The sequence below is a fragment of the Pogona vitticeps genome, chromosome 4 (assembly GCF_051106095.1).
Source record: "Pogona vitticeps strain Pit_001003342236 chromosome 4, PviZW2.1, whole genome shotgun sequence".
Lineage (NCBI taxonomy): Eukaryota > Metazoa > Chordata > Lepidosauria > Squamata > Agamidae > Pogona > Pogona vitticeps.
In genome coordinates this window covers 126,355,263-126,464,645 of record NC_135786.1, presented here as the reverse complement: position 1 = coordinate 126,464,645, position 109,383 = coordinate 126,355,263, and the positions used below count along the sequence as shown (strand labels likewise).

Sequence of the window (109,383 nt, the reverse complement as noted above, 5' to 3'; positions counted from 1 at the left end):
TTCTCTTTCAATAGAAAAGGACTTTGGTGTGCAATTTCAGTGACAAGGTGTGCACAACAGCACAAAGTATAAAATCATATGCAAGTTCTCCACAGGAGAATGGCTTACACCAAGTAGGGCTTGGAAACCTCTGAATTTCAGATAGCAATCTGTTTTCATGAGAACCAAGCAGTCGTAAGATCGAATCCACGCGACGGAGTGAGCGCTCGTTGCTTGTCCCAGCTCCCGCCAACCTAGCGGTTTGAAAGCATGCAAATGCGAGTAGATAAATAGGTACCATCTCGGTGGGAAGGTAAACAGCGTTCCGTGTCTAAATCACACTGGCCATGTGACCATGGAAAGATTGTCTTCGGACAAACACTGGCTCTATGGCTTGAAGAGCGGGATGAGCGCCACCCCCTAGAGTCGGACACGACTGGACAAAAATTGTCAAGGGGAACCTTTACCTTTTATCCCTCCTATCAAGCAACTGACTCAAGAGAATGCCATTTATGGTGAGTAAGCTGCCCAAAGAGAGGGAAAATATGAAGATTTGTGATTTGACTGCATGAACAGGGACTAATTTACTTCTATTCAGCTTCAGCAAGTACAAATTAAATTTAAGAGGCTGATTTCAAAGGAGAAAGGCTAATCTTAAAGCGGCATGGAACTTTTGTAACCCTGAAATATTAGCGAATTGTTGCTGCTTCATGTCTGAGAGAAACAGAAAATGAAACTAGCGAAAGACATTGATGGAGATTTCCTCTTCTCAACCCGTTCTCTGATGGATGGAATAATTGTTTTAATATAAATTAGAGGCTTAAGAAGTTTGGATAATTTAACCTAAGTGACCTCACATTGAGCTGCGAGAGGTGGATTATAAATTAAACTGATCCTTATCATGGCTGGAATTATGATTGGAGTTGTTTGGCAGGAGTCAGAGTTTGGGCTGACTTAAATTGTGAGGTGAACTGAGCAATTGGATTTATGATTTTATAGCTCTTCACTGGGGGAAGGAATAAGTAAAAGCAGATCTGGTGGGCCCCAGAGAAAAATAGAAGAAACTTTTTTCTCTGGATCAGAAAACATTTTGAACTACACTTAGGTAACAGAGAGCATGAATCACCATCAAATCTACAATGGAAGACTCCTTCAAGAAATATGTACAGGAATTTCAATTGAACGTTATTAACCAAACTAAGGCCCAGATCTCAGAAGTTAAGGCGATAATTACAGGATGGAATGCGAAGGGGAAGAATGAGAAGATGGAAGACCAGCCCATCGAAGCAGTGGCATTATCAGAGAGAGAGAGAGAGAGAGAGAGAGAGAGAGAGAGAGAGAGAGAGAGACTGTAGTCCTTAGAAAGTAGGTTAAAACCCTGAAAATGGAGGGTAAAATAATGAATCTGTATGAGAGTGAGGGACAGGTGGATGAGTGGGGGAAGCACACTAAGGAAAAGGTTAGTCAGAAAATTTATACTAGTTTGATGGGAGAAAACTCAAAGGAGGAATATGAGAGGGCGACGCTGGATGGGGTACAAAACTCTGACTATAATTTAGACATATATGTATGGCTCCGAAGGCAGAATCTTAATTATATTGGGATAAAATCAATAAACCAAAATGGTCTAAAAAGATTTTATAGATGGCATTTCAAAACTGGTAAAAAGGAGGCAAGAGATTAATTTCAGATTTATAATATTGTAAGCAATTTGGAATTCCCGGTTTATACCTGGAACTGATAAATATAATAAAAAACTGGAAAGTTACTTGCTGAACATAATAGAAATCATTGATTGAAAGGCACATATGAATGTGGTTAATATGTTAGCAAATTTGGTTATGCTTGGATTTGAATGTTTGATAAATACAATTAATTATGAAATTAGAAATGCATATGTTGAATATATTAGAAGTTATTGATTGTAAGCCAGTTACATAGAGATACTGAGATATGATTATGTAGTTAAGGTTAGACATATATATCCTTTCCTCTTTTAAAATGTTGATTTTTGACGATTGTAAAGCATTGATACTCTGACATATAACTGGATAGATAAGGAGGAAGGAGGAAGAATCTATAAATTTATTTTTTGCTTAATAATTATATCAAGATATACCGTTAGCAACTTTGGACTCTATATATATGGGCAATAGATAAGCATACATAACTCTTAAACTAGAATGTTTTATGTTAAATACAATGGTGGAGTTGTTTACTGGAAGATGAATGTAGCTTTGGGATTACACTATAGATAATGTTTCTATGCTAATTATTAAGGTATATACTGAATTAAATGTTTGAAGCATTAAGATGAAATAGATAGTCACATATAAAATAGGTTAGAAGGGCAATAGGATTTATGTAGTCAGAATTACATAATTGATAAGACTATATGGAGAATACCTCCCCACATATATGTTTGTGTTTGTTTTGTATGTTTGTATGTGATATATAATTTTTTTTTTAAAAAATCATTGTGTACTTCAGTGAAGGTGATAGAACAGAAAGAAGCCACACTGGGAAAGACTGCTCAACAGAAGAAGAAGATTGCATCCCAGTGGAGCTGCTAGTGTCCAGGTCCTTTTGCAGAGACGAAATGTGCAGGCCCCCACCCTCCCCAGCAAAGGGAAAAGAAGTGGCAGCCCATGCACAAGTGGAAGGAAGCAGAGAAAGCAGAGGGAGATTTAGAGCCAGAAGACACTGAGAAGAGAGGAATGTGATACCAGATTTCAGATGCCCAACAGAGTCATGCAAGGTAGCATAGTGGCCAGATCACTACCCTACCTTTTAAGGATAGCAGCAGCACAAGAAACCTTCAATATTGGGAGGAAATGAGAAATTACCAAAGTAGAAATAACAGTGGAAAAGACTGCACAAGAAGATATAAAGTCTTGAGGTCTCAAAGAACTATAATTTGGCAAGAAACCTGTGAGGTGCAAGTTGGTCTTCAGAGTCACGCAAAATGCAGAAGGGTGATCCAGTGATACAAGGCCAGATGGGGTGTTAGAGTAAGATCAGCAACACTGCGTTTTAAGGAATTCATCTGTGGTTAAGTCTGAAGCATCACCTTCTGCAATCTATTTCTTCATGTTACATCAAGTGGGGTGAACGAGAAACACTTCTACATGGCCAACAGCAGTGGGATCCTGAACTAAAGCCGGCCTCAATATTAGCCAAATTAAGAAGTCACTTTAAGTGGCGGATTGTTTGGGGGATGGTGGAACTACCACTGCCCTCCACTCTCTGCTGCCTGAGCTGACTCTACCAGCCACACCTCTCTCGTCCTGTGCAACATTCAAGGAGGAGGATAGCAGTGGTGCCTCCAACACTCATTGCAGGAGAGGACTAGCAGGTGGGTGATTTTGCCCACTGATGCCCACCTAGATACTAGATACTTCAGCTATTGCTTGGCTGGGTCTGGGAATAAGGACTTGCCCTCAGGGCCAGGGCTTTAGGCGAAGAGATGGGCAAAAGAACCACCTGTGCATAAGAATGTCCTGGCCCTCAAGAACCAGGCATAATTGGCAGGGCTGGGGTATGCTGGAGCCTGCAGGCAAGTGGTAAAGGGCAAAGAGCAGCCTCTCCTCCTCCCCCATCTAGTGGTGAGTGTTGTTGGATCAGGACCTGGGCAAGGGGTAGTACTTTTCTTCTCACCTTAACCAGGAGGAGAGCTTATGCCAGTGCTGGCCTGACAAAGAAGCAAGCCTGAAGTTAGAAGTTAGATTTTAAAGTTGTTTTTAGGCAGACTTCAAAGACTTGTTTAAGATTCTCCCCCCCCCCCCAACCTGATTTCCTTATTTTCGCAGTGCTAAGTTTGGGGAGTTCAATTCCCCACTGTGCCTTCTGGGAGAAGAGCCAACCTGTTAAGATCATCAGGAGAGGCCTTTCTCTCAGTCCTACCACCTTCAGAGGTGTGCATGATGGGTACATGGGAGAGGGCCTTCTCTGTTGCTGCTCCCAGACTTTGGTACTCCCTTCTACAGGAATCCAGGCTGGTTCCATCTTTGCTGTCCTTCCGTAAGCAGGTGAAGAACTTTATCTTCAGACACGCTTTTCCTTACTGACTGAGATAAGTTTTGTGTTCTGCTCTTTTAAATGTGTTTTTAGTATTGATTTTATTTAAATTTTTAATATGATATTTGTTTAATTCTATTAAAATATTTGTATACTTGCTGTTTTTAGCTTTGTATAGTGTCTTTTTAATTATGTGAGCCATATTGGGTCCTTTCAAGGAAAAAGGTGGGGGAAAATATATGTATTCAATAAATACATAAAATAAGTTCATTACATGAAGCCCATGCTGGCAAGCCTGTACCACACATGCTCACTCTTATAACCAAATTCATACTATTCTCACCACGGCCAGTTCTTCCCTGTTAGTTAGGACCAGATATAGGTCCGTTCGTCTTCTGGTTTCCACCATGTGGAAGATGAAGCTGTCAGCCAACCAAGTGAAGAATTTGTTGGACCTTATAATCCTGACAGAGCTGGCCATCCAGCAGATACCAGGGTAGTTGAATTCTCCTGTTATAACTGTGTCTCTTCTTTTGGAATGTTTGACAGTCTGATCATAAGAGAGCATTATCCAGATCCTCAGTCTAGTCCCAAAGGTAAAATCGTAAAGCCCTAACATTAAATACAAAAATAGATATGAATACACAGTGCTTACATATGGCAGCATGAGTGCAATGGTGTGGTGCAACTAGTTGAGTCCGTTTTATTTCTTTGTCATGTGCCAGCCATGTGAGTTGATGAACAATGAGGAATACAGTCAGTGGATTTCTTAATTAGCAACAATTTACCACTATGGTTACACCACTGAACTTATACATAAACAATAGGATTCTGGCCAATGCCACTACATAGCTCTTATGATTAGGTCTCTCTGTGTAAACTGTGAATTGTCTGATGGAAATCTAACTTTGATGATTGACGTCATGAAACTGATCTGCTAGTAGGCAAAGTTCTTATTTAAACTATTGTTATGTTAAGCAAATTGTGATCACAGCCATGTTATATGTGTGTGTTCTGTGCCATTCAGTCAGAACTGACTTATAGTAACCCTAATAAGGCATTCAAAGTAAGTGAAGTACAGTGGTGCCTCACTTAGCGATTGCTTCGTTTAACTATGTAATTGCTTAACGATTAGTTTTCCGGAGCGATCTTGCGCTCTGTTTAACGATGTTTCCTATGGGTGATTTTTGCATAGCGATGTTTGGGACCTTGCTTCGCATAGCAATGACAGTTTGGGTCCCCCTGTTTCGCTTAACAATGGTTTTGACAGCCTAGTGTTGGCTGTCTTTTAAATGTTTAAAAATGTTTAAAAAAGATTTAGAATCTTGAATTCATAAGTGCACTTAATAAACCCTTTGTTAAACTAATTTGACTTTGTTCTGACTCTTTTTGAATTTGTTGTAATTTTTTTCCCCATTGAAATACATTGAATAGGTTTCAATGCATTTCAATTGGGGAACCACGTTTCGCTTAGCGATGTTTCCTATGGCGATTTTCGCTTAAGGATGGCAATCTGTTCCCATTGGAATGGATTATCCGGTTTTCAATGCATCTCTATGGGAAAACGTGTTTTGCTTAGCGATGTTTTCCCATAGCGACGTTTTTTCTGGCACCAATTAAAATCGTTAAGCGAGGCACCACTGTATTTAAAGATCGTTTTACTAGTTCCATCCCCTTAGTGAGTTTCCATGCCCAAGTGGGGATTTGAACTCTATTCTCCAGAGTCCTACTATGTCACGTACACAACACTGGGGATGTTATAATGCATCATACATACTGTATTTGCAGATGCAGGTTTTGTATTCATCTGTTTTGTGAACTGCTCTGTGCACAAGGTACTGTGGAAAATCTGGTCTATAAATAGATGGACTATGGCTTGGTGTGCACATTGCTCTTCTATCACTTCTGATAGCTGCTGACATGGAAGGAGCTTCCCTGAAGAATGTGAGGTCTGTGAATACATTTGTGCATCCTCTGGGCAACAACAAAACTCTGTCGACTGATCCTTTCACACCAGAAGCATAACTGGATTGCTTTTGATACAAACAAAGAAGACCTCTAAAAAGGCAGACTTTCAAAGCAATATGAGCATATGATAAATCTGAGGCAGAAGCGTGATGAGCAGCCATTCCTCTCTCAAACCATTGCTTTCTGAAGAAAGAGTTATCTCAAACCTAATCTGTCAGGAGTATATCCGATGAAGATACACTCCTGACAGATTAGGTTTGAGATAACACTTTCATTTTCTTCAGAAAGCAAAACTTAACACAAAACAGTGGCTATGCCATCAGTACCAATCTGAGTATTTTGGTCCAGAAACCATGAATTACTTCTGCCCACAGCAGTTCGTGCTCTAGCCTTTATGTTTCAGGAGTTCCGTATGAAGTGGAACAAGTGGACTATGAATAACTAGTTAATTATTCCAAACCATTCTACCTGGTGGTTTCTGTTTACCACCAAACTGTATTTGCGTTATATCACTGAAAGAGAAAATATTATGTTCTCTCATCAGAACAAGATGCTCAGCAAACATATTGGCTGTTAAACCCCAGAATTCTCAACCACTTCCATTGTTTCTAGTTCAGGAATGGGCAAGAACCCCCTTTTTTTCTCCCTGACACCTGCCCTACAGGCTTTCAGACTTTCACCTGTCCCTGCCTTCCTTCTTTCCTGTTTGTATCTCCTGTGGGTCAAACTGTACGCTACAGATCAATAGATCCTGAATCACATGAGTGTTCCAGAAATGTGATTCTGACAGACCTCCATGTCTAAGCAACAAGACTTGCAAGCAAGGCTTATGTTTCCTTCCCAATGATCCATCATAAAACAAACCAAGCTAATCCACGAACTACTCATGCTGTGACCAGCAAACTTCTCTTCAGCCTTGAAGAAATTCATAGTAATAATGATGCACTATGCCTCATAGCTCTCTCTTTTTTCATGCTGTCCTACTTCACTCCTGGCACAGATATTTATTTATTTGATTTATATTCTGCCTCATTAGTGAGCACACATTCCTCTAGTTTGGTTTACAGAATAAAACACACACAAAAAACAACCCCAACTCCACTCTCATACAGTCAATATGGAGATACACCAACTTGAACACAGTTAATAAAGAAGAAAAGACCAAAATTTAAAAATTAATATTAACAATATTTGAGAATATTTTCTTAAAGGCTGCTTTATATAATCATGTCTTAACACATTTCCTTAATATCAGGAGGGAAGGAGTCTGGCACACCTCAGCTGGAAGGTTATTCTGTAGAGATAATACAGATACTGTTTTCCCGAAAATAAGATAGGGTCTTATATTCATTTTTGCTCCAAAAAAAAACACATTAGAGCTTATTTTCAGGGGATTTTTTTCATGTGCAACTATCTACATTGATTCAAATACTGTACAGTCATGTCATCTTCTTCCAGTTGCTGCACAATGGAGGGTGGGGTTTCACTGAACTGGGGCTTATTCTTGGGGTAAGGCTTATATTACGAGCATCCTGAAAAATCATACTAGGGCTTATTTTCCGGTTAGGTCTTATTTTCAGGGAAACAGGGTGTCACGTCCGCCTAGTGCCCCTTGTTTGTTCTCCCCAAACACAGGTCCACCCTCAGGATGGGTTGCCTCTTTTTACGCTGCCACCAGTGGATCTAATCCACAATATACCAAATATACAGTGGTGCCTCGCTTAACGGGCACCCCGTTTAACAACTAATCCGCATAGCGATTAAGTTTTTGCGATCATTTTTGCGATCGCATTGCAATGTTTCTAATGGGAAAAATCACTTTGTGATGATTGGAAAGCTGTTTCGCTTACCGATTTTTCCATAACGATGTTTTCCCAACAGCTGATCGGCAGTTCCAAAATGGCCACGGGTAAAAAAAAATGGCCGCCCGCTGTGTTTTCGCGCCGATTCCTCGCTTACCGGGCAGCGAAAATGGCGGCCATATGGAGGATTTTTGCATAATGGTGAGTTTTTTGCCCATAGGAACGGATTTTAATGCATTCCTATGGGCTTTTTTATTTCGCATAGCAACGAATCCACATAGCGACGATTTTTACGGAATGGATTATCGTTGCTATGCGGGGCACCACTGTATCTTAGACACTTGCTTTTAGTTGGTAGTAAATCACAGATGTAAATCACAGTTGTTGAGGATCATTCATTAAATTGGATTGATTACACGTTTGCTTGTATGTTCTTTTATTCACCGTAACCACTTTAATAATATTCTTTAATCACCTATCTATTCTCTATTCCTTTTAACTCTTTCCTATTCTCTATAACACTCCAACTTTCCAATCCTTGCCTTAACTCTCTCAGTTCAAAGTCCTAACTCTCTCACTTCCATTCCCCATCTCTCTCTTTCTCTCTAACTGTCTAACTGTCCCTCTAACTCCGCCCCTCCTGTCCTATCATAGGCTCCTGCACTTGAGCTCCATATGATGGACAGGAGTGACGTGGGCATTCTGCCACACAGGGTATTACATTGTCCTCTTTTTCTCTGAGGAAGAAGAGGAGGAATTGCTCGAGTGCGTCCTCTGGAAATGTAGGCTCCTGGCTTCAGGCAAAGCATGGGGGCAGGGGCAGAGTTACTTCTTTGTTGTTCTTCCTCCTCCTTAAGCTCCTGCTCCTGGCTGAGCTGAAAAGATTCTGCCTTCTTTCAAGTACAACCTCTTTGCTTTTGCTTGCTCTCCGGGTGGCAGTTTCTTCAACCACTTGGGACAGTGTCTATCTTCCAACCACCAATCTCTCCAGACTTGCCACAATACAAAATTGCTTTGCTTTGTAAAAGCAAGGCATGCAAGGTTCCAGCTCATTTAGCCGTTTCATTCAAATGCAGTTTATCTGCTCTTATGCCTTCAGTTATGAACTGTAACTGCTACACTCCCCTGTTCTGGCAGAATACAGAAAGCAATTCACCTTGTTGAGTCATAACAAATATTCCAATGTAAAATGGATTTTGGAATATTTCCTACATCTTGCAGGTAAATTACACAAAAAAAGTGTGTATTTTTTTGGCTTTTTGATGGGCCCAATAAAAATATTACACTAATATGGGCTTACTGAACAGATGACTATAAACCCTGTCTGTGTCATCTGTACTCGCCTGTGTCCTTGCGGTGCACCTGTCTTGTGCGTCTGTCTTCCATATTGTCAGTGGTTCCATGCTCCCACCTCTTCCTCCTAAACTGACTCATAAGCTATTCAGGGCTGGTCCTGCCATCAGGCAGAGTGAGGCAGATGCCTAGGCAGCAGATTTCACACATCATGAAAGGGCAGCAAATGGTTGTTTGTTATTATTGAAATCTTATTGCCCCAGATGTGGAAAAGTGGTTGTGGTATTTTCTGTTCAGCTAGGCTTTAAACAAACGATTAGCTGCCAAGAGAGTCTTTACCATTTCTCTGCAAGTACTGTGGAGCTTGTACTTTTTACCCTTTTCCTGCTTTTTAATTGTTTAAATGATTTTTGTTCATTTGCTTTGTCGTGGGGCAAAGTGAGGTGAGGAAAAAGAGGAAGCTCGAGGGGACCTACTGGTGGAGGGAAAGCACCCTCTTCAACTACTGTTGCCATGCTTAGTAGAAGGCCAACATTTTCTCAGGAGGCGAAAAGCCCTTCCTGAGCACTATGTCCAGAAGAGACCTGGCCCTTTGACCCCTTTCTTTGGTCTTGGGCAGCAGCAAGGGCAATATGACGTGGGAGGCCTGTTTTTTGAGAGCAGTTGCCTCTTGAAGAACCAGGGAGGCGTGACTGGATTTGCTACCAGTACAGTGAGCAGCCCCATCACTATTGGACATGTTAAAGAAACTAAAACAGGAGTCCTTTCTGTTTATTTTCTTTGTCCTTTCCTGAATGCGTAAAACCTATATCCACTTGGGATTAGCAGGCAAATTTTGTAGGAAAAAAGTCTCTGTTCCCCCTTCAAGAACTTTGCTCCTAAAAACCCCTCTTAGTCATTTTGGCTATTAGCATGGCAGTACTAGAGGTGGCAGTGTCAGCAAGGGGAAGGAACTCCAAGGCTGAGAAGAAAGTGAGGGCACCGGGGGTGGGGGGAACAGCACCACATCACTTCTGGCAAGGTGCAGCAGTGCACAGAAACAAGGAGAAGGGTGCTGGCTGGCATGGGTGGCAGCGGGGGGCTCATCTGATGCCTCAAAGCACTAAGAGCAGGGGTCTCCAAACTTTTCAGTATGAGGGCCACATCATATATTTTATACAATTTTGAGGGCTGAAGGGGGAGAAAGCAGCTTTATAATGAATGAAAAAGTTTTATTTGGATCAACAGACTTGTACTTGCATACAATATTAATGGGAATGATGGAACTGCTTGTTTAGTTTCAGAATATTGCCAAATTTAAGTTTCAAGCTTGAGGAGTCAATTATTAGAATGGAAGTTTATCTTGTCACCAGATAAACTTTCTCAATAGTTGGGCTTGACATACTTTATTCTTGAAAAGGTTTGCTCACACAGATATGTTGTAGCAAAAACTGACACATATCTATCTGAAAGCAAATCACTTCAAATTTGGAAACTGCTCAGGCTCCAAAGATTTATAAAAACTGAATCAGATTTCCTTCTTTATGCATGGTCTTTCAGTCTGAACATTTCTGAACTGAAATACCTGGAAGGAGCCATTGTGCCATTATTCATCTTAGATTCATTTCCCCATATTCCCTGCATGCTGGCTTTCAGTTGCTATACAACAGGAGTCAGGGAACTTTTTTACCTTCCCCCCCCCAAAAGAAATTATATACGCCGACATTACCCCCTTGATTCGAAAGGAAGGAAATCATACATTATTTGAATTAAAAATATTATTGAATCTACACAGGCTGTGTACCAAACTAGCAGGATGCACCAAATTTGATAAAGATGTGCACTATTTTTGCTGGAACACATTGCACTCCAGCCATGATGTGGTATAGTGAGTAGTAAGGTGTCCAACGTGCCTAGCAAGTTGCATTAAATTTTTGCTAGCTTGCAGAGGATTTAATCATCAACAGTGATTGCCAGAGTGGTGCTAGCAATGACATGCTTACTAGAGACAGCCAATGAAGAATTTTTTTGGGGGGGCTTTCCCTACCACTTTAATCATTCTATGTGTGGTGTGCAAAAAGGAACAAACCAGGCTAAAAGTCATGTCGCCCACCCTGGTGCCACAGCCCAATATCAAAGGACCAGTGTGCTTTTTTATCATCATCAATGGAAAACTCAGCAGTGGCCAGATGATTGGAAAAGATCAGTCTACATCCCAATCCCAAAGAAGGGCTGTGCCAAAGAATGCTCCAACTACCATACAATTGCACTCATTTCACACGCTAGCAAGGTTATGCTCAAAATCCTACAAGGCAGGCTTCAGCAGTACGTGGACCAAGAACTCCCACAAATACAAGCTGGATTTTGAAGGGACAGAGGAACTAGAGATTCAAATTGCTAACATGCGCTGGATTATGGAGAAAGCCAGAGAGTTCCAGAAAAACATCTACTTCTGCTTCATTGACTATGCAAAATCATGGCAAAAAGTGAGGAGGACTTAAAGAACATCTTAATGAGGGTGAAAGAGGAGAGCGCAAAAAAAAAAAACAAACCAAGATCATGGCCACTGGTCCCATCCCCTCCTGGCAAATAGAAGGGGAAGATATGGAGGCAGTGACAGATTTTACTTTCTTGGGCTGCATGATCACTGCAGAGGGTGACAGCAGCCACAACATTCAAAGATGCCTGCTTCTTGGAAGCAAAGCAATGATAAACCCAGACAGCACTTTAAAAAGCCACCCTCCCCCCGCCTTAATTCAGTTTCTCTTTTGCTTGACTGCCTGTTCATTTTCAGTTTTGAGTCAGTCTCTCTCTCTCTCTCTCTCTCTCTCTCTCTCACACACACACACACACACACACACACACACACACACTCCATTTCCTCCCTCCCTCCATTTTCTCCTTCCATTTTCTATAATTACATACATTTAAATAAGCCTGATGGTCCTCGGTCTCTCGCACCTTTCTTTCTTCCCTCCTTCCCTTGCTTGCTCCTTTCCTGCCTTCTGCTTGCTTGCATTCATTTCCGGAGGAAGCAGTCATTCAGAAGCCCTGGATTGACTGATTGCCCGGGCTAATCCCCAGCTGTAACCAATTAGGGAGGCTATAGTGATTCTTCTGATAACTCATTTTCAGACTCAGAATCTGAGGAGTGTGAGCTATTATTGAAATTCTCTTGTTCTTCAAGATAACTTTTTTGAATTTTGCCACCTTTTTTAGTACCTTTTGCAGAGGAAATTGATTTGGTAAGCATATTTATTTTCTCTCCATTGTTTGGTTTTATTTTGTCTCAAACTTTTGTTAGACTTGGCTTGGCATTGTTACTCTAATGCCATTCCCCCCCTTTTCTTAGAACATTTAGATTTTTCAGTGCCTGGAACCAAAATCTGTTTTGGTGATTTCTGATGTCAAATGATTTTCAGTGTTGCTGATCTTGAGATTGCATATAATTTGGTGTCAAGGATTGATATCAGCATGATGTTTTTGTTGTATTTTTCAGTTCGGCATCAGAGATTTTAATACCCATCTCAACTGAATATAACACTCTCTTGTGCATTGAAATCTCTTTGGTTCTGATGACTTCAGCACCAAATCTTCTCTGTGCCTTCCATACCAATGAGCAAAGGATGCTGGCGTCACTGAGCATATGACTGATACACAGAGAAAGCCAGGGTGCTTCTCTCCCTGCACCCTCTGCTAATCAATGTAGGGTTGTAGATAATGCCAGTCTGGTACTTCATAACACTAAGGCATTGCAGTGAAGAAAAAAGGTGGAGGACACGATGCCACTTATACCAAAGTGTGACAATGAGATGACTGAGATCTCTTAAGGTGTGGTGATCCTTTTTCTTCAAATGTTGAAGGAGACAATGCTGAGCCAGATGACTAAGACATTTTTCAATACTGAGGTGATTTTCCATGCCGGCAGAATGTTGAGCTTTCCCGAGGTGGTGATAGGTGAGTCACATTTTGTTGCATTATTCTCGGCTCATAGTGGCCGTGGCTGGGTCCTGCCTCCTATTCGCCTCCAGCCTGAGCCAGCCAGCCATTCAGAGGCAAGGAGGACACTGAAAAAAGAGAGCATATAGCCAGGGGGCCCTGGGGACCCAGGAGCCCCACAGTGGGAAGCAAAGAAAGCTTGCTGGAGGATGACGAGAGAGGGGTGTGGTGTGTGCAAAAGGGGCACCTCAACCCCCAAAATCATGGCAACCACTATTTTGCAACCCACAGGGAACACGTGCTCTAGAAAATACATTAAGATGTTGCCTCACCAACAGTGGAAAAGGAACTAAACATTGACAGTAGGGCAGAGAAACAAGCACAGTAGAAAAGGGATGAATTAATGGTTTTCAGGCTCTGGAAAATGTTAAGGATACCCATGCAGGCACAGAAATAACTCATATGTGTAAAACACAATGAAGAACAAAAAGTTGTGGAAGAAATGTCAGAAAACTGCAGTGGGTAAATGCAGCATGGTGACTCCCTAGTTATTAGGATGATTGAACCACTGGCTTAGATCAGGATCACCTACAGAGAAGATGATTACATAATAAATGTGTTCAAGAGGACAGAAGGGAATACATAATACACTTTAATTACAAGTATTCAAATTTATTTGAAAATTCACAGTTTCTACTGGCACTATAAATCTGTAATTGATTACAAGTTCCAGTGCCGCAATTTGGAAGATTCACGCGAACAGTACAATCCTTCTGATTTCCATTCTGGTTTGGGCCCCCTTCTCAATCTTGGAAAAAAAAACAGCAACACAAAAACCCAGGTCCATGTATTTGACTGGCTAGCTGTGCAGTCTAAGTACACCACTGTAAAAAGTACTCTAACACATGAAAGCTGCAAAACAAAGATTTTAAATAAGTCACATTATGTATGATATTTAGGAAAGGCATTCCCTCTTAGGAAAAATAAGGAGGTGCTACTGAAAGTGCTCAATAAGTTAACTTAGACAATGTAACATTGAAAGGACAAACGTTTCTTTCACACTCATTCTGCTGTACTCTCATTCTAGCTATTCATTAACTCATGTAAGAAAGTAGAAATACATGCACACACATTCAGACCTATATCATCCAATATAAACATTATGAACACATATTTTGGAACAGAATGTAGATTGTGCCATATTCCAAACTCTCTGTTGCTAGTGATGGCCTCATTTATCTAAAACTGGGGCAAATGGTCTTTCCCAATTTCCTAGTACAGGAAGACATCTAAACATCACAATGGTATTAATCTCTGTTAATTAAGCCAGTCTGGTCACAAGGCAAATGTGTTAGTATCACATCCTGAAGGGGTACAGTACCACAGAAAAGTGATATTAATTACTGCAACAGATGTACATACTTCTGGGCACAAATAAATTTGCAAAACAAAAATCTAAAGCATCGGTGGGCAATATGTGGACCCCACATGTTGTTGACAGCAAACCCTACTAGGCTATTTAGCACAGCCAATGGAGGGCTGATGGATGTAGAACTTGTAATCCAATAACACCTGGAGGACCATATTATCATCCAGCTCAATTTAAAAAGAGTTTACCTGGCAGTACTTCCAAAGCATCAAAGTCATATTGCTTCATCTCCTTGGAGGCCAACATAGTGTTCAGTTACACAGCAGCGCTGTATTTTCAGAAAATTTAAAGGTACAAATAGAATTGTTCCCCTCCAGTAGTCTTACAAATAGAAAAAAGGCACAAAAATATGGGAAGGTGCTAGAAATAGGACCACAAAAAAGGGGAAACAGTTATGATTTAGCTCTGTTCCACTGAAATTGAACTTTGACCTCAGACTTTAAAACGCCAGCAACTGTAAAACACTAAAAATGAGTCCCTATTCCACAATCGCATTCATCCCAAAGTTGTCCATATATAAAGTCAGCTTTGAAACAGCTGGAGCTTATTAACCAAGGATGGCCTTTGCCACAATGCTATCTACCTTTAAAACAATCACCATACTTTCTAGATGTTTCCCAATGAAGTGAAGTCTTCTTCCCTGTCATCCAAATACTACAAGAGTCATCATATAAAAAGTTGTCATTATGAAGAGTTCAATTAATTCTAAAGGTGCCCAGAAATAGTTGTGACACCAAGTGTTCCCACAGTTAAATCTTTGTTTCCTTTGATGATATCGTGCAGGCTGGGCAAGGACCCCGTCTTAGTCTGTATTAAAGTTTTTATGAGCTTCTCCTGTTCTGGGGCTTTAGATCGCCTTCGTTTAAGAGCCCTCTTCTCAGTTTTTGTCTTTTGGATCTGTCCATTGCACAAACCTGTGCATGCTGAAATGCCACAAAAATAGGACTCTTCAGACTGTGATGAGGTTTCAGAGCTTCCTTCCGATGGAGGACCTTTGTATGAAGAGTGATACACATCACCTATATTAGAGAAGTCTCTCTGGTTTGTAAATGGCTTCCTGCTTTTTATTTCTCCATTAGGTACCTGATGTACTGGCTCAGCTACTGGCTTGACAGTTTCAATTTTCTCGCTTTTATATTTACAACGTTTCTTCTAGAAACAAAAGAAAGAATTACGGTATATTTCCATTTATAAGACGACCCAATGTATAAGATGACCCCCACTTTTCTAACCCCAAATTAGAAAATTTGATTGCTGCTTTCCCTGCCACTTCCTAAACCCGGGGCTTAGCAAAAGGAAGGGAAAAGCAGAGGTCCAAGGGCTTCCTGATCACTGAGTCTGCAACCAGCAGCGGAGGCAACAGCAGCAGGAGGCGGAGACTGAGACAATGAAGCAGCTGCGCTCGGCTGCCTTTTGCTGCTGCCCATTGGCCACCGCCGCTGCCCAATCACAAAGAGACAATCGCTGGAGAGGGCAGTGGTGGCAGCAGTCAATGGACAACCATGAGAGGTGGCCAAGCGCGGCTCCTTCTTTGCCTCAGTCTCCGCCTCCTGCTGCTGCCTTCCATGTATAGCACAACCCTCAATTTTTCCTCTAATTATTTTAAGAAAAAGTGTTGTTTTATACACTGTAGTAAGCAAGTGCCCTTCAAAGTCATCCTTTCAATTCAGAGGCACAACTTCATATGGACCTTTCACCATCTTCTATAAATTGTCTTAACAGAAACCAAAGCTGAGTAGCAACACTGCTCTTCATCTAGCTAGACCTGCCTTTACATGTACACAACATAGAATCAAGCTAGGGAACAAGCTACTACCCACTGGTAAGTTAACTGCTACCAGTTTCACATTAGTATCAAGTGCAAATTTTGATATAATGAAGTACCTTTTTTTCTGGAGAAAATTTCAATGGTTCCACAATATAGAAGTCATCTGGGTCTACTAAAGGAAAAAAAATGTTCAGAGTGTATAGAAACACTACTAAATTTATACTAATCTATGTATATGGTTGTAACCCAGTTCATATTGTGGCTACCACCCCCAGTGCTGTTTGGCGTCACACATTTTGAATTCACCTTTGAGAACCAAACAGGCACATACAACTATCAGGAATATTTGGGATTCTCATATATTTCCATTTTCAATAACATTTTTGTGCACAGACTGAGGAAGATTGATTTACATCAAAAGCTAGCTGTTCAGGGTTTTTTAGTGATACAATACAGGTATCACTTGTTCTTGTCTATGGTTTTCATATGGTGAGTTTTTTCTTTTAATAATGTAATTTATTCTATAGCAATATTTCCCTTTAAAATGATTTGTAAGCAACATTGAGCCCCCTATGATGGAAAAAAGGTGAGATATAAATAAACTGCACAGTTGAAAAAAGTAAGGATCTATGCACTCCTGAATGGGTGAGGTTTTATTGATGTGAATGCCTGGAATACATAAACTTTCCTTATGGGAGAAGAGGAAAGGAGCAAAAAGGTAGGATGAGCATATGTGGTGAATGAAAAGCCTCCAACAAGATGCCTGCAGCTTAACTGTTTGAAGGAGTACAGCTTAGTCCTTGTGGTTATGACTTGGAAGGATACTAAGGAGTTATGTACAAATACAGTGAAACTGAACTATTATTGAAGTTTACTCTTTTACTCTTTTATAAGGGGTAGGATTAGCCTTTGATTTCATGGAAAATGCTGTATGACTTCACATGATTTTGCATTGCTGTGAAAAACCAAGTTTAACCCTCTTATACTGAGTAATGATAAAAGTCTGGCAATCAGCTTGATTATTCATTGGCTAATATACTTGATGGGGATGTGGCGGCACTGTGGGTTAAACCGCAGAAGCCTCTGTGCTGCAAGGTCAGAAGACCTGCAGTTGTAAGATCGAATCCACGTGACGGAGTGAGCCCCGTCGCTTGTCCCAGCTCCCGCCAACCTAGCAGTTCGAAAGCATGTAAAAATGCAAGTAGATAAATAGGTACCACCTCGGTGGGAAGGTAGCGGCGTTCCGTGTCTAGTCACGCTGGCCACATGACCACGGAAGATTGCCTTCGTACAAATGCTAGCTCTATGGGATGGAAATGGAGATGAGCATCGGCCCCTAGAGTCAGACATGACTGGACAAATTGTCAAGAGGAAACCTTTACCGAATACACTTGATAACTAACTATATTGCCATGGAAAGCACACTACTGTAGCTACTGCTAACATTTTTCAGCTTCTGATCAAGGGAGGGGGCACTCAATTAAGTTAGCTACCTAATTCTTGATAGCCATGGAGAATTTAGCCATTTAGTGGAGTTACTTAATTACATGATTTCCCCACGCAACTGACAAAAAACCAGACACAGGTATAAGAGCTTTTGCACTACAAAACGAAGATTCTGCACTTCAGTACAGCAAAGATTTTTGCAGTAAAATGTTGTAATAACAGGTAAAATATTGACATTCCTACCTTCTTTACTGTTTAACTGAAAAGACTGAGATCTGGTGAGTGGAAAGGATGTTCTTCTTTTCAAATTCATATCATCATAGGATGAAACACATCTGCAGATGAAAACAAAATATCCATCTCGAACCAGAAACTAATTTTCTCTCTCCTTATTGTCACTCCTCAGAATTTCCTAAATCCAACACTAAGTCTTTCATACATACTAAGTCTTATATACAGCTGATAGTCAGAACTGAAATATTTTTTCACCACATGGCACATTTAATAATATCCATTTAATTAGTAAATGGTCTTGAATGATTTTTTCAGAATTAATTCAGCAATATATATTTATCTGTCCTTGCCTTACTACTTCTAATATCTTCACTCTTCAGATACACTTGATTGTAATAGACACCAGTATATTTTAAAAGGGTGCGGGAAAGAAAAAGTCTTAATTGAAATATGAAATAAAGTTACCTTTTGGGACTAGGATAGTGATTACTTTTGAGAACTTTTGAGAAATAATCATCACCCATCTCAGGCTTATTTTTGCAACGTTGCACAAAAAGCATCAAACTTAAGATAGCACAGAGTATCAAGGAAATGACAAGATAGCTTTGACGATCAGAAACCTGAAACAAGATATTTAGAGTTAAATATAAAATACACTCAAGGAAGCAAGTTGCAGCACAGACCCAAGGATCATATAACTCAACCCATTGCTAATGCAGGAATCCAACAGCTTTGCTTAAAAATCTTCAACAAGGAGCTTCCATAAACTTTCAAGACAGTGCATTCTATTATCAAACAAACCTTAAAATAAGAAAGCTCTCCCTCAAGTTTAGTCAATCTGGGTGTGTATGAGAAACTATTAATTAACCCCCCCCCCAAAAAAAAAACCTGTGGCTGCTTACACTACTCAGTTTCAGACAGTATTTGGCACATGGAACACTTATATGTTACCTAAGGATCCTAACTAGTTTTAAGGCTTACATATGTCATAGTATGTTCAAAGTGAACAAATCTGTCCAGAAGCTATATAGGTCAAATCTAAAGTACAGTGGTGCCTCGCTTAACGAGCGCACCGTATAACAACGAAATTGCATAGCGATGCGGTTTCCGCGATCGCTAATGCGATCACTTACCGATGGCCCCAATGGGCGAAACTCGCATAGCGAAGGTCGGTAAGCGTTTCGCTTACCGACCTTTGCTTTGCGCCCCGCGGATCAGCTGTTCGGCGGGTCCAAAATGGCCGCCGGAACAGCCGAAATGGCCGCGCGCAGCTTTTTCGCGCCCTCGGTAAGCGAGGGGAGGGCGCGAAAATGGCTGCCGGCTATGGGAAGACTTCGCTAAACGGTGAGTTTTCAGCTGATTTGGAATGGCTTTTTACTTTCCATTTAACGAAGTTTTCACATAGCGAAGGTTAATCCGGAACGGATTAACCTCGCTATGCGAGGCACCACTGTATTTCATTCACGGCATTAAATATGGGGGTGGAATGGGGTAGACACTGCAGGTTTAACAAAGGAATGAAGAGAAATCTGTCTTAGAAATCTATGCGTTTTATTATCAAAGCCCAACATGTTTTGAAGAAAAACCTCTCTTTTCATGGGCAATACAAAAGCACATTGTTATCAAGGCATTCGGATTATCTTGCCCATTATTTACAGAATGCTTTTTTTAAAAAAATCCTAATATTTATATGTTAAAATCCTTTTCATAAAAACAAGTATAAAACATTCTTTGAAACCCTGAACACTGTTCCCCATTGACCAGTTGCTAGGACTTAATATAAAAAGCAACAAGCAACGAAGTTTTTAGTATTTGTTTAGAGACAAAAACTCTCAAGACATTTACTGGTCTCACAGAAGTTTAAAGGTTGGTGAAATCTTACTGCATAAGTTACACTGCAGGCTAATACTGTCATCTGCTACGGTATTCTTTTTAGACATTAAACATTTGTAATTTCTCTCCAAAAGGTCCCTAGGCATCAATAGAATCCCCTCCATTGTCTGGAAGCTGTTTAGGGCTGTGGAAAGTGGGGATATCTTTAATTACTGAAAAATGCTGACTGTGGGGCAAACTTTATTGTGGTATAACTACCAGCAACAGGATTACAGCCAATAGTTTACTTGTATGTGCACCATTCCACACTATACAGCAGGAATTCCAAGTTTAGCATCCCATTTGCAAAACATTTTTCTTCCATCTATGAAGATTTTCAGTTATTCAGGTGAGGTTATCTGGAAGATCAGTTATGGCAACTACACTTCTTTCTTATCAGGTTGAAACATTTCACTACTCATCCAAGCAGCTTCTTCTCCTCAGACTAAAGAAGTTACTTGGGTGAGTAGCGAAACGTTTCAACCCAATAAGAAAGAAGTCCAGTTGGCATGACTCAACTTCCAGATTTTTTTCCGTATTATTCAGGTTTTTTACCTCTCTTTTTAGGTCAGTCACAGTTGATGAGAGGTTGGACACTAGCTGTGTCATGTTGGTCAGTTGTGCCTGTAGAATCTGGATAGCCTCAGTCTGCTTCAAATCCTAGGTGAAAAGAAAAACCCAAAAAATATTTTTGTAGTGTATTGTCTTGTTAAGGATGGCTATTGTTGCCACATGGCAAAGGAAAAGATATGAGATTAAGATATACCCAAGAACATACAAATGGAATACATGGTGTTCTTTCTTTAGGAACAATTGATGGAATATCTCAATTTACTATTAGTATCACAGCACAGTGGACTAAGATTAAATGGTTCTCGAAAGTTTTGGTTAAAGGATCAGATAACTGTAGTGCATACTGCAGGTTTCAAAATCTAAATTCTATATCAACTCCACCCCCAGTTAGAAACAAATTTTTAGCTCTTTATTTATTTATTGTATTTATATTGCACACTTCTTCAAGAAGGCTCACAGAATTGTGGGGAAAAAAGGAAAATAAAATAAAATAGAATTAAATGTTAAAATAAGATAAAGTTCGTTATATTAAAATAAAAATTAAAACACTTTGAAGTTTTTTATTAAATATACTAATAATAGGTTATCCTTAAAAACAGAGCCAATATACTGATTAAAATCTTAACAGTTTAAGGGAGGGGTCCCCAACCCCCGGCCCACTGGCAGTCCGTGGCCATGGCAGGACCGGGCTGCCATGGCAGGACCCGCCCCCTTCACACACTCCCGCCACCCGCACAGCCCACCACCTACATGCACGGGTTCTCCTCCCCTCTTTGAGCACGCCCCATGCACGGGGGGGTGTCCCCTCCACGCACGCCCCCCCAACCGGTCCACGACTCAGAAAAGGTTGGAGACCACTGGTTTAAGGTATATGATTTCCAAATGTGAAGACTTCAAGAGAATGAGCTAATACACTTTTCTGAATCCTCACAATGTAAGACTGCAAAAATTCAGAAGGATAACGGTTACATTCTATCCTAGGGAGATGCCCTTCCTGTTAATGTTCACACTAGCAGGTCACATACTCCTCCGGTACTTCTTCTGCACCATAACCACTCCTTAATGCCACCAGGGCAGCCATTAGCTTGAAAGAACAACCATCACTTCAAAAATGTTTGACAAGTATCTGGAGTTTCTCTTTTGTCCCAAGCTTGGATATATTTTATATTCAAGATGCTAAGTGAAAAGATTTTGCCTTTCAGTTAATCTATTCTGTTTCCTCTAGTAGGTTGTAGACTGCTTAAAAAAGGTAAAGGTTCTCCTAGACAATTTGTCCAGTCGTGTCTGACTCTAGGGGGTGGTACTCATCTCCGTTTCCAACCCATAGAGCTGGCGTTTTGTCTGAAGACAATCTTCCATAGTCATGTGGCCAGCGCAACTAGACATGGAACACCGTTACCTTCCCACCATGGTGGTACCTATTTATCTACTTGCATTTGCATTCTTTCCAACTGCTAGGTTAGCGGGAGCTGGGACAAGCGACGGGAGCTCACTCCATCGCATGGATTTGATCTTTTATTCAGGAAACAAAGGTAAATAGTAGGAAGGGAAAGGGAATTTCTAGAGTACAGTATATAAAATAATTGTAAAATATACATATGTTCTTTCATATCCAAATTCCGAAATAGCTACTGTATCAGAAATTCCCACTGGAAGGAGCCTTGAGAACCAGAAGTCTAATTTTTTGTTTGTTTCCAGTGATCACATATTCTGTGAACCGTACTAGAGAAATCCGTCCTGCACCAAAAAAAGTAAAATTTCTTGAAAAGCGTCAGAAAGGTTTGGATAAGAATGCTCAGGGGATGGGCTGGTTCACTTCTAAATATGGTGATCAGACAGTTTGCTCTTTGCTGGAGTGAGCTGTCCTGTCTGTGCAGTGGACTAAACTACAGTATTGTGAGGTAGCTTAATAAGCAAGCCACTTCAGGATAATGCCAAATTAAACACTTCCTCTTCTTCTCAGTGGAAGAGCAAAGAGAATGGAAAAAAATTATTTAGACTTTATTAGGTCAGCAAAAATGGTTTCAGGCATTTTCCCACTTGGCTCCAAAGCTGTGAAATTCTCTCTCCCAACACCTTCATATGGAGCCAGATTTGGACAAATTTAGAGCAGGTTTGAAAACCTATCTGTTCAAGTTGGAGCAACAGGTATTGAGTGTAGGGAGAGGTCAGTGACCAGTGTATTTTAATTGAACTTTGATTGAACAGTTGGTTAATTCTTTTTGATTTCTGCTCATTTTGAAGCGTTTTATGTTGATGTACAGGTTCATACATACACCTACACTCAGGTACAGAGCGTAATATAAATAAATATTATGATTGTTATTATTGTTTGTAGTTTTTTAAAATCTACCATGGTAATGGATTCAGCTGTAGGCAGTTTTTTGACCAGCCCTTTAAAAGAAGGCAAAAAAATGAATAAGTGATACAATGCATTTTCACTGCCCTAAAAATAATTCACTTCCTCTGCTTGTCCACTGATGAACAGAGGAAGCATTAACTTGCCAATATCCTGAAGTGGCTCTCTTATTAAGCCATTTCACAACACTGGAAATTCCCACTGGAAAGAGCGAGACCAAATAAGGTTGTTCATGTTCTAACAGACCATTTAGATGTGAGGACTGCACCAAATGGAACACCACACTTCTACTTGACCCCAAGCAATCCTATTTAGCCTGCACCAACCTGCAGTAAAAGAGCCCTGCAAACAAGCCCTAACTCTCACCTGCCACTTCCCAACATATTCTAATCATACCAACCAGTCAACATTCAGCTTTGTACTCAACTTTCTATCATCCATCTGCCAGTCATACCATCGTGCGACCTATGTAAGTATACTATTCAGGCATTCAGAGCCATTAGTCATACAAACCTATCACCAATTATAATTACAAATACACTTGAACATGTGGCTAACCTGGCAGAATCACTAGAGTAACCTGGCTCAGCAGTAGAAAGGAAACACTAACTGCTGTAGTTGTAGAAACTCCCTTATAAGCAAAATAAAATTAAAGAAGTATCTTCATATTCACCACACAAAAACATAAGAGTACAAGTCATAGAAAAACAGATTTGCATAGAGTACACATGACACGTCTTAACTAAATAACAAGAGTACACATACCTGTTGTTCTGCTATACGTGATGTATTCTGGAGCTTTATTATAGTTTTATTAAAAGCTTTCTGCATTTCCTCCATTTGCTTTCGGTATCTACGAAGTGAGTTAGACAAAAGTCTTAAGACAGTACCCATTTTTCCTGTCTTGTAAATCTATTTCTAACCCTATCACCACCACTTAACTGGAAATGCAAGAATAATAAAGTACAATTATAATCTGATATTGGTACTAATATAAACTATTTTTTCTGAATATACATACTGGCACTCTTGCCTACTGCAATAAGGCTGAGCTTCCCAGCTTCAGTGCTTCCATAAATGTATCTGCTTTGCATTACTCTTTGCTCTGCATTCACAAGCTACAGAACATACAATTATCTTTTTATCAACTTCCACGAGCACCCTATTTTGGCCATGCCTTTCCCCTTACTCAGCAGCTTTGGGAAGCTTTCCATGTGAGCTGTAATCCTTTATTTTCTTTAAAAAATCTATAGCTTAGATTCAGATGGAAGAGGCTACTTAGCTTTGTTTCATAAAATATGAACATAATGCTTCCATTGCTATTTATACCTTTGACTAAGTTCTTCCAAGTAACGGCTGCTGAGAGACATATTTACTTCCAGGGCTTTAATACGATTGTTGAGTCTCATAAACACAGACTCTTTTTGGTTTGATCCATGAACAAGATTCCCATTTGCATAACCCAAATCCGTGGAATTCTGCAGTTCAGCATAGAAGTCTGTAGCAGTTCGTGGCAATCCACCACCAGAGACAGGAATAGCAAGAAATGTTTCATCAGCTGTCTGTTCATCATCTTTTACTTCCAAAGATGATGATTCTACAAGAGATGCCATTTGCTTTTCCATTTCTGAAGAACTCACTTTCATTTCTCCATCATAGTTTTCTGTGGCTACTGTACATTCAGGATGTGAAATAGTTTCTGTTAGTTTTCCAACAATTTCAGCTGTTGTTTTTTCTTCTGTGCTCACCTCCTTGAAATCAGTTAAAATACTGGTTGCAGGTAGCTTCTCCACAGCAGACCCTATTACTCCATCATCTTCTGCAGAGATTTCCTCTTGGGAAGATACTTCTGGACCCTGAGATATAGTCTGATGTTCTGTAGCTTCTAAGGACACTTCGACTGTAGAAAGTGACTTGGCTCCTGTGGTAACATCCAAGAGGACAGACTGAGATACTGTCTGTGGATGACTGGGCTCCAGTTCAAAAGCACCTTCAGACTGATTAATATGAACTTCATTCAACATACTGCTTGAGATGTTCACAACAATTTCAGATGGCTCTGCAATTAAGGTTTCTGATTTCTCTACAGGTTCCTCATATACTGAAATATGCAATGATTTGGTTGGAACTAACTGGACTTGCCAAATATCTGCAGAGTTATATTTTTGCAAAGTGCTATCAGTTTTGCTGTGATGATGATGAAGCATCCCTATTGCTGAACACCACTTGAACAAATATTCTGAAAAGCTGGAAATACAACAGACTGCCACCAGCTCAGAGCAATAGATCTGTGTTTCACTCTCAAACCACGGTATTTCTTCCTCTTGTTCGTCACTGGCCAGTAGGGTCACCGTTGATAGACTTGCTTCCTCTTCATATTCATGGACTAGCTGAACAATTGGGCTCTCTCTTGTTATATCTAAGATTAACAGCTCCTTTTCAGTCTGTGGTATCTCTGAAGTAACAAGCCTACAAATAGAAGTTGAAAATCACATCAGATAAAGATGCCATTCCTTAAAAAACATTCTTTAAAAAACAGTGCTGGGGGAATAAATTCCTTGACTCTGCCAACTTGGAAATTATCATCATTCTGCATCTAATCCTTGTAGGTCTTGTCTTCCAAACTCATTGACCTGGGATAACTCATAGGGGCGGCCATTTTCGGGTGCCTGTGCAGTGAAAAATGGCTCCTAAACACAGCGGGGAGCCATTTTGAGCACCCGGCGGCCATTTTGAAAACCCATCAATCAGCTGTTTTGATAGTCAGGAAGCGAAAATCAGTTCCCGAAACAGGGAACGGATCATCGCGCAGCGAAATTCCCCCATTCAAAACGTCATTTTGTGATCATTTTTGCGATCGAAAAACCTCGTCGTAATGCAGATTTGTCGTTAAACGGAGTGCCCGTCTTGCGAGGCACCACTGTAAACACTATTGAAGGCTGCAATGTTATGTTCATAGTTAAGTGATTTCTTTTAAAAATGTAATTTCTACAATAAATCTGATCATAATTGTTCTCAGGAATGGTTATTGGGGCAATGTAGTCGAAGGGAAACTGAATTTTCTCATGCAAGATATGAAGGAAAAATGACAGATTGAGGTGTAAATCTATAATATACAGTGGTGCCTCGCATAATGAGCGCCCCGTTTAATGGCGAATTCGCGTACCGATGCGGATTTTGCGATCGCAAATGTGATCGCATTGCGATGTTTCCTATGGGGAAAAATCGCTTTGCGATTTTTCCCCATAGGCCCCATTTTCCCCCAGCTGACCGGCAAGGGCTTCGGAAGGACCACGGGGGAGGGCTCCCCCACTGTCCTTCTCAAGCTCCTGCCGGTCAGCTGGCCGAAAAAGCCAGCGGGCGGCCAGCTCGCTCCTCCCGGGGCGGCGGGGGAAGGGAAAGGCCCCTGGCACGGCCGTGCGCCTGGCTCCCCTTCTTCCGCTCCACCTCCTCCTCTTCCTCTGGGGAGGAGGCAGTGGGCACTCAGCCCAGGGCCGGCAGCGAGCGGCGCTTTGGGCGGCTCGCTCCTTCCTGGGCGGCGAAGGCGGCAAGCGAAGGGAAAGGACCGGGTGCCAGGCTCCCCGACTCCCCCTTCACCACCTCTTCCTCAAAAGGTGGTCTGTCGGCCGGCTTGATTTTCCCAGGGTGGCGGAGGCGGAAGGGGGAAGGGAACAAGCCCTGGCGCGCCGGGCGCTTGGCTCCGCCTCCCCCTCTGCTTCCAAACGCTGGCAGCTCTCGGCTTGGTCTTCTCGGGCCGACGGAGGAGGGGGAAGGTGGAAGGGAAAGGACCCTGGCGCGCGGGGCGCTTTGCTCCACTTCCCCCTCTGCTTCCAAATGCCGGCAGCCCTCGGCTTGGTCTTCCCGGGCCAACGGAGGAGGGGGAAGGTGGAAGGGAAAGGGCCCTGGCACGGCCAGGCACCTGGCTACCCTTCTCCCGCTTCACCTCCTCCTCTTCCTGGGAGGCTCCTTCTGAAGAGCCCCCCGGCCAGCTGGGGGGAAATACCAGCTGATCGGCGGTTCCAAAATGCCACCCCGCTGTTTTCTGGACAGACTCCTCACTTACCGAGGCAGCGAAAATGGCCGCCCCATGGAGGATCCTCGCTGAACAGTGAGTTTTTGCCCCATCAGAACGCATTAAACAGGGTTTAATGTGTTCCTATGGGGTTTTTCTTTCTGTTTAGCGATGTTTCCACATAGCGACGTTAATCCTGAAACGGATTAACGTCGCTATGCGGGGCACCACTGTAGTAATATATTTACATCTAGGGTAGAACAAAGACTGATTAAATTGGTAGTCATGGGTGTGGATGAGAACAAACAAGAGGAACAAGGAAAAATAGTAAACAAAGCAGAATTCCTATCATTTTCTTACCTAATTCTGTTTTCAATATTTTGTTTAAATCCACTGTAGTTTACTAGAAGACAGTTGGATTGTGCAAGTTAGAAAACCAAGATAGAGAAGTTACTTACCTGTAACTCTGGTTCTTCGAGTGGTCCTCTGTGAATTCACACTAATGGGTTAACCTGTGCTCGAGCAGAGCAACTTTGGAAACTTTCACAGCTTTAAGCACTTAGTGCCGGGACCTCCCCTACACCGGCTATATAACTTCGCCCCTGGCATCCAGCGCCTCAGTTCTAAGGAACCGACTGCTGCTGCCCAGCATGCCATGGCACACGTGATGGACAGCAGGGAGAAGGGTGGGTGTGAATTCATAGAGGACCACTCGAAGAACCAGAGTTACAGGTAAGTAACTTCTCTTTCTCCTTTGTGGCCTCTGTGAATACACACTAATGGGTGACTGGCAAGCTGACTAACCAAGAGGAGAAACTTCACAAAAGTGCGGAAGCGAGGACAGCTCGACCTACCGCTCCATGGAGAAAGGCCGTTGAGGATGCTACTACTCTAGTAGAGTGAGCTCTCACTGATTTTGGAAGAGGCGTCTCTGCCAGGTTATAGGCAAGACGGATGGTCTGGACTATTCATCTAGAGATGTTCTGAGAGGAAGCCGGTGCTCTGAAGGAGCAGCCGGCAAAGGTGATAAAGCGATGTTGTGAGGCATGAAAAGTGGTTGTGCGATGTACATAATATGACAGCACGCTTCACATTTAGAGCGTGCAGAGCTCTCTCAAGCAGTGAAGATGGTGTGGGAAAGAAGACAGGAAGGACAACTAGCTGGTTCAAATGGAAGCCAGAAAATACCTTAGGGAAGAAGGTAAGGTCTGGCCATAAGGTTACTTTGCAGAAAGGAGGACCTGCTCTTAGTGTAGCCAGTCCTCCAGCTTTGGAAACTTAAGGATATCGCCAGTAGAAAGGCAGTCTTGAGGGTTGGCAAGTGGAGTGATGCCGACACCAAGGGCTTGAAGGGAGGCCTTATAAGCCGCCGAAGAATTAATTGGAGAGACCACTGAGGTGTTAGTGGTCTACAGGCAGCGCGCATATTCTCCAGGCCTTGGAGAAATAGTTTGCAGGAAGAACGGGCCAATCCTAGGTGAAACAAGTGAAGGAGAAACTGAAGGAATGCGTCTAGAGACATTGGCCTAGTAGGCGAATGTCGTCTTGATGCAAAGTGACAGAACGCCTACCCATTAAAGGACACCTACCCAATTAAAGGTGGTAGAAGGTCTGCGAGCACGATTGAGCACATTTGTTACTATTGGGGAAGACTCCAACTCAACAGGTAGAGGGACTCGAGGTCCAGATGAAATATCCGACCCTTGTCCCGAGATAGTAGGTGAGGGACCAGCTGCAGCCTGAAGTATTCTGTGGCTTACGGGAGCAGGATCAAGAACCATGGCTAGTGAGGCAACCAAGCATGACTTTTGCACACTCATGTTGGACTGGAACAACAGTCCTTTGAAGAAGGGGGAAAGGTGGAAACCTGTAAAGGAGGCCGCATGACCAATTCATCAGGAAAGTGTCTCCTAGGGAGTTGCAGCTGATGCCGGTTCGGGAACAGAACATGGCACAGATCTTGTTCGTCCGGGATGCAAAACGTCTATGTCTGGAGTCCCCCATCAACGACAGAGGCAACAAAAGACGGCGTTGTCAAGAGCCTGCTCGTGAGAGCAGGACTGTAGTCTGCTGAGATGGCCTACTACGGGATTGTTCTTGCCTGCCAAATGTACAGCCACCGGATAAATGCGGCAAGCATAACACCATTCCAAAAGGTCAATGGTGTGAAAGAGAAGGTGTAACAAGTGAGTGCTGTCTTGCTTGTTTATATAACAAACTGCAGTGGTATTGTCTAATGTGACCTGGACCACCTGACCCCAGAGTAGGGGCTCAGAAGCCCGAAAGGCCTTGGTGATTGCCAGGAGCTCCAGCACAATGATATGCAGGCTGGCTACTATCATGGGCCAGCGGCCAAGGGCAACATGGTGGCGTTGACAAGCCCCCCCCAGCCTGGTGGGCTGGCATCCACCACTGACCGAACCAACCAGGTCAAGAGACTAAAGGGTCTCCCTATCCATAGGTTGGGGGGGATCTCCACCAGTCCAGTTGTGCATCAAGTTCCGGAGTCACCTGGAGCAACATGGATGGGTGGTCGCAAGGTATCTGAAAGAGTGAGAGAACCCAGGCTTGAAGGGACCGCGTCCTCAGTCAAGCATACTGTCCCACAGCTGTGATAGATGCCATAAGCCCTAGGACAGGGAACCAAATGCCTGAAGAAAAGGAGCATAACAAAGCATGCATTTTCCCAGACTTGTTGTCAGGGGGAAAAAAGCCTGCTTCAAGAAAGCATCCAAAGTTGTATTAATACAATTTACACATTGTGCAGGTTGCAAAGTCTCTCTGTGTTGAATTTTAGTCCTAACACTGACAAAAGAGACAGTGATTCCCCCAACTGAAACCATGAGAAAGTGTTGATGATCTGACCGGATGCCATCATGAAAATGAGCATCGTACGGTAAACCAACTCCCTGGACGTAACATGTGAATAACAGAGTCCAAAGAAGCCATACAGAAACTACATAGAGTAATAAAAGAATTCAGGCCTCCATCCTTTTTGGGGGGTGGCCATAACATGGCCTGTGGCAGGGGATACAACGAATTCAGTGGCATAGCTGGTAGCTATGATAGAGAGTACCAAAGTGTTAGACATGAAGGACCACCAATTGGAAAAACAAGGGGTCAAACGGACTGACTGGTCAACGACAGAGAAGTCAGGTACAGTAAAGAGACCGCTCAGTTTTGCGGTCCTGCCTGAGGTATTGTTGGTCAGGCCGCTGCCTGCCTACATGTCTAGGGGGTGGTGGCTGGTATCTTTGGGGTTGAGGCCTTTGACGTTCCTGGGATGCCCTAGGCTGGTAGGAACATCTCCAGGTACTTGTGGTTGTTACGCTGCAAAAGACCATGCCACCTTCTGGAGCTTGAGTAGGTTATCAAGAATAACAACAGTTTTCTGACCAAAAAGCCCTACACCATCAAACAGCAGGACCTCGACCCGCCAACGGTTTAGATGCTGGTTTTAAGGCGTGACGTGCCCGCCCCAATGCCTCCTAGTGATATGGGAGGCCTTAACTGTAAAGGTGCACAGGAGCTACCTGCAGAATGGGCAGTGCCAAATTCCATTAGTGGTGATGATAAGCACCCATGGCAGAGGAGTAATTGACTACATGGCAACCAGGAAATAAAAACGCCAACCAAAGAACTCCTTATCTATTAACGGTAAAAGAGGGTGTATATCTGCGGCAACTGATATGGGTGTAGGAAGATTAGTTGGAAAATATTCCTCCCCCTGTGACTCTTGTAGGCCCCAATCCTGAATAAGGTAAGTCCTTCTGACAATCAGGGGAGAAGTCTTTCCTACCATGATTCTGACCAAGTTCAGTTGCAATACTGTTGCCGGGATGGAGAAGCCTGAATGGATTAACAGCAGGTTTGGTTGAGCCCGTGCACACTTTGCTGCCAGAGCCGAGTTTGAGGAAGCACTGCACCTTTGAGGCATAGGTGGAGGCACAAAGCACTCCTTAGCCCATGGCTCAGAACAGTGGCAGGTGGAGTAGAAAAGGTGGCGGAAAAGGCTGATGCCTCCCATACTGAATGAAAGGGACTGGTCCTGCACGAACTTGTCGGCGTGATAGGACCCCCCAGAGGAAAATTACTCAGGTCTACCTGACAGCGGCTGGGTTCTTGGTTTGACTCCTATGAGTCCTTTCCCAATGTGCTTTTACCCCAGTCAGGAGAATCACTGACAAGCAGGGATAGTGACTGGAGCTACGGGAGGCACATTCTTCTTCCAAGGGCAGGGCTACAAACGCCCAACTCACTGCAGGTTTAACAGCTCTATGAACGAGCCCCTTGATGCAAGAGGACTACGCCACGCCAACCTCCAAAGAGACTTTACCCCAGTTAGGCGAATCACTGACAAGCAGGGATGGCATCAGGAGCTGCAGGGGGCCCTTTCTTCTTCCAAGGGCAAGCTAGGGCTGCTGGTAGCCATCTCTCTGCAGAGTTAGCTCAGATGCTGTCCTCTTCTTTTTTGACACAAAGAGGAAGTGCAAAGAGATGGATAGCTGTTGCTCTTGAGCCTGGGGGTAACCTTGCTAAGAAGGTAAAAGAGACCTTATTTCTTTAAGAGAAAAGCCCTGAGGGCTCCAAAACCAGCTTTGTAAAGCTTTTACAAGGAATACCTAATGCCAGCTAGTTCTCTTCCCCCAGGCAGAAGAAACAACTTGTTAATGAAGAAAGAACAAGGGGAGATCAAAGAAAAGAAAGGAATATAATTTTTTTTAACTTGCAAGGTTCCGAATGAAGCTGCTGCTACAGCGGTGGTTGAAAAAAGAAGTAAGGCACTGGGTGCCGGGGCGGAGTTATATAGCTGGTGCAAGGGAGGTCCCGGCACTAAGTGCTTAAAGCTGTGAAAGTTTCCGAAACTGCTCTGCTCAAGCGCAGATTAACCTATTAGTGTGTATTCACAGATGTCACGAAGGAGAAACAACGCACTCTACTTGGGGCTGCCTTTGAGGCTCATGCGGAAACTTCAGATGGTCCAGAATGCGGCAGCCAGGCTCCTTAGTGGGGTGAGAAAAAACCAACACATCTCCCCCACTCTGGCTGCTCTGCATTGGTTGCCCATGCGTTTCCGCGTCAACTTCAACGTGCTAATGATCACTTATAAAGCCCTAAACGGTTTGGGACCTCAATATTTGGCAGATCGTCTTCTCCCACCCAAATCTACCCGAATCCCCCATCATTGCCAGAAGGGATGGCTGAGGGGTCTGACGCCGAGAGAGGCTCGGAAGGAAAAAACTAGAAACCGGGCCTTCTCGGCGGTGGCCCCTTGGCTGTGGAATGCCCTTCCAACAGAAATTCGGCTGGCACCCTCGCTGGGTATTTTTAAAAGCCAGTTAAAAACTTGGCTATTTAAGCAGGCCTTCCCTCCAGTCAGCTAAGTCTTTTTATTTCTTCTTTTCTCATTCTATCCCATCTTGGTAATCCTTTCTCAAATTAATTGACTTAATTAATATTGCAACTGTATTTTTATGATTATATATATTTTTATATTGATTTATTTTTATGTTGTAAGCCGCCCCGAGTAGACATGGTCTAGAGGGGCGGGGTATAAATTTAATAAAATAAATAAATAAATAAATAAACAAGCATGTATGACACTTACTCTAAGGTAGGAACACTGGTTGGCTCTGGCAGTTCGGGGGCTGCCACAGAAGTGGCAGTTGCATTTTCAGCTATGCTTGTATTTCCTAATAAAAAGAAATATAAATTTCAAGAGACTAAATCCCATTTAATAAAGCTTCAGAAAATAAACATACGAATGAATCACTTTCTCGTAGAAATTGGAAACACGAAGTAACGGAAAATCTGAACAAACTGCACATTTCAATTCCCAGAGATTACAGGATAGTTGTTAAAACAAAGTGACAGGAGAAAGGGAAAGACATGTCCTCAGTTCCCAAATCTGAAAGAAAATCCATCACCAGTAACTGCTACTTCTAATGTGCCAGTTGTCTTGCCTATCCCCTCACATTTTGTGCAGTGTCCAGGTAAATTAAAATGATTTGAATCAGGTTTCTGTGTATTGCTACTGTCTGAATTCAGCCAAAAAAAAGTTTCTTCTTTGTGACGCATATGGTTTAATTTGCCTACTGGGTGGTGTACAGTGGGGTCTTGACTTGAGAACTTAATCCGTATTGGAAGGTGGTTCTCAAGTCAAAAAGTTCTCAGGTCAAATCTGCATTTCCCATAGGAATGCATTGAAAACCATTTGATCCGTATCTGCTCTTTTCCGTCCATAGAAACTAATGGGAAGCTACTATTCCGCCTTCGACCACTAGAGGGGGATATTTTGTTTCTTTTTTTCTTAGGTCAAGAAAGGTTCAGGGAAGGCAGGGAAAATACAGTCCAGGCAGTACCAGGCAATCTGAAGACTCCCAATCCACTCTCTAAACGCTGGGAGGAGTGAGGAAGCAAACAGGCACCCTTTTCATTGGCCAACAGTTAACTGAAAGTTCAAATTTTGCACTTTCCCTGCCTCCCACGTGGTTTTTTTCAGTTCTTAACTCAAATCTAAGTGCGTAAATCAAGTCAATATTTTCCTATGAGAGCGGTTCTTAAGTCAAAATGTTCTTAACTCGGGTTGTTCTTAAGTCAAGACCCCACTGTAGTTTATCTACAGTCTGGCTAAATCAAAAACTTGCATAGTAATTATATGACCATACAGACCACACTTTTAAACTGGGATTAAATTCCAACAGATTAGCCAACAGATTGCCATTAGCTATGGCAACCTTCACAATTCCTTTTGCAGGTACATAAATATTCAGCTGGATTTGAGTAAGTAAGTAGTTGTTGAATATGTTTCTCCTCTTCTTACTGTGCATGTTTCATATGCTGTTGCCTGAAGGTGGGAGTAGTTAAAACTGTCTTTGAAATCCTTGAAGCAAGCTAGTTAGGCTGTTCTGTCATTTGTCTTGTGTTTCATTCATATTTGCATCTTTCACTGAAATTCTTAATTATTTGACTTTTAATTTCTGCTTTCTGAACACAAATATGTTTTGTAATTTTCAATAACTCTATTATTTATACTTATTTTACTTGAGGACTGCTAATTTTAAAACTTCTTCCCAAAGTCTCAGATATTAGTATGTCTTCTGGGTTTCACCTTGTTAGAAATCTTAGCATATGTACAAGCTGAGTCAAGAAAAAATTTTGGTTCCTGTTCACTATCCACCCTTTTTTCATACAGTTAAGAAGGTCTCCAGGGATGCAGAAATTTGTATCCTCCCTGGTGGAGATTCCATTTCACTGCCTTAAATTGTTGTCAGGGTCAACAAATTTGTTCTTACAGTAATAATCAAGTTTCAAAACAGCCACACTGCCTGAATTGCACTAAATCATCATCAACTATCTATGTACTTCTACTTGAAATATTCACAAGTTTTCATAAAAGCAAGTTCTCTTCTAGATTCTTGAGTTTTGGGGGAATATTTAAAGTGTTAAGAAAAAACTACATTATGAAGCCAAACAAGCTGTAACTGGAAAATAACAGACAAAGCTAAATATTCTCTATTGCATTTTGGTATTTTATCAACTGAAATGTTGGTCTTCTTACAATGCTCAGTACTTACATGTGGCATGTCTAACTTGGAAAAAGGCTTGGATAAATGGTCTGGACTTTAGCAGCATTTAGAAAAGTTTTACTGCCCACCTCTTGAATTCTAGATAAAATCCCACTGTGAATCACTTAGGTTATGTGAAATTCAGAGTTATCACCTTACAACTTAAAATCCAACTGTTAATACCAATTCTACTCAAATAGCCTACAGACAAGAAAAAAACGTCGCCATAATTCAGCGGCTCCACCCAGGCCCTGGAACTTCCTATGGAAGGAAACTTGTTTTCCCCCCTTCCCTAATAGCTTCGCAAATGATGGTCAAGCCTTTTTTTAAAATGAAAGACATTGCACTATTAATAGTTGTTCCATTTTTGCTGTGAATTTAATGGCTATGGATGTATTATTTGATGTAATAATAAAGAATAAAAATTCTCTAAATTAGTTACTATTTTAACTTAAATTGTTAACCCCTTTGACTAGTTAAGGAAAGACAAGGTAGAAAAGTAATGTGAACAAAGATAAATATAATCTGAAAATGTATTTTTTAAAAAAATATGGTAATTGTAGATGGGCAGAGGAAACCTCCAGTTTATGTCAAGGAAGCATGACCATTTAAAAGTAAACATTTATTACAAAAAAGTAACACTGACTTACCTTGCTCAGTAGACCCTTCTTCAGTTTTTGCTCCAAGAATATTAGCTGCAATATTTACCATGTTTAAAATGGCATCTAAAAAAATACAAAAGAAAATACATTAAGAGAGCTGCAGAAAACCAGACTCTCCAGAATTGTCCCTTTCCATGTAAATTCTTGGCATACTGCTTTGTCTGTGGGTACACAATTTCTTAGCATGGATAAGCACCCTAAATATAGACATTGATATAAAGGGATGTGCCCAAAACACAATTCCAAAAGTGATCTAGAGACTTTTGCCATGAACTACAACTAGATCGGAAACTAAATTATATTGTTCTGAGCACAAAATAGAACAGAAAGCTCTTCCTGCCCCGAGACAGTCAGATCTTCTCTGCCAGAGATAATCTCTCTACTCTAACTGCAAGAAAAGGAACAAAGATTTATCTCACGACCCTTCTCAAGAAATTGTAATAAGCTATAAATAACAAAGCACTTGTAATTAATTCTTTTTTCTCATACCAACATTATAATTAAGTTACATTGTGAGTGTGATGCACTGGACCCCCCTAAAGGGCCTGTGGCATTCGGTCAGAGAGTTCGACAGGCCACTTACCTACCATCTTTGTGCTGGAGCAAGTCCCAAGACCTCAGCAGTGCTTAGCGTAAGCCCTTTGAACATGTTTGACCTTAAAAGAACACTTTACTCTTACTTAGTACTTTGCAAGTACAGTGGTACCTCGCAAGACGGATACCCCTCAAAACGACGAATCTGCATGACGACAATGTTTTGCGGCAGCCATTTTGCGTTGCAAAACAGTGATTCCTATGGGGGAATTTCAGTGGATGATGATTTGGTCCGTGCTTCACGGACCGTTTTTTCGCAACACAACAATCTAGAACAGCTGATTGGCGGTTCGCAAAATGGCTTCCCTAGGGGCGATCCTTGCAAAACAGGTGTTTTCAGGCCCATTTTTCGCAAGACGGTAATTAAAAATAGCTCAATGGCGGTTCACAAAGTGGCTTTTCTATGGCCGATCTTCGTTATACAACAATGATTCTTCCCCATTGGAACACATTTAACAGGTTTCAATGCATTCCAATGGGGAAATGCCTTTTGCTAGGCGATTTCCCTAAACAGCGATTTCAGTGGAACAGATTATCATCATCTAGAGAGGTACCACTGTACAGGCACATGCACTTTGTGATTCCTTAGAACTCACAATAACTCAGTTAGGTAGGACTATTAAATGATAGGTAGTTTGTGGCCCTCTCCACTTTCTGCATTCAGCCTAACCCTGCTATTCGAGAAACAAGTCCTTCTGTAGAATTTTTATAATTATTTTTTATTAGAAAAATAAGAGTTTCATTAGAAATCAGTTTATATTGCACAAGCATTAGCATCAAGAACATATTCAAAGATAATTGCAGTTAAATAAAATAACTATTTCCCATTAAAATAATAAAACATAATAAGCTAACTAGGGTGGGCTATGGTGGGTAGCCCCACCTCCTTCTTTCTCCTTACTTACATCCTTTCTCCTTCATAAAACTGAATCCAGATGAGAACACACACACAAAACCATCAGAATCACATTCCAGTTTTCATTGAATTTCACATAACCCATCGTCCATTTTCTACTTTCCCAAACTCCTCCCTTCTTCATGGGCTTTCTGGCTGTTAATCAAATAACCTTAACAGGTTGTAACACCTTCCTCCTTCACTTATTTCCATGAGAGTCCAGGTATTGTTTATCTCTTCTCCAAATAGCTTGGAATGTTGAGTCTTTCATGGGCCTCTCAATGTGGCCTTCATCGCTATCTTGGACCAGGATGTAACAGTCTTCAGGAAAACACTTTCACAGTACTTAGAAAAACACATTCCAATGTCTCTCAAATCATCTTCACACAAAACCTGTCTGACTCCATTTTACTTTTCCCTGACTACATACCCCATCATCATGACAGTGAGTGCAATCTGATGAAAGATAACTCCACTCTATTTGAAATGTAACTGTAGCTTTTTTTCTTTTATAGATCTGGGATGCTTTCGTAAATCTTTTGATTTGTATGTATATATTTATTTATTACAGTCAAGTGGCCAGCTCGTAAAACATATCATATGGCTAAAATATACAATTTTCCTTCTGGATACAATGCAGATTATTGCTGGAAAAAGAAAATATGCTTATAAACAAGTGTTTTTGTTCTGGTCTCATTCTGCCACAACCAAGTTTGGCACCTGGTGTAAGCCATTTGATTAACATCTTTTCTGAGAATGTGGAGTTGGAAAAAGAGAATTTGCCTTCCAAAGGGTGTTTATGCTGTGTGGATTTTCATAATATTCATTATTGCTGTCATTAGGTGCAAAAGAGTAGATTTCAGATACTTTGAGAGTTTGCTGTCTACACTTACTCCTGACTAACCTAGTCCTTTTTACTTCTCAACACATATCAATCAGTTGGATTTTTGTACTGGCAGGACCCTTGTTGATATGCCTTACTGAATAATGACTTGAATTTTATTTAAAGAAACATAAAACAATCAACTATCTAGATTGTAGGGAGGGAAATTACACTCCAACCAGTTTTTTAGTCGATGAACTGCTATCTGAGCAGCTTTTGAAGCAGAGCGCTTCTATTTTAAAAGTAGCACTTCAGTGTGATTTCCCAAGTTTTAGAACTTTTTCTGTGCATTGTTCTTTTATAACACTGCAGAAGAACAGGGCTAATTATGACATTTGTTTATTAATGCTATTAATTTTTAAGAAAGAACAGTCTGCTAAGGCAACAGGGATGTTTCTTCAAATTGGAAGCATGTGTAGCTTATGAAGCTGTTAAAGTAAGGGGTGGCTTCCTCCTCAGCTGACTTATTGTCTTCCTGGGCATGACTCTTACACCACAATTTGTAGAGAAGATGCCTCAGTTTGCTCCTCTGTGGAGATCATAGCAGAACACACCCTGACCAACCCCTCCCACAGTAACAGAGAGGTAAACAGGATTAATTATGTTTAGCCTTCCCCACACACATATATACAATCTATCCTCACTACAGCCCCATGAAAAAGATTAGGTTAACCTGCATCTCATCTAAAAATTATAAATGAGCTTTGGGGCAACTGGGGGTTCAAATGCAGGTCTTCATAACCCAAGTTGAATATTCCCCGAAAGACTGTGCTAACTCCCAACAGATTCCACATTTCTGACTTGCAACCACATAGTGTCTGTGCATAGCATGGCTATGCATCCCTTTTACAGGCCTTAGTATGACTACTTATCTTTTAGGAATCTCAAAGCCTGTGCCTCAAAAATCACACCATCTAAGGCAATCTATGGCCTCTTTTCTACAATAAGTATTTTTTAAGATTCCAATTACTCACTTGTAGCAGAGCCCAGAAGATTCTTTGAAGATTTTTCTTCTCCGACATTGTAGTCCAAATAATCTGAATAATAATAATACTTTTAAAACAATACTTTTAGGTAAGCAACAAAGAAAAACGTATCTTACAGATGTTGCAACTCTATCAACAAGCCACCTCCAAAGTACATAAAGTACAAAAATCACAAAGGCAAAATTAAAAGAATATGGAAGCAAGATCAGGTCATTCCTTGGATGTTCAGAGGCATATTACACTCCTTTATTGCTTTCAGGGCAGAATATAAACATGGCCTTTAATGTGGTGAAATTTTGTGCTGCTGCAGTCAAAATTTGTAAAGGAAAGGTTTTAGTAAATTTATAATTAGTTTTTAGTTAACAGCAGAAATCTTCTGAAAGGGAAATACATACTAATTATGGTGCTTGAAGATTTTTTGTTATTTTATTTTCATGTTTTCATGATGATAGTAATTTTAAGGTGCCCAGAGTACTGGCCTAGCCACAAGATGGATTGGGCAACAACAAGTTGTCATCTTTAGAACAACTGTGCTGCATCAAAATTATTATATTTTATTCTATATATCAGGGGTCCCCAACCCCCAGTGCGCAGCCAGTTGCTGGTCCATAGCAGGACTGGGTAGCGGAGACATTTCTTCCCCGCACGCACTCCCCCAATGCACCCTACCCACACACATAGCCCACCACCTGCACACACAGGTTCCTCACCCCTCTGCAAGTGCACCCCTCCCCTCCCTGCAAGCACACCCTCCACTCCATGCGAGCACACCCCTGCCCTCCACAAGCATGCTCTGCGTTCCAAAAAAGGCTGGGGACCACTGCTGTAAATGGATCCCTTCCATTGCATTGAGGCTGTTTGGGACTCCATTTACAAAATAAGACATAATAATCTTGTTACAAGAGATTTAACATAAGAAGAGATTACATTTTTACCAGTGCAAGCATTTGTGGGCTGCAACTCTTAACGAGCAAAAGGCTAGACGAATTTTCTGCACACCCTGTTCTGCACCAGCACTATGTTTCCAGGCTCAAATCAACAATTACTCATGAGATACAACTTTAGTGCATGTCTTGTGGTAATCAGGTGACAATACACCTGGAAGAACTATTTGTCCATGAAACTTGGAGATAGGGAGGTAACTAAAGGGACTCTTGTCCCACCAGGGGTATTCTGGGCTCTCTCCAAAACTTTGCATTCCTAGCCATTTTACTGTGGAAGCACACAGAAAAACATGCAGGCAATATTCTGTCCAATTGCTCATTAAATCTGTTTTCACATTCTACTATACTTTGAAGGAATACAAAGGCACTGGTATAAATGACAAGTTCTGAGAAATACCTGTTGCAACACATTTTTTTTTGCCCTAATTCCTATTCAATTGCTTGAATTCAGCACCATGTTAGGCTACCTATATTTATGTTCTAGCTGCTTAGCATTCATTTATTGCCACATGGACACTCTTGCCAGAATCTTTCTGACTACAAATCTGCTTAACAAATCTTGGAAAACGGCCAAGGCCGCAGACTAAAAAAATGAAAAATAAGTCCGGGAGAGCTGTTTTCTATTAACTGGAAAAAGTGAATCAGTTTTTCACAATTTATTTTGCACACTATTCTTATACACATTGAAGTGCTTTGCAAAGCAATAGATATCTTGTTCAGCTAGCTCTCTCTGGCTATGGTTTGGACCATGAACTTTAAAGCATATTTTCTACTTAGAACCTACTACTACATACTTTCATTTAGACATCCTGTTTGGCCACCATCATGGCCTTGCTGTCTTCTTAAAAGAAAGATCAAAACCATCAATTTCCCTTGTTGGACTTATCGAGCAACTAAAATTAAATCTTAATTGTGAGCCAATGGCATACTTACCATAGTCTTCATCAAAGAGCTCCTGTCTTTCAGACTGGTACTGTGAATCAGCTATTTCCTCGTATTCTTCAACCATACTAGTTCCAAAGACCCTGCAACCCACATTTTAATTGAATTGAGTGGAGATGTGATAGAACATTTTTCCACAGCTACAAATGCATGTCAAACTGACACCTTGTGCAAAATCGACATGGACGGCATATTCTCATTTTTTATTAATTCAGGTCTTTTGCATGCATGTTTATAAGCTTCCACATTGCCCTTTGTGATTAGTTAATTTCTGAAAGTAAGTTTAGTAAGTTACTAATGACTTAATTTTCAAGATGTCAATTAAAACTGAGATAACAAGAATAAATTTTAGAAGCTAAGCTTTTGAGCGGTGGAAGCAAGATAGTGAGCACCAGGAGACCATGTTTCAAGATCACGTGACCGTCAACACCTGATTAATTTCACTAAAGATTACCTTATAAGGCTTAACGGACAGAAGTGTTCTGATCCAAAATGGGATACCAACTCCACCTAAGCATTAAAAAAAAAATTAATGACCTAAGGCCATGTGAATTGACAGTTTGTGTATAAAATTAGAAATATGTTCACGTTAGCCATATGGATAATAGAAATGATCTTGCCGGGCTCTATTCTTGCCATGCATTCCTGAGGTGAGCCATAACATGAACCCATGCCCTAGGCATTATGAAGTTGTTGCTAACCTTTAAGTACTTGATGAACATCTGAAGCAAGAAAAGAGGGGGGAAAAAGAAAGAAATGTCAGTGGACAGTATGCATGCCACAAGCAACAATTAGCTACTCACATAAGCAAAGACTAAAAACCTCTTCCTCCCATCCACACCCCTGCTAAAAAAGGATGCATTTGCAGAAAAGGCAAGATTAATATGAAGACATACAACATGCCAAGACAAATCATCCTAGCTTCTTTTTCTATGACCAAGACGCCTGGAATGCTTATAGTTATTGTACAGAAATGTTACAATAATGATTGCAGAATATGAAAAACTACATGCCACTGAAAAAAAAACAGTGGCATTCAAGAGATTGGTTTTTAAATTTCATTTATTTTCTACCAACATCCAATACAAAAGTAATTATCCTTATTTACTCCCTCCCCCAATCCCACATCCTCTCCTCTCCAACAAAGGTATGTAATAACTTCAGAATGTGCAATTTGCATATTAACTTTTCAACATGGCTCACGATGCCCCAAAAGAGTTCAGGGGACTGACATCAGCTTTTCTACTTGTAAAATCTATGAAATGTTGCCATTCATCAAGAAACATTTGGAGGTTTTATTCCTTTTGCTGCTGAAAGTTCATATCTTAATTTTTCATGAAATGCAATTTGTACCAAACTACAGCTGAAATCCCTTGAAGAGCAGCCCTTGCTCGCCCAATTCAGCAATGACTATTCTGGTAACTGATAGCAAGTAGGTTATTGAAGATCTATACAACAGATCTGCATTATCCTCTACGTAAAATGACAGTAATGCTAACTCTGGAGAGCTGATCATGGATTATTTTCATTTTATTAAATACTGTATCCAAGAATGGCTTGACTTTATTACAGAACCACCATAAATACCAAAATGAGCCCCTTTGCTTCGCAATTCATTCCACAAGGTGGCAAGGTATAAGAATCTATATACAATGACTTCAACAGATGGAAAATGTCACTACCGTAGTACCTTCAAGGCAGATCAAGTCTGCCACCCTAAATATTTTAAATGCTTCAATGCAAATATATTTTTATGCTTTTGACCTTACTGTTTATTTGCATTTTATTATTTTTATTTTCTGTTCTTTTAAACTGTATTTTCATTATGATATTTGTATTTGTTGTAAACTGCCCAGAGTGGCCTTCAGCCAGATGGGTGGTATAAAAATGAAATCAATAAATAAGCAATAAATATTAAACATGTTGGCCTAGTCACTTTCCCTGATTTCAATACCCTAGTTATGTTCCTATTCTACGGATTGCCTGTAAGGAGTCTGCTTCTTAATCCAGAAAGCAAGAATATATTTTCGATACTGCCTTTTTACTGCACTTCCCAAGAGTGTTAGATGTCTCGCAGCTTGCCCCTTAACCGCTAGCTATCTAATACAACTGCTTACTTGATATAATGTAAGTCATGCAATGCCAGGTTCTCCTTATTCCTCCAATACAGTGGTACCTTGCAAGACTAATGCCTCGCACAACGAAAAACTCGCAAGACAAAGATATTTTTGTCTTGTGAAGCGCGGTTTCCCATAGGAATGCATTGAAATTTAATTAATGCATTACTATGGGTCAAAAAAGTCTGAAAAGGCACTTACCAGGTAGGGAGCTGGAGAAGCACCATTGGAGGACTGGCGGGGGTCTCCCCATGTGGCTATCGCCACTTTCAGAGGCCTCCCGGGGCTTGCCCAGCACCATTTTTGAATCCCCCCCTTTTCCCCTGCCTTTTTCCATTCGGAGGCTTGCCCAGCACCATCGGAGGACTGGCAGGGGATCTCTGAAAGCGGCAATCACCACGGGGGGGAGGGGAAGGACCCACACCAGTCCTCCAGTGGTGCTGGGCAAACCTTCAGAGGCTTGCCTAGCACAATCGGAGGACTGGCGGGGGTCCCCCCCGCGGCAATCGCTCCTTTCAGAGGTCCCCCGCCAGTCTTCCAATGATCCAAGCAATTTCCCTTGTTTTCTTAAAGCACCTACTTTTGCCAGTAGTTAGGAGAGGGCAGAAAAAAGCTAACAATGCCAGAGAGAGTTATAAAGGTAAACAGACAAAGCAGCAACTTCATTGTTTCCTCCAGCAGACAAAAAGGTAAGGTTGCAATGACAGTGAATGGAAAGCAGCAGAGACTGTTCTCTCTTGGCAACAGCGCAGTGTGAAGGAAGACTGAGAGGAACCTCAGGCATATCTAACGCCTATCAAGAACTACTGCTGTTATCAATATAATGTACTGATAAAAGTGCATGCAAATGCTTCTACTGATTCTCAGAAATATAACCAGAATTCCTGTAGGGTCCCTGTATATGAACACCCACTCCTTCTCCTATTAAGGTCCAAATTCACTTCCTCTTTCTCCTTTTTGAAAGGGAGATACTGCCACATATTCTACATGAAGCAGGATGCCTACACATATAAAAGGAGCTTCATTTGGTGTGTGAACTGTTGAGATTTTGATATCAAAATGTATTAAATATTAACGTTGTATAGTTAAATGTAAAATGGCTGATTTTGCCTGAGTCACTGTACTGACTGTCTTCAGGTGTGGGTATCAAGGATTAAGACTTGATGTTGTACAGCTGTATACATGAAACTTTGTGTAACAGAAAATGAAGTAATGTATTTTCTGACTGGTCACAGAACTGTACACAAGTCATGTGTAAAATGAACATCATTACCTGCTGTAAGTCAAATCACCTTTTCCTATGCTGTGTGTTGCTTCATGTCATGTTATGCTGCCAGAGGAATGTCTATTCTCTGTGTATATATGTAAATAGACTAAGTTGTTGGTTTTACTCTCTCAGTGTCAGTATCTCTGCTAACCAATATCTCCTTACTCTGCTGGTGTCATGAGAATACACGTTATAATCTAAATTCTCAACATGAACTGGCCATCCTAACATCAACATTTGTTCATTCAAGTAAGACACTTGCAGTTACTTCAAATAAGTTACCTTAACATATTTGGCATACATCTGTTCATCCAGAGGAAAACTCTGGACATTTCTTTCATCTCTAGCATGAAAAGTGCCTAGCTTGACCCACTTATTTGTTGGATACCTAGAACAAAACACAAACAAGAACAAGCATGCATCGTGATACCTTGTAGTTAATTTAATTTGTGCTCCTCTTAAAATGCTCCCCCCACATGGTAATATTTTTGTTACCTTTATTTCTCACCTTTTCTCGAATTATCTAAAGGCTCTCTCTTGCATTCCATACTATTCTCACAATAGTGTAGTGTAATGATGTAGTTTTCAGAGAGGTTAACTTCCACAAGGGCACAACTCTACCTAATTGATACTGCTGAGGGCTGGTTGAGCTGGTTAAGTCAGCTAAGGTTGTGCTAAATCCAAACTTCTCCCAGCCTAGGGCTGATGGAAATTATTTTGGATTACCTTAATGCTCACTTATATTTATGTCACCGTAGTCCATAGTTTTTGATCTGGCATATTTTAGCTCATCCCCCTTTCAGATATACTCTTGGGTGATCTCAGCTAGTACAGCAGTTATACTAGAAGATCTGAGAGTAGACAACAAAAGGGTAGCACACCAGCGCAAAAGGCTTCTACTCTCTCCAATCCCACATCAACTGGCATAGATTTAAGTTTGGATTGAACTGTTTGTTTCAGTACGTGTAAAAAACAAGAGTGGAAGGATTGTGACCCCTTTTGGACTAACAGATTTATTTCAGTGAAACTTTCAGATATGTCAATCCACTTCCTCAGATAAAATTATCTAGTTATTTCAATGATAACGTGTCTTGTAATATTATCAGTATTATCAAACATACCTGTCACTAATAGAGACCAGAAAGTCCTTGGGAGTAGATGAGAATAACTCGTGATTGGCAATGTCCAGCTGCTTCACTTGAATTGGTTCACAAAGTTCAACAACAAACCTTTAGGAAAAATGAAAAATATAATATGAAGTGAATGCAAAGCAATTTTAAAGGAAGAGTGGAATTTTTTGGTTAATCCAACATTCACTACATTGTGGAATTCATCCTGAAAATGTGCTGCATAATGTTACATAAGAAAATTTTCAAGTACATTCCTCAGGTGAATTTCAAGGACACAAAATATTTGCAGGCTGCAAGAGCACATAGTAAGGATGCCATGATGGCAGCTCCTTGCTGTTCTGGTGAATACTGAATAAGCCAGAAACAAAACAGGGTTTATAGGACGAAAGGACAACATATTACACTGGACTGTAATTCCCACACTTCCTCAAAACTGGAGATTCTAGCTATGGATGATGAGAGCTATAATTCTACAAGGCTAGAGGGCTTTATATTCTTCCGCCCTGTTTTTCAGTTTTAAAAAACCAAATCCTAAAGGCATCAATGTCAACAGACTGCTTGCCTGCAACTATGATTCTTTTAGTGACTATCAGTGAATTGATATATGGGGTCCCATTGCCTTGCTAAGTCCCTGCTGGATCATTCTGCAGCAAGAGTATTGATGGGAATACTCATCCCCCACCTTCAAAATCCACATACCCAGCCATACTTCAGCATCTTCTCTCAGTTATGAATCCACTGTAAGGGTAACCCAAAAATCTTGAGGAGATGAGTTCTGTGAGTTCACAGAAAATACGCAAAGAACCACAACCACAGGTGAGCAATGTGTTGTTCTTCATGGTCTCTGTGACTCTCACATGTGGCTGACTAGTGTGCTCACCAGTGACGAAGGCAAAACTTAAAATCTGCTCTCTTGAAAGCACTATCAGCTTGTGAGTGTATACCCCTGAGATTATCATCATGGTCTATACCAATGCAGCATGGATCAAAACTGTAACTGGGACCAACAAGTTTCATAGTGGAAAAATACAGGAAGAGCAAGGTTTTTCCTTTTTCTTCTTTTTATAGATCTCTGTCTCCTGCTCCACAGATTGGTGCTTGAACTGACACTTTTAAAGTCCTGACACATATACATACACTTATGTCAGGCAGCCCCTCAAGATCTCAGCAATAAAGTATGTCACAATAAAATGTAGCAAACTGGAAGATGTCCATGGCAATGGCCTTGAGACTGATGTCAAGTACCAAAGCACACGATGAAAGTTCAAACAGATACTGACATGAGGACTGTATATCAAGTTTTATAAAGCAACAGTATTTTACAGATGGCAATGGGAACAGTATGGATGGCAGGTAAGGATGGCATGCCCTGCTACCTAGAAAGCCTTCCCCCAAGCAAAACACAAACACACCTGAATTCTGAATAGTTGAGTCCAGATATCATGTCTTGTGAACTCAAGACAAATTGGGCAAGAGTGGAATACATGGCTTTCTCCAAGACAAAACAGGTACCTGAGTAAATGTTGGTTGGTGCAATTTCCCCCTCCAAGACTTGCATTTCTTGAAAAATGCTTTCAGAATGACAGAATTGGATAACTCAATGCTGCCCAAACTATTATAAAGCTAGTATCCAAAACAATTTACAGCTAACAGCTAAAAGGAACTTTTATAAACAAACAAAAATTGTAAAAGATAAAGAACTATATAAATCATAAAACAGCTTAGCAGAGTAATAAAGACGTTTATTAACAGAAAAATGTTCCTTCAGATGCTGCTCATATAGCAGACAGAAAGGAATGTGGGAAAGGCACAGAGATGTGGCTGGCCATGTGCACTATGAGCATGGAAACTGCACCCAAACCTAGCTGTAGAATATTCCAATACAGTAGTGATCCTGCACAGACACAAGACTCGCACATGTAAACCATGGAGACTTAAAGAAAAAGCTGTCAAGTTAAATAGTAGGCTTTACAAACTATCAAAATGACACACACACACACACACCAGCCAAGCTGACATGGGCTGATGGTTGGATTCCAAAAGATCTCCTGTATGGAGAATTAGTGCAGGGAAACCGCCCCAGAGGGAGACCACAGCTGCGATACAAGGATATCTGAAAGTGGGATCTGAAGGCTTTAGGAATGGACCTCAACAGATGGGAAACCTCAACATCTGAGTGTTCAGCCAGGAGGCAGGTGGTACAAAATGGCCTCTCCCAATTTGAAGAGACACTTGTCCAGCAGGCCGAGGCAAAGAGACAGTCCCGAAACCAGCAAAATCAGGGAGCTGGACAGGGGATAGATTGTATTTGTTCTCAGTGTGGAAGGGATTGTCACTCTTGAATTGGCCTTCTCAGCCACACTAGACACTGTTCAGAGCACGTTACCACAGTCTCTTGAGATCAAAGGATGCCTACTCAGGCTGAAATGGAAAATCATCCTCCCATTACTTTCAAGGGAGGGACATTTCCCAAAAAACCTCTATCGGGAAATAAGAATCTTTGTCCCAAGCCTTGCTACCAAGAGCTAGCAAGGCTTTAGCTGTCCACCAAAAAAACATAAAAAACAAAAACCTAATTCCACCGACACTTAAATGGAAGAATTTTAAGAAGGTACTTTATTTAGAAAATGCCTATGATAATGCATGACTTATGTCTGTCCAATGAAGCCTCTCTTTTTTGGGGAACTGTTTTCTGTATTGCAGATTTATGCTGGAACTAGTATTTGTGGCTAGCTGTGAACTGGCATACAACTCTTAACTACCATGACATATCAGAGTCTGAAGTGCTCTGAACAGCACACAGCAGATATTTCCACTTCTAAAGATACACAAAAAGTACTTACCAGATTTTAGTACTGCATGGATTAAGCATGTAGAGGTCCATATTCTCCATCAGTATTGCTGAGGTACTCTATAAAGAAAAACAAAACCACAAAAAATCACGAGATTTTTTTTTCCCTTTTCATCACAAGATCCACCAAGTAGGGGCAGTTATAACAGATACGGCAACAATTAAAAAATGTTGAGTCTGGACTTTATACAGCAATGGAAATGAATGGCACTTAGGTTCCTTCTAACAAAATCCACTGTTTCCATTATGCCCAAACTTTCTTCATTTCAGCAGTATTAAGGAGAGGACCTTACAGCTGTTGCTATTGCTAAAAAGAGACTCAGATGTTCACCAATTACTGCAAGATCACCCAAAGATCCATTAGTAGATAAAAGATCTGCCTGCTGACCTCCATTCTGTCAAAAGACTTAATATTCAATTGGCAAGGGCCACAGCTGACTGAAACAGCATATGCTTTGCAAGTGGAAGGTCCTAGGCCCTGGCATCTCCAGACTGGGCTGAGAAAGATCCCTGTCTGAAACCATATCAAGTCCTGCCTTGTCACTGTAGACAGAGAATGCAAAATTAAGCAAAGGTTTGACACTCTATAAAAACACCCAATAAAAATCATATATGTACTGTAATAATCAGGACAAATGATATTAATACTCGTATTAATATTTGTACTCATTAATATACACCAATAAAAACAAAAAACTTTGAATGTAGGTAAATCTTAGACTGTAACATCTACAGCCAACTGCAAATTACATCACAAGGAGAAACTGTCACTTCAATATAAAGTCTTTTCTAATTTGATGTAAATTATGATGGCTTTTAATTCTATAGGAAAGGGACCTTATCAAATTGCAGCTTCATTAATGAACATTAGTCCTACCAAATTAGCTTTGTAGTGAATATAATTATTCCAACTTGCAGTGTTAACATTTGTAAAAATTCTTTCCAAAGGCATGTGTAATGTACTACTTGACATCAAACCAAAATCCTATTATATTTTCATAGTGGCATAATGCAATTTGCACAAATTTTAGCAGCTCTTATGCAATTCGGTACACAACAGCAAATGCTCAAACTGACTTCTTTAACTGCTGCAATTTGCCACTAAGATCTGATATGTATTACATCAGCAGTTCTAATGAACAGGATTTTAGCCTATGTAACATTAAAATGTTACACAGGCCAAAATGTTCATGAGAACAGATGGATAGCTCTGTAATTTAGGTATCTCGCTATGGAGCCAAAGGTTGGGAATTCAATACCCCGCTGTGCCCCTTTGACAGGGACTGGACTTGATGATCCATGGGTTCTCTTCCAACTCTGCAGTTCCAAGGTTATTATTATGTGCTGGCTGCAGGGCCAGAAGCTGGGAGTAAGATTTCCCACTGTGCCTCCTGGGAAGAAAGCCAGCCTGTGTAGCCTTGGAGAAGCAGACACAGACTGAGGGCGCCCAAGAAGAAGGGAATGGTAAACTACTTCTCAGTACGGCCTGAAAACAGGTTGCCATCAGTCAGAACTGAGTTGATATTATTATTAATTATTATTAATTATTTATTATTATTAATAATAATAAATTAATAATAATAGTTGTTGTTGTTGTTGTTATTATTATTATTATTATTCAAAAACACCAGGCACAGTCAATCAAAGTTATAAAAACACTGACTGGTATTATATAACAGATACAAAAAACTAAGTATCTGTTAAATAACAATATGTATGCTGTTCCTAATATTGCCATGTTTTTGAGCTCTGGTGATGTTATCTCGGAGATCTGCAGCTGCTTATAATATTGCGTGAACTATCTGGCTATTGTTCCCAAAGCCCTGATGAAACAGGACCAATGAAACATATTTTATCCAAAAGCAAGATATTTCGATTGCCAGGTCTCTGTAATTTGTTAGTTTTTCCAATTCTTTATTTTCAACTCTGGCATCCCCTGGTTGCAGTGTTAATAATCCAAACATTTCTTCGTTCTATTACTACTATGCCTGGTGTTTTGTGTTCAAGGTATCTACAGTGGTTCCTCGCTTTACGATTGCAAAACGATGGTCTAAATGGGGGAATTTCGCTTTGCGATGATCGGTTCCCTGCTTCGGAAACAGATTCTTCGCAAAACGACGGTTTTTAAACAGCTGATCGGCGGTTTCAAAATGGCCACCGGGTGCTTAAAATGGCTCCCCGCTGTGTTTAGGGACGGATTCCTTGCTATACAGGCAGCGAAAATGGCCACCATATGGAGGATCTTCGCTGGACTGTGAGTTTTTACCCCATTGGAATGCACTGAATGGGTTTCAATGGGTTTCAATTGTGTTTTTTTTTACTTTACGATATTTCTGCTTAACGGCGATTTTCCTGGAACGGATTATCGTCGTTAAGCGAGGCACCACTGTATTGGTTTGGATCCAGACATCCTACAAGATCTGACTTTGTATTTTTCCGAAACCTTCTCTACCTGATGTTCCCATATATTATTATATTATATTATATTATATTATATTATATTATATTATATTATATTATATTATATTATATTATTATTAAAAACAACCCAAGGCGGTTTACATCATTACGACTGCTTTAAAAAGATCAAAAACAGTTTCATACCATGTAATTACAAAGCATGTGTATATCTGAATCACAAGCAGTCTGAAAGTTACCAATTCAGAAGCCTAAAGAAAAAACAAACTCATAGGTTGCAGGTAGAGATGGGGGTATTCATATACGAATATCCCCACACAGCTGAACTTAATGAGGGCCTGGCCCCAGGGGCCAGACTATCGACTCACGCATCCTGCTGTGGCACCGGTTCCGCTAATCCTTCCAATCACGCCCAGAGCGCTGCTCTCTTCATGCTCAGCTGGCCACTGCAGGCAGGGGGCGTGAGGATGAGTTTCCTTGAACAGCTGCTGAGTGGCCAGCCGAGCAGGAAGAGAGCAGCGCTCTGGGCTTGACTGGAAGGATTAGTGGGACCAGTGCCACAGCAGTGGACAGTCCAGCCCTGGAGGCCAGACCCTCATTAGGTCCAGCTGCACAGGGATACTCATATTCACATACAAATACCCCATCTCTAGTTGCAGGTTGTTCATTCCTTCCTGTTTGTTGTGACTGAAATCACAGTGATGCTACCACTACTGCCAAAATCTGGCTGTGCAAAAAACAAGCAAAAAAACAAAACAAAACAAACTTCTTTTGTATATTTTTCAGTGTTCTCTTCAACTGCAGAATGAAACAACACAATGTGGGGCCACCTCCGTTGCTATTTAGTAATACAGAAGGTGGTTCTAGCATGCTCCTGCATCTCAGAAAGCCACAGCTGCCAGTGTTTACAGTGGTAAGATGGTGATCCAGTGCAGCCCCACTTCACCAATGGGGAATGGCTCACTCTTTATTGTAGCTAAACTTTGTCTTCTACTAAATGACAATGCTTCAATAACTGTTACATTTTTTGAAAAAATATGAACTCATTTCTTGCACTAGGATAACTCATTCCTGTGTTAACTTCTCTGCTTAGTGTTTAGCATTTGACCTCCTACGGAAAACTTCTGTATGTTCGTTTTTTAATAAGATAATGCTTGATCAAATATTTGTCTTCCATACACAATGGATTAGAAACCTTTGTTTTACATGAATTTTTAAAAGCCTATATATTGAAAGTAATTTCTTAGACAATTGAGCCGCCTAGAGTGGTCGAAATGACTAGATAGGCGGGGTATAAATACAATAAATAAATAAAATAAATACATCCCCTGCAGTGAAACCAGATACCAACTGCTTTGACATCTCTGGAGTCTCCAACTTGGAACTCTAATTACAGATTCTGCAGACTCAACGCCTTGCCAGTGATTTCTGGATTTCGGTTACCGCTTCTAAAACTGGATTTTTCTGTTTCTCTGCCCACCTCAAACTTTGTAGCAGTCAGCTTGATGAAAAACCCGGCAGGACTCAACTACTGTACCTGTATTTTATGACTAGTGGTCCAATAAAGCCATCACCCAACTCATGCCTTACATTCTGAACCTGAAAGACACAGCTGTGTTGCTTTTATTTAACCTCCTACCTGTAAGCTATAGTTTGCAATATAAGATTAGTATATCTAAATGTTTTATTGCATGTGTGTGTGTGTGTGTGTGTGTGTGTGTGTGTGTGTGTGTGTGTGTGTGTGTGTGTGTGTGTGTGTGTGTACACATATATAATACACAAAATATAAATAGCATCTATATGTTCCATATTGCTAAGTGCTGTTAAGCCAGAACTGACTTAACATCAACCCTAATAGGGCTTTCCAGGTAAGTGAGATATTTAAGGAGTGGCTTTAGCAGTTCTGCTCCCTAAGTGAGTTTCCATGGCTGAGTGGGGATTTGAACCCATGCCTCCTGAGTCCTATTCTTCCACCCTATTTACTACATGTCACTGGGCATCACATGTCCCATAGTCTTTCTATTTGTGGCTCAGACTCAGTATAAGTGAGGTTCCTTATGTTCCTCACACAGTCTGAAATCCTGTTGCTTAGCATAGTAAGCTATAACTAGAGTAGGCTGGAAGGAAGTCAAGGAGACATTCTGGACTGGGTCAACCCCCATCCTCCTTACTCCATGGTGGGAAGAAAGATTGTGGTGGCCCCACTACTGAAGTGAGGTAGCCCCAGAAAAGGAAGATGAGCCTGGCTGGACAGAATCAAGGGTCAGAACCCCAGGACCTTGTCAGGTGCCTTATCCCCACGTATGCCAGAGAAGGAGCTGCCCACAGAAGATGAGGGCTGGACCAAGCAACTGACTTGGGAGACAAAGAGCTGGGAGGGGAGAAAAAGACAGGCAAGAGCCCACAGCTATAAAGGGAACTGAAGCAAGTGAGCCAGAGGGCCGAACTCCAAGGAAGTGGCACCTGTGGAGGAAGAATTGGATCTGGAGGCTTAAGCAACTGAGGGACCCTTTCCTGGCTGAGAGATCCACCATAACCGCTAAGGGCTGGGACATTACAGACTCTGTCAAAGAGAATAAAAGGAATCTCTCCAATGTACCTGGAGGGAGTGGAAACCACTGGGAAGCACAAGAAGGTTGTGTGTGTGACAGAAAAAACAGCAAATAAACATGTGTTGGATTCACTGATGCCAAGTGAGTCATCTGCACATTTTTGCTTCGAGGGTCCCTTGACATTTACCTACCCATGGGAGATTTGAGAACACATACATAGGCTGATTTAATAGACTTACAGAGGAATTAGCTCACCAAATCCCCAGATTCAATAAGCCTACTCTAGTTGCAACTTACTACAATAAGCAACAGGATTTCAGCTATTGTGTTTCTTGAATGTTAACAGGAAACCATACTTATTTACTTGCTAAACAGAAAGGTTGAGGCATGCTCCACAAAATAAAGAAAAAAATCATCATTTTGTGCTCTTAAAGATTCCTAGTGTGGTGCAATGGATAAAAGTGACAGAACAGGACTCTGGAGAGCAGGGTTTAAATCCCCACTTGGCCATGGAGATTCACTGGGGAAGTAGAAGTGGTAAAATCACTCCTTAAATATCTCACCTTAAAAACTCTGTTATGATCACTATGACAGCATAGAACACACATGCACAAATTTAAGGCCAGTCAATAGTTTGCCTTAAATTTATAGAGATCCAAGTTCAAAATTCACCTCAGTTACAAATTCACTGTAAAGAATTAGGTAAATGAGACTCAATTATCCAGATGTGAAATACGGCATCAAAATTCTTGAGTACTGTACAACTATTGCTTATGCTATGAACTACTGGACTGAAAATGTAGTCCTTCACCATACCTTCATTTTGGCTCCCTCTTTCCTAACCTTTACCAAGTTACTGACATTGCCCCAAATGGGACAGCAGAAGAGTTTCCAGACATGAAAGAATATATGTATCAGATGCTAACATCATCCTTTCTATACCACCTTTGATAAAAACAAATTTCTGTGGAACTTGAAAGATGAACAGGCTTATTCTAGGAAATGCTTGAGGGAAAAGGAGTTGTTTCAGCTGGCAGCTGCAAACTGTCTCGTGATTCGCACTAATGACATTCACTGACCCTGACGCTGCTCCCTGCTTCATCAAGTGTTTCCCTTTTGATGAAGCAGCTGACTTACAGAACCACCACCTCCTCGATCCACACCAACAGCACTGAGAGGCCTTTTGTAGTGATTGTAGGGAACCAAACCTACTATCACTACAAAGACCTCCAATACTGACTGCATCTAAAGATAGAAGAAACCAATGAGTCCTTTAAAGTCAGATGTTCAACTCGTAAGCTTTTAAATGCCTTTCAAATATATATAACACATTGTTTTGAAGTGGTATAATTACCTTTGCTTCTGGGTTAGCTGCCAATATTTTGGCACCGCACTCTACTGAAGCATAATTATTCCTATTTTTCTGGACCTTTTTTGTGAGATGCTGACCTCCATTGGAGGATGGATGCATTGACTGACCTGCATACAAGTGAAAGCATACCAGAGAATTATCAGGAAATATTTAAGTCAGTATAACACCTTCAAGATTCTAGTTAAAGTAATTTGTAAAGAATTAGAATTGCAGAGTTTGAATGGATCACTGGAGTCATCTAGTTCATCCTACACTGAAACAGGAAATTTACAACTAAAGCATTCGCTTGATGGCCGTCCAACTTTCAATATAGGAGAATCCACAAACTTCTGAGGTTGTCTGTTTGTCAAATAGCTCTTGGTTATCTGAAAGTTCTAAAGCTTGGTCAAAGTCTCTGTGATTATCATTTATATCCACTAGTTCAGATCCTACCTTCTGGAGAATCAGAAAACAAGATTCATTCATTTTCCTTCTGATTTAGCCCTTCCAATATATGAAGATGGCTATATACAGTATTTTTCGCTCCATAACACGCACCTGATCATAAGACGCACCTAATTAAAATAAATAAATAAATTACAAATTCCGCCCTCGCCAGCTCATCATCCGGAAGCGCTCCCTGCCCTGGAACGGGAGGAGAAGGGTGGCATGGTGGCGGTGGGAAGTCAAAGAAGATTTTTCTCAATCGGCCAGGTGTAAAATCCTGTTTTCCTTCCACGTGCAGTTGGGCTTGGGTTGGGGTCGGGAGGGTAAAAAAAGACTGGGGAGGGATATGGAGCAAAAAAATATGGTACTTGTTTTCTTTAGAATAAATTAGAATTTTAAAAAATTAAAACTCTGCCCCAGCCAGCTCATCATCCGAAAGGGGAGAAGAAGGGCGGCATGGCGGTGGTGGGAAGATTTGTCTTGATCGGCCGGGTATAAAATCTGGTTATACTTTCATAGAGACATTAAAATATATGCCAGGTTTAACAGAAAAAGTAAAAAGCAGCATGGGCTCGGGGGGATTGTAATTGCACCATTTTTACAGTATTCACTCCATAAGATGCACACACTTCCCCACACACACACTTTTTTTGGGGGGGGGGAGTGTGTCTTATGGAGCAAAAAATATAGTTTATTACATCTCAGCTTTCTTTTCTCCAGAATAAACCTACTCATCTCCTTCACCATTCTTCACATGGCTTGGTTTCAAGATATTTTATAATACTGGCTGTCTTCCTCTGGACATGCTCCAGCTTGTCTATACCTGAGTTCTGACCAATGCAGAACAGAACGGTACTATCATTTCTGTTGGTCTGGCCAATAACGCTATTCAGCCATTTGAAAAAGGATAATTAGAAAGTTTATCAAGGAGAGAGTTCTACTCCCCCTACCACATTCTTGTCATAGTTTCATTGTGAAAGATAGTCCAAAAACTGGACAGTCTGCTATCTGCAAACCTTTCCATGCCATTGGGAACACTAATTTTTCAGGATCCCCAAATGCATGGAAAGTCTCCACATGTAGTAAAAGCCATCCTTTTCAGATAGTTCTCTCCATGGAAATAGCAACAAAGAGGAATGGGAATTCGCTCCCTGTTTACACTTTTAATCACCCTAATGGTACTATATTTTTGCTAATCCATCCTAGTACTATGTTAGCCTTTGCCACTGCATTACACTGTTAATTCATGTTTTGCTTGTGGTCTACCAGGAATCCTGGATGCTTTCTACATGTAGTATTGTCAATCAAGGAGTTGTACATACTATATTTCTGCATCAGATTTTTGCCACCTAAATGTAGAACTTCACATTTTCCCTGCTATAACTCATTCTGTTTGTTTTGGCACAAATTTTAACAACATATAGAATCCTGTTTCTGTCTTCTGTGATATTAGTTATCCCCATCCAGTTTTGTGTCATCTGCAGTCTAAATCAAGCTGAGAGTAGTAGCTAATAGTGAGAGAAACCATTAACATTTATTGGAAGTATCTCTGAATGCATCTTACTCTACTCTCTAGGAATAAAATCCTTTTCACTTTAATATCTTAAAATTAAATAGCATATTCTTTCTAGTCACAGAAAGATGTTATCACATACAAAGGTTTAATGAAATCAGCCTTGCTGTTTAAAGGAATTGCCTTGAAGGATAAATGGGAAATACAAAAAAACTAAATATCCTAACCAAATTAAAACTGCACTGGGATAGTCCCTAAAGTTCAGTGTAGTGTAACAATCTTAAGGTGCCTAGCAAACACATTTTACTTAACAGTTTTAAACAATTATCAGTTTTAATCTTTGTGCAAATCTCTTTTTTTACAGATTTTATCTGATGCTCTTATTTATTACTGTGCTTTAAAAACTGATAGGATAAAGATGGTATACAAATGTATCTTAAAGGAAAAAGTATTATTAATTTCTTGCTTATAAACGAGGACATTACGATGAGGTGGCACTGAATTTATTTAGAGTCTGACATGTTCTCTTTACCATTACATGCCAGAGATCATCATGCCAGAATTGTATTTTACTCTCCTAGCTGTACTTCTATTGCTTCCTTTTGCTGCATGTAAGCCAGGGAAGTACAATCGAAAAGGGACCAAAATCAAAGGTCCAATTCCAATACAGCACTAGCTAACATGACTATACTGTCAGGTCTTCTTGCAGAAACAACTTCATAGGCAGAATGATCCCATTTAGTTAAACTTTTCTTCTAACTCTAATTTTTAACAGAATGGTGTAACAGACAAATTATTTAATAGGTGAATTATTTATTATATGTGTCGGGGCAGAGAATGGGCAATTGTTCCAGAGGCCACATCAGATTACATGACATAGAAGGTTTTTAATTAAAATAATATCAACTATGGGCCCTGATGACAATTTTTGGAGCACTGTACCCATTAAAACATCGCAATGCGATCGCATTAGCGATCTAAAAAAATAGATCGCTATGCGGATTCGTCGTTAAACGGTGCACTCGTTATGCGAGGCACCACTGTATTTTAAAAAGGCCAATATATGATCAGCACAACAGCAGAGGAGAATGATTTTGAAAATATTAGGCGGAGGATAAAAGAATGAAGTGAAACAACAGAAGACTAGAAGAGAAGATTGTAGTGATGTGCGTCTCTGCTGAAAGGAAAGAGGGGCCACATTTCTGCAAATAAAGAATACTTTGCAATTGTTGTAATTGGAAAGGCAACATGATTTGGCAAAAGACTAATATGTAGAGAACAAAGAATGCAAGGTAACACACCTGTCCATTACAGGATGGGGTGGTGATCTTGTCAACAAATATAAAAAGCATATGAAGGCAGGGCTCAGGTGAAGACAGTTTGGTCTTGGACACAGTGTATTTAAAATGAGGAAGGACTGATGGAAAATATCAGAAGCATTGGAGATGCAGCATTGGTAGGTGGCCAGTCCTAGAGCAGAAGGGTAGAGCTTGGTGCCATCAGTGAACAGGTGACAATGATTTAATGTGGTCGCCCAGTAACAGTGTGTAAAATAAGAGAAGTCCAAATATAGAATTCTGAGGGGAAAGAGCAGTAGAAAAACTGGCCTCAGATAAGAAGATGCAGGCTTCCAGGTGTTGTGCTGGAGCCCATGGGCCTTGTAGCAAGCATGGCCACATTGAAGGATGATGGGAGACCTTTAGATTTAGCAGCTGCAATACATGGAAGTGATCTAATTTTGCAAAGGATCATTTCAGCACAGTGGATGGGGTCAAGAGATGAGCTGAAGATTATTAGGTCAGCAGAAGTAAGCAGCAGACTCCAATGGCAGTATGACAGATGGAGAAGAAGAAGGGTTACTTTGGGTTTTTGAGAAAAGATAGTATCTAGTCTCCAAATGGAGAAATGTATAGGTCTGCATTTCAAACCGCCTTGGCAGGACATAGCATATACAGGAAGTCTGTTCTATGAGTAGAAAGAACAGGTTACTTACCTGTAACTGTGGTTCTTCAAGTGGTCATCTGTGAGTTCACATATGGGGGTTGTTTCTGCACCTGTGCAAAGAACATTCCAGAGTCTAAAGAAAACTATTAGACCAGGTCTCTGTTGTACACATGTTTCTGCACTTAAAAGTCAGCCTTCAGTTCACCAAGCTTGTCATTAAAAAGGAAAAATAGTTACATTGCAGACTGAGGAAAGGATAAGTGATTTGTGTGAATTCACAGATGACCACTAGAAGAACTATAATTACAGGCAAGTAACCTGTTCGCCTTCATGGTCTCTGTGGAATCACACATGTAGGTTACTGACAAGCTCACTTACCAGCTTGTGTATATCAGCCTTCTTTAAACCACTGTACTGAATTCCTGTTTATACCCAAAATCCAGGCCCCCCATATGTGCCCTGGCCTTTCAATTCTTTCTTAAAAAAACATTTTCACCATTTTTCAAGGTGTGAAGGCCTAAACACACACTGCTTTGCATATGTTTAACTGAATTTATCTAAAAACTCGAAATACAGCTCTAGTGGAATATCCCTCAAAGATGTACAGACCAACTTCTTCGTCAGTTGATAAGATACTGCAGTGTGATTGTGCTCACAAGCTATTTCAATATGTATTGGGACATGATCTGTTCACCTTTTTTGGATCCCTGATAACTGACAAATTATTTCCTAGATTTCCCAAAGTGCCTAGTTCTCGAGGTAGAGAAAGGCCAGGGTCCTGCAGACATCTGATATTTTCTGGTAGAGGAAGACAATTCGGTAAGTATTTCTGTGGTGTAAGCCTCTTCATCTTTAAAAGTGTGCTTTGATGTCAAATGGGTACCAGTCAGATAAGACTGATGTTTTGACTTGATCTGATTAACATTAGTGTCCCTTGGAACCAAAGAACAAAAGTCCGTGGTACAGTGTTGTTGCTTAGTCATGGCTGATTCCGAAGCTGTGCTCTCGGAATTGGGACTTGTTTCATCTCCATTTGGTTGATGGGGACGAAGCCAAAAGTTTGACACTATACAATGAGATAAATATAAGGAGTGGGAGGCCAAATGTTCCTGTGATCCCTTGATGTCAACTTCTCCCTCAAACCATGGCCTGATGGTGAAGCATGCTTAGATGATTTCTTTTAGTTTCTATGGTGCTTTGTAGACAAGGGTTCAAAGCCAAATGGGATCTTTCTGGCTGAGATGTCGTCAATGCTGTATGCTTGTGTCTTTGTGGCATCAGTGACTTCGACAGTGGTCATCTATGCTCATGCACCAGTGATTTCAACATCGAATGCATCTGTATTTGTTTCAGTGGCATCAACTGGTCATGTCTCTTCCACTGTGCTCAGTTTTTATGTCTCTCATACTCATAAATGTGGTGTGCTGACATCAGAGAGAACATAGGTAGACCACGGAGAGAGCCAGAGTGCTTCTTTCTCTGTATCCCAAGATAATCAAAGAAGGATGGTGGGAAGTGGCATTCTGGCCCTAGAAAGGAGGTGCTCAAGTAGTACAGCGGTGGGTACACTGTCTTGTGACAGGGTATCTTACAAAGCTTTTCTTTCTCACCATGGACACCAACTCCGAAGAATATGGTTGCAAGTGGTTCTGGCTTTGAGCTGAGTTGTCAGGATGCAAAAGGTGTGGGCTTTCATGTAGTGGGAAAAGCTTCCTTAAAGTCCACTGCAGAGCTGACCACTCTAGGGAGTGGTGAAGGCTGGAGACAAGGCACAAATTTGAGAAACTTCTTCCTCAGAGGCAGAACCAAGACACACTAAGTCATCCTGCTCCTACTCCTTCAGTGAATGTTGCTGAAGGGCAGGTTAGGGTACTAGTGGCTATTCTCTAGATTTTTTATCACTTGGACATTTTGGGTCTCATGGTTGACAATTCCGTCTGGGAGTGTCACCATGAGAACCTGCCTAGAAGGTGTTTCACAGACAGATGCTGCCAGAACTTATGAAGATATGGAATCTACTGCCTGTAGTGACTTCTCCCACAAATAGAAATTTAGGTAGGGTTGTTGGTTCTTTATGGTGATATTAGTACAGCCATTTTGACAGTTTGGGGTCTGACACCCTTCACCAAGGCAGTACAATTATTTTTAATGCCCATCAGTGTGGGTGTTCTTGTTAGTGCATGTGGTATACAGTACTCGGCCTGAAATATGACTAACATTATTATTTCTTTTTAGTGGAGACTCATGATGACAACAGAGAAGGGTAGATGAAGATGACAAACAAGTAAGAACTATTTAGAACAATCTGATGAAAATAGCTCTGGACAATGCTCTAAGATGTTTCCTCAGCAGAGCTGAAAGGGAACTGAGGGCTGACTGTTACAGGCAGGGGCATGTGTACTACAGGTAGCTGGCCTAACAGATTTCTTTAGGCTCTGGAATGTTCCAAGGAGTTTTATGCAGATGTAGAAATAACCCCGAGATTCACAGACACCATGAAGATGAACCAGCATTTAAAAAACAAATACAACTGCATGCTATCTCTTAGTAATGAACATAATCTGGGCAATTAATATACAAAAGTAACAGACGTGTATTTTGACTCAGTTTACTGACATTTCCAAATCTAAACATCTCACAGAGGAATTGCATCAGACAGATTATTTTTCCAATACACATGCCTAAAGGATCTGTTCTTAAAATACAACAAACTTATACTTAGCCCTTAAGAAAAGCAAGAAATGGCATGAGACTAGAATATTTAGATGTCTCAATAAACTATTAAGACAGAAGCAGATTTAAAAACAATGGGCAGAATCCTATTGAGATGTATGCAATTTTAAGTGTCTTAAACCAGTGGTTCTTAACCTTTGTTACTCAGATGTTTTTGAACTGCAACTCCCAGAAACCTCAGCCAGCAGAGCTGATGGTGAAGGCTTCTGGGATTTGCAGTCCAAAAACATCTGAGTAACAAAGGTTAAGAACCAGTGCCTTAAACTATAGTGGCAAACTATTGCAAAATAATCAGCACTCACACTGCGTCACACAACTTGGTAGATGACCTACAATGCAAGTGTCAACTTGTTCATTAGCAGAAATTTGTTATCATGATTACACAATTTAAATTATGCAAATATGTAAGACTCCAATAGGATTCTGGCCACCAACAGTAAAGTCATCAGGGAAATGTGGGTCACTGTTGACATAAGCTTAGTCTAAGGAAATCTGTGTACTATGTTTTAGAACAAGGAGTTCTATTACTCATCTAGCATTACATTTATAAATAAAATAGAATAAAATAGAACACTTCTCCTTGTGTTTACAAAACCCTTTGGCTAAACCACAGAAGCTTGTGCTGCAGGGTCAGAAAACCAGCAGTCGTAAGATCAAATCCACGTGACAGAGGGAGCTCCCGCTGGTTTGTCCCAGCTCCTTGCCAACCTAGCAGTTTGAAAGCATGTAAATGCGAGTAGATAAATAGGTACCATCTTGGTGGGAAGGTAAAACGGCGTTCCCTAGTCACGCTGGCCAGGTGACAACGGAAACTGTCTTCAGACAGGCGCTGGCTCTATGGCTTGAAAAGTGGGATGAGCGCCACCCCCTGAAGTCGGACACAACTGGACTGAAAATGTCAAGGGGAACCTTTATCTTTACCTTTATAAAGTCAGGAAAAAAGTCAATATTAATCCTGGATTTGTAAAGGATAATCCTATACAACGCTTGACTGAAAAAATAATTGAACTCACTCTTTTCTTTTTCCACTTCCATAACCTGTTTCTTCCATTCATCAAATGTAGGAATGTCTCCTGGGTCCTTTGGGGTTATTACAGAAGTTGGGTCAATTTCTCCTGCTTTTCTCTGTACAAGGCACCAAAAAAGTGTCAGGTTTTTTGATACTCAGGGGGGAAAAAATCAGATTATATGCAGGCTATATAGCAGAGTTATTGGACAATACCTAGTGCTCTTGCTAGAGTTAAGGTTAGAATTAAAACAGAATAGAAACATCTGCCCTGATGAATGCAGTATCTTGTGATTTTATAACATGATGGGAATAAGGCAGCTACTTACTGTATAGTCACATATACCAAAACTGGTAAATATAGTGTACTCTGGGAAACTAAATGATGAACAAAAACTTTATAATGGTTTATGTTTCTCAAAGAAATGACCAAAGGTCAAGCCGTATTCTCTCTTTTCCACTTTGGATTCCTATAATGCACTAAAATCCAACAGCATGATACAGTATATGTTGCACAAGGCTGATGACATCAGCAGAAGTAGCAGTTTTTCATAACTTAAGTCTACTGGGATCCCTTTTGTTGTGGGGAGGCCACTGAGAACCACAGGATGGGAGGAAGTCTTAATTTCTGAAAATTACAGCCACAGCAATCATCTTCACAGCAGGGATTTTTAGAAATGAAAGACTCTTCCCTCCCACACTATGGTTGTCAGTGGCTACCCCTACCCCAACCCGCAACAACAGGAATTCTAGGGAAACCCTGAGATATTCTGTGGGGGGGGGGGAAGAGTTATAAATTTTTAATTTATGAGAAACCACCGCAGTTGATGACATAACCAGTCTTATGCAGAGAAAATTCTGCTACTGAATTTCAGCAACTATATGCTGGGATATCCTTGAGGTCAGTTTAGACAGTTCAGTTGATGCACAGACTTTACTGCAAGGAAACAGAATGGATCCTACATCACTGACTATCTCAGCTTGATTGGCTATCAATTTTGTGCCAGGCTCAATTTATAGCACTGGCTTAGTACTCTAAAAGCTCGGGACAAAAGTGTCTGCCTTGCTCACTGCCAGCTCATTGGTGATAAGTGGGGGACCATTCAGACACAGAATCTTGCTTTAGACTCTTAATGGAGGTGTGCCTAGACTTCTCTTTAAATCATTGTATTCCAACATATGTTTTCTACTCAGAAATCTGGGATAGCGTGTTTTACTTGCAGATTTGCAATTTCTATCTTGTCGTGTAGTTATTGTACTCTGACTGGTCTCATCACTTATATAGTTATACATTTACATTGCTAGTTGCCTTGAGTATACTTGCCACAGGAAAGGAACATGTCAATTTTAAATTAATAAAATCAATAGCTACCTTAAGTATTTCCTATGTCTGAAATAAGCATGATCTATCAATACAGCAGTGAGCAAAGTGTGGTCCTCTAGACCAGGGGTCCCCAACCCCTAGTCCGCAACCTGGCAGCCGTCTGCAGCCTAGGTAGGACTGGGCCACAGACACATATTTCCTGCCTCCCCCCGCGAGCATGCTGTGTGCATGCACCCCTTGCGTGTGCCACTGTATGTATGTGTACTCATGCGCTCCACTCCCGTGGGCGCAGCACACCCCCACAGGTGTGCCACACCCACCCACAACCAGTCCACAGTTGGGAAAAAGTTGGGTACCGCTCCTCTAGACAGTTTTATATCATAACTCTCATAAAGCTTAGCCTGACTAGCAGAGGTGAGAAAGGACAGGGCCTGCTGTTCAGTAACATCTGGAAGGTCCAAATCTAGGTAGCAGTAAGGATACACATTTGATTTTTTTTTTACAAAGGGAAATTATAAAACAACTTTGAAATGGCGCAGAGTAAAACATGTTGTCATTTACTGAGATATATGCTCACTTCAACAATTTATGTTAATAATGACATTTTGAGTTACTCCACGTACCTCCCCTCTTATGTTACCCGAAGCATTCAGTGCAGATTTGGGATTTGTCTTTTGCTCAGTTGCAGCAACTTCCGAGTCAAATTCTGATTTTGTCATCTTTCCCTTTCTATGTGCAGATATATTTTCTATATGTTGATCTACAAGGCTAAGAATATGTCAACATTAGAAACTGCCCTAGTTATATAAACTGAAGTATTGTTAGATTTCAGGTTGTTAATGATCACATATATATCTAAAACTGGAAGCATCAAACAATCAGTACATGAAAAAGCAAACAAATGGCCATTTTTAGTAGTTTAAATACTTACTTGTCTGGTGAAGTGACAAGAGAAGACTGCTCATTCTGAGGGCCAGCCTCAAGTACCCCACTAATTTCACAGTCAGGTTCTGACTGTTCAGCTTCAGCAGATGTGGCTACAGAGTTGTCAGCGCTGGAATTTTCTATTATACTGAAATATATATGTACATATATTTAAAAGGTTAGATGTTCACTACATAAAAAGTAAACGAGGTTGCTAGTTTTTAACTCATCTGGGATCACTATTTATGAACAAAAGGGAAAATCCTTCTCATTCTAACAGCAGCCTTCTAAGGCACATTGGTAGTTTGCCTAACAGCCATAGTAGACAAGAAATTCCATTCAAGTGAGCAGATCAGTTAAGGAGCTATGGGCTTCCTCTGTGTTCAGCAAAGAAAACAAGCAGACTGCCAGAGGAAGGAAACCCTCTGGTCTAAAAGTAGTACAGTCATGCCTTGCTTAACGAGGAAATTGCTATACGATTAGGTTTTTGCGATCACTTCTGCGATCGCAAAACAATGTTTTAAATGTTGTTTTTTTCCATTTAACGATGATCAGTTCCCTGCTTCAGGAACCAATTTTCGCTTTATGATGATCAGCAAACAGCTGATCGACGGGTTTCAAAATGGCCGCCAGCTGAAGAAAATGGCCCCTCACTGTTTTCTAGGACGGATTCCTCACTTTACATGCACTGAAAATAGCTGCCGTATGGAGGATCTTCGCTGGACAACCAGGTATTCAGCCATCGGAACATACTGAACGGTTTTCAATGCGTTTCAATTGGGTTTTTTGTTTCGTTTGACGATGTTTTCACTCTACAGCGATTTCGCTAGAATGAATTAACATCGTCGAGCGAGGCACCACTGTATGTGAGAAAAAGGACAAAGCTCTCTCTCTCACCTCCGCCAGCTCTAGTAGGCTAGCAAAATATTTTTCTGCCTAGTATGTTATGAGCTATAGAAGAGCCTTACTTAGTTAGGACACCCAATGAAGGAGACTTTATCTTTCAGAAAGAATTGCTTGGAGTGTATTCCTCTTAATCATAGCATGGAGGTAGGAACTGAGAGTGGAAAAGGAGTATCTTCTAGAGACAAATAGTATGACATAGCAGGCAAAAACAAAAGAAAAATAACAAATAAACAAGACACTGTGGCACCTGAAAGACTAACTACTATATTTTAATGTGAGCTTTCGTGGAAAAGTCCAATTCCTCAGACAAGTCCACAAAAGCTCACATTATAATATATAGCAGTTAATTTTCAAGTTGCCACAACATGTTTATCTTCTCTTTTTTTTCAATTTTTGGCTGATATTCTAGGACAGACTAACACGGCTATCTCTTCCAAATCTATCAGTATGGTAAACAGCGAAGATCTGCAATGGCAACAAAATCTGTACTGCTAAATGTTCCCTCAAGCATCATGGGGTGTTTCAGGAGCTACTTCCCAGCACTGTGTCAGACAGCTAATCCATTCTGTTTCTTTCTCTACTTCAATTCCTTAAAAAATTAATTCACAAAATCCACCTGGCAATAAACTGAAACTTACTACAGTACAGTATTTTCACTGTAAATTTAAGTAACTTCTAATAAATGCAACATGCTAATTTCAATAAATGCAAAGAGTTGGCTACATGTCCTATACTACACATTTGTAGCTCATACTGAGAAGAGATGCAAAGTAAAATATTTATTGATGTATTTATTTCATACAGATTTTTTAAATAAAAAGGCCTACCTAGGTTGAGAGACCTGTGAGGTAGATACGCTAAACATACTCTCAGAGATGCTAGGGGTGCTGAAAGAGGCTTCATTCAAATTCACTGAAGAGTGTGCATCAAGTTCCGGTGTCCTTAATTCTAAAATGACCTGTTCAAGAGTTATTACATTTTTCATTTGGTTACAGCATCAGAAAATTCCACAGAACTTCCGTTTGAGTACTAAAATATATAAACAATTAAACCTACAAGTTTATTCCTTCATGTGATAAGCCAGCTACACATAATCTTAGGTTATCAGCAAAACAACTGTCTTCAAGATCTTAATAAGTACATATCCCAAATACCATTTAATGATTAATGCACATTTTAAAATAAATTATTTTAATACAACTCATATTTCTGTAATTACGAAGGGAAAGGGGGCTAGTAAGAATTCAGGAAAATTAAGAATGCCAGTCAAACAAGAAACAAACCTTAGCAGAGTGCCGAACTTTCACCTCATGTATTCAGCTGCAATGTTCATTTTTGGCAGACTCTGACTGTTTTGGAGCTATTGGTCTCAGTTTACCTTTCCATCTTACTGACAGCAACTTCAGCTTTTACAGTGGGTTAATTACTTCTATCAGAAGATTCCAAATGCCCCTAACTGGAATTTTCCCATGTAATTTTTACATAGGTCTAGAATTTCGTTGGACTAGACTTTTAGCCTGGAGATTGCTTGGAATGAACTCTTGATCTCCCAAAATTCCTTTACTTCTTCCCAATTTTATTTTTATTCCCTATCTCCAACACACAAACTAACAATGCACAAATGTTACTACTTTATTTTAAATTTTCCCACCTGAATTTTCCTGGACCAACTTGACACCTCTTTCCTCTAACCTCTAGAAACATGTTCCCTAGGATAAGTAAATATAAACTCTTTTTTTTTCACTATTTGGTCGGAGAGCACAGCATGTTTTAGCTAGAAAGCTGTGTAAATGTAGTGTTTTAAAAAGGGATAACTACAGATCACTTTCCATGCAATAATTGCTGATAAGTCATGTTTTGCTATATAATATTTTATTTGATCATTGTACTGTATTCTATTTGAACTTCACTAATAATAATAATAATAATAATAAATGTTTATTGCGGTCATTGACCAGCAAAAGTAAGATACATAAGAACATAAGAACAATATAAAAACATTAAAAAACACTAAAAACACCAAAGCACTAAAAGCATCTATATACATATATACATCTTACTAGATATCTCTTACCTCCCTATCATAGGCCTTATCTATGGGCTATTACAGCTTGCATAGAATGCCAAATTTGTTATTTTAAAGCTCATATAGCCCGTGTGATCATTAATTGGTGTATACCAATTTACAGATTCTATAACTGCGCTTTAGGTGGAACCTTTCCTTCACGGATTTTTATTGCAGCAGCACAGAATTTAGCAACTTTTGTCAGCATATCTGAATTAAGCCCAATATATCTGCCAGGGCATCGCCCTGTCAGCAAAAGCTGTGTGTAGTGTGCCTCTGATCGTCCAGGAAATGCCCTTATGTAAGGGTCAACATGGACTTCTCGAATGTTAGAGTAAAAAGCACAGTGAAGTAACACATGGGAGATAGATTCAATCTCACCAGAGTTACAGGGGCATAGACGCTGAGTGTAAGGGGTGTTGTTGTACTTCCCATCCTGGACTGCTGACGGGAGTGCATTGAAGCGGGCCAAAGTAAGAGCTTTGCGTTGTTTAGGTGTTAAGGGTAAGTAGAGATATTTTGCCGGTTTCAGTCGGAGCAATGCGTTGTCAACTGTAAACCTATTTCTAATAATACCAAGATCCTGCTGCCTTTCTGTCTCAATAATACGCTGCCTAAGATTACTCTTGGCCTTATCGTATCCCATTTGTTGGATACTTTCTGCTGAATAGCCGTATCTGTTGATTTTATGGTATATTGCTCTCTTCCAAGGGGACTGATGGTTATCCTGTAATACCAGTGAAGTTTGAACTTCACTTAATTTCTCTGATTTCTTACATACTGTGCCTTCGTTTCATAGATTTTTTTACTCAGTTTATCTGTTGTAATATTCAAATGCAGAGCAACAATGTGATTAAGGTCCTTTCCTGAACTTTGTTTATGTTATACAATTTTTACTGTGAGAAATTTCACAATATCTCAGCTTGAATAACTTGGATTAGTTTACCAAAAATGTAAATATTGCATGAATATACAGCCTCAGACTACATAACTAAGCTCTATTTCATGCTGAATAACCTTTGAATTATAGAGTAATATATTTTAAACAGAAAGCTATCTTTAGATATATTTTTCCTCCAGAAGCTTTTCATTAAAATAAATCTGATTTTAATTTTTAAAATCTGATTTTTAATTTTTTAAAAAATTATTGATTTTAATTCACCCTGGGTGGGTGGACAGAGTTTTCTCCAAAAGGAAGTTCCATAGCTAGGAGCAGCCACTGGAAAAAATCTTCTTGAGCCCTTACCAGATATGCCAGTGAAGATGATAGGACTGAGAACAGAGTCTCTCATGAATACTAAACTGAGGAAGACTCACATGGTATTTTGCAATCCTTCAAATGGCCTTGACCAAAACCACTTTGAGCTCGTTAAGTCATAACTAGCACTCTCAATTGGATTTGAAAAAGTATAGGTAGAAAGTGAAACTGTGGCATGAGAATTGCATAGCTCCTGTAAGTGGTCTCAAGCCAGTAATGTGCCTGCAGCATTTTGTACCAGTTTCTGAACATTCTTTAAAGATAGCTCCAGATACAAATGTGTTACAGTAACCTAAACAGGATATAGCCAAGACATTTGTCACCATGGCAGGGCCAAATCAGATCAATAACCACATACTATAGAGACCCACTTGGGTAAAAAAAGAAACAACTGTAGTGGCCCAGAAATAACCAAGATTAGTGTAGTCAGCTGTAGAAATTTTGACTTCTGTAGGCCTAATTAATTAATCAAGTAATAATGAAATCCTATTTCCACTAAATTTTATTATGGAGAGATCCAAAGAAGTACACATCTACATTCCATAAAGAGGATAAGAACAACGTATTTTAAAAAAATGAAAAGACTTGCCTCTCTTTGCTTCACACAGTCAACTGAACATTCATCAGGATAAGTATCTACAATAGGAGCAGTGTATTCAAAAGACAATGTTGCAGTGGATCTATCAGTCTCTTCCTATTTGAAAGAAACAAATATATTTAAGTGGGTGTACATGTCATTTGATTTTGAAACATCAGCTTGCGAATCAAATATTTATCCTTTTAAGTTCTCTTTATTATCCTACCTTTCAGGGGTAAGTTTGCAAACAGAACATTATATAAACATTGGGACTATGTACATTTTCATTCGTGAACACTTAATGTCTGGAGGTCAATTAGCATTGGGGGTTCTCTATTCAACAGATGGGATCATGTTCATTGTAAAAGGATTATCTAATTGTATCCGACAGATACCCAATGTGGTGTAGTGGACAGACCTGGGGTTGGATCTTTGCTGACTCACAGAAACTCACTGAGGGTATACAACTGGTAAAAGCACTCCTAAAATATACAGTGGTGCCTCGCTTAACGAGTGCACCGTTTAACGACGAATCTGCATAGCGATGCGTTTTTGCGATCGCTAATGTGATCGCATTGCGATGTTTAGATTGGCCAAAACTCGCATTGCGATGATCGGTAAGCGTTTCACTTACCGATCTTTGCATTGCGATGTTCTAAAAACAGCTGATCGGCGGTTCCAAAATGGCCTCCGGAAGAATAAAATGGCTGCCCGCTCCGTTTTCGCGCCCTGCCCTCGCTTAACGAGGCGGTGAAAATGGCAGCCGGATGGGGAATCTTCGCCTACCTGTGAGTTTTCGCCCCATAGGAACGCATTAAACAGAGTTTAATGCATTCCTATGGGGTTTTCAGTTCCGTTTAGCGATGTTTCGAGATAGCGACATTAATACTGGAATGGATTAACGTCGCTATGCGGGGCACTACTGTATTATTTATTTTTATTTATTTTTTTATTTTTTTATTGTATTTATACCCCGCCTATCTAGTCATTTCGACCACTCTAGGCGGCTTACAACAAATGATAACAAGTTCTAAAAAAATTTATAACAATTAATTAATTAGATGATTCTATAAGATGGGAAAAATAAAAATAAATCAAATAAAGAGAGAAAGAAAAAGGAAAGAGGACAGGAATTAACTGGAAGGGAAGGCCTGCCGAAACATCCATGTTTTTAGTTGGTTCTTAAAAGTACCCAGCGAGGGTGCAGCGGAAATCTCCGGAGGTAGGTTATTCCAGAGACGAGGAGCCACCGCTGAGAAGGCCCGGTTTTTAGTTCTTTCTTTCCGGGCCTCCCTCAGCATCAGGCTCCTCAGCCTCATCTCCTGGCTCGCGCGGGTGACACGGGTAGAACTAGTAGGGAGTAAGCGTTCCGCCAAGTATTGAGGTCCTAAACCGTTTAGGGCTTTATATGTAAGCATTAACACTTTGAAGTCAATGCGGAAACGGATGGGCAGCCAGTGCAGCATGGCCAGAGTAGGAGAGATATGCTGGTATTTTCTCACTCCAGTAAGGAGTTTACTTACCTTAAAAACCCTGTTAGGGTCACTGTAAATCAGTTCTCGCTTGAAGTAACTTTTTTTTAATCTCTACATATTGTTCCACTTCCATTTATAATTTCTTTCAATTCAATTGTCATAGCACTCTCCAAAACTACTTTCCAATTAATTCAACCCATACTCTTCCTTCTAAATATTCCATTTTAAAAATGTTATTTATTGGAAGAATTTATCACTTTTCTTCTTTTCAGGGCCCCCAGAATAAGGAACACCCCCCTTGGTTTCTTCTTTTTTTCTCTAAGTAGTTTTCCCACAGGATTTCACTACACTTAGGTATATAATTTGTATTAATTAGACTGGTCAAAATCCTGTTGCAAAGATCTACCATTATAGCAGGACTGATGTCCAGCAACAAATTGCTGCTAATTATAGAGTTGCTGCTTTAATTTTAGGTTGCATGTGATCTCCACTTACTGTGCTAGTTGCACACAGCCCAAAATCAAAGCAGAAATTCTTTAATAAGCAGCAATTTGCCAGCACCATCATTCCTGCTAAATTAGATAAACTATGAAACAGGAAAATGGCCATTATATATTATGAAGTGACAAGTTATATACCATCCATTCTCATCTAATGGAAATGTTGCAGGCCATGATTTTTCTTTATAATAAGGCACTGATACTTATGTTTTCACTTACAAAGGTAAGAGTAAAAATGTCCAGATTTTTTGTTTCTTATCTTAAATCAAAACCTCAATATAGAATTGATGTTACCTTTAACAAATCATTAAACAAAAGTATACAGGTCAAGCAAAACCAAACTAACAGTGTGAATATAGACTACTTGTATTCTACTACTACTCTGAAACATTTACATGCCATCATCATATACACTGTAATTGTTTGAGAAACTAAAATGTAGAAAATTTGATTTGAACTTTGATTATTATTCACATAAGATTTCCATAACATGCCACAGCTAATTGCGACAAATGGACAAGGAGCCGGGATGCATCTTAGTTGCACAATTAAGTATCCTGAAGAAAAAGCGAGGTAGTACAATACTAGAAACAGCAAATATTATCTCAGTCACATAGAACTGCTGAGTCTAGGAATAGAGGATTTGCAATACAGGAAAATACTTGCTTTCTTTTCTCATACCAGTGTTACACAATTTAAAATGATGATGCATATGAAATATAGGTAAACATCAAAAATAAAATGCTAGAAATTATTGCCATTTGTGCTCCTAAAAGGACTGCTAGGTCATTTTGCTTATGAGCAAGTCCGTAGTGCAACACTTCTAGAGGGAAAATGCTGGAACAGAATATAAAGAAATCAGTGTAGGCATCTTGAAAATGACACAATGATTCATAGGAGCCAGAAGAGACCTGTTACCTTTTCCTGGATGTTCCCATCCACATTTGCCAAGAGATAGTTCTCATTTGCTGACAACAAAGACGCAGAAGAAGGACTTTCTTTACAAGAGACATGCCAGCGGGGGACCCTGGTAAATAAGAATAAAAACCACACTTAAAACAGACTGAATAATAAATTTTCATCACAGATGAAGCTAAGAGGGAGCAAGAACAGTCAAAAGACACCCCTAGAAACTGGCTATACACTTATACTTTGCAACTACTTTACCTAAAAGAGAAAGAATCTGCAACTTCATATAAGAAGCAACACTGATGAACTCCAATTCAAGACCATCAAGAATTTGGTCAGGAAATATCTAATTATTCAAGATCCATACCTGTTTACTTCCAGGTTTCAAGTGAACCCCCCCCCCCCAATGCACAGACTGGCAAGGCTCCTGCACAGCAGGGATGCAGATTAGAGGGAATGTTGGAGGCAGGTAAATGTTATTCTAATTATTAGAAATTTGGGCAAGGAAAACAGAGGGTCTTCCATACCACAAAATATAGAACAGAATATAAAAGAACCAATTCATAAACATTTAAAAAACACAACAATGCTGTAAGTTCAAATGGGCTTACTCTAGTTGTGACTTACTATTGGAAATCAGCCAGTGATTTCCAGGAGTAAAAAGTAGATATCTTCCTGGTTCAAGGAGATTCAATCTGTTACTTTTACTTTTATTATTCTTTTTTTATTAGTCTTTGTTCTGGAGAGGGTTGCATTTACTTAAAGGATCATGACTGCAGTTTGGATGTGCTCTTGGATACAACACTATCTGCCATGATACAGGTGAACTCAGTGGATTAAATCACCTTTTACCAGTTTAAATTGACATGCCCTCTTACATGGATAGGGATGGCCTAGAAGTAGTTATCAACCATTTGGTAACTTGCTGTTTGGATTACTGTATTGCACTTTTGTTGGGTTACCTCTGAAATTTTCAAATGATTCAACATACAGTAGCAACAAAGTAGTTCATATGCTCATACTCAGTGCTCTGAGACTGGGAGTGGCTTACAGTTCACTTCTAAGTCCAGTACAAAATGTTGATATTGTCATGACACCAAGAAGCTAAGGAACCAATACCAACAGAGGAGATACCTGCCAAGCAATACTGAACACCCTGGTCCTGATAATAAAAAGATACAAGAACCCCAAAGATTCACCTGGGAATCATGAGTCAAGTGCTCTAAGATAGATATTCTTGCCAACAGCAGGAAGAAACCTAGGAGATTGGCTTGGAGGAGAAGGGCTCAGTTGAACATCAATATCTTGTTCAAGCAAAGTGATATACCTGAACCATTCCAAGTGTTGCACTATCAAGACTGGCCATTACCCTGTTCCCCCAATCCATCACACCCAGGAGCTCCTGCAGCTGGCCAGAACATACCAGGTATTGGTCCCCAAAGTTCTAGATACCTTGTGGCAAGCTTAGCTGAATGACAATCTGCTCACATGTCCACCTGTTAAGGTGCACTGCTGAGAGACGTTAATTTTGTGACCCTCTTCCAGATGCCCGTGTCAAACAAAGTGAGGTGAGTGGCTAGTAATGAGGACATTCCATGCTGTGGAAAGCCTTCCCCTGAAAGGCTCACACAAGACCTATTTTGCAGTCTTTCCAATCCTGAAAATGCACATAGAAACTTATGAAGATTAGGGCCTGTCCCATACATCATGGCCCACACTGGCCTAAATCCCACAGGACAGTGCTTGGGAAAAGGCACACTGTATAATGTGAGCACAGCCGTGTGTTGCTAGCTTGACTTAAGAATCAGTAAATGTAATTACTTAGCTTAGTGGTCAGAGAACAGGGGTAAATTACCCCAAATGGGGTAAAAATGAAAATCCTGGGTGTAATGAGGACGTCGCGGCAGGCATTTTACCCCCAGGCATTTTATTTCCGATGATGCTGTGTGTAGGCGGGCATTCCGTCATGGAGAGAGTGAGCCCTGGCGAGGAAATGCACAGGGCACCCGCCTGCCCTCCTTGCCTCCAAAGTGGGGGGAGGGTGGTGTACCGGGCCAGCTGGACTCTTTGCCCAGTGGAGTCCTGGCCAGGGCCCTCCTTCCTTCACAGCTCCTGCCACAGCATTTCAATTAGATTGAGACCTGGAATTTGACAGAGCCATTGCAACACATTGATTCTTTTCTTTTTCAGCCATTCTGCTGAAGATTTGCTGGTATGCTTGGAATCACTGTCTTGTTACACGACCCAATTTTGGCCAAGCTTTAGCTACTGGACAGATGACCTCACATTTCACATAGCATACTTTGGTATACGGAGGATTTCATGGCCAACTCTATGATTGCAAGGTGCCCAGGTCCTGTGGCTGCAAAACAAGCCCATATCATCACCCTTCCACCACCATGCTTGACAGTTGGTATGAGTGGTTTGTACTGATATGCTGTGTTTGGTTTTTCAACAAACATGGTGCTTTGTATTATGGCCAAACATCTCCACTCTGGTCTCGTCTGTCCAAAGGACATTGTTCCAGAAGTCTTGTGGTTTGCCCAGATGCAACTTTGCAATCTAAACTATGCTGTCATGTTCTTTTTAGAGAGAAGAGGTTTTCTCCTGGCAACCCTTCTAAACAAACCATACCTGCTCAGTCTTTTTCTAAGTGTTATAAACTCTAACATTTAACATGCTAATTGAGGCCTATAGAGTAGATGTAACTCTTGGGTTTGTTTGCAGTTTCTCAGAGCACTGCATGATCTGACCTTGGTGTGAACTGGCTTGGGTGTTGTGAAGGAGAAACAGGAAAGAGAGAGAAAAATGAAAGTGAGCCGTCCCCTTGAATACAGTGGGGTCTTGACTTGAGAACTTAATCCGTATTGGAAGGCGGTTCTCAAGTCAAAAAGTCTGTAGGTCAAGTCTCCATTGACCTACAGTGCATTGAAAACCGATTAATCCCGTAACAGGCCGTTTTTGTTCCATTTTGGTTTTTTTCTGGTCTGTAAGTCAATTCTCAGGCTGCAAGTCAAACCTAAATTTTGCGGCCAGAGAAGTCTGTAACTCAAAAAGTCTGTAAGTCAAGCCATCTGTAAGTCAAGGGTCCACTGTAGAAGTATCAGAGAAAAAGGAGAGGTAAGTAATAGAAAGGGAAAGATTGGTTGTAGAGGAAAAAGGAAGGAATTAAAGGAGAAAAAAAAAGAAAAGTAGAAATCTTTTTGGTAGAGGAAGCAAAAGGAAAGGAGGAGGAGTTAACTCTGCCAGTGTGGGAGGAGGATATAAAAGATCAAGAGAGAAGGAGCGTTTTCAGTATACCATGGAAGGAGATAAAGAAGGATGAAACAAGGGAGAGAGGAAGGAGAAAGAGTTTAGATATGAAAAAAATATGCGGGCTATTAGACGGCTTTCACAACTTGAAAGTGGGAGGATTACTGCCAGACCCTGATCTAAAGGAGAAAAAGTTGACCATAAAAGAGACACAAGAATGGACAATGGTGGTCTTTCCTCAAGGGCAAGGTCATTGTAGGAAGGTGATCAAACCAGATCCGACCTTCAATCAGCCACTGTGCGAGGGAGACTGGGCCAGACATCTTTGTTGTGGCACAATATATGCAGTGCAGAGTGTTCCCCTGAGGAAGCACAAGGACAAAGAGCAGTTTGGACCAGCCGCTCAATAAACTCTCCTAACTTACAGTTGGGATTTTCACCTACTCCCTATGGACAATTACCTAACCTTAGTTGTTTTGATTCTGTTGAAGTCATTGTTGAATCACCTAATGTTAATGCAAATAAACCTCAATCATTTGAAAGAATCTCAGTGGTTATTTCCCACCAAAAAGGAGGAACTGCTGCAGTCTCCTAATGAACTCAATCACATGTGTCCATTCCTGGGAAGACTAGCATCTGTCTTGAAAGTTTTCCATTTGTGAATAATCATTCCATACTAATGATATACTTTAAATTGTTCGGAAATAGTCTTATAACCCTTTCCAGATTGATGGGAAGCAACAACTGCTCCAATCATTGCTGATGTGTTTCCTCCTTGGCATTGTGTTAACACACACCTGAGTGCTCCAGACCACAAACTGCTAAAATTTTGGCTTTTATAGAGGTGGCCACACTTGCTGATGATCAATTACTCAAGAGAATTTGGTTAACAGCACCTGGCTACTACTTAGCCTCCTAATTCCTAGGGAAGCAGTAAAGGTGTACTTAGTTTTTCACACATGGCTTCTCCATTTTGGCTTTATTTTTGTAAAATAAATCATGAGACAATGTAATATGTCATGTATTGTTCATCTATTTACCTAATTTTCAGACCAGTTAAGGACCAGATGATTTTTATCGTGTCCTGATACATAAAACCACAGAATTCAAAGAGTACTTTTTCACATGTTGAAATAAATTAACATGGCTACATCTCTGAAAATGTCTTCTAGGAGTTACATTCATTTATACACTGTTTTTTTACTTTCCTCAACTTTCCTCCAAAAAACGATTTAGCAGTATTTAAATAAGCATCTTTTAAAACCCTGATGTTTCTTCTGAAGACCATTTCCCTAAAAATTGTGGGTTCCTTTCCTATATGCTCTTCTCCTGCATGTTTAAAAAAAAAGCCTTTCCCTTCTGACACTGTGAAACAGTACAAGGATTAGCCTCTGTGCCCTTTTACCTTGCAAACAACTTGGAATCTTTTCTGACTCAGCCTCTGACCACCCTGTCTCCTCCAAAGCCTTTGAATCCTGAGCTAGCTGAAATGAACCCTGACCCTTTGTAACTTGCTGGCACTGAAACACAGCTCACTGTAACTTGCGCAGGCTGCAAAATGATGGGCAGAAAATGTGCATTTTAAATTAATTTTCCTACTCGAAGACAGGCAGCAACAAGACAAGCAGCAAAAAAACTGCTCATTGTTGTACGAAGAGCCCCTTCTTCCTCTTAAGGCTTCCCCCTGGTAGGCCCGGTCTACTCCCTGGGAAAGCCTGAAGGCGCGGATCACGGTGCCCCCCGAGGTCTCCGATGGGGGCAGAGAAGCCCTGGGAGCTTCCCCACCGCCATCAGAGACCTCCCTGGGGTCCCCCACTGCTGTGACTGGAGGCAGCGCTCACCCAGCACCGGGAGGCTAGAGCCGGCTGGGCACCTGGCCGCTCGCCTCCCGGCCACGGCGGAGCACCAGGACGCTAGAGCCGGCCGCCTGGCCACTCGCCCCCGGCTGCAGCGGAGGCAGTGGAGCGCTGGGAGGCTTTCGACTGGTAAGTCTGTTTTAAAAAACTTTTCTGTGTTGGTTTTGGAGGGTGTTTGGACTGGGGGGGTTATGTTTCTGTGGGTTTTTTGCATTTTTTGTTTTGTTTTTCTGCAGTCCCAGCGTGGGACTTGTTCTTTTTATTTTCATTTTGGTTTTTTTTAAATGCTGGAACAGATTAATTCCGTTCCCATGCATTTCAATGGGAAATGGTACTTCGACTTACGAACTTTTCGACGTGCGAACGTCCTTCTGGAACAGATTAAGTTTGTAAGTCGAGCAATAACTGTACTCCTTTTTAGCCCGCTGCCACCAGTTAATCAAAATTAAAGTTAAACTAAATCAACATTGATTATGGAAGGATGAAGATGCAGGTCCAAACTTCACTGTATTTTAAATAAAACGTTTTTATTGATTACAATTGTTATTATTAATCATTAGTAACTTCTAATTTCATCAGTCTCAACCTTCTATATGTTATTACAGTGCTTATTCACTTTTCACTCTAATCACACCTCAGATCTCCCAAATATCACACTCTATCTCCTTCTCCACACTCTCTCTCTCTGACTGACCCTTACTCTCTGACTCCGCCTCTTTATTACATATCTTTCGGCTCTGGCTCTCAGCAACATTAGCCTGAAACATAAATATTCATAACTACTTAACATAATAAGGGTGAACACTACAACAGCAGACAAATCTTTTGCTGGGGTGTGTGTGTCACACTGGGGTGTGCATATATATGATTTGTACACCAGCCTTGCCAATGAAACACACAAATACTGTTGTTCCTATGTTCTGTCAAGCCACTTCCAATGTATCGTGTCCGTAATAAGGCTTTTGAGGCATGTGAACTGTTCAGAGAGGTTTAATACTGCCATTCCATAGTGAGTTTCCATGGCCAAGAGGAGCATCTATAAGACCAAACAGGACAACCACCAGCCAGTTCCAAATATTTTTATTGGACAATATTTGAGCCTACTGTTGCTGTGGAATGACAGAGGCTTCTTGGGTGAAACTTTTTTTTCTATATCCATGTCCACCAGTTTGAGGTCTGGTGTCAGGATGGTAACTTCCATACTTTCTCATTTTATTATTTCAAATGTTAATAGTTTATGTTTATTTTTAGCACTGGGAGTTAAGTTTTTTATCTTTAATTTAATTATTTTTCTCAATAAATATTAGTTCTATTGTGTGGCTTTTCCTTTTTGTTAAAGATTACACTCAGAAGTAAACATATTGATACTCAATCACATAACATTTTTCTTGTTCTCAACTAAGCAAATGAAACTCAACAATATTTTCATAGATTATTATTAAAGACTGAATTTAAACACAGAGAATCCTGAAGGCCCTGAAAGATGAACAGACTACTGAAATAAAAGCTTTCACAGAAACATTCTCGTTTATCAGATGACTATCTAGGCTGCAATTTTAAAGCTAGTTCTGCCATTAACATAAGAAAGAACTCAGACAACAATTGGCTTTGGTGTAAGCCTGGATTTTCATCATGTTCAGCATAAAAACATTACATAAATGAACTGAGTAACTGATGCTGCATGCCAAATATTGAGGGGAGGGAGACATTATTTCAAATATTATAGACTACTCTTCAGTTCCATGCAGCTTCAGTATCAAATATTCAAGCATCATAACATATGAAACAACCTCTAGCAATGTACTTACTATACATCTTAACACCTAATGAACTACTCAAATTATACTATACTGCCTAAAACGAGAGGCTTGTGAAGTAGGATGCTGTGGAAATAAAATCCTCATAAAATCCCATACAAAACAGCTGATCTATGTGTTTCACTTAAAAGGAGGTAAGAATTTACAACTTGCTGGATTTTGCATTTCTTCCAAGTCTGCAGTGCAACTGTTGAGATGTTAAATTATCAAATTATACATTTAGAGAAAACGTGGTTTAATTATATACATATATATTATTTTGAGCATTTCTTTAACAAATTGCACATTGAATTATAACTTTGGGTCTGTGACCATAAAATAAAAAAGTAAGTACAGTATGTGGCTTGGAATTATAACTGCAATTCTGTAAAAAAAATCATGCATGGACAGATGCCCCCGTGCCTACTTATACGGCCATACGTGAGTTGCTGGACTGAAGAAAGAGCCCAGGAATCCTATCCTGTACACATGTCTACACTTAAAAACCATTTAAGTCAAGCTTCCGTGTCTTATGATTTGAAATGTTGAAGCGCTATTTTGGTAAGTTTTATTTTCATTTCTAGATATTTCAGAAATACCTTCTTGTTATTATAGGCCGAGTCATGGCATCAGTCAAGAAAATACAAAAGTGATGTGCTCTCCATACCCTGTTTCCCCGAAAATAAGACCTAACCTGAAAATAAGCCCCAATGCATTTTTGGAGCAAAAATTAATATAAGATCCTGTCTTATTTTGGGGGAGAAACAGGGTAGGTGTAGCCTGCCACTTAAACAACTAATGCAACCTTTCAACCACTTGTGATGCTCTCAGGTTAATATGGTTTGTAAGTGACTTCATCTGTTTTGGGTAGAGCTACAAATGTTTATTTTTTATTTTATTTATTAGATTTTTATACCTCCCATCTAGTGGAACCCATTACTCTGGGTGATTCATAACAATGCACAAAAAACAAGGTATATTATAAAATTCAACAGTGACACCTATAACTAAATATAATTACCATGTGGCAGGATGGAGAGCAATTGTTCCATTGTTTTTTCTTTCTTTTCTCCTCTCTCTCTTAACTAAGAAAGGCCTGCCCAAATGCTTCTCTAAAGAACTGTGTTTTTATGAGCTTCTTAAAAGTCTGAAGACAGGGCACCTGGCGTATTGATGGAAACCCCCTCAAACTGACTTTTTTTAAAAGGGGCAACAAAGCATTTAGAAAGACTTATATCTTAATACAGCTACTTGTAAAAAATACAGGTGCACTCCTTGCTCTCATACAAGAAGAAATGCTGCTTCCAATCAGAGCCCACTATGATACATTCATCTACAGTTTAAGGGGAAATGCAGTAACTCCCATCAAAACAGATATATAACATTGTTTCATTTCTTTGGAAATGTATTTAGATGTATTTATAAAATTTAAAAAAATTGAATCAATGAAGACTCCTTCAGCAGTGGATATATGGAATATTGTTAATGCATGCTTAGAGACAAAGTGTTATTATATCCACGCTAGGCTACATATGACAAGTGACAGTGATGCTTAATATCCTCTAAGTCGTGCTGGCCACGTGACCACAGAAACTGTCTTTGGACAAACGCTGACTCTACAGCTTGGAAACGGGGATGAGCACAGCCCCCAAAGTCGCACACGACTGGACTAAATGTCAAGGGGAACCTTTACCATTACCTTACTTATTCAACTACCAAAGAGGATCATTAACACCCCTAAAATTGGAAATATTTCACTGGGAGCTGCACAAAAAAAATCAGTCTGCATAAAAGCCAGCTGAACTACTGAACTTAACTAATTGGCAACATCCTCTTGCAGAGGTCTGCCTGTACAGAAGGAATAATACCACTGGCAGCAGATGGCCAGGAGTTAAAGATTTCCCTTCTCCTTCTGGGATGACTTGCATAAAATGAGACAAAGTCACATAAGCCCAAAAAAAAAAAAAAACCCAAAAAAAAATTCTTCAATTGCCAGCAACTTGCTACCTCAAGTAGTGTCAATCCTATTGTGCAGGCAGAACACCACAGGATACTGGGCACCACAATGTAAAAAAAAATATTATTGATGGTTATTGTTTATAATATAAATATTTGTGTCTTACAGCATAAATTTAAATAATATATAACCTAAACTTAATAAAACAAACATAATATAAGTCTGAATGACTGGCTATCTGAGTGGCATTTTTAGATGGACTATTGTACCTTACAGCTTTGAATGTGTTTTGGTGCTCGTTATGTTTTGTAGTATGGTATTTGCTTGGTCTTTTTTAGTATTTGAATACTCAATGTTATTAGCTTTAATGTTGTCTTTTAATGGTGTAAGCCGCATTGAGTCCCTTTAAGAAGAAAGTCACGGTAAAAATGTTTTAAATAAATACACAGAAGTAATATCCATCCCTGTACTATGCCTCTATGAGAATTCCCAATAGGCTACCTAGTATAGTGAAGATGTGGGTTTGATTCCCTCGCTATGCCATGGAAACTCACCGGGGACTGGAACTGGTAGCCACTCCTTAAATATCTTACTTGCTTTGAAAACCCTATAAGTCAGCTCTTACTTGACAGGACATTACAACTACTGTTTGCCCCAAAATAAGATCTAATCTGAAAATAAGTCCTAGTATGATTTTTTCAGGATGCTCGTAATATAAGCCCTACCCCAAAAATAAGACCCAGTGAAGTGAAACCCCACCCTCCACCATTGTGCAGCACTGCGCAGCAACCAGAAGAAGACATAACTGTATTTGAATAAATGTAGATTGTTGTACATGAAAAAAAATAATAAAACATCCCCTGAAAATAAGCTCTAATGTGTTTTTGGAGCAAAAATTAATATAAGACCCTGTCTTATTTTTGGGAAAACACGGTAAGTTCACATTATAAAAACTTTGGGCTAAAACCAACTAATAGTTTCTATTAGAATAGAGTCACTTGTCTCAACTAGAGTAGAATTGCAGAATCAATGGGACTTATCTAGGTATTACCAGAACAACTACAGTTCATTAATGGATATACTCTAGAACAGATTAACAACTGTCTTTACACCTATGTTTTCTAAAGTGTGGTTATGCTATCATAACAAGAAATCAACGTACTGTATTCTTATCTTAGCCACTCCTTCACAAGAGTGTTAGTAACATTCAACATATAGTTTAGACTGCGTATCTGGAGCCATTTAAACCATTACTTTTTAAAGCATGGATTTCATTTTTTTCTGTTCCAACTACATCATGTGACATAAAAATTTCAAAGCTGTAGCTATTCATGAGTAACCCTGAACTCAGACCTCTCCAAAACCCACACTTCACTATTAAACAGACAGGACTGTCCCAACTAGGGGTATAGCAGAACCAGAACTCCCATCACCTAGAACCTACATTGGCAATGGCATCGTCTATCTACCCCCAATTTGTCTGATTTCTCTATGTTTGGCTACAAACTAATTGGGGACATGGCTTTTCCTGGAAACAATACTGTACACTGTTTTGAACCATAACTGCTGTTATAATAAAATACATTTGGTAGTGGCTTAGTACAAAGTACTTCCCTCCTTGTGTAGATGAATATGACCAGAAATTACTATTCACTTAAAGATAAACTACTCAGTACAGTACTGGGGGGGGGGGGGGGACGGGGACTCTTGCAAATTTTTCAACTACCAGTCTAGTGTCTCAACTCTTTTCTTATCCAGTCTCCTCTCCAAAGATAAAACCCAAAATGTGAACACTTTCTAGATCCTCTGTCAATACTGTTATACTATGACTATATTTGGATTCCACACACACCCCCACCACAAAAGCTGGAGGTATGCATTGCTACTTACTCCCCCCCCTTCCGCTACCAAATCCCTATAGCTGCCGACTTTTGGGGGGAAGCTTGGGAAAGGCGTGGCTAGAGGGCCCCCCACACGACAAGCACCTGCACTTCAAAATCCCACCCCAGCCCACCCCCGGCGCTGCAAGGTGGTTCCAAGACCCTCCCTGGGAGGAGCGGCAAGGGGTTCGGCGTCGTTAACCGCTGGCCCATGCAACTGCCCCCCCCCTCCGCACTCGCCGCCAGCCCGGGGAAAAAAGGCTCCGGGGTTCAACCTGAAGTGAATTCCCAGGTGAGGGCAAGCTGTGCCACCAACTGAGGAAACTGGGCGCTGGAGGCAGAGAAGGGAAGGGACTCTCTCCCCCCCCCCCCGGCCTTAGAAACACCAGCGGATCCACCTGGGACTAAAAACTCCCGAGGCTGAAGAGAAGCTCTGCCCTCCCCGGCCCCTCACGCCCGGGGGACTCACCCGAGGAAGCAGCCCAGAAGGAAGCAAGAGGCCAGGAAGAGAGGCCGACGGGGCAGCCCCTTCATCGTCTCCCCCGTCTGCCTCTTCGGGCCAGGGAGCGGCGGCGCATCCTCCCGGCGGCCGTTTCGAGCGACGGAGCTGAGTCAAAGCGTCTCCTCCCAACGGGACAGGTGGGTCGGCGGCCCGCGCCCGGCTCTGTCTGTGCCGTCTCCCTGCCTGCCCGCCCGCTCGTCTCGGCAGAAACCGGCAGAGCCTCCCGTTCCTCTCGCTCAAACCCGGACGCGTCGAGGTGGAATGTGACGCGTCAGCCGCGGCGGGCCAGAAGAGCGGCGGCGGCGGGGGACCGAGGGCCACGCCTGCGCAGTGAACGGCTTCCTCGCGCCCCACCCACTGACCTCAAACGCAAACGGCGCAGCTGCCGCCAGCCAATCGGCATGCCTTTCCTAGCTGACTCCAGACTGGTTGCCCTTCCCTCCGGCGGAAACTGCTTCCCCTCCCCCACAGGTAACGTCACAAGAAGGTACGTGGAAGGGGTTCACAGCAGTGCCGGGAGCGCAGTCCAATTGACCAATATATATTTGTTGTTGAGCAAAAATACAGGAAAAAAAGAAGATAATAAAGGACACGGTATAAATGGAACATTCTCTTTTGGGAGTGCGAGTCAGAAAGCTGTATCTCCCTTCATAAGCTCAGGCACTCTACCGGACAGCCTGGCGCCAAATTGAGGGCCTTCCATGTGCTCGTGAGCAGTTAGGCTCCGGCAAAAACGCCCTGGCTTCCGGGTTGAGTCGCGAGGGGGATTTTTTGCTTGTTTCCTCCGCAGCGGAGGTGCGTTTTCTTGCTTCCAGGCGGAGCAGTCGCGAGATCGGGCCTTTACGGTCTTCCATCTCGGGATATCTGGTTTTTTGTTTTTTTGAAGTAAAGATGGTTTTTTTCTTCAAGTGGAATTTTGATCCCAGATGGTTGATCTGACTTGTAAAAGAGACTCGCGTCAAATGTACACGTCGCCTTTAATCCTTTCCGAATCCGCAGTCGCTCTTGTTGCCTGTGTTGTGTGACTGCGGATTCAGGAAGGATTAAAAGACACCTGTAGACCTCGTCTGGGCGGCCCCCGTTCCTGTTGCCCTTCTGCCGACAGGAAAAGAGCGGTTTTTCAGACTTTCTTTTGGCGAGTGACAGGCTGTTAAGGGAGGGGTTTTTAGATTCTTTCTTTCTTTAAAATATTTTAAATCACCTTTCTCCTTAAAAGGACCCAAGGCGGCTTACAACAATTAAAAGACAGTATCAATGGCTGCATCAGCAGAAGAGAATGGATAGCTCCAGTGGTGGAAAAACGTCTAGAGGGCAGCTGCTGGGCAGCAGCAATAGCTGAAGGAGAAACTGATGGAAGATCATTCACAGACAACAGCTGCAACATTCAACCTAACTTTTGACAATACTATGCAGAAAAAGGCAGAGGTGACCACTGCTGAAACTTTCTTACTTTGAAAGCTCTATCATGAGACAGTCCAAAATAAAACAAGAGATAGTGCTGAAAGATCACATTCCCAGGTCAGAAGACACTAAGTCAGCTACTGGGATTACCTTCTCCTTGTTCAACTCATGAAGTGTATTGTTGGATCTTGGCCATAGTCTTATAGTTTAAAAACATTACAGAGGAAAGAACAAGTTCAGGTAGCACTGACACTAATGATGCAACTAGATTAAAGCCGAATGGACATTTAGTGGCTGATGCGCACAGCGGCGAAAGGAAAGTCCAGTGCTGCATGACACACAATTGGAACGTGGAACATGAGAAGTATGAATCAAGTTAAACTGGAAACCATGAGGATAAAGAGCAGAATGTTGGATATTGCAGTGGTTGCTGTCAAGTGAACTAAAACTGACTGGAATGGGACATTTTCAATCAATTACAAAATGTTTTACTATGGAAATGATAAACTCAGAAGAAATGGAGAGGCTCTAATACTGACCTAGCATTGGCTATTAGGGCTTTAATGTGAGGTCTGACCAATTAATATTAATATATTTTGCAAAAAGCTATCAGCATAAACATTAGTCAAGTCTATTTTCCAACTACAAATGCTGAAGCAGATGAAATTGAAAGCTTTTATGCTTTAAGTATGGAAGAAGTTGATAACACATCAAAATAAGACATGCTTATAATCATAGGTAACCGAAATGCTAAAGTAGGACACAAAGAAGAACTAAATGTTGTTGGAGAATTTGGCCAAGAATTGGAAATGTAGCTGGAGAATGACTCATAGAGTTCTGTTTATCTCAGATACATGCTTCAAACAGACAGCTGTGTACATAGAAATTACCAGATGGAACAGAGACGCACACTATCTGACCATAAGAAAACAAAGCGAAGGTGGGAATGGTATACTGAAGACCTATACAGAACAGATAAAAGAGTGACAGATTCCTTTGAAGAGTAATCCTATGATGTAGAACCAGCAATTCTAGAAAGTGAATTGAAAACTGTTCTGAAAGCACTTGGAAGAATTAAATCGACAGGGGTAGATGGAATAACCGCTCCCTAAATATCTCACTTATCTTAAAAATTCAATTAAGGTTGCTATAAGTCATTTCTAACTTGTTTGTATATAACACACACAATTATCATTTTAAAACTACCCACGTTTTTAACATTTCATTTTAAAACTACCCATGTTCCCCAGTTTCTCATTAAAGCTGCAGCCCTGTTGCCTCCCATGAATGGGGCTGATGTTTTTTTTTTTGTTTTTTTTAACAAGGGGTGACAAAAAGGGAAAAGGGAATTGAGGTTAAGAGGGAAGAGGAGAAACAATAACATACTAACATCCATTCTATACATATTGCCATATCAAAATTCCAAATTACTCTTTTTACTATTTTCTGCCTTCCAGATTTTTCTCATTTCAATGTATGCTCTTCATACGCTGTCTGTTAACTCAGTCCATTTATAGAATAAGTCCCATCTTTCAGTTGCCTTTTGTAAAGGACAGTCCTTCATCACTTCTGATAAAATGTCCATTTCCGCTGTTTCCCGTATCTTCTCTATGAGATCTTGTTTCGGTACCGTCGGACTTTTCCAATTTTTGGCATAAAGAATTCTGGCTGCAATGACTATGTATATAACTATATACTCCTTTGTCTTATCTATGTTATCAGGTATCGTACTCAATAAAAACAGTTCTGGGGTTAATGGCACCTTACAAAGCAATATTTGTTGCAATATAGCATGTACTCTTTTCAATACTGTTTTGCTACTCTACATGACCACCACATATGATAATAGCTTCCCACATGTACTTCACATTTCCAACACACATTTGATACATCTGTATACATCTTCGACAATTTTTCTGGAGTCATATGCCACCTATAAAACATCTTGTATATATTCTCCTTAAAATTAACCGATCTTGTAAGCTTTATATTATTTTGCCATATTTTCAACCATTGATCAATATCAATATTATGCCCTATGTTTTGTGCCCACTTAATCATACATTCTTTAACCATTTTGTCTTGCATTTTGATTTCTAACAGATAGTTATACACTTTCTTAACTATTTTATCTTTTGAACCTAATACAGTAAAAGCTTATCAAACATCATTTGTTCTGAGTAGAAACCTTCTATTTTGTCTTTTATATATCTATATTCCAGCTGTGCTCTGGACCACCAGTCTATATAAATATTCTCTGTCTCTAGCTCTTCTTTAGACCTTAATTCACCATCCTTTTAAAATAAATCTTGATATCTTAAAAGTTTTGCTTTTGTCATGAGATTAGGTTGTATAAAGGCCTCTATAGGTGATACCCATACAGGTGTTTTGTGATAAATTTGTTATATAATCTTTCTCCACATTCCCAATAAAGCTCTTCTTATCATATGTAAATTAAAATGCTTTTGCTCTTTATCCTTTTTATACCATAGATAAACATGCCAGCCTAGCTGTAAATCATGTCCTTCCATGAACGGGACTGATGTTTGTGCAGGTACTCTACAACACCCATGTGGCTTAGTAACCTTGGGAATGGCACCCCCACACCGGGTAACAATACCTTGACCACACTTTGTGATGTCACTTTTCATCACCTTTGTAAAGTCTCAACAGAGACTTTGGGAAGAGTCATAATGTCTTCAACAGAGGAAAGCAACTTGGCAACAACTCCTGAAAACCAAAAAGTGGAAAAGACAGAAGACCTTTCCTCCAACAAAACAACTGGGGTGAGAAAGTAAAATCTATTTCACTGGACTGAGCAGGATGCTTCCGACATACGAGGTGGGTGGAGAAAGTTTTCTTCCAGGTACTCCTTTTAAAAATCTGCTTGTAGGTTTCCCAAAACATCCTTTTGGGCATCCTAAAATATACCTTTGTTTTTTGGATCCTAAAGGACTTCTTTAACAGCCAGATTTCATTGCAGAAGTACCAAAAACTTCTGCAATGAAGTGGTAACTTCTGAAAACCAAAAAGTGCAAAAAGCAGAAGAGCTTTCCGCCAACAAAACATCAGGTGAAGTATTCTAACAATTTGGGGACTGAAATAGGCGGCAGGGAAGGATCACCAGTGACCACAAGTTACAATGACTCTGAAGAAGATATGAAATTGGAGGCATGACACCATCATCAGAAATGGAAGATGAAAGGCAGCTTCATCCAGCACTTTGTCAGCGGCTTGTGCTTAGGAAAGGAAAACTCTGACTTCAAACCCCCACTGAGGGGCTGCCATCAGCCTCCATGCCATGACCCAGCAGGCCAGGTAGGTGGGACTCATCAGCCTTGGAAGGCAGCCCATCTGGAAGAAGGAAAGCTCTGATTCCAAACCTCCTCTGCCTTGTGGCTCTATCCACTGATGGAAAAGGCTTCAGGAGTTAACCCCGAGGCAAAATCCGGAGTCCCGGAGGCAGTTTGTGTTATTCTGTCAACTCCTGCGACGTTGCTGAAACCAGTTGTATTGGCTCTTGCCTTTCCATTGGACTATTTCAGTGATGTGGAGAGGAGGGATTTGCTGCTTGGGTAACAGCCTATCTTCCATATTATTTTACCCAGGCTTCATGCCCTGGAGAGGATACTCCAGCTTAGCATACTGCGTCAAAATACTAGACGCTGTTCCAAGTCCTCCATACAGAGCACGTTACCATAGTCTCTCGAGACTGAAGGATGCCTATGATGATGATGATGATTTAGTAACGATGAGTATACAATACTAAAAGAATCAATGTTCTCACATAACCATAACTTACTATGTTTTCGTCTTCCTTTATGTAGGGAGCCATAACGAAGCCCAAAATTGGGAGAAAGGTGGGTTATGAATTCAATCCATACCTGTTTTAATTCCATGTTACAGGCTCACAGTAAGCTATTGCCTCTGTTGGAGACATTCAGTATTTATACTCTGATGTATATACACACACAAAAAGGCAAGGATTAAACTTGTTGCAAGAAAAACCACAAAAAACCAAGGCTGTTATGCTGTGACATATATGAAGAGGAATACTAATGTTTTCTATCAAAGTAAAATGCCATATAAAATTATTAGACTTCTTTTTTACTGGCAGTATTGTGCCAAGATTTTCAGCACATTGGGAAGTCAGTCCTGTTCATATCTATGTACTTCTCCAGGATACAGCTTAGTCTTCCCTTTTTTGTTGGGGATGGGGAGAAATAGTGTTTGCCTGAACATGTAACAGAGATTCCTGCAAAAGGCAGTACATTATGAGATGTGTAAAAGTGAGGACCAGAATAACATGGAATGTTCAGAAACAACAAAATCAAGCCAAAACTCTAAACCTCTTAATCAAGAGTACAGAGTCAAAAGATTCAGGGGTTAGCATGTTTTAAACAGAGAATTTGGTGCTTTTGAATTTGACATGCTTACAAAGGAACCAATGGGGAATTTTTGTAATTCCTTATGATACATTGTAAGGACAGGGCTATATGCTGTGGAGTATTTGCAAGGCTATTATTAACCTGACACTGTATTATTAATTTTACTGTGCCAAAGAGCACATGTGTTAGTAACCTGACCCAGTGATTTCATCTGCTGTAACAAGTGGACTTTGGTATGTCTGTCATCAGATGGCCTGTGTGACTGTGAGCTGTCATCCAGCGTGTCAGCCTCAGCAGTAAACTTTTATCTCTTAAATATGTCATGCACCATTAGAATTACTTAAACACAATTTCTGCTGCAGTTGGTCAGTGGACACTGTGTGTGTAAATTAAATCAAATTTAAATCAGAACTGATCCTTAGAATTTTCAGAGCACATCAAAGCCCTCACAAGTTGGGAGGGGAAAAGGAACTTGAAGAAATTTTAGTGTCTACCTTTGCAATTTAACTGAGAAATATCAGCCTTCATTCCCTTCCAGGTAAGTCCTGGATACTACCTAGAACATGATTATGTGAAGAGCTAGTCTTCCCATAAAACTGGAAAAATGCATAATCTCCTAAGAAAGAGATTACATGCAATAGCACTAGATGCTGGCAGAGTTTTAGGGACACAGGATGTGAATTTTTACCACCTTGTAATATGCTTAAGATTACAGAATCTGTGTTACAGGTATGTGTGCATAGGTCATCTGTGATAATGAAAGGGCCTCACTTGGCAGTCAGGTCCTTAATGATGTTCACATAGTTCCTGACCTTGACCTTTTACTGCTGGCAGATATTTTTCTCAACAATAAATTTATTCCATTTAAGATATAGTTACAACCTATATATGCCATTTTCTTTCTTCTGTCTTTTCTGGAATGTCTGTTCCCTCATTGTGAAGGAGGAAAGAGGAGTGCGCCGCTCATCCAGATACTAATAACAGTCCACAATCTTTTCCTTTCTTGGTCACTCAAGCTATACGTACTCATTGAAATGCTGTATAATATACATTACCTTTCACCTAATCCTTCCCAAATCTGGTACCCTACAGATGTGTGTGTGTGGCGATCCCCCTTCGTGCCCTTTATATCTTTGGGCTCCACAAAGGTGAACACGCCCTTTTCGCTACCACCTGGTATTCCACACACTTAGGAGCTACTCAAAGAATTTAGGAATCAGGGGGTTTGATCAAACTTTCTTTTGTTAAAGAACAAAAATTATAAGGAGAATCAAATATAACTGTTTCGGGTGTTCAATTTTTAAATCATGTATTCAATCACTGGTATTATTTATACTATGCTTATGCGTTCATTCCTGCTTGTTCAATATGATGTAAACTGTTCAATTCTCTTTCCTAACCCCTCTAGTCTATTCCTAAACTCTAACACTCTCTCAATAACTTCTTGTCCAACTCCCTCACTAACTGTCTATTCCAGCTGTCTTAACTGTCATTCTGACTCCGCCCCTTCTGCTCTATCTTCTGATTGACATGCAGGAATGACATCATCTTTTGAAATCCGATACATACCTCCCCCCTTAGCAAGTTTGTTCCGTGGAGTAAACCTATATTGGTTTGCTCCATGAACAACGTAGAAGCAGTTTAATATTTCCATCAACTTATGATAACATTACACATTTTAAATTCACATTAATACTTACTCAACATTTTTTTCAATTAATTAACATTTGCATTATCAATTTCAATTTCTTTGTTATTACACTTTTCCATTGTTTACCAAATTTTTCCATTTATAGCACTTTTATCAATTAATATTTTAAATTAACACTTTCAATTTGTTTGTTATTGCATTTTTCAATTGCTTACCCTTCTTCATTTAAAAGTACAGTTACTTTTGCAGTTACAGTACTTACTTTTATTTACACATAACTGGAACAGTTTCTTACATTCTACATTTCTTACCGTTCTTTCATTTTAAAGAAGAATTACTTTTGCAATTACTTACTTTTACTTATACCTAACTGGAACAGTTTATTACATTCTACTTTTCCTTCCAGTAGTCCATTTATTCTTCCTTCAGTCTTCGTGCCCAGGCTTCAGCAGCTATCTTTTGAGTCTTCCTTTTCTTGCGGAATTTAAAATCCAAACCTTGCAAGTTTCTCTTCCAGTTTGCAAGCTTGTTCTTGTAGGCTTTCCCAGTTCGTAATTCAGTTAAAGGTAAAGAGTCTGTGCACAGTCCAAATTGTCCTTTCCCTTTGCACGGCTTAATCTCCTGTAACAACCACCCCCTTTTGTCCCACTTACGTTCCCTCGAAGCACAATGTCTCTTCCCCACCTGTAGCTTTCCACTCAGGAACGTAGCTGGCTGATGATCTTCCTCGTCGTCTGCTCGGCTCAGCACGGCTCTGGGTTCGATTCTGAATACCTCAGTGCGGGACTCCTTCCGGGACTCTACGCCTCTCATGATCCGATCGGCCATCACCGCCTTCCCAACGACCTCCTCGCAGTTGCTCGCCCTCTGGATATTTTCAGCTTTCTTTTTGTATCTTACGTTAGCTGTAGGGCTAGCTATTTCTCTGGTGAACGCTTTAGAGTTGCACTTGTAGTATCAATTAGGTGCACTATTCCCTGTGCTACCCCTGGTTGGTTTGAGAAGACTTGCTTCTGTCTTATCAGCAAGGCTCTCACTTCTTTTTGTTTCTCTAGGGAAAGTAAGGGACTGATTTGGGCATCTTCTTTTCTAGCACCTGGAAGCTCTTCCTCCCTTCTATAATCTGGTAATATCATGTTTGTTTGAACCACTTTCTGCCCTGGTTCTCCCTTCTCTTGTATTAGGTAGTTTCTTTGGTTCATTTTGGGGTTTATTTTGAGTGGATCTGCTTCATCTAATTGTAACTTGCTCTCTTTGGAGGTTTCTAGCTTCAGATCCTCTTTTTCAGGGTTAAATATTACCCCTTTGGCTTTTCTGTCAGCCTCTAGCTCTTGTTTCTGTTGCTGGCCCTGCAAACTTTCTGCTGCACTTTCTAGGGGTCTCTGCAAAGTGTTCCCTAGGTTGTCTATACTTTGACTTGCTGTTGTAGGACCTTGCCTCTCCTCTATTTTTGAATTTAGTGTTTCCTATCTTCCTTTTGATCTTGTATACACTAAATTAACCTGTTTCAACTCATCCTCACTTTTTCCAAGTATTGACACCTCTCTGTGTTCCTGTTTCAGTTGATTAAAAATATTAATGTCCTCCATGTAATTATAATAATCATCCTTACTCTTGCCCTCCCTACTGGCTTCATCTTCCCTGTTTCTCTTCCTTTGACATATGTCACAACTCTTACAGAACACTTTTATCTGTTTTCCCATTTCTGGCCAGTAGAAATTCTGGGAAATTCTTTCGTAATACCTAAATGCCCAGTAAAGATATCTGCGTGTCCTTTTTCCAGTATTTTCTGTCTGTATTTAGTAGGGATTATTAGTTGCTTATGAAGAGTCTCCCCTCCTTTCCTGGGATTTATTAAGATCTTTCTATATAAAAGGTCTTTTTCCTTAAAGTACAGTATCTCTCAGGGTTCTCAGGTGATACTGTATCTTTACTAACCATTTTAAAGCACTGTTCTAACGTTGGATCTTCTTCTTGATACTTTTTAAATGTACCTTCATTTGGATTTCTCATTGTTACCAAATCAGCTATTTCATCCCTTCCTATTACTTCCTTAGGGGACTCAAGTTGTTCCTCAGATGTTTTCTTATTTTCTTTTTGTGAATGAGTATTCACCAAAACACTCTTGACATGCTCAGAGAGGTCTATACCTATCAGGCATGATGCTGGCAGTTCGCTGCTAATTCCTATTCTCCACCAACCAGTCCACCCATGATATTTTATTGGTATTTTTGCCACTGGTAGTGTAATTATCTCTGTTCCTATTCCTTTGACTTATATGCTTTCTCCTTTCAATATAAACTCTGAAGGGATTATTTCTGGATGGCATAATGTCACTTGGGAGCATGAGTCTTTTAGAGCTTGATATTTAGTCTCATTTATATAAATAGTATCCCCAGAATATTTCATAAGTTCCTGATTATCTCCAACCAAGTAACAATGGAGAATTTGAGCTGCTGGGAGTTGTTCTTGTTGTTCTAAGCTCTCTGCTCTGCCACTAACTGCAGTTGCAATGGCGCATGCTTCAACTGCCCCTGTAGGTGCCTCTTTCTGCTGTACGCAATATACTTTCTTTGGCACATCTAGATTCGCTTTTTGTTGGCCAAAATCTCTGTTTTTAACACATTGAGTTTTAAAGTGGCCTAGTTCTCCACAAGAAAAACATCTAACAGCTTTTTGTTCAAAACTAGGAGATTTCTCTCCTTTCCCTTCCCAGTTTTTAAATTTATGCTGGCCCTGATTGCCCTTAAAATGGCTTCCAACTGTCAGTTGGTCTCTGAGGCACATTCTAGGTTCTCTTTTTCTATCCTCCCAAGTCTTCCCCCCAAATTTCACCTCAGAATAATTTGGACGTTTGATTTCTGTAATGCGGTCCATGATTTTGCTCACTTACAATATAGTTTTTGGGTTTTTATCTGTTACTAAATATCTCAATTCCCCAGGTAACACTGAGAGTAATTGTTCAAGACCCAGGACATTTTTCAAATCCTCTAGGGTCTCAACCCCTGCTTGCTCAAGCCATTTTTCTAAATACCTCTGTATAAATAAATAAATAAATAAATAAATAAATAAATAAATAAATAAATCCTAATTGAGAATAGGTTTCATCGGGCTTTTTAGTCAATGCCCTAAATTTCCACCTCAAATGCTCTGCAGTGATCCCAAACCTTGTAAAAACCAGCTTTTTAAAAGCTTCATATTCTCTCACTTTTTCCTGAGGCATACTGGCATATATTTCGGTGAGTTCACCACTAATTTGGGTCCTTAAACGGATCATTTTATCAGATTCTGGGATTTTATAGTCCCAGCAGGCTCTCTCAAATAGGATCAGAAATGCCTCTAAATTATCCCCCTTTCTAAACTGTGGGAATTTCTTGAGGTCCACTTTTAAAATCTCTTCATTGGCTGAATTGTTATTATTCTGTTTTAGGGCTGTAATTTCTAGTTGTTTCATTTGTAATTCATGTTCCATTTGCTTTTCCTTCATGGCCATTTTTGCTCTCATCTTTTCTTTTTCTTGTTCCAGGGCTAATTGTCTGGCTTCAGCCCTTTCCTTTGCCTCATTTTGAGCTGTAATTCTCTTAATTGAAACTCTTTTTCCAATTTCCATTTTTGAAATTCTTGGGGGGTTAAAGTAGTTTCTCCTCCCCTTGAGGCATCACCATCCTCCTCCTGAGTAGCATCCTCCTGCTCAGCTACCTCAAGAGTACTTTTCTCTTCGTGAGGTAACCCTTGTCTTTCAGGAACCTCCATTGTTAACTTCTTACCCCTCTTAGGAGGCATGGCTTGTCTATGTTCTCGGATTCAAAACACAAGCCTTGTTTTTAAAAGGGACTTAAAACATATTTTTCTTTGTGCCAGGGAGAGATACTCAGTAGCTTAGACAACCTGCTCCAGGCTTGCTTCGCTACTTTGTTATTCCAGGCACCCTGCCTGAGCTCCTTGTGGGATACACTGTTTCTTTTTGTTTTTGGGATTCAGCCACACACTTATTTATTTTTCTGATTTCCAGGCTTCTTTGCTTGTTCTGTTCCTCTGAGATCTGTGTTTTGACCCTGGCTTCCGCTTCTTGTCCTCTCAGCACTCTCCTCTCAGAGCCCAGAACCCCAAAGCTAGCCCCCCCGGTCTTTCACAATCTTGAGGTAAACCTTAAACTGTTGAATTTTCCCTAAGAGCTTCCCCTTTCTGTAGTGTTTCTCTGGTCTGTCTCAGGAGTCCCTTTTTAAGCTTTTCACCAAGCTACTTTCAAGGGTCCCACTCCTGCCCTGGCAGCACCAGACTACTAGGTTTGCTACGCTCAGGAAATTCAAGTTTTCTCTGGTGTACTGAAATCTTTTGGCTCACTGGATTATCTTTCGAATCCCACTTTCGCTGCCACCACTTGTGGCGATCCTCCTTTGCGCCCTTTATATCTTTGGGCTCCACAAAGGTGAACACGCCCTTTTTGCTGCCACCAGGTATTCTCTTAATACCAATACAATTCCCACACACTTAGGAGCTACTCAAAGAACTTAGGAATCAGGGGGTTTGATCAAACTTTCTTTTATTAAAGAACAAAAATTATAAGGAGAATCAAATATAACTGTTTCGGGTGTTCAATTTTTAAATCATGTATTCAATCACTGGTATTATTTATTCTATGCTTATGCGTTCATTCCTGCTTGTTCAATATGATGTAAACTGTTCAATTCTCTTTCCTAACCACTCTAGTCTATTCCTAAACCCTAACACTCTCTCAATAACTTCTTGTCCCTACTTCTCTCTATCCCTGTCTTATTCCAACTCCCTCTCTAACTGTTTCTTCCAGCTGTCTTAACTGTCATTCTGACTCCGCCCCTCCTGCTCTATCTTCTGATTGACATGCAGGAATGACGTCATCTTTTGGAATCCGCTACAGTGTGTTTATTTATTTAAGACATTTATATTCTCCCTTGCATCCTAAGATATCAAGACAAGAGGGCAAAAATAGAAGCAATTCAATATTTAAAACCATTTAAAACCACATAACACATTAAAACCAATGACAATAAAGAAGTCCCCCCTCTAGTCTTCTAAAGATTTTTTTTTTTTACTATAACTAAATGGAAATACACATACTTGCAGTAATCACATATTACTCTCTCACTAACGCATGGCTCACAGGACATGCCTCTTGTTTCCCTGTGTTGATTTTAAATTTCAGGTACCATTGGATAGGGATGTGTTGTGTCTGGCTGTGTTTTTTTGTTTGTTTGTTTTTTAGCAAAGTACTATGTACATAGACAGCACTTTTATCATGATAAAGAGGAAGTGCTGCTTTTAGTTTCAGTTACACGTACCTAAGCTTAATAAGAGAATTATGGGCCCTGCCAAAAACTTAAGACAGTTGTGGTTTTAGGAAGAATTAATAGGAGACAAAACAGGTGGCACCATAGACATGATCTTGTATGCAGCTCCATGTGCAAGAAAAAGCAAGGAAGAGAGCATCAGGCATTTGAGGACACTGAATTTAAATAAATGAAGATCACAGGTAGGGGTTTATGAATTAAATGGATTATCTGGGTTCATTCCAGCCTGGCCTTGGGCCTTGTTACTGAACAGAGACATAGGATATGTTAGTGGATGGTCTATGTCAGGAATTGTTTCTGCTGAACTTCTTGGCAGCTTTCAGTATTCTGAGTTGCTACTCTGTGATGAGGCTGAAGGCATCCTTGTGCCTCTAATCCTTCCTGGAGGTGTAAATTTGAAATACAATATCAGGGCACCACTATTCAGTGCCATGGCTACTGACTTATCATCTCCTTCAAGATCCTATTGAGTTCCCCCTGGACCTACAGTGAGTGTTCAGAAATTTAGTGCCACAAGTATGTCAATAATATTCCTTTGTGTCATCTTTCAATCCAAATTGAAGGAAGGAGTTCTTGGACTAGATGAAAGAAAACAAGAGATCCCCTTATTGGGAGAAAGGTGGCCTATAAATAAAACAAATAAATTAGGGGCATCAAATAAAATGCTTATGATCAGAAGTTATCTAACAGTACTTGATGGTATTATCTTTTTGCTGGGATTTTCCACAATCTTTTTGTTGCAGTAAATGTGCAATTGTCTTTTTTAAAGCATGTCTCACTCATCTCCTCTGAAATTTACAATCCAGCTACAAAGAGATGATACATTTCTGTAGCATTCTTATAGCAGCACTGAGAATATTGTCTTTTATTTATATAAACCACCTTGGGACCTTTTAAGGAGAAAGGCAGGGTAAAATGTATTAAGTAGAATGTTTACCCCAGATACAGTAGCTTCTCACAAAGTGTCAATGATGCTGAAGTTTATGATTTCCCAGTACCATATGTGTGCAAAAGTTAAAAGCAGAGTTCAACGAGAAAACTAAAATAAAGATATGCTGCTGCACCGAGGATGGTGCGAGTCTGACAGAAGTCAGCTTACAGCTAAGCATTAGGTAAAGGGCCCCAGTTTCTTACCCTTTTCTACCTAATTTGGCCCTCGTGTGCCATGCTTCATAGAATTTAGGCATACAGTAAACTTGTGGCTAGAAGGGACTCACTGTACAGAGAACAGATTCCTGAACATGATACTGTATATGATTTTCGGTAGCCTACATCTTACTGTGCATAAGTTCCTTATCCTTTTATATTTACTTGTAGCTATTATTGGGCTGTTACTGTTATACATAACAATAGCCTGTGCATGTAGGACACAGCATTTTGGTGGTCACAAGATAAAATTAACACATTGAATTATTAATAATGTGCTGTCAAGTTGTAACCATACAACTAAAATTAGAATGAAGATGGCTAGAGTTGTCCGCTTAGGATAAGGAAGGTAATATGCAAACCCTGCCTTAAAACTGGCTGTCAGTACGCAGGACATCGGCCCATTGCCAGAGGTGCTCCTATTGCCCATGTGTCCGCAGAGGCAGCAGCCACTGAGGCAAAATATGGAGCAGGAGTCCAAGACTCCTTTAAAATTTGAGAACCTATGATTAGGATCAGGACTTGGGAGGGTCATTGGTTCCTTTTTGTAGCCAGAGACAAGCCTTCACCTCCCCATCCCTGAGCCACAACAGCTTCACTGTGCCATTTCAGAGGTAGAAACCCCCTTTCTTGGCTGCTCCTGCCAGGATGTTGCACATTTGGAAAGTCCTTTGAAATGCACAGCTTTTGGTCATGCAAGAATGCCATTGGAAATGATCAACACCACTGTATTTCCAATTACTACATACAAATGTGAAAGCTGGACAGTGAAGAAAGTTGACAGGAAAAATATGGTTCATTTGAGAAATGCTTTCTGGGTACCCTAGGCCGTGAGAAAGGCAAACAAGTAATTTGTGTGTCAAATCAAGCCTGAATTTCTTTTGGACAGGAAAATAAAATAAAATAAAGCGAGGCTGTCCTACTTTGGGCACATCCCAAGAAGACAAGATTTACTGGAAAAGACAATAGTGCTAGGAGATGTTGAGGGCGGCAGGAAAAGAGGAAAACTAAATCCAGTATGAGAGGGACTGACTGCATAAAGGAGGCAGCAGACTTGAATTTGCAAGAGCTGAGCAGGGCTGTTAACGGGGGAGAGGGGGTCATTTTGGAGGTCGCCGTAAGTCGGAGGCGCCCTGACAGCACATCAACAACACAACCACAAGGGCGCTCAGGCTTGCTCTTCAGGTCTCTCGCCCGCCGCCTCAGCCAAACCAGTGGCAACAAGCGGCCCCCGCTTTCCTTTCCTTTCCTGCTCCGCCCGTGCTGTCGCCCACACCCGAATCTCGGAAAAGCCGGTCGGGAGGTGCGGGCAGGCTGCGGCCAGCAGGTGGCGCTCTGGCTCTACTCGGCCTCGTCGAGCCGGGTGACTCTATGGGCCCAGCAGGACTTCCTTCCCGAAGGAGAGGCGGCCGAGCGGGCCCAGGTAAGGCTCACAGTCGCCCCCCCCCCGTCCCGGGTCTAACTGCCTTAACTCGGGCGGGCGTGAGGGAGCGCTGGCCCCAGCGGTGTCGTGCCTATAAGCTGGCCTCGGCCTGCGGGCGGCGGGGCTCCCTCCCTCCGGCCCTCCTGCTTCGGGGGAGGGGGCGCTCCGGGGTGCCGGGAGGGGGCTTCCTTTCCCGTCTGCCCGTCTCAGACTCTGACGTTTCCCTGGTTTTGAAAGAGAGCGAGCGGGGAAACCATTTTGCAGGCGACCATGCAGGGTTAAAAAAAAAAAAAAGGCGCCGGCTCCCTGGGCCAGCGTGTTGTCGCCCAAACGAACGGAACGAATGCAACAAGATGAATAAAAATAAAATAAAATACGGGAGGGGGGGGGAAGGACGTGAAACCCAAGCCGTCGGCCGCCTGGGGGAGGAGTCGGGAAATGGTCCCGAGAGTCGGGGCGGTCTGTGTTCAAATGTGTGGGCGGGCTGTTTATGGAGGGGCTGCTTTTTTCTTCAGAAGGAAAACCGTTCCTGACTGTTTCTGGACAGCGATCCTGTTGGTAACCTCCGGATTGTTTGCGGAGTAATCCTGTGGCTACGTTGGGAAATTTAATGGTCCCGGATCACCGCTCAACGATTTCGGGAGATGTAGTCTTTAACTAGCGTGGATTGGTTTCAAACAAGGTAGCCCTGCTAATCTGTTCCAGCCCTCGTAACAGACATAAAAAACAACGTCTGCAAGATTAACAGAAGTCCTTGACAGCTAGCTTTTTTGGATTGCAATCCACATTCTCAGACACATGGACCACAATAGTCAGGCCACAGGTTTATATTTATAAACTACCTGTTACAGTGCTTGGGACCAAGTGAGATGGGGGGGGGGGAGCCATTTAAAATGATAGTGGGACCAGGAATTAGCAAAGTGCTGATTTCATGAAGACATCTCATTGCCATCAGTTAGAGGTATATCAAGAAAAAGGACATTTTAGTTATTGCTATACCAAAGACTCTGGATAAATCCAGGATATACAGTATAGTGTACTAAGAACCCTTGGTCCTTATTTTATCCTTTTGTATCCACATTGGAATCTGTGAACATCTCTCATTTCAGCTGTCTCATTTTCTTCTTTGTAATTTCGTTTTATCTACAAATTACTTTGAGACCTATAGCAGAATATGGTTCTGCAACTGGGTTTTTTTGTGGGGTCATTCTGTTCATTCTATGTCAAATCAAACAATGCGTGGAACCTTGATGTCATGGATTTGGTTAATTTTTGGTACATTTGTACCTTGCCATGAGATGTTTAAAAGTATTTTTTCAAATGATCAAAATCACCACACTGATTTCCAAGGCATTGAAGCAGAGTGGCATTTTTATGCCACTGCACATGGTGGCATAAAAATGATGAATACCGGGAAGAGGAGAGATTTTTAAAAGTACAATTTGATAAAGCAGTTCCAGTTACTGTACAGGAACTCAGAAGTGTCATGCCTTCCTCCCAGTATCAGCTGAAACATTAGAAACCAAAGGATTTTCAACCTCTCATGATTCTGTTGTAAAGGTAAAGGTTCCTCTTTACATTTAGTCCAGTCGTGTCCAACTCTAGGGCGCAGTGCTCATGCTTGCCAGTTCCTGCTCCAGGTGGATTGTGTTTGGTCAGAACTCTCCACTATGACCTGTCCGTCTTGGGTGTCCCAGCACAGCATGGCCCATAGCTTCTCTGAATTACTCAAACCCCTTCGCCACGACAAGGCGGCAATCCAGGAAGGGGATTTTCAGGGCTAAGTCAATGTAAATCCTTGTCATTGCCAACAAGAAAATTTAAGTTTTGTATGATACCATTGAGATACCAGCCTGAAATTTGGATTGACTGGCTACAAGACATGTATTTTTAAGTGTGAATTTTTGAAAACTTAAAAAAATTCTGTTTTCTCAAAAATTCAAATTTTAAATTTTTTAAAACGTGTACTTTTTTTGAAAATGTACAATTGCATCATGTTGTATATCAAATGAAAGTCCTATTCATAAGCTTTAAAATGACACATGTCCCAGGTCTGCAGCTATCACAGGTATCTATTAAATGGCATTTGAATGTATGGGGGCTAGTAAATTTTGGCTTTTTTGTTTCTATTTTGAAAATGTAGTGTCAGAAATGGATGGACCAAAAAAATCTGGAAATTTTTTTAAACGTCTCATTGAAAGGTACAAATGTACCAGAAATGAACCAAATCCATGACATCAAGTTCCAAAATGGATTTTTCATTGATTGATTTGACATAGTTTTTTATGTCAGCTTTGTGTCATAGAATCATAGATTATTGGAGTTGGAAGGGCCTATAAGGCCATTGAGTCCAACCCCCTACTCAGTGCAGGAATCCAAATCAAAGCAGATCTTATGGACGGTTGTCCAATTTTACCTTGAATTCCTCCAACATTAGAGTGTTCACCACTTCCCAAAATAATTGGTGCCATTGTTGTACTGTTTTAACAGTTAAGATGTTTTTCTTGATATTCAGCCTAAATCTGGCTTTCTGTAGCTTGAGACCCTCATTATGTGTCCTGCACTCTGAGATGATCAAGAAGAAATCATGCCCCTCCTCCTCTTTCAAGTATTTGAAAAGTGTTATCATATCACCCCTCTGTCTTCTTTTTTTCAAGGCCCTGTTCTTTCAGTCTTTCCTTACAGGATTTGGTTTCTAGTTTCCTGATGATCCTTGCTGTTCTCCTCTAAACTTGTTCCAGTTTGTCATTATCCTTCTTAAACTATGGTTTCCAGAGCTGGACACAGTACTCTAGATGAGGTCTAACCAGTACCAAATAGAGGGGGACTAGTACCTCATGGGATTTAAATACTATACTTTTGTTAATGCAGCCTAAAATAGCATTTTCCTTTTTTGCAACCACATCACACTATTGGCCAATATTCAGCTTGTGATCTACAACAATTCCAAGATCCTTCTCACTTGTAGTATTACTGAGCCAAGTGTCCCCCATCTTATAAGTATGCGTTTGTTTGTTTGTTTTTCTCCAGGTGTAGTACTTTATACTTATCTCTGTTCAGTTTCATCAGCCCAGTGCTCAAGTCTATCAGAATTGTTTTTAATTTTGTTCCTGTCTTCCAAGATATTAGCTGATCTACCCAATTTTGTGTCATCTGCAGATTTGATAAATATTCCTTGCACTCCCTCATCCAATTCATTAATAAAAATGTTGAAGAGCACCTGACCCAGGACTAAGCCTTGTGATAACCCACTTGTCTCCTCCCAGTTTGAGAAAGAGCCATTGATGACCACTCTCTGAGTACTTGCGAAGTTACTCTCTGAGTACGATTTTGTAACCAACTGTGTATCCACCTGACAGTTGTTCTATCCAGCCCACAGCTACTTAGCTTGCTAATCAGATATCATGGGCACTTTGTCAACGGTTTTGCTGAAATCAAGATATATTATGGCTACAGCAATTCCACTATCTACCATGGAGGCTAGCCAATCAAACTATGAGATAAGATTAGTCTGGCAGGATTTATTCTTGACAAATCCATGTTGGCTTCTAGTTATTTTTGCAGTGTTTTCTAAGTGCTTGCAGAGTAACTGCTTTATAATCTGCTCCAGAATTTTCCCTGGATTGATGCCAAACTGAGTTCTGTAGTTCCCAGATTCCTCCTTTTTGTCCCTTTTGAAGATAGGAACAATGGTAGCCCTCCTCCAATCATCCAACACTTAACCCGTCCTCCATGATTTCAAGACAATAATAGAAAGTGGTTCTGAGATATCTTCAACCAGTTCCTTCAGTAACTTTGGATGCAGTTCATCTAGCCCTGGGTATCTGAACTCATTCAAAGTTGTAAGACAGTCTTTGACTATTTGTTTAACAATCTCAAGCTGCAATCTTGTGCCATCTACTTGTACTTCACATTTGCCTGGAAAAGCATAGATTATCTTTTGGGAGAAGACTGAGCTAAAGTAGGAATTGAGCACTTCTGCCTCCACTGTTTCTTTTCTCTGTCTTCTGCTATGTACTTACTTGAAGAATTTTTTTTTTTTGTTGCTTTTAGCATCCCTTAGCTCATTCTTAGTTTTTCCCTTCATAATGCCATCCCTACAATTCTTTGCTACCTGTCCGTACTCGTCATTTGTAGCCTGGTCTTTCTTTCAATTCCTGTATGTGCTCTTTTTTGTTACCAAGTGTTCTCTGAGCTTTTTGCGCAGCCACACAGGTACTTTTTTTTTTTGGCTGTTTCCCATCTTTTCCCTTGTTGGAATTGTTTGTAGTTGACCCTTTAGAATTTACTTTCTTAGAAACTCCCATTCATTTTGGACTCCTGTTAGGATTTCCTGCCAGGATACATTGTTCTGAGTTTATTAAAATTGGCCTTCCTGAAATTCAGCATATACATGCAGCTACCCTCTGCTTTTTAGTTTGAAATCAAGAACTCGAGTAGAACATGCTCACATTTCCCCAGAGCCCCCTTTTTGGCACTGTTGTCTTCTTTCTCTCTCCCCACCCCATCATTGTTTTCTTGCTGCTGTGGTTGGTGACATAAATATGTCAATTTACAGCATCAGTCACAGTGGTTATGGTGGTCATAAAGGCCAGTTTTGGATGCTAAGTGAAGCATTAACTAATATTGGATTGGTTGTAAACGTCTTTGTTATGTGCTATCAGCTTTTAGTGACAGTGACAGGGCTTTCAAGGTAAAGGAGATATTTAAGGAATGGTTTTACCAGGTACGCTTCCCAAGTGAGTTTCCATGGCTGACTGGGGATTCGAATGCTAGTCTTCAGAGTCCTAGTCCATCGCTCTATCCGCTACACCACACTGGGAATTGGATGTAGAAGCAGGGGGTTGTAAAACAAGCCATTGTTAACCTTGTTTTGGTTGTTATTGTTTGTAACTGTGAAGAAGGTCTTTTGCTGAGTCACTTGTTTTTGGTGTGTGAAGCATGGCTCAATTATGCTGTTTTATTTTAGATTCAGACGTTCATCTGCATGGACACTACGAAATTTCGGCACAAGGGGGCCTTGATGCTGCGGAATGACAAACACATGCTCAATCTCCGGCTGGGACGGAACCCAAAGCAGCGCTGGCAGAAAGTGTTATATAAGAGGCAGCCATTTCCTGATAACTATGTGGACCAAAGTTTCTTAGAGAAGCTACGCAAGAATGTTCATGCACGCCAGTACCAGTACTGGGCAGTGGTGTTTGAATCTGGAGTGGTGATACAACAGCTGTGCAGTGTCTGTGTCTTTGTGGTCATCTGGTGGTACATGGACATGGGACTTCTAGCTCCCCAGTGGCTATTTGGAGCTGGCCTGATCTCTTCCCTAATTGGTTATGTTCTCTTTGATGTGGTTGACTCAGGAATGGTGAGAAGTCAGAGTGGCCAGACACGGTGGGGAGATCTGAAGAATGCTGTGGTATTTGTGGCCTTCACCTATGGCTTTTCCCCAGTATTGAAGACCTTAACTGAATCCATCAGCACAGACACTATTTATGCTATGGCTGCCTTAATGCTCCTAGGACACTTGATCTTCTATGACTATGGAGCTAATGCTGCCATTGTGTCCAGTGCACTGTCTCTCAACATGGCTATCTTTGCTTCAGTGTGCTTGGCTTCACGGCTGCCTCGCTCCTTGCATGCTTTTGTCATGGTGACATTTGCTATCCAGATATTTGCCCTGTGGCCTATGCTGCAAAAGAAGCTCAAAGCCCAAACCCCTCGATGCTATGTGGTAGTTACCTTGCTCTTTGCTGTGTCTGCCTTGGTGGGTCTGGTGACCATTTCCAGTGTTGGAGCTGTTCTTTTCGCCCTCCTTCTAGTCTCCATCTCATGCCTGTGTCCTTACTGCCTTATTAGACTGCAGCTGTTCAAAGACAACATTCATGGGCCTTGGGATGAAGCTGAAATCAAGGAAGATCTGTCCAAATTTCTCAGGTAGTTCATGGAGTCACACAGTAACATGCTGAACAGTTCTTGTTCAAGTGCAGCCACCACTGAGGTTGCTGTGACTTGCCTCCAGTTTGAGACAATAGCAGTTCAGGAACTGTTTTGATACACACAGTCAACCAGTTCATGTAATTTGGACTTCCTAGTTTTAAAAATACATTTGAATAAATATTGGATACTGTGAGTTGTTGTTTTGTTGTTGTTTTTTATGTTGCTTTTGGTTGTGTGATTTTCTTTTGTGTTTAGATTGTGTCAATGTATGTTTTGTGCAAGCTGCCCAGAGGATTTTGGAGTACAGGGTGGCATGCAAATATTGTAAGTAAATAAATAAAATATGGGTTTGATTTCTGAGGAAATGTAAATATATGGCAAATCCTTTCGAACTGTCATTTACAGATATCTAAAAGAACTGCAACAAAAAGTACTGTGATGCATGCATGGCTTACAAGAAAAGTCTTAAGTCTTTAGTAAAGGATTTTCTTCTCTTTTATTTCTTCTCTTTAAGCATAGATCTGCTTCTGGTTCCCCAAAGTTGTGAGTTCAGTAGGGCTGTCACACATGACAGGGCTTTCTTGGTGGTGGTTTCCTAGTTATGAAGCTCCCTAATAGAAATCCAGTTGCCTTCCATAACTAGTTTTTCAGGTACAATTAACAACCCTTGGTTTCTGGTACTGAAGGATGCCAGTATCCATGCTAAGGCTACCTTGTCAGGAGTGACTCAGGATTTTGTGTCCTCTATGGTACCAGGTAGTGATTTGTGCATGCTACAAAGGCTTTTTCACACCATCCAGCACAGAAAGAACTGTGCTGACTGTGTTGCAGTCTGACTGTCCAGACTGTGTCCAGCATCATTGTAGGGTCAGATTCTCTTTGGGACAGAGTAACTAGAGTGGGGACAGCAGAAAACTGTGAGCAATTTCAATGGAACTTGGACTACAGCTCATCAGAAGACTTGCTCTGTGGTGATTCTATTACCAAAAGGAAAATGCAGATGAAAATAAGGTAATGAAAAGAATAATAAAGACAGTTTATAAAATATTATTGGAAGCAGGGGATCAACAGGAGTTGTTTAAATCATTATGGAGAGCAAGTTTCCCTCTAAGCTGGGCGTGTGTGCACACACAACTCTACTTCCTGCTACGCAGCTGTCTTCCTTCTCCACACAGCAATTATATTTGGTTCCGGTCATGACAGAACTCTGCGCAAGAGGGGGCGGAGGTGCACACATTTGCAGGGGTGAAGTCGCAAATGCGTGAGGTGGAGCCCTGTCCAGCAGGGCTGAAAATTAGAGGGTATGTCGATGGGAATACAATTTGGGAGAAGAATTTAGTTCCAGGGTTTCGAAAAATATATGGGATACAAGAATACTGAAATCTACAGTGGTGCCCCGCTTGACGACGATAATCCGTTCCAGGAAAATCGCTGTTAAGCGAAATCGTCATCAAGCGAAAAATAAAAAACCCATTGGAATGCATTGAAAACCCATCGCTGTCTTCTGAAGCAGGGGTCCAGAAAGCAGCCATTTTGCAAAGGGAAGGAAGCCATTTTGCGGAATCAGAAAAATCATTATTTACCAAACAAACGGTTCGCAAAGCAGGCTCCTAATCAATGTAATGCAAAGTCTGTACCTTGAAAAGTACACATGTCGAGCCATGTGTACGTCGAGGGTCCACTGTATAAAAAAGATGGCAGGGCCAAAAAAAATTTGGCTTTAGGTACAGCTGTGGGATGAAAACAGCTTTGGTTACCTTGGTGGATGATCTACAATAGGAACTAGATAGGGGCATTGTGTCCCTGTTAGTTCTTGCTGGACTTTTCAGTGGTGTTCGATATAATCAACCAAGGTATTGCTTGGCATCAACCACTCTAGGACAGGTCTTGGCAGCACTGTCTTACAGTGGCTTTGGTGTGTTCTGGAGGAGCAATCTGAGGAAGTACTGTTGCGGGCTCCTGTTCAACACCCTGGTCATTGACTTGTTTGGATCCCTCAGGGCAGTGTCTAGTCCTCAGTGCTGCTTACAATATACATGAAACCATTGGGAGAGGTTTTCAGTGTTTGCATTTGACTGCCACCAATACACTAAAACCCAATTATTGCATCCTATTTACATATAAGTCTGAGGAACGTTTTTCAGTTCTAAAACAGCGTCTGAAGACACTAGTGGAATGGATGAAGCTTAATCCAGGGGGGAAAAAAAACAGATATGCTCCTAGTCATCTCAAATTCTGCAGGGGAATAAGGACTCCTGTACTGGAAAGGATTATACTTCAGCTGAAAATTTAGGTTGCTCAGTTCCCAATGGCCAGTACAGTTGAAGCTTGTATGCCAGCTGCACCTGTTCCTAGAAATGTCAGGCTTGGCTATGATGGCACATATCGTAGTTACCTCCCAGTTGGATTGCTTTAACAGAATCCACGTGGAGCTGCCTTTGAAGAGTGGAAACCTCAGCTGGTCCAAAACCATGCAGCCAGATTATAGACTAGGGCCACTTATAGGGAACATAGAACTTTCCCTATTAAAGTCTCATTGGTTACTAGTCTATTTCCATTCACAGTTAAAAGTTCTCATTGTGACCTATAAAGCCCTATACAACTTCCATTCAGGCTATCTGAAAGAACAAATTCTTTCATGCAAGCCTTCCTGCTGATAGCCTTTTTTGTTTGAAAGAAGAGTATGGACAAGTAGCAAAGAATTGCAGGGATGTTGTTAGGAAGGCAAAACCTAATAATGGGCTGAGATTAGCAAGAGATGCTAAAAGCATTTTTCAGGCACTCGCATAGTAAAAGGCAGAGAAAAGAAACAGAGGCTCATCTACAGTACTCAGTGGGGATGGGACAGTGGTAACAGACAACAAAGAAAAGGCAGAAGTGCTCAATTCCTACTTCAGCTCAGCCTCCCTTGTTTGCATCATGAATGTAAAGCCCCCTTAATTATTCCAAGCCAAAGCATTCCTATCAAATAAACTGTGGGGCATTTTGTGATGCTAATTCCAATGGGAGGCAAAAGCACTTTATATCAAGTGAAAATACCTTTTTGACATGTATCTTTTTCTCCTACAGTTTCTGCAAAAAAGTAACAATTTATAATAACTTTGAAGGGGGAATCCAAAAAAGATTGTTTTGATTAAAGAAAATGTGCCCTGCATAGCGTAGAAAGATTGCAACAAAGTAGTGGTGAGGGACTACACATTAAATGCAAGTACCTTTACTAGTTGTGTGGAAGGAGGCAATTCAGTAGGGAAGCTTGGGGGACAAGCAGCATCTACTTACTAATAGTCTTTTTGACCATACAACTGTTTAAGGTAGAAAACCTCTGTCCCCTTTAATAGGTAGCTGCCCTAAATCCAAGTGAGCACACTAGTTCCAAGCTGCTGAAGAAAAAAAAATAGTAAAACAACTTTGCAGAAGAGAATGTTGTGTGGAAGAGCATATATACCATCCATGTCTCTGCTCTGAAACACATACACCAAATTATATTCCCCTCCCCAAAGTCTATTGAGATTTGGATTTGGAGCAAGAAGGAGTTAATGCTTCAGTCCCTAGACTGCTTTAAAGCAAAGTATCTTGCCTCTCATTTGCATTGACTGTATAGATGGTCTGACATTTTTTATGCTTGCGTTTTCGTAGCGAACAGCTAGCTTTTATCAGATTCATCGGGTAGACACTTTCAGCTGTCACTAGTGCCAGGTTTAACTTCTAGCCAAAGAGACAAGATTCATTCTCTTTGTTAGTCATGTTATTTCCAAGGGTTTCCCTTATGTAAAAAAAAAGAAAGAAAAGAAGAGAGAGAGAGAGACATTCTTTCCCCCTGAGTCACTAACTAAGTAATTGTTTTTATATAAATTTTCCTTTAGCTGGCTAAAATTGGAACATGGTCATCTTATCTCCCACTCATTCTGAAGCAGATTTTTTCTTTCATATGTTTCTCCAACACTGTTTTGGTTTGGTGCTATAGTTTTTTCTGGCTTCTGAAAAATATTTTATAATGGATAATGTTAGCAACTGAGAGTATATGGCTGATAATTTCTGCCATGTAGTTTCAGCAGCAATTGCCGTTGAACATTTCTGCAGTGGTCAGTTACTACTTCAGTTACAAATTTGAAAGGCATCTCTTTGCCAGGTCTCAAAACAGATGAGAAATCCACTTCCTCAGCACCCGCAGTAAAGTATGAGATGCATTACAAACCAAAACTTGAAACTTATAATAATCTTCTTTCACAGTTTACTGCGATCAAACCCCATAACTACAAAGTATTGTTAAGAATTAGAGTTAAAGGTAGAGATGGGGGATATTCGTATACAAATATCCCCCCACAGGTGCAGATAATAAGGGTTATTAGCCAGTGAATTCAGTGGATTAAATTATCCATTCACATTCATCTCCTTCAATCATTTGCCTCCCCAAAACACTGATGCTATTATATATATTATATAAATTATAAATTATAAAACAAAACATTTTTTTCCTGAGCATGGGCAGTTTCATTTCCTAATGGTTAATTGTGTAGGAAGGAAAGCAGAATATTTTCAAGCAGACAAGCCGCTGCAAGCTTTGGAAATTACCTGGATGGAAAAGATCCCTTAGTTTACTTCCTTTACACTGGACACAGTGAAGAGGGTATCAGCACCCTGCTGTTTTAACCTGGCAGTCTTAGCTTATAAGTTTTCAAAGAGGTAGCCATTTAAATCTATTTCAGCATCACACACAAAAAAATTAAGCAGCAGTTTAACAAAAAAAAAAGGTTTTGAACAGAGTAAGATTACTCACAGTTTCTAAGACATAGGTATTAACATTTCTTAATAGCATTTTCAACTCTTAAACTGAATGATTGATTTTACTAACTTTCTTGTTTGGTTGAAACATTTCATTACTCATCCAAGTAGCTTCTTCGGTCTGAGGAGAGTTGGTAGGAAATCCCTGATATATCCTCCATGTTTGTTTCACTTCCCCCTGATCTGAATAAGCTCATTAGAAGTAGCAAAATCAACTTCCAGATAACCACACCTGGATGACTGAGAATCTTCACAGATAGGTTGATTTTACTGAGTTTGCAAGTCAGCTTTTTTTTAAAAAAATTCAGTTGTGTCTCCAGTAAATTGAAACAAAAAGAAAATGCAACCATGTACAGTGGTGCCTCACATAGCGAGGTTAATCTGTTCCGGATTAACCTTCGCTATAGCGAAACATCGCTGAACGGATCAAAAAACCCCATTGGAACGCATTAAACATCGTTTAATGCGTTCCAAATGGGCCGAAAACTCACCGTTCAGCGATGCTTCCTATGGCCGGCAGCCATTTTCGCACCCTCGTTAAGCGAGGGGAGGGCGCGAAAATGCTGCGCGCGGCCATTTCGGGGCTTCCGGCGGCCATTTTGTCCGCCTAACAGCTGATCGTCGGGGCTTCGTTTTGCGAAGATCGGTAAGCGAAACGCTTGCCGATCTTCGCA

The 109,383-nt window shown here is 40.7% G+C and overlaps 2 protein-coding genes across 10 annotated transcripts; one reads left to right on the top strand and one right to left on the bottom strand.

Annotated features, from left to right (window-relative positions):
* Positions 1-13,628: 13,628 nt before the first annotated feature.
* Positions 13,629-82,823, bottom strand: SUCO (SUN domain containing ossification factor). 7 transcript variants are annotated; one of them, XM_072998288.2, is made up of 24 exons: positions 82,622-82,823; positions 71,421-71,529; positions 68,540-68,644; positions 65,455-65,585; positions 63,729-63,869; positions 63,421-63,565; positions 61,481-61,592; positions 53,834-53,958; positions 47,502-47,569; positions 44,650-44,757; positions 43,811-43,916; positions 40,846-40,866; positions 40,599-40,654; positions 40,136-40,227; positions 38,247-38,309; positions 34,889-34,963; positions 32,279-32,363; positions 23,988-25,127; positions 23,424-23,511; positions 20,282-20,386; positions 18,320-18,474; positions 17,864-17,955; positions 16,291-16,346; positions 13,629-15,558 (listed from the first exon to the last, which is right to left on the bottom strand). In XM_072998288.2, exons 1-24 carry the CDS (start codon positions 82,684-82,686, stop codon positions 15,112-15,114), a joined length of 3,690 nt encoding a protein of 1,229 aa, XP_072854389.2. In that variant the 5' UTR covers positions 82,687-82,823; the 3' UTR covers positions 13,629-15,111. The 7 variants fall into 7 exon arrangements, with proteins under 7 accessions (XP_072854389.2, XP_072854390.2, XP_072854391.2 ...); XM_072998289.2 differs by having other exon boundaries at positions 16,291-16,343; XM_072998290.2 differs by lacking the exon at positions 40,846-40,866.
* A 14,642-nt stretch (positions 82,824-97,465) lies between these two features.
* PIGC (phosphatidylinositol glycan anchor biosynthesis class C) lies at positions 97,466-104,120 on the top strand. Of its 3 annotated transcripts, none has more exons than XM_072998285.2 (3): positions 97,860-97,990; positions 98,506-98,672; positions 102,960-104,120. In XM_072998285.2, exon 3 carries the CDS (start codon positions 102,978-102,980, stop codon positions 103,926-103,928), a length of 951 nt encoding a protein of 316 aa, XP_072854386.2. In that variant the 5' UTR covers positions 97,860-97,990; positions 98,506-98,672; positions 102,960-102,977; the 3' UTR covers positions 103,929-104,120. The 3 variants fall into 3 exon arrangements, with proteins under 3 accessions (XP_072854388.2, XP_072854386.2, XP_072854387.2); XM_072998286.2 differs by having other exon boundaries at positions 97,918-97,990; positions 98,538-98,672; XM_072998287.2 differs by lacking the exon at positions 98,506-98,672 and having other exon boundaries at positions 97,466-97,990.
* The last annotated feature ends 5,263 nt before the right edge of the window (positions 104,121-109,383 follow it).

What these genes read in the sequence shown, in the direction of transcription:
- SUCO (XM_072998288.2), bottom strand. Translation starts at nt 82,686, where the DNA reads ATGAAGGGGCTGCCCCGTCGGCCTCTCTTCCTGGCCTCTTGCTTCCTT. An exon ending in TTGGAAGAACTTAGTCAAAG is followed by an intron (nt 23,512 to 23,987) that starts GTATAAATAGCA and finishes CTCACTTCGTAG; the next exon opens with ATACCGAAAGCAAATGGAGG. An exon ending in TGACTGACCTAAAAAGAGAG is followed by an intron (nt 18,475 to 20,281) that starts GTAAAAAACCTG and finishes ATCTTGTTTCAG; the next exon opens with GTTTCTGATCGTCAAAGCTA.
- PIGC (XM_072998287.2), top strand. Translation starts at nt 97,586, where the DNA reads ATGAGAGGGACTGACTGCATAAAGGAGGCAGCAGACTTGAATTTGCAA. An exon ending in AGGCGGCCGAGCGGGCCCAG is followed by an intron (nt 97,991 to 102,959) that starts GTAAGGCTCACA and finishes GTTTTATTTTAG; the next exon opens with ATTCAGACGTTCATCTGCAT.